The sequence below is a fragment of the Erithacus rubecula genome (assembly GCF_903797595.1).
Source record: "Erithacus rubecula genome assembly, chromosome: 9".
Lineage (NCBI taxonomy): Eukaryota > Metazoa > Chordata > Aves > Passeriformes > Muscicapidae > Erithacus > Erithacus rubecula.
In genome coordinates, this window is record NC_136660.1 from 5,215,518 (window position 1) to 5,341,048 (window position 125,531).

General features: G+C 40.3%; 4 protein-coding genes across 4 annotated transcripts; 3 read left to right on the forward strand and 1 right to left on the reverse strand.

The window, feature by feature from the left end:
* Positions 1-7,736: 7,736 nt before the first annotated feature.
* On the forward strand, positions 7,737-29,037 carry SLCO1C1 (solute carrier organic anion transporter family member 1C1). Its single transcript, XM_079313113.1, has 15 exons — positions 7,737-7,824; positions 11,920-12,065; positions 14,265-14,406; positions 15,207-15,339; positions 16,010-16,131; positions 16,453-16,599; positions 17,674-17,772; positions 18,550-18,795; positions 19,660-19,824; positions 21,424-21,619; positions 22,546-22,711; positions 23,012-23,193; positions 26,289-26,353; positions 27,536-27,653; positions 28,707-29,037. Exons 1-15 carry the CDS (start codon positions 7,740-7,742, stop codon positions 28,927-28,929), a joined length of 2,235 nt encoding a protein of 744 aa, XP_079169239.1. The 5' UTR covers positions 7,737-7,739; the 3' UTR covers positions 28,930-29,037.
* A 5,368-nt stretch (positions 29,038-34,405) lies between these two features.
* LOC306805393 (solute carrier organic anion transporter family member 1B3-like) lies at positions 34,406-48,496 on the forward strand. The gene is made up of 16 exons (XM_079313114.1): positions 34,406-34,605; positions 36,718-36,854; positions 37,788-37,939; positions 39,183-39,324; positions 39,410-39,542; positions 40,837-40,949; positions 41,506-41,652; positions 41,769-41,867; positions 42,520-42,765; positions 43,589-43,753; positions 44,232-44,427; positions 45,016-45,178; positions 45,872-46,056; positions 46,864-46,928; positions 47,044-47,164; positions 47,926-48,496. The coding sequence occupies exons 1-16, from the start codon at positions 34,421-34,423 to the stop codon at positions 48,137-48,139; spliced, it is 2,463 nt and encodes an 820-aa protein (XP_079169240.1). The 5' UTR covers positions 34,406-34,420; the 3' UTR covers positions 48,140-48,496.
* Positions 48,497-55,768: 7,272 nt separating this feature from the next.
* LOC306805061 (uncharacterized protein) lies at positions 55,769-107,409 on the reverse strand. The gene is made up of 31 exons (XM_079312376.1): positions 107,128-107,409; positions 96,621-96,719; positions 95,408-95,549; positions 93,925-94,057; positions 93,314-93,420; positions 91,429-91,575; positions 91,030-91,128; positions 90,368-90,601; positions 88,189-88,353; positions 87,157-87,352; positions 86,190-86,355; positions 85,464-85,648; positions 85,147-85,211; positions 83,919-84,036; positions 82,965-83,115; positions 73,375-73,455; positions 72,911-72,954; positions 71,938-72,061; positions 70,628-70,769; positions 70,394-70,526; positions 69,416-69,546; positions 69,071-69,217; positions 66,747-66,845; positions 65,820-66,056; positions 64,551-64,715; positions 63,029-63,224; positions 61,136-61,301; positions 60,162-60,343; positions 58,722-58,786; positions 57,455-57,572; positions 55,769-56,702 (listed from the first exon to the last, which is right to left on the reverse strand). Exons 1-31 carry the CDS (start codon positions 107,149-107,151, stop codon positions 56,480-56,482), a joined length of 4,284 nt encoding a protein of 1,427 aa, XP_079168502.1. The 5' UTR covers positions 107,152-107,409; the 3' UTR covers positions 55,769-56,479.
* A 1,220-nt stretch (positions 107,410-108,629) lies between these two features.
* On the forward strand, positions 108,630-112,914 carry IAPP (islet amyloid polypeptide; the record flags this gene model as incomplete). Its single annotated transcript, XM_079312377.1, has 4 exons — positions 108,630-108,736; positions 109,125-109,221; positions 109,362-109,496; positions 112,755-112,914. The coding sequence occupies exons 2-4, from the start codon at positions 109,142-109,144 to the stop codon at positions 112,912-112,914; spliced, it is 375 nt and encodes a 124-aa protein (XP_079168503.1). The 5' UTR covers positions 108,630-108,736; positions 109,125-109,141.
* Between the last annotated feature and the right edge of the window lie 12,617 nt (positions 112,915-125,531).

The window sequence follows — 125,531 nt, forward strand, 5'->3', positions numbered from 1 at the left end:
CTGGGACTCTCTTCCCCTCCCTCCCTCCCCTGTGTTTCCATTAGGTGGTGTGAATGAGCCAGTGTGTGTGTGCTTTAGCCTTCCTTTAGAAATAGAGCAGTGTAGATTAGACTTCCCAGGAGAGCAAGAGCAGCTCTGTGCAGCCACAAGGTGGTCCCCAAAATGCCTGCGTGGACAAAGTGTCCGACCTTGCCCCTGCTTTCTGAGGAGGGTACGAAGCCGCTTAACAGTAGCGTGGGCAACGTGACCCACCAGGGCCTGGGTCTGGGCCTATGGTGCCCTTTGTGCTGGAGAACTGGCAGCGTGCGGGCCCCTTACTGTGGGCATGTGTCAGGAACTTGCTTGTCCCTTTGTCCCCAGGAGCAGCCCCAGGTCCCTGTAAGCAGGGCTGGGGAGGCTTCCTTAGCTGGGTGACAGGAACCGCTGAGCCCGGGCCTTTGCCAGGGCACAGGTTGAAGAGGTGCTGCTGCCACCTCGCCGGCGGCCTCGTTATGGAGGCTGGAGGGACTCCGGCAGACAGCTGTGTTGCTGTGCTGCACCACGGCTGAGCTGCAGCCGGCTCCTAAGTGGGTCTCAGGCCAGAGCCCGTGCTCCGTGGCGCTTGTTGGGGGGTGCCGGGCTGCGGGGGGCGGCCCCATAAGTGGGGCTGTGTGTGTCCCCTGGTCTCGGCGGGTGGTTGGAGGGAGACCCCCCTGTAATCAGGCCCCAGCCCTTGAGAGGCGCAGGGCCAGGAGTGGTGGGGGCCAGGCATGTGCCCTCCCTGTCGCCAGGGCTGGGCTCCCGGCCCCTGGGGCCCTTGGGTCCCTTGGCCTTTAGGCCGTGAGTTGGGCTTCCTGACTGTGGAGTCTGGTTCCTGTTGCCGTGGAGAAGGGCCGAGATCCGTGGCTCCCTGGGTGTGGACCGGCCTGTAAGCAGGCTGTGGGTCTGGGCGCCTTTGTGCTCCCTTCAGCTGGCAGCCTGCCTTGAGCACCGTCCCCGTTAGTGGGGAGTGGGCCAGAATTGGAGAGAAGGAGCCTCCGTAGGCCTCAGGGACCAGGGCCGCCTCGTAAGTCGGGGCAGGTGCTCTGGGTTCCCGGGCCCTTTGCAGTGCGGGCAGTGCCTTGAGCCCCTGTAAGCAGGGCTGGAGTCTCTTGTGGGCGGCTCTGCTTTGTGTCCAGCTTCTTTTGCCCGGAGGGCCCGGCTCCCAGCGCGGCGTGGGACTTTGGCGGACGTCGAGGTGGTGAGTCAAGCTGGAGCTGGAGGCTTTTGGGCAGCTGTGGGGGGGTTCTGTGGGTGGTGGCCTGGCGTGAGGGTCTCGATGTGGGGCTGGTGGGTGGCGGTTCCCCTTGGGAGCTGGAGCTTGTCAGACCTGAGTGCGTCGTTGTCGTCCATTGGCAGGCGCCGAGGGACGACGGGGCAAGAGCAAGGTGGATGAGCGGCACCTTCGAGGTCAAGAGGGGAACGGCGAGGCAACCTCGAGCTGCTTTGGGTTCCCTCCTCATTAAGCACTTTTATTGACAATACTGTTCTTTCTTATAAATAAATTATTATTTTTTATTTATGTTAATTTTTATATTATTAGTATAAATACAATATATTGTATTTATGTAGTTTCCTTTATACAATTGGCCAAGATCAGTTTGTGTTTTATGGTACCATTCCCAACATGGGCCCTGTGCAGTTATCCCATATCCAAACCCTTTATACTTTCAACAGGAATAAATATTGGTCATGTTTTTGAAGCCAGCATTTTATTCAAAGGATCTCCTATACACAGGAAACTTTGCCCAAACAACAATAACAGGCTGGTATTATTATTCTTTACAAGAGAAAAAGAGGTTAATAATCATGCAGTTAAAACATATTTCTGTCAATTAGATTTGGTATTCCCAAATTCAAAAGGGCATTTGTCTCTAGATGTTTGGTACAATTTTGTAGATTTGCTTCACTTGCACACCCACATCTTCATGCACTGTGTTTATCAGGTTTAACTCCACAGACCCATCCTTGTCTTGGAGTTAGAAATAATCTTCATTTTACATTTTAAACTAGTAAAAATGGACTAGAAATAGAGTAGCAAGGAATAAAATTACTTCTATAGGTTTGCTTCTTGGGCCATTGTTGGAACTGGTAATAACAACAAATTCTCCTCATCCCTGGTCTAGCATTATTAACACAGGCTCAACTGTATTTTAAACTAAAGTTGTTGGCAAGCAGACAAGCACCAAGTCTAAAATTTGTGTGTCTCACCTGAATGCAAATTTTCAGTCAGTCTTTTGGGTTTTTGTCATCATGATATAGCACCATACAGATTTTTCAGTGTTTATTGGACACAAATGATAATTGTGATAACTGGAGAATGACAATCTCTTGTCTGAGTCTTAGGGAGCCAAACTGAACTGAGTACAGACGCACAAAGGCTCCAGCCTGCATCACAGGTATAATCATCCTGACTAGTGGAATAAAAAGGATTTAGGTCAGACCACAGAAGTATTCAAAAATCAACACTGGCCTGAATGCAAAATGAGAGTGAAACCAATAGCTAGCCTGAGCTTTGTTCACAAATTCAAATTTGCAACAGCCTCAATGTCAGCTCTCACTGTTTTCTTTGAGACTGTTGTGATATTTGTTGTTCTTCTTAAAGTCCTGGCAGCTTGTGGTCAAGGGATTAGGTGTTTATCTCTGATTTCTTCTGAAATAAAGTACCTTTTTCAAGTTGAAGGAAATGCTTCTAAATGTTGCCTGTGCATGGCAGGCTATGGACTGGTTATTCCTGTGCTGCAGGGCAGCCAGGCCCAAAGCAGCTGAAAGTGTTTTTAGTAACTCTTGTGAAAGTGCATGACTGCTATCAAGGTTTTTGGAAAGCTGATTGCTTGTCCTCTGCTGATGTAAAGAATAGGCAGACTAAATTCATGCTTAACTCTTCAGGTAAAAAGATGCGGAAAGTGAATGGAAAAACAATTACCACAAGCTCATATTTACCCACAGGATTTGCTCCAATATCATGGTTTTCTTGCCAGGTGTAATGTGTGTGGGATGCAGGATGTTTCTGCAGCCTAAGGGGTTTTGAAGACACACTTAAATGTGAGAAAGATTTCCAGTGCTGTCTTTTCCATGTCCTGCTCCAAGGGGATTGTGCAAATTGTGTACATTTGGATATGGTTCTGTTTTCAGTCTTGAAATTTCAATCCACTCCTACCTCTAGTCACTTTCCTAAACTTAAGCTGTTGGGAAGAGGAAGAAGATTTTGGCTATGATTTGATAGGCACTCTGATCAGGTGCCTATCATATGCAGTATGATTTATAAAAAAGAAAATAATATTTATGAGACAAAATTTGATGTTATTGTTAATTTTGCTAGGATTGGCTAGTTAAAATAAATAATACAGAAATCAAGGACTGGAGATGACCATTGGGAAGAAGAACAAATAACATCTTCATGCATTTTCTGTTCTGCATGGAGTTATCCTGGAAGGGCACATCTGAATCAGAACAGAAATTGTTGTTATGCTTCTAGAGTGAAGAAGTGTGAATTCTCCTGATGAACAGGGTGTCCCCTTACCCCATAAACACTTCATCATTTCTGATGTTTGAATCCCTCTTTAAAACAAAAGGTTTAAAATATGAGAAACAGAAGTCAAGGATACATTTTTTTTCGAATCTGTGACTTTCACTTACTGTCTCACAAGAAACATATGACACCACTGAAATTGTGCTGGGTTTCCACCTCTATAGGGAGTTCAGCACCAATTCCTGCGTGAATGAATAGTGTGTGTAAAATGTGATCCACCCTGCAGAGCTTTCCTCCAGGATATTTCTGTTCGAGGGACTATTCTCGTGCAGACCTAGCTCCCAAAGTTCAAATTCCAGCTTTCCCAGTGTTTGGAAAGAACATATTTACCAATTACCTTGACATTTTTGAAATTCTCATATACATCTACATCCTGGCACATAAAGAAATATTCCAAGTACTTTATTCTTTTTTTATAGCTGTTTATTCCAAATGAAATAAACCAGCCAATGTAGAGACTAGATTACAGAGGAGATTTTTACCTGCTGCTCTGAGGCCAGGTGTGCACATAACCAACACTGGGAAAGCACATTTCTAATTCTGCTGAACTGCAGGACTGGAAATTAAATGAGAATTTACATTCAGAGAGAGCAGGCTTCCTTTAAGGACATGAAGGGGAGATGCATGAGGTAAGAAAAGTATATTCAGGTATTGTGTGCCTTGTTTGTATCATCTCTTTTGACTTTTCAGAGGAGTAGGAAACTAACTGGCTTGCATTCTCTGCAAGTTAATGAAGTGTAATAGCTCCCCCTGCCAGGTTTAGGTATTAAGCTACATTTCATAAATGTGTAGATACCTTCACACACTCCAGAAATAAATTAACACCTATGTTACCGTTTGCTGTCACTGCTTTAATCTTCACTGAATATTAGATCAAAAGAAAAAAAAAATTGCGCTCCTGATACCTAATGTGTATTAAAATAATTTTGTAAAACTTTTAAAGGAGCAAATATTAATATTAATTGGAATTCACTGTGGGCGAGAGAAATGTTAAATTATTCCTAACAGTAAGGGAGAATTAAACTAAATTACAAAATATTAATTTTGCTTTAATTTGCTTTTCACCCTTCTATCAAATTAATTTATTTTTTTAATCTTAGGCAATTAATTTCATGAAAGATAATTGTCATCTAAAACTGTTGGCTGCTGGCAAGCTGGGGCCAAATTCTTTTTGTGTTGCACCTTGTTTGGTCCATTTTTGTCTTCAGTAAAACTGATGAAAAGAGTTCAGAGCTAACAGCCTTAACCTTCAGAAACCTACGATTATGTCTGAAGGAAATCCTACAAAAAAATTGTACACCTGAACAGATAGAATTCAAATCTCTCATAAAATCCCCAGTCTAAAAAACACTCAGCAACTGTGTGGACACATTGAAATGTCTGAATCCATGTCGGTATTAGAGAGGAGATACAATGGCAGTGGCTGGGCTGAAGCACTTTTTGTCTGAAAATCGCGGCGCTCCCTCTGGAGCTCTTCAAAGAACGAGAGGTTCCCATGGGAAGGGAATAAAGCACAGGGCAGGAGCAGTGAATCTGCTAATGAGGCCACATGGGAGCCTGCCTCTCCTGGGGTCTGCTGAAACATAAAGGAGCCCATGACGCACAGACCCCAATTAAATGGTGCATTTTCCAGGTGTTCAAATTGCTCCCAATTGCTTGGGAAAATCCAGTTGCTTAAAAGCACTTGAAGTTTTCCACTACCAGCACGATTCTCAGAAAACTCTTGGCACGTTGTTTAGCAATTCTTCTAGTGCGTCTTCAATTATCTCACAAAATCCTGTGGAAATCAATATAATGCTGCCAGGGACTGCCCAGATATTGTCAGGGATTCCTGTAGGGATGGAAGAGCAAACATCTTGGGCAGGAGGGTAACCTGCAGGTGCTACCCTGGCTGAAGGGGGCTGCAGCTCTGGGGTTGCCATCTCACACCAGCCAAGGGGAAATTGTAACCACTCCACACTGCATTCCCAGAGACTCGACATGCTGCCGTGGAAGTTGTCAAAACAAACCACTTTATTGAACAGCTTCACTGCCAAGAGGTCATTGGAGCCTTGCATTAATTCATGAGAAAATGCGCAAGTTTCAAGTTTAACTGGAAGATCTGCTGGCTCCTGTCACACCCAATGTGGATTGCTAGTTACAGTCACTGGACATCCCTGGCCTGCAAGGCCTAGAGGGATAAGAAATTCCTACCTGGATGAGACATTCTTTTCTGTCAGATTGACTTACTCAGTTTTACAGGGGATCCAATATTCATTTACTCTGAGCATCTTGAAAAGCATTGTAGAGTACATAATTATGGTCATTTCTGAGGAACTGCTGTAATTAGTTCAATAAGGAATGGTGACACTCTTCTGGAGGTGTATGAATACTTTCAGTTACGGAAAATACCTTCCCCAAGTGGCTTTGGGGAAGTTCCAGTTATGATATCAACACCTATAAAGAAGGCTCTGTAACAAAAAAGTAAAATACCAACTGTGGTTTAACAATGAAGCTGGAAAAATGAGAGGATTTCACTAAATCTTGTGGGCCTCATTCTACAAAGCGCTGCTGCTTTCTAAAGGAAGTAAAACCAGTCCATAGGCATTTTTCTGTCAATGTGGAGGACAAGGCTCTGGTGCATATCAATACAATTTGTACCATAATGGGGTGTTAGAGGATTACGGGATTAAGAGATTTTTATAACCAATTTACAAATTTGGTAATGAAACTTCACTTATTTAAAAGGACAGTATGGTAAAGGTTACCAGTGGCAGAATAACTGGAATCTGTGTCAGAAATCTTGGAAAGCAACAAGGTCAGCAGTGAAGATTAGAGGTCTTGCAAAACTAGTACAGATCCTGTATTGTGTAAACTCAGTTTTCCTCATAACGGAGGGAAATAGCCTGGAAGCTGTTCTCTTAAAGAGGCTGAAAGAGCTCATAATCACTAAGTCTCCTAATCACTAATTACTGTGGACTATTTGGCACCCTAAATATGTCTTCAAAAAGGGGAAAATAGATTGCCAAGTTTCCAAACCAAAGAAGGATACAAGACACTTTAAAGTACCAAATGTGAATTGCATGTAGTGTAATAAAATTCCAGATGCATTAAGAACCCAAAATGGAGAAATGACACAGGAAAGGATAATAATTTGTATTGAATCTAGGAAAGCAGAAGCCTACTCTGTTTTGCTGTGTGACTGAGGTTTTAGCTGCCATGGGAACCTGCTGTACTGCAGACAGAGGGAGGGAATAAGACGGGAAAAGGAGGAAGAATTTTTAACTTTAATACCTTTTTTGTTTATATAATCAAAACCTACAGGGTAGCAGAAGGAGAAGATGAGATTTACAGCCTCTCTCAGCTCAACAAACTACGGGGGGAACTAGTCTGCCTCTTCCCCTTTACCCAGACTTTCAAATAAATATTTTAGCAGCTGTGACCTTGTGGCAGGAAAACATCAGGATGGGAATGAAGTCTTCAAAATTTCATTTCCTTTCCTTGTGGCAAAGGACTTGACTGACCCTCCCATGCAATTCTGTCCTCCCCCTTAGTGGATCTTTTCTCTCTGTTGTTTTTGGTTGGTATTTTTTCTTGTTGATAGGGACATTGCCCTGGGGATTTTGGGGAGCAGGGCATACTGGGCATAGCAGGAAGGAGCAGGGACTGGATAAGAAGTCTTTGTGAATCACCTGTTCACCCTCCAGCCTGTCTTATCTCATGCACTCCCCATTGTCTGTTTTTTTTTTTTTTTCCCAAGTCCATTCCCCCTTTAATTCTTTTGTTTCCTGGAATTAAGCAAATAATAAGATCAGAGTTTTGGGTGTTTTTTCCTCTCCACAAAGCTTTGTCACATGTCTCATCAAACTTAAAGCAACTTGCAAAGAAAAATACCCCCTGGAACTGTTTAGATGCTTCTCAAGATTCCCACCTAGGGCACCCGCATCTTTGCTTTGCTGGTGTGCCAAGTGTCCTGGAATTGATAGGAGGGCACAGAGGAAGAAAAACCTGAGGAGGTGGGGAGGAGGATGGGGGACAGACAAAAAGCAAATTCTCAGGCAAAACAAGACACAAAACAAGTTCCTCCACCCCCATTCTTTTTCTTTCTCTACCTCCAGTATAAGGTGGACATCTGCAGACAGAGCCATTTCTAAGAGGAGGCTTCCCCCTCTGATTTTTCCCCCTTCTAACCTGGGACCAGTGCCTGTGCATGCAAGTGTGGGTATGCATAAGCAGTAGAGGAAGCTTACCTATGAAAACCAGTAGGCACCATCTCTGGAGATTCCTGCTGCCAGGTAAGATTTGGCTTTTCTTCTCTTTGTTGCTCCCTTTTCATAGGGATGTCTTTTATCTGGGTTCATGGGAGAGCAGTGATCTGTGTGCAGCCAGTGCAGCAGTGCAGCTGCTGTGCCTGTGGGCTGACACCCAGGCACACACTGAGGAGGCTTACTGCAGACTGGAGGAGTTTGGAGAGGGGGAAGAATGTTTTCTCATTGCCTGGAGTTTGGATGAGTGAAGGGGCACTTCAGGAACTGCCTGGAGGTGTCTTAGCCTGCTGACTGCATGGTCAGGGACAGGTCTGCCCTGGACCTGACTGCCAGGCACATGTCAGCCCTGGGGACAGTGAGTGCCATGGCCACCCCAGCTGTGTCACAGGTGAGCTACCGGACGTGCTTTGGGTGGCACGGAGAGCAGAGCCACTAGAGAGGGCTCCCACACCCCAGGCAGCTGGAGACAAGGATGGTATGAGGGCTCTGAGCCCCAGCTGGGAGCCCAGGAGACAGTCAGGGACAACGTGTGAGCATGGCCAGCAGCTGTCCTTCAGGCAGTGTTACCCACCTGGACTTAGTTGCTCTAGGTGTGATGAAGCACTCCTGGAATGCTGCAGTGGATGGCCATAAATTTCAGAAGGGACAGGCTCAGAGGGAAGACACTGGTCGTTACATTAGGGTCCTGTACATTAGGGAGTGTTTTGATTTCTAGAGCTTAATGGCAGTGACAACAGGGTAGGAATCAGTGGAAGGGCCAGCAAGGCAGATGACATGGTGGGAGTCTGCTAGAAATGCAGCACAGCAGGGAAGAAGGGAGCTCTAGGACCTCTAGGAGGTTCCTGCTGTGTTTGGAAGGAAACTGTCTGACACAGCTGGTGACAGAGCTGAGAAGGACATGTAACATTTGCAGGCTGTCTAGGGAGCAGTGATCATGAAATGAAGGAGATCTAATCCTTGGAGAAGTAAGGAGGGGAGATCAGCAAACTGCAGCTTTGGACTTCTGGAGGGAAGATTTTTCCCTGTTTAGGAAACTGGTTGTCAGAGTTCCTTGGGAGAAAGTTCTGAGGGACAAAGGGGTCAAGGAAGGATGGACACTCTTCAAGAAAGAAATCCTGAAGGTGCAGGAGCAGGCCAATGGGATTGTGGCCTGTATCAGCAATATCAGCAGGACCAAGGCAGTGATTGCCCCCTTGTACGAAGCACTGGTGAAGCCACATCTCAAATCCTGTTCAGTCATGGGCCCCTCACTGCAAGGGCATTGAGGGTTGGAATGTGTCCGGAGAAGGGCAGTGGAGCTGGGGAAGGATCTGCAGCACCGTGAGGAGCTGTTGAGGGAGCTGGGGGTGTTTACATGGAGAAAAAGAGACTCAGGGAGAACCTCATGGCTCTCTGCCACTCCCTGGAAGGAGGTTGTAGTGAGAGGGGTCAGGCGCTTCTGAGTAACAAGGACAAGAGAACAGGTCCAAGTTGCACCAGGGAGGTTTAGATTGCATACCAGGAAAGTCTTTTCTGGAAGGGTTGTCAAGTTCTGAATGGGCTGCCCAGTGAACTGGTTGTGTCACCATCCTTGGAGGTGTTTAAAAGATGGGTGGATGTGTCAGTCAGGGGCAGAGTTTAGTGGTGGACCTCTCAGTGCTGGGTCTACAGATGGACTCAATGACCTTAGGAGTCTTTTCCAACCTCAAAAATTCTATGATTACATTTTTCTGCCATTCCTGCAATGTTTGGAAAGGAAATGCTTAGACATTCTCTGTCCTCATTTTCTACATCATTGGAGAAATACAGTATCCCAGATATGGTAACAACCTTAGGCCATCACTCTACCCAATTCAGTAAGAGACCATCCTTTCCAGCCAGGTATTTCCTTGGATAAAACCAGAGATGTCCCTCACCTCCCACTGGAATTGACAGGAATACTCCTAGTATAGCACCAAAAGTGCCAAAAGTATTTGAGTGGCAAATTTGTGATTACAGGGAAACAGTGCTGTGTGTTCTGGTGGCACTAAAGAGGAAGGATCACTGATAGTGCAGTTGGCTGTGGTTCCACTGGGCACATTTCTCTGTCTCTGTCTTGTGTTAAAAGTTTCCATCCAAGGCACTGCCAGGGCACCAAAGTGATGCTCTGAGATACATGGCTGCAGGTGTCTCTGAAAACTGCCAACCTCCTTAAAGCCATGCCACAGGAGCAGCTGGGGATGTATTAAAACCTGTAGAGCCTACATGGATATCAGGCCTTCCTTGCACTCTTCTATTGGACAGTCAGACAATAAATACTAACAATTTTTATACTGTAATAACTTTAGCAGAAGTTTTGTTTAAGCTCTGCTGTCCATTTGAGATTTGTTTCAGCTCAGTGGAACACAAGTTTGCATGCTGCTGTCAAGCATCAGATTATCATATTCCACCCCCACACCATCACAGCAAATTTTTTTGTGTGTGTTTTGATCAATCCTGCATGTGTGGTGCAGTGGAGGAGACCCTCTAGACCTCTGCCACACCTTCTCTAGCTGGAAGTTGCTTTGCTCAGAGATAAGGACAATTCATTTATTTCTGATGCATCTGTTTTCCTTTTCCAGTTGTTTTGTTTTTGTTTTTTTTTTTGGTTGGTTGGTTTTTTTAATTCCAAAATTACTGTAAATGTGCAGAGCATTTCAAACCTTATGGTAGAGGCTATTTGATGTGCTTGCATGGCAGTACACTTTATGTGATTGTCATAAAATAATTTATCCTCATGCAAGTGCTGTGAGGTACATGCAGTCTTTCCCCATTGTGCAGGTTCAAAAGTGGGATAGAGAGAGACAGTGTGCCTTTTCCCAAGATATCAAGAAAATCAGAAGCAGACCAGGAATAGGTGCAGTAAGTGGTCAGTAAGCACAAATTAATTTTTTTTAATTGCAAAAAATCTCTATAGTCCTTAGTGTTGATAAGGAATTACCCTAGAATTCCTGTCAGGACAGTGTGAAATGCAAATATTTCTCTTATATGCAGTCATAGCTCTTATTTAAATGATGGAGAGATCTTGGTGAAAATTCTGGTGCCACAAGCAAAGTCCTTTTGTGTCATTCATATGTGAACAGACCTCATGAGCAAATCTTACAATCTAAAGATAAACTTTCATTATTTTCACTTGTATTTCTGGTAAAACAAGTGCATGTTTGGGAAGCCACGAAAACACATGTGTCCAGAGGGGTGTGTATATATATATTTATATACATAAAAACATACATATTTTTAACTTGTGTAAGATCTGTGTCTTCAGACAAACATGAAAGAACAGGAACTGTTCCTATTAGTATTTTCAGGCAGCAGTTCTGTAAAACATGGGACTGCCTAAAAGTGAACACAGAAGCTGGTTTCATAAATATTTTCAGATCTGATTTAGAGATTGAAATTATGAACAAAGTACTGTGGTATGTAACTAGAGATTTAAGAATTACTGATATCTTTTGTTTTCAAAGTATAGTATTTAGGTTTTGTTTACCTCTTAATATTTACCTGCAAAGAAGCAAATTCACATTTTTTTCCTGAAACAATTGACCACTGAGCCCTAAGACTCCATGTAAAACGGTAAAGGGAACTAAACCTCTTTATTCTTGTGTAACTCATTAGCTAACATCAGACGATTAGTGCTAATGTTTCCATCTAAAACAGTTCAAGTGCCTCATTAACAAGGATAGATTTCCTTTGATCTAATTACTCAATGTCCCAGATATATGGGAAATTCAGAGATCAGCACTGAGAAATCTCTCCAGACCTGGTCACATCTAAAAACGTGAATTTACAAGTAGACTTCAGAAATGTCATTTAAAATTATAATGAGCCTTGTTTACTCTGCTGGCAATGCTTGGCCAAACGTTTAATGAAATCACATTGGTAATAGCTGCAGAATGAAAATTATGGCTGTGTGCTGACTGTAATTTAATCTCCATTATTATAGGCAAGTGGATTGCAAATTTCCATAATTAAACATGCAGTGCACTGGTCAGATTCTGTTGTAAATTTTGGTAATTGCTGTTGTTGGGAAAACAGTCCAGCGGGGTGTTGCTGTCACATGACGAGCTTTTGAGGCTGAGCTAATAGGATGCCCTTTTAAAGTGTTCTCCATATTTTCTGCTTTAGAGGCAGAGGATACCATCATGGAGATTTCATCAAAAGAAAACACTCACTTTTTCACAAACAACACAGTCTTGCCCATGGACCGATCTTCATTCAAATCTGAATCATCCGCATCCAAGGAAAAACAGTCGTGTTGTGGAGGTATAAAGGTAGAGTAAGAGTTCTGGATATTCCACTAGGGACTTAGAAAATCTCTCTCTCTCTCTCTCCCTTTTTTTTTTTTTTTTTTTAATGAATGATCCCTTTTAAAGTTGTGATTATATCATGCTGAGTCAGTATGAAATTATTAGAGATACATCTAAGTCACAAGAACATTTTCTTCAGATCTGTATTTGCCTAAATTTTGGCAGTCATCAAATATAATTTGTTGGCTGAGGCTTTCATATTATGAGATCTTCAGCACCATCCTAAAAAGATCTTCAGGACCATTCCTTATTGGTCCACCTGAAGTTGAGAACAGAGCACTGGCAGACACAGGCAGCTGTCAGCATGGATTGCTTTTTTAGGGTAGTAGCCATGGTGGTCTCCTCGACACTCCAAAGTAACATTGTATTATGGTCTGTGTTTTTATATTACTTTCTATTATTGAAGCATTATTGTAATATTCCTCATTCAAGAGAACTCTGCATGAGGTGACTTTGAAACAAAACTGCAGAAATAAAACTGTATTACCACTTTATCTCTTTCACCCACAAGGAGTTTTTCCTGGCCGTGATGAGAGGTCCCTGCTCTGAGGTTCACTGTGCAGCTCTGCCTGCCTGCCTTCATTATCAACCTTCCTATGTCTTAAAATTGCCTTGATTTACCAGAAAAATGTGGGGAAATATCTATTTACAAGCATTGAAAAATGAGAGAAGAATGTGAAAACGTGTACCTTTCTCTCCCAGCCCTAAATCAGGAGTGTCTTTCCACCAGTGCAAACCTGGGACAGTTGCAAACCTAGTGAAAAAAATTGTTCCAAAGACATTCAGAAACATTTCAAGTTTTAGTTTACCGATACAATTTTCCTTTAAAAAAAAGAATTGCTTTCACATTGCTATTTAAATTCCAAGGACATAAACATATAGAAAATGTAATATACCATGAGAATTTTTTTTCCTAGAGAGTTCTTTGAGAGCTGCTGGTGTAGGAAAAAAGAACCAGAGAGAGGTTGTATATGTTTATTTACTCACAGCTATTTCTGAAGGAGGGATAACCAGCCCTGCATAAAGTGTATTGAATGTGACACAGAGATATATTTGACCCTTAACACAAGGATTTGCATTTAGCAGTGATGTTATTGCCAGTGCCTTGTCAAATGAGATGTTGTAAGGAGGTTTGCACTGAAGGTGAACACATTGCTCAGAGCACCTGTTTACTGGAAGTGTGATTGTCAGAGAGGATTAAGGAGCAGACAAGGTTCTAGACTTCTATTCAAATAAAACCTTAATGTGTCTCTTAATTTCTGGGACTGGGTTTTACAGAAAGCATCCGTATTCATATTCAAACTGAGTCAACAGCACCTGTATCTGAAGGCAGAGAGCAATGCTGTGGTTTCCATGACCAATTGCACTGTGTGAGTATCTGTGGAGCACATAAACTCAATTGGGCTGCATTCAGTGAGGGCAAATTTAGGCAATAGATCTGCAGGAACAAAGGACCCTGTGCTCCCACTACATGAATTTCATACCAGCCCTCATTTTCCAGTTTAATTTTGTGGGAAAGGGGCTCAGTCTGCACTTTTGGAGTGTATACCAAAGTACTGTGAAGGGAGATGGAGTTTAATTTCCAAAGCCCTCTCATGATTCAGAAGAACATACTAAAACAGTGATAGCTAAGAGAAAACTGCCTCTGAAAAACCAAAGAATGGGAGAAGATTGTCCCTAGCAAAATGCACGCTGAGGAAAATGCGTGTGTTAGAGATTGCAAGGGGATTGTAGGGGAGGGATGAGCCTAGTAGAGAATTGCCTGGCAGGTCACTGTTCATCTCACAGAATATGTAACATATTTTAAAATGTTCAAAAATTCACCTCCCACCTAGCCACACTTAGCATTTACCCATATGGTTACTGTGTAAGACACTCCCTCCTCAGTTTCTGAGTTTCTGCCTTTCAACAGAGCAGTAACTTTGGCATCTTCCTGAAATTAGCAATGGTTGAGAGTTGATTCAGTTTTTATCAATATTGCTCATAAGAGATAAACAAACCAGCAATCTATCATTTAATAAGAGGTAGGAGAAATACTGGTTTGGCTATTTTGTAGAAGGAGAGGTAGGCATGCAGAACTTGTTTCAAAATAATTCATCTATCATAATACATATTCATGTATCTTCTGTACTGCCTGATTTTAATCACTGTCTTTTTTCACAGATATTTCTTGGTGCATTGTCTTTTGTTTATTTTGCTAAAGCACTATCAGGAAGTTATCTAAAAAGTACTATCACACAAATAGAAAGAAGATTTGACATCCCTTCCTCTTTGGTTGGTGTTATTGATGGAAGTTTTGAAATTGGTATGTGCTGTAGAAACTCATTTTTATTTTCAGAAAAAAAAAGTGATGCAATTTATTGTGAAGAATGATTGTATAAATCTCCCTGAACCATAAAACTGAGCAAGAATCACCTAGTAAAAATAAGTGGGACTATCAGTATGATTATATTCAATAGGAGAAAGTTGCTAGCACAGGCAATTCGGCACAGATGTAAAAAAGAGTAATTTGGTGAGCTAAGCATATGACTAAGTCATACTAATAGACATTTTGAGTGTTGAATGAGAATTTGCCTGCACAGATTTCTGCAGGCAGAAATCCATCTCCCCCCACAAGTGTTTGTCCTTTGTGATTTATTAAGCAGCAGGAGGATAAACCTCTAACTGTAATCTGCATTTCTTGTCCTGTCCCTCTCCTTCCCTCTCACGCTAAGGTTTTCAGCATGTCATTGTGTCTTACAATTTCAGATTACTGAATTTATCTCATGGGTGCTCAGTGGACTGTGGTACCCACAGGAATGAAATCTTAGCCTAAGTGTATAAAGTTCTGTTTGGTTTCTCCTTTTTCTGCTTTTCTGGTTATTTGTTCTCTTCAGCTGGCACAGTCTTTCTCCTCTTTTCCAGCTGTTTATCCAAAGTTTTATGGTTTTCCTATCTCAGAAGGCATTGGGCTCCTCTGGAATGCCTGGAAAGAAGGAGAAAGACCAACCCCATCAGCCATCTCTCCTTGAAATCAGTTCCTATATTACATACTAGAAATTGTTATTTTAGGGGATCTCTTATCAGCAAGCAGTAAAACTCAGTTTTCCTTTTGTACTCTCAAAGGGAACCTCCTAATCATAATTCTAGTGAGCTACTTTGGAGCAAAGCTTCACAGGCCAAGAATAATTGGAGCAGGCTGCTTAATTATGTCAGCTGGAACATTCCTGATCGCAGTGCCCCAGTTCTTCATGGGACGGTGAGTGCAGAGTGAGCACTGTTTGCCAGCTGGGCTGAGCACCCTGAGTGGCAGCTCACCAAAACATTTAGGCACTGATTATGAAGATGGAAATAGGCATATGGGGATGTGGTTACTTAATTTCTTTTTTTTTCAGTGAAAATATTTATTACTGTAAAGCAAATAATTTAATTTAATAATTTAATAATTAATTAAATAATTTAATTTAATAATTTAATTTTTCAGTTGTCATAAACTTATTTTTTTTATTAGTCTCTGATCTTGATTTGCCACATTTTGACATGGTTTAGGAATTGTTGAAATGTCAGTAAGAAAGTGATGACTATACTCAGGAAGACAGTCTGAGTACCAACCACAAGTCAGAGAAGACACCAGTTTTTGATAATCTCTTAGTCCAAAGTCATGTATCATAGCCGAGCAAAGTGCTGCTTAAACTGAATTGAATCACTGACACAAAAAGAACAAAAGGGACAATTTTCATGTACAGCTGCAGTATAAATACAGCTCTGTTTATCCCCTGCAAACCACCACTGGCTGTGGATTCACGTGGATTTATATGAATGCAGATGAAATTTGCATTTAATTGCTATAGGCCCACCTGGTAGTTACAGATCTGATTGCTTTTTCTTATCAGTACTTATAAATAAATACAACTTTGTTTTCTAAACAGATACCGGTATGAAAGATTCCCTTCCACCATCAATTCAACTGTTAGTCCCTCTCCATGTCTGCAGGATAAAAGCCAAACTCCACTCTCAGCCTTGGAGAAATCACAAGCAAAAATAAATGCAGGTGAAAATGATCTCTGTTAAATCTTGGGACTGCTAGTGCTCACTATCATTAATGTTCCCCAAATCTTTCTGTCAGGAGATCTCAGCTTTGGTTAGAAGGAAGTGAGAGAGTTTTCTAAAAAGGGATGTGGTGGAAAATTTATAAAATGAGCAAAATTATAGCATCTTTGAGGCAGCTCATGCTAAAAATTTGTCTACCTTAAGCTGTTTTGCAGTTTTCCTACTGTTTCTCTGACAACAGAAGTATTTTAGAAGCCCTGAGATTCCAATGCTCCTATACATGTTGCTATAAACACGTTGCTGTCTCTTGTTCTGTACACAGGGTGTGAAAAGGAAGCAGGCTCTTTCATGTGGATCTATGTTTTACTTGGGAATCTTCTGCGTGGGATAGGTGAAACCCCTATCCAGCCCCTGGGAATTGCATACATTGATGATTATGCTGTTGAAGAGAATGCTGCTTTATATATTGGTAAAATAAATATTATTTCTTTTTCCCAATGGATTTTTCCCAGAGGAAGCAGAATCATTCTGAATAATGGAATGAATGAATGAACTTGCCCTGATTGTTTTGTTTGCATAATTTCCAGTATTAAAGTTTATTTGACAGTCATGTACACTCAAGGGACCAAGTTCCCATTTAATTATACCAACACAGTTCCATTCTCTCAATTTGGTGAAAGAATTTGACCTTGGGTTCCTGCTGTTACCCTAATCTTTCTAATTCTCTTGGATGTGGACTGCTGAGCCTCTGTGCACATTCAGTTCTCTGGAAAGTGATAAAAACAGGCACTCTTTTAAGCACTTAAAATAGAATTTCAGTGGGCACCCAAAACGTTCTCTCCAGATTCATGTAGAATTATAAACAATAGTACTGAAATTTTAGAAAGCTGGGATCACTGTTTTCTTGTGCTCCTTGTCTGATCACTGCACATTCACCTGAAATATTACCAAAAAGTCCTATCTCATCATAATCTGCTCTTGACAAGTTTCCAGCCAAGCAAAAGGCAAAAAAGTCAGATTCTTTCTGTAAAAGATTCAGTCGTCAGAGATTTCCAGGTGAATTTTTTCAACTTCAAAGTATTCAAAAGTATTCAAAAGTATTCAAAAGTATTCAAAGTATGAGGGTATATTGAAATGCATTAACAGTGGAAACCAAAGCAAAGTGATGTCTCAGCCTATTCAGGGCCTATCTCAACTGAAAGTGGTCAGTTAACTTTAAAAAATGGCATTTGCTTTCCGGTCGCTTTAATCTTGTCAGCTAAAGTGTTTCTAGCATGTGTAGACTGGTGCTGCTATTGAGTTTAGGCCATTCAGGTCCCTGACATTATTTCCTTCAGGCTGAATTTAACTCTTTAATTGGATAACAATAAAAATGTTTGTCGTAGTGAGGAAAAAATTTATTGATGACTGTTTTGCTTCTTGAAAATATTTCAGTTAGTGTATCTCTTGCTGCCCATGACATGCCATAACCCGCTGTTAGGTGCAGAAGCAGCAGTGCCCTTTTTGGCTCAGGACTGTAGCAGTCCCCTGTTTTCTGTTCCAGGCTGTGTCCAGACAGTTGCCATTATAGGGCCAATATTTGGCTTTCTCCTGGGATCCCTGTGTGCCAAGCTGTACGTTGACATTGGCTTTGTTGATCTGGGTAAGTCAGAACACTCAGGCTTTAAAAATCCAGCCAGGCTCCAAAATGCCTATTTTAGGCCAAGAACTATCTGGTTATCTCCTGGGCATGTGGGGCTAGCAGGGCTAGAGTGGGCACTTGATGAAATTAAAAGGATGACAGCAGTGCAGTGGTCCATGCAGAACAGGCTGGCAAGAAGGATGGGTATAAAGGAAAAAGGAGGCATGACTCTTGCTCAGCCCCAGCAGGTCTGCAGCAGATGCCTCCAAAAGATGCTATGGTGAGGAGGCTCTGGGAGCCAGAAGAAAACAGGACTGAGGCTCAGGATCCTGCGTGTGCCTTTTTTATATCCTGTTGTTGCCTAGAAAAGTGTTTTGGCAGGGGGTACCAAGTCTCCTGATTACTTTTGAGAAGGAAGTTTTCTTCCTTCTGAGAAAACAGGAAGGAAAACAAAAAACACCAGGAGTAAAACTGTTTTTTCCTGGGGCTTTTGTGCAGAACAGCCTGACTGGGAGTGAGTGAGTGGCCAGCTGGACTGGCCCAGGTGCTGGTCCTTGCAGCACCTCTGGGGATGTGCAAGTGGCACAGCAGTGTCAGGGTTAGGCTGCTGCTGTGCACCAGCAATCAGTAAATGCTCAGCATGTCCCCACAGCTGCCCTGCACAACATCCACAGGGACACAGGGCACAGCTACACCTGGAGGGCTGGGGATGGAAAGTTCCTGCAAAACCACCTTCCTTACGAGCAGCAAATACTCTCAAAATGTATTTACTTGTTTCTTCTTTTGCACTTTCTCCAGACAGCATCAGCATTAGTCCCAAGGACGTGCAGTGGGTGGGAGCGTGGTGGCTGGGGTACCTGATTGCTGGGGTGATCAGTGTACTGGCTGCCATCCCCTTCTGGTTCCTGCCCAAGCACCTCCCAAAACCTGAGAGCAGGAAGGACTCCAGCACCTCTTCTGAGCACTGCAAGTTCATCACTGAGGAGAACAAGGAACAGTGCACATCCTCTCTGCAGCCAGCAAAGCTTGCCGAGATGGCAAAAGGCAAATCACTTGAGTTGTCTTCCTGATTGTTCAGTTTTTCTCTCAAAGGCTTTTAGACTTAAAAATTTTATACTTTTTGAGTATGTTTTTTCTCTCAGGTTTCACTCTCCAACTCAATAGTACACACCCAAAAAAAAATAAAAAGTCTCTTCAATGTTCCCTGGACTTGGTATTGCATGAGAATGTCTTCAGCTGAGATTTGTAAAAACATAATAGTGGCCCAGCACATATTGTGAAGCTCTGCAAAAGTTTTATATTCTCATATAGTGACTGTTGCAGAAGTGGTGCTCAAAGGAAATCCAACCCTTGTTTTGTCCTAAATATTTTTTTCCTGTCAGTTCATTCACTAGAAAAGCATGTTCAATATCTGATTGGAATATAGTTGGGCACAGACCAGCTACAGTATCAGAGGAGCCTGTCTGGATTTAGACAGGAGATGGTTTGCACAATTGCATTTCCTTGGCCATGCTTTGCCAAAAGCATTTTCCCTCAGACTTGAATCTGTACCTCAGTATGTCTGTGCTTACTGTCAGCTGGGCTGAGCACTCTTTGTCCCAAATTCAGCTAAACACTGCTGCAGCTGTTGAGGACACACAGAAACTAAATCATTCCTAGCTTGTGATGGAAAGAAGGTATTCAAAACAAGATATTTCTTCTGGGAAATTGATGCTTAGTGTTTTGCTGCACTGTTGCTCCATCCAGACATGGGGGAACTTTTAGGAGCATCATGGAACTTCATACATTCCCTCTGAAATGTTTTGCAGTGTGGGGTTTTTTGGAAGGTGCATACATGTTACAAAGCATTAGTTACAGAAATTATTCTCTCTCTGGCCTGCTTGTTATTTGTGCTGTTTTGTCTTACAGACTTCTTGCCATCACTGAAGAACCTCTTTGGGAATCCAGTTTACATTCTGTATTTGTGTGCAAGTATCATTCAGTTCAATTCTTTAATTGGCATGGTGACATATAAGCCAAAGTATATCGAACAACAGTATGGACAGACATCTTCAAAAACCAACTTTGTTATAGGTAATGCTATATCTGCTTCTTCATATCTTTAAAAAGGACATTCTAGGAGTGGCATATACATATAGGAAAAAAATTTAATTTTTTTAGGGTATGTTCATTTCTTCTCCTTTCTTCTCTGACTTTAAACAATAGCTAATAAAAGGTAAGTTACTTCATTTCTGCTTCAGCACTAATTAACTCTGAGCTTATGCAAAAGTTACTGTAAAAGTTTGCATGATTTCATATCTTAATTCCCATTTACCTGGAAATTTGAAAAGTAATATATGTATAACACATGAAAATAACTGAGAAATAATTTTGGAATAGTTCATATAAATTTTTGTCAGACAGATCTGCTGTCTTGATGGCTTCTGATTTATTTAAGCAAAATGAAGATCAATTCAATGAGTGCTATGGGTGACTCTCGGTGTTAAATAGGAGGAAGTAAAGTCATATCCCAAGGTGTCTCATACAGCACAAGAGAAAGAAGATGCTTCAACCTTTGGGTACAGAGGTCAACATTTTTGTAGCTGACTTCAGGAGGGTGGACTTGACTGCCCAGTTGCTGAACCTGCATGTGGTTCTCAGCTCCAGAGGTCCAGGGCTTCAATAGCATTAAGCAGCAAAGAGGTTTACATCTCCCCAGCACAGAGGGAACTGCCTTGTTCCAGGGCAGCATTAGTTGCACAGCAACAGAGGTATGTATATGCAGAAAAGCTGTAATGATCCATTGTGCTATGTTAATTCCATTAAAGATAGAAGCTGGAATTTCCTGGCACAAAACTCCTCAAAGCAAGGAGAAACCTTCAAGTATAGCTGATGGCTGAAGAAAGTCCAGAAAACAATCCCTATATTCAGTATAGTACTTCTCCTTGTATTTAAAGATTTTCTGGAGCTAAGCTTTCAGCTATGTGCCAAGTGAGTGAGGATTAAGGACCATTTGATTTCTCTGAGCATAGGGACTATATCCAACAGAGAGTGTGTGGTGGTTCGGTTAGGGAAGGATCCTGCTGAGGGGCTATCCCTGCAGTAAGGTGGTTTTTATTACTCTTTTTTCTTTCTCTCCAAATCCACCCTTCCTAAAAAACCTGAGGTCTGACTCAAACTCAGTGTTTATTTCTCTTTAACAACCTCTTTTACTCATTCTTATTTTTTTTGAAAGCAGTTCCTATCAGAATCTCTGATAGATATCAAAATTGTCATAGCAATTTGAAGCACTAAATTTTTTTTTTAAAAGGCAGGTCTTGCTCCGGCTTTCATAACATTAGATAAAATTAATTTTGTCCTCTAGGAATCAGCAGATGACTCCACTGACAAACTAGTTGTGGAAAACACACATATCTTAAGAAATCAGAAGAGCATTATCTAAACCTTATCCATAATCTTTCTGCTGAAAAACCAGCAAAGAAGCATGTCCTTGGGAGTAAGTTTTTCAAAGCTGTCCCAGGAGCTTTGTAGCACTCCAAGGATCAGCCTAAGTTGGAAAAAATAAAGGGCCCTGAGTGAAGATCTTCTTTGTTTTGTTCCTTCATCTGATTGCTGCAGCTTTTTCTGTGACTGACAAGGTTAGTCCACTGAGCTTGGGTTTTCATTAATACAGATTTTTCTGTTTGATTTCAGGTCTTATTAACATTCCTGCTGTGGCCTTTGGCATATTCTCTGGAGGACTGCTCATGAAAAAACTCAGAATTGGTGTTTTAGGGGCTGCAAAACTTTCCTTGGGCTCATCTTTCTTTGGTTACCTTCTGCTGCTCTCGTTGTTTGCCCTGGGCTGTGAGAACTCGGACGTGGCCGGGCTGACTGTGCCGTACCACGGGTATGCTGGGCAGCCCATGCTGCAGCAGAAAGGGCTGCTGCAATCCAAACTCCTTCCTCAACGTGTATTTTGGTGAAAAGAGAGGGACTGACCTGAATACGCTTCCCAGAAATCTGATTCAAGTCAGTGGAAACCACTCCATTCCAGCAGGCCATGCCCCTCTCATGACTATGGCATAAACAGTGGGGTTAATGTCACAAGTGCAGATTATTTTTCTGATTACTTTTTAATTATTATTGCCATGGGACCCATCCTTTGAGCCCAGTGATTCCTGGAACTGTGAGTGGCTCAGTAGGGGGGAAGAGATTCAATTAATTGTTTTCTGCCTATGTGTGCCATTGAACAATGAAAGACATTTAATAGTCTTTGAACTCAGAGCTTAAGGACTCCTGGATTAACCATAAAGTTAACCATGAGGTACACCCGAGGCTAACATTTTTGCCCTTGCCATTACTCTGTAGAACTAACTTTTTGGGAGGAGGGTCCAGCACTCACAGGCTCACAGAAGTTCTGGTAGCTGCTCCGCTGGTGTCTGATGACTGACAAGGTATCAGACAACCAGTTTGGATAAATCCCATTCTGAATCCACTGCTAATTTCTACAGAGACCATTTCCCATGAGTAAATCCATCCCTTCTTTGCCATTTGCCTAGTTGTGTTAAAACTATCTTAGAAAATCTGAGAAAATGCATGAATATAAATTATTAGTTGTCCCCCTTAATATAGTAAATACTGTCCGACAGTGGGTGGTGTGGTAGTGTGAAAACCCTAGGATAACAGAAATAAGGATTTACACTTCAGTGTGGGTGTGAGGAGACCGCCTTTAATGGGCTGCAGAGAGGAGGTCTGGGCAGAGACCATCACCCAGAAGGTGATGCTGCTTTCTGCCACATCTGCTGGGCAACACCAGCTTCTCTTTTCCCACAGAGCTCGACCCACGACCGATTCTGAGCCAGCCCTGTTTTCAGAGTGCCACCAGGGCTGCTGGTGCTCCAGGGACGAGTGGGAGCCCGTGTGTGGGGAGGATGGAGTCACCTACGTGTCAGCCTGCCTGGCCGGCTGCCGGGCGTCCCGCGGCGCGGGGAGCAGCACCGTGAGCATCCTGCACTGCCTCTGACCCTCCCTGCTGCTGCCAGCACCAACCACACTGCTGCAGGCTTCTTGGGGGTTTATTTTAGCTATGGCTACCAACACTGCTAGAAAAAAAATCTAATCATTAAATTCATCAACAGTAAATATTTTGTAATTTTCTCTTTCATTGAATAAGCCTTTTCTTTTTGTAAGACATTTCCCACTTGGGACTTAAACATCCAGAAAATCATGATGTGCAATTCCTAAAGATCCACTTCTCCACTATTTAGGTTATCATACACTTTTGCCGAATCTCTTCCAGGTATTTTTTAACTGCAGCTGTGTTGGAACCTCTGAATCTTCACAAAACTCCTCAGCTGTGATGGGACCATGTCAAAAAGGAAATGAGTGTCCCAAAATGTTCCTGTATTTTCTAATCATATCAGTTATCACTTCATACACTTTGTCAGTAGGTGGCACACCTGGATACATGCTGCTTCTAAGGTAAGAAATAATTTCTGCTAGCATTGCCAAATGTTTTCAAAGTGTTTTGGCACTTGACTGGTACTCCCTCCCCTCCTGGTATTCCTAGTACTGGGAAATGTTTTGCAGGTCTGCAAGGCAGCATATTCCATGCAATTGTTCTCCACCAGATTTTTCTCCTTGTTTTAACAATTGTTTTAGCATGAGATTTTTTTTCCCTATTGTGATAATCACAGATTTATTGAATGCTTGTCGCAATGCATATGCATGTGAGCTTTGAAGCTAATTTTAGCAAGTGCAAAAGGCATCAAATACTACAAGTGCTTAATCTGGATTTTTGTCAGCTACTTGCAATTTTTGGTTCCAAGTCCTGCTCTGCTCTGTTTTGGAAACCTTTCTTTCCTGGTTCCTTTTTCCAAATTATTTCCAGATGGGCACATTCTTCTTCTCAAGCAAAACAACAGTAAATTCAGTCTAACTAATCTTTAGTATTATAAATTTGTTTTCTTGCTCCAAATTCACTTTGTTTTTGAATTAAATTTTCTGGACTAGGCCCTATCTCATTGCTGGTGTCTTTATACCACACGGCCAGTGCCAGTATTAGAACTGGCTGAACATAAACCACATGGAAAAACCTAAGTAAGAGATGGGTGAGGTGAGGATCCTTCTCCACAGCCCTGCACAAACACTGCCACTGAGGTGTACACAAGCTGCACAGCTTTCCTCACTCACCTTGCAGTGTTACCTGGAAAAGCACACAGCATCTCTCTCTGCCCAGGGGCTCACTCCAAGAACAGTCATACTATGACCCATTTTTGACCATTTTTACTGAAGCTTCTGTCCATGGGCCAAGAGGAGGATGATTCATGAGAGGGGAGCTTGCAGCAAAGCCATCAGGATTTAGGCCAGATTGCTCTCTGTGGTTGCTCCTGACACATGGGATCAATATGGGCATGGAGCTATGCAGGGATCCAGCTCCCTTCCCCTTTCCCTCTGCATGATGTCTTCCCTCTACCCATAAGACATGTGATGGAAAATGTACAGACCTGGCACCACACAGGACCCCAAAATTGTGGTAGCCATGCTCAACTCCTGCTTTCTTCTTGTCTCCACTGCATAAAATTGTGTCTGGGAGAAGTTCATGACTGAACACATACAAGCTTAAATCACACAGGTTGCCTGCCCTTCTCAGCCCTAAGAACTTGCTCTTGGAGGTCTTACTGCTTAATTGATTTAGATAGAAAAGCTTAGAAAGGTTTTCAATTACCATACTAAGCCACTTTGTTATATGAAATCAGAAAAACAGTTTTATTAATCCTGCTCCAATGCTTTTATCACTGTCGAAAATCATTTTACTTTGAGAGACATTTAACTGCAACTTAGAAGGTCTGTGTTTTCTTGCTGGATTGAAGGCATCTGCCTTTAATGGGCAGCTAAATAAAACATGTTTTGGTAAATTCAGTCCTTTTTTATTTTTATTTTTTTTCTGCACTGCAAATGACCTCTGAGCACAATTCCACTTTAAACTCACATTTACTTTTTTCTTTTCTGAAATCCATCACTGACTGACTTTCTCCAAAAATCGGGCTGAATTGGAAGTGTGCTTCTGTTACCAGTAGAAAAATAAATTTTCTTTGAACACAAATAGTCCCAAGGTCAAATTGCAGGCTTCATTATGTATTTTGTTCCAATGATCTCTTGTAAAAATTATTCAGTATTCAGTCATCTCTGTTAAAATTCCAGCACTTAAGCAAGCTGATGTTTTCAGATGAGCAGATATTGTTGCACCTGCCATGGAGGACAAATAGAGCTAAATCCCTAAAAGCCTGAAAGATTTAGTGAATTTACTTTGATGGTTTGCACACTGAAGCCATTGAAATATGCTTACAGCTGGTGACCAAGTGATGTGCTGAAATGTCATTTTGGTGGTATTAGCCGCATTACACTAGCCAAGGAGCTTGGTAAAGCCCTGAAGTTTTTGAGAAAAAGCCCTGCAGGTCAGATAGCTGTTGTTCAAGCACCAGCTATTAATAGCAGGTGATTAGGCAGTGAAAAGGAAGTCTCAGATCTCCCTAAGAGGTCTGGCTATCACTCAGGATCACAAAGGACTCCTGTTTCCCTGCAAAGACAATACAAAGAATAAAACAATTTTTTTTATCTGAAAGAATATTTTTTTCAGGATATAAACCCTATGAAACACATATCAAAAATCCAGCTATTGGTTTTATTTTCCACTTTTTGCTTTAGATGCCCTCGGATTTGTTTAGGAGGACACTAGTTTTTCTGATTTTTACTGAACAGAATGACTATGACTAAAATTTTATCAATTACCATATTGATCTACGTGATACCCCACATACCAAAAATGTCCTTGTTTAGTCATGTGACTGGTACTCCTCACTTGCCAAAATCAAACATACACCCAGATTGGTGCTGGGAGTAGCAGCTCATTTGAGCAGCTGGTGGGGGAGCAGGTGACTCCGAGGAGCCTGAGAGGCTCCGTGCACACCCTGCTGACAGCAGGGATGGAAAGGCAGCTGCTGGCCTGCCCACCACCTCTCCTCCCTCAAGGAGGCAGGATGATGAGGTAAGGCTGGAGCAGGCTCATCTGAGGAACTGCATGTGTGGGACTCACCCTGCAATCTTAGAGGAGTCCAAATGCAGATGGTCTGCTCCTTCAGAGAATGGTTTGGAGCATTTACCTTTACAGGAGGTGTGATCCTGATCCTAGATAGAATGCAATTAAAAGTGAGTGTCTAAATAGCCTGGGACTAGATCCTGAATTTTAGGGAGTGTCTAACAGAACAAAAGCATCCTATGGATGCATGATTTCACTACCAATTTTTTTGTCTTGTGTTACTATCATCTAAGTGCTGATATCATCTGAAAATCCACAACCATCTTAAAATGCGATGTTGAATATAGATGTTCAGAATTCTACATGCCATTCTGGTTTTATCACCTTTTATACACATTTCTCCAATTTGGTCAAAGTCGATGACATTAAGGAGGAAAAGGTCACCTTTTTTTCCTTTCTCTTGCTTTCTATTTGTGTTCTAGTTATATAAACTTGATGATTTATGTCTAGCTAACACCTCTTTTATTATTCTTTTTAGATGCATTAAACCCCACTTGAAATCATTTGCACTTGGTATCTATACTCTGGCAATAAGAGTACTTGGTAAGTCCATTTGTACTCCCAGATTGGTTCTAATACACTCCTCACTGATCATTTATCTTAGAATTAAGCTGTGGTTGATGGAAAGAACAATTTCTATCTGCAAATAATTACCATATGATTAAAAAAAGAAGGTTGGGAAAAGGAAATTGCTTTGTACTTCATGAACCACATAATTATGTCTTAGGTATAATTAAAATAGATGAGGCCAATATTTCTAGAGATGTGATCCTCTAGACCATGAAGCTAAAAACAAAATTACATCTTGTCCTCTTACTCAGCAACAAGCATAATAGAACACCTATGGCTGTGAATTTGTGATTGCTTCTCAGGCATATATTCACTAGTTTCCAAGGGAATTAATCTGACTGCAGGTGTGCCTGAAGGCAGGGTTTACTGCAGCCCTGTGGTAGAGCCACCTGAAATCAAGGGTAACATGAGATACCAATGGACTGGAAATCCTAAAGTTCTTTAGCTCTTCATAAAAAAAAAATAGCAAGAAGCAAGTCACCTATTTACATGAGCAGAGTTAAATGCAGTGGATGAAATTACATCAAAACAAGCTGTTGGCTGCTTTCTTACACCTCTGAAGGCCAGAATTTTCTCTCCAGGCTCACTTTCTCATTCAGAAACCATGAGTGGCTTCCCAGGTGACACAGAGTCCAGGATGTCCCCATCAGCACATGAAAAAAGGTTTTTCCTTTCCATCACCCCCAAGAGCTGCAGCAGGTTTGCCCCTGCCACAGCAGGATCTCAAGACACATGGAGGATTCCTGCCAGGCTCCCACCCCACTGTCTCTGTCCCTCTCCTCCCCACCCAGCACAGGGGACACCCCTACCCCAAGCTGAGCAGACTCCACTCCCTCAAGAAAGGAGAAGTGTCTCCTCTTTTTGTTTTCCCCAGAGATGTCCTGCAGGGTGAGGAAATCAAACCATGGCCAGCACTGCTTCCATGGACTTCCAGAGGCTTTTTGATGTTTTGTCCTGTTTTCCTGGCTTCCCACAGGGAGGAAAGGGCGGTGTGTGCCTGGGCAGCTCAAGGCACGTCTTCCCAAACCAGCAGTGGAAGTGTTGCTGCTGTCAGAACAAATCATTTAATGCTCTGCCTCAATGTGCCTCTAGATCAGAGCTGATCACCCTGGAAAGTAAATTTCTGACCTCTATTTGTTTGTTAAATACACCCAGCGGGGATTCCAGCCCCAGTGTATTTCGGAGTAGCCATAGATACCACTTGCCTGAAATGGGGAAGCAAAAGATGTGGGGGAAGAGGAGCATGCAGACTCTATGACTCCAGTGCACTCAGGTAACAGCTCTTCTCCACTCCTTCCTTAACTCTTGTTCTACCTGGCACTGGTAGAAGAATTTCTGTTAGAAAATTGGAATGAAAGATTTGAAACTGAATGAAAGACTCTGACTAACAATATTAACAATAATGCTTGCATTTCACCATTCTCTTTTGATTCAATCTCTTTTGAGGGGGAGGGCAGATCACTTGTTTCACTATCACCTGGAAATAATTGTTACTTAATAATTCACAAAAAAACGTTGTGTTGAAACCTCAATTATGTGTGAAGCTCCCTCAGCTTTCAATATCTTTGCTGTCATTTTGTGTGTGTGTGTGTCTGTGTGTATGTGTGTGTGTGTGTGTGTAAATAAGTTATTAAAGCTCACTTTTCTAGCTGTTGAAGCTGGATCAAAAAATGTAAGGCAAAGGTGCCACAAAATACGCTTAACTTATCTGGAGACTAAAGTGCAGAATTGTGTTCATCAATTTATTGTTAGAGGACAGTAGTTGTCTGAAATGCATTTGTGAAACGCTTCAGCAGAAATGAAGAATGGAATAACAGTGGTAAAAGGAAAATGGGAGAACAGATTGTCCCTTCTCCCACCACTAGGAAAATAAACATGAGAGGAGGGTACATCTTGTTTTGAGAACTTGAAGGAAAGAGCAAAATCTCAGCTGGGACTCTTGTTGCTAATAAAACATTATGATGTTATTCTTGCTGCTGTTGTTGCTGCCATTATGCCTGTAAAGCAAAAATGCCATCCATGGTCTTGATATCACTGGTACTGTTTATGAGATGACTGAAAAATAGACTGACTGCTCTAAAAATATTAGTGCTGTTCTTACTGAGGCACATTGGGGTGGAGGTCAGTGAATGCCTGAGATGCTTTCTGACCACAGACCACTCCACACCTGACCTGGGTGAGCTGACACACTCCCCTCTCCAGGGTCATCCCCTTGATCCAGGTGTCCTTCCCCAGCCTTACCTGATGAAAATATGAATGTGTCTCTGATGCCTTCTGGTCGTTTGTTGCCTTTGGCACAGGCTCTGATCCATCATTTCTCCCTCAGGTACGTGTACCTAGGGCTGACTTTGGTCTTGGGCACGGTGTCAGTTCTCTTCAGCGTTGCTGTCCTTTGGGCTCTCCGAGAAAGGTCCCCTCCACAAGATGAGACCCTCCCAGCCAACGGGGACAGAGGCATCTGTGGGACAAAGAGCACAAAAGATAACTTTGTCACTAGTGACCAGTTAATTCAGTCAACTTACTGGCCAGAAAAGGAGACCAGACTTTAGGAAAACTGAGATCCGCACGGTGATTTTACCCAGTGAGTGGTGTTCCAGGCAAAAATCCATCATCAGTGAAGCAGTATCTTAGTAGCTATGCTGAAAATGTTCACCTTCTTGCAATTCTCACTGTAAACCCCCAAAGCAAAGACCACCAGTTTTAGCATGTGAACAGGTCTAACAGCACTGCTCACCATTTTCTCTGCTGAGTGAGGGGTTTCCTATGGCTGGGGAGGTGCAATTATGCCCTCCCCATTTTTGGAGCCACTCAGCTCCCTCCCTGCTCACAGAGCTGCCTAGCCCAGCTGCCCCTGGGTTTGCTGCTGTGTGGGGACAGTGGGAGGCTGCCTGCAGCTCCCTCTGCCATGGCCCAGCCAAGGGCACTCATCCTGACCTGGCAGCCTGGGAGGCAGAGGCATCACGGGCACTGCAGCCCGTCCTTGCCAGCAGCAAGGCAGGGGCAGGAGGAATGGGCTCTGCTGGAAGGAAAAATCAGCCACAGGCTCATGAATTCCATCCACCACACTTAGGATGTCAAGTGTTGTGGTTAGGAGTCCATTTTCCCGTAGCTTTGTTCCAGCACAGCAATCAACTATAGAAGTTGTTGTTAAAAGCAAAGATATCACAAGAGTACCATCCAAAGGAAACTGGAATGAAAATAGAGCTTCTCTTAGATTTCCAGCAGTTTCTTGCTTCTTGCTAGTACTCAGTGTACTAAATAATTCCATGCACTTTATGATGAAATAACAAAATTATACAAGATGCATATGATTTATATTTTAAAAAGCTATGACAAGACAGCTTGGGAAAAATAAAATTATTTAAAAGACCAGGTGACTTGGGGCTTTTCCTTTAAATTTATTGTGTTTTCTAGCTGAAAGCAAGACATTTTTGGGCTTTGTCAATATTTGATATTAATTATATTAGGGGTGGGAAGTGCAAAGCTTGCACCATGATAACCACGGTACCACAGGGATATCCTTTAAAGCAATGAGAATTTCTGAAAAGTAGGCTTCATCCTTCACCATGATATTGGCAAAACAAACCCATATCACATCATTTGTGGCCCAGCAGTGACTGTAGGTATCCTGCTGCCTCTCCTTTGGGGTGCATGAGGAGGGGACACATGTGAGAGTGGGATTTTCACTGGGCTTTATCAGTGATCAGAGTTTGTCCTGTGCCATTAGGGACCAACCTAACCCACTCAATAGCAGCAGCAAAGGTTGGTGCTTAAGCACCAAATGTCTGTGGAAGGTAAAGCTTTGAGTGCATTACTGGGGAAAATGCATTTGTCAGAGGAAGAGCCAATGTCACCCAGATTTGGCACAGGGGTGAGTGTTGAGGCAGTGGCCTGGAATCTGGGACACCCACTGTCCTGTCCAGGTCTTTGTCCTCCCAGGTGAGGGTCAGTGGGCAGTGAGCTCCTGGACAGCTGTGGCTGTTGGCTGGGCCTTGTGAACTGGAGATTGAACTGAACAAACTTAATTAAAATAATACGAGGATTTATGAATATGGGATTTAGGCAAGAGTCGTGGTAGGGGTGGATCACAAAGATTGGCATTCCCATCCCAGGTCTCATCATCATCATAAAAGCAGAAAAAATGTCAAACTGCACCAGCAGCACCAAAGCTTGGAGCCTTCAAGAGCCTCCCGGAGAGGGCAGCTCCCATAGAAATGAGCTGACAGATCCCATGAGAGGAAGGAGGAACCCAACTTCAGTGCACCTGAGATAAAAAAGGAGAAATATCTGCACTTTAGTGCTTGGTGTTGTATGTGTGTCAAAGCAATGGGGATGATTCCTTCTTTGTGAGTCAGTCCTGGCAAGGACACTGATCCTCTCCAGTTATGGAGCTGGTACACTGGCTGTTCTGCACACCCTGGCAGCAACAGGGCCAGGAAAATTCACTGATTTCACCTGGGAGAGAGAACATTTTCTTCTCAGTAGCTGGAAGAGTGCTGTGTATTCGATTCAGTAGGAGAATGATAATAGACAAAAAGTCCATTATTGCTGTAAAAATGATGAGTGGCAATTTAAATGTGGGGCCCTTCAATGGTGGTTTAAGGTGCTCATTACTTAAGCAACATGTGGCTAATAGCAGGAGGTTAGTTAACCAACAGTTCTTCCCAGATTAATACAGTTAATTGAATTTTGAAGAGAGTAAATAAGGAAAGAATTTAGTGGAGAGCACGTGGAGCACCTTCTCCCAGCTGGGTGGTGACCAGGCCAGGAAGCTCTCTCTCATGGCTGTTGAGCATGGCAAGTTTGAAAGGCTGTTGTACACAACCAGAACCCTCTTGTTGATCCTGTGATGCTGGCACTTCTAAAATAAGATGTGGAAAAACACAAACTTGTTTAAACAAAAGCCAACCTGTGATAACATTATACACTCAGCAAAAATCTGTTTATTTAACTGTGCTGACACACTGTTTTCCAGTGTCTGGAAATCAAGCAGGATAAATCTATAATAGAAATAAATTACTTTTTTTCTTTCTTTGGTATGTTTCAGATATCTGATAGATTTTTCTGTCAGAAAAAATCAAGACTCACCCATTCTAGTAAAAGATCTGCTCTAGTGTAACAAGATAGATGAACAGTTTATTGAAGTGGTTTTGTATATAATAGCAGATATTCAATTACGTGAGTCATATTAATTTTTTTGGTCCAGTTATCTCAGTTAATATCCCAGACCATGTGAAGGGGATGGGCCTTGTCCTGGGACTTCACCTGAGGTCAGCATGGGATTTTTTTCTGCTGTTCTGTGATGTAGCTCACATTTGGATTGGCCACTAAAATAGTCTGAGCACTCTCACCTGCCAATGACTTCCACTGCAATTCTGTGTCTGTAATAGCAACTCCAATCCAAGCTGCTGATTAAGACTGAATGCAAAGAGGACCTGTACAACCAGCATTAATATCTAGCCTTTGAATTTTATGCAGAAAAAAAAAAAAAAAGAAAAATAAAAAAAATTCATTAAAACAACACATCATAGTCTACCTTTCCCCAGACAGATGGATGATGTAAATCAATGACAAAATTATCAAGTTCTTTTGAAAGGCAAATGCTCCACTGAGCAGTGGAAGGATAAATTCCCAGACACTGGCTAAGATGGAGACAGCAAATCAACCTCTCAGCATGCTCTCTCTTGTCAGCTCTACAGCACCAAACAGAAACTAGACACTCTGGGACAGGAGCACCAAAGAGTCCTTTTCTATTGTGGTAAATTATATTTTCACCCTCTCAGGATTTCTGTAGACTACAGGAGTGTTTGCTTACACTTCCCTTTTATTTAGTTTGTTACCAAAGGGTTAAATGTTAAACTCCATTGATTTTCTGTATCTAGGGATTAATGTCCTGAGAATAAGACGGCTCTAACCAGAGCTGCTGCTCCAGCTGGCCTCTGCCAGGCCAGCAGCTCCCTGCTGCTGCTGCCTGCCCTGCCAACTGAGCCTTGGCTGCCTCTTGTGGGATCAGCTGCCACCCTCTGCCTGGAGGAGCCTGCACCCAGCTCTGTGCTAAGGTGACTCACTGTGGCTTCTGTAAGCACTGCCTTTAATCTCAGCAGGAATCACAAGTTCTATTCCTTTTTATTTTTTTTCATTCAAGTGTGAGTAATATGGAGGGGGGAGTCTCGGATGGAAAAAGAGATACATCTCTCTTTTTTAGGTGTGAGACCATAGTCTTCAATTTGACTTCAGTATTTTTGTGTTGGGGTAGTTTTAGTCAACAGTTCTTGGCTCAAGAAGACAGCTTTGATTGTGAATGCTTCCACAGACAGTTTGGACAGCAGCAGTCTGAAGATAGAAAAGTTCTTCTCAGCAGTACTGAAAGCAAAGTACAAAAGATATTTTAATCATGAAAAGTTATAAATTAATGGTATATACAGGGCTAGGAAAAATTGGGAGAAACTATTCATTTGTGAATAGTGAAAACAAAGAAATGCTGTTTCCCTTATCTGCAAAATAAAGTAGCACCATTTTCTACAAGTTCTACTACTATGAAGTAACAGATTAAGTTTAGCTCCATCCCTTTCCAGATATTTAGGATTAAAAGGCCAAAACTCAAAACTTGGGTAGGTCTGCTAATACGTCAGAAGACAACTTGAAAATGAAACCTTGGGAATGCAAAGCTCCACCATAAAACGTTGTAAAACAACAGGGAATACTTATCTTGACACAGTCAGAGCTCTAGAGTGGGGTTCAGGACACAGCCCTGAAGGAGGATGAGGACACAGGTGTTTGTGTGTCTGTTCTTTGGTGGAACACCAACAGCACAGAGCAGCAGAATGGTTTGGTAGCCTGCAATAAAAAGGGGACAAGATGCTTGTCTTGTGACAAGCAAATGTCAAGCATGGTATAAGAAACCTGCTGGAAGTGGGTGGTTGATGTTTTCTGCCATGATAGGACATGAAGGGTCACTAACTCTGAAAAAAAAGGGACCCACATCTGTTTTAGAACCATGAATTTCTGTCTCTTGCACATATTTAAAGCTAAGTGATGCTCTCACTGTGAGGACAGCTCTTTTAGAAAAATTGCAGGGATCGCCATGTTGGTTGTTTAGGGTTTTTTTCATTCACACTTAAATATATTGGATGCAATCATAATTTAACATCATGGATTTTCTCTGCAGTGATGAATGAAGTCCCCCTCGATCACATTACTGACCACTTAGCCATGGAAAACTAAAAATTGTTCTGCACAGAAAGTTATGGCCAAAATGAATCAATAAATTGGAGCAGAGGTTTATGGAAGATTATTGAGCAAGTTAACCTTGAAGCAGTTACTGGACACAGTGGACTGGAACAGCCAGCATGGATTTATCAAAGGTGAATCAAAGTCTGACTAAGCTGGGTGGTTCCTATGAGGAAATGGCTGGTGAAAGTGGTGGCAGGGCAGGGGGCAGGAGCTACCAGGAATGGCATATTTTGGTGTAACATCCAGGCAGACAGTAGTCATAGCTCACCTGCCTCAAGAATAACTTACCTTTTAAGTACAATTGCTCTCAGGAATCAGGCAGACTGCAGAGCAGGGGCACAATCAAATAAAGCTCTTCTGTTTCCTTGAACCAGGGCTGTAAGAGATAAAGGACTGCTCCAAAGTACACACAGCCCTAATAGGCTTCCATATTTCACCTGTCTTCACTGTTAATAGCAATAAACTATAAATCTGAACAGTCTTTTAAGCATGAATGATTCTTGAACACCCCCTTTGCTCCATATACCCAGGGCACTATGTTTTCTCTTCCTGCAAATTCTTGGCTGGCTCTAGTAGATCTGAGATGAATGGACTTTAGCCAGACTATGAAAAAACTTCATAACAAAATGCATTGGAAACAGGTTTATTTCTAAAGCTGGGACACCATCTTTTTAAACACCAGGAAGGTGAGGACTATAATTTCAGGAGAAAAAAAAAAAAAATTAAAAAGATGCTTCACAAGAACATACAAAAGGAGCACACTTGCATGTCTTCTTCCTAATTAACTTTTGACCTCTGTGGATAAACATGGATTTTGGGACCTTTAACAGAGGGCAGAACTGGGAGGAGACAAGATTAAAACTTTGGTTTGAGTTGGAAGTTAATGATTCTTCTACCACGTACCAGCAGAGCTTTGCTTCAGGAGAGAATTCTCTGCCTTTTGAGAATTTGTGGGGTGGTAGAGCTGCTGCTGTTGTGGATGCAGAACCTAGGTAGGAACCTCTTTAACATTCTTTCTCTTTGTCTTAACTGTAAAAGGCTGCCATTAGTGTTTGCAGCTATCAAGCTAACCTGGGTAGCATCAGTTGCAGTTTCTGGAATTGGTAGCACCAGCAGCAGTCCTGGTGGAGTGTCAGTGCTCCAGTGATGGCATTGTGCACTCTGTGTGTGTGAGTGTGTGTGTGTGTGAGCATTGTGTCTTGAACAGTGAGCACTGAGGTCTGCACAGCCCTGCAGTAGCCATTGTTCATATCAGGTGAACTTGAAAGGTCTTGCTATAGAGTATTTAAAAATCAATAAGGCAATAGGATTAGGACTGCAGTCAGAGTAAATCATTACAGTTCCATAAATTACTGGAGGAAATGTGGCCCTTGATTTGTGATTTGCTCTTCTACTGTGGGATGTCACAGTCCCTGAGAGTGCAGATGTGGTGACAATCAGCCCAAAGACTTGCAGTGTCTTTGCTGGATTCTTAGAAGTCCTCAAACATCACTATATGTTTCTTTCATAAGACTCTACAAAACCTGCAGCAAACTGTTGTCTTGACCTTTGTAAACTTATTACCTGTTATTCATGTAGAGGTTTTTCAGTTGATGTTCTTATTCATTATAATTTGCATATAATTAGGGGGTATAAAACAAAGCTGAATTTTTTAATGTCCAATAAGGTACAGATCCAGAGTTAGGCCCTGGCCTCTATAAGTTCATGTCCCCTGAGAAACTGAAGAAATCTGTCCTTTGCAAGGCTGGCTGCATTTGCTTTGCAACTGAACTGCAAGCTGCTGCCTGATTTTCCAGATTCCCAGCAGCAAAAACCATGCACACTCCTTTTTAATTAGGAGCTTTGATTTTCTCCCACCCAGAGTGGCTCTCAGAAGAGACTGTACTGACATAAAATCAAGTGAATTTGTCAAATGTTCCAAAAAGTGAACTGAGTGCTAGATTTCATCTCTTTGTACTGCTTAGAATTCTTTTTTGGAAGAGGTTTGTTTTCTTCCCCTAGGAAGAAAGACTGGTTAATTTGTGTTTAGGCTGGTTGACTACCTAAACAATACCAATACCTTGCTTGCCTAATCTTTCTGCAAATGCAACTCTCTCAGATCATTATTACAGAAGAGTAGCTTGTGCAGGCAAAGAATGGAAGTTTTAGAGAACTTAGTGAAAGGGCGTGTTTGCAACAGAAAGCTTCATAATTTTGCTTTCCTACTTCTTATTTTAACCAGACCCTTGGTATATTAAACATAGAAAAATTGCTAATGAAAAAAAATCTAAAAAATAACTTCATCAATACTTAAAATTATCAGGCTCAGCAGCTACTGTGTGCTATCATCAATTGGGAATTGACCTTTTACTTTTTTTTCTAATGGTCTTGTGGCCTGGAATTTCCCCAACCCTTATCTCTTCCATCTCCAGCTGATATCTGTGTAATATATGTGTAGGTCAGGGTCATCTGAGGCTGGGAGGAGATGCTGTCACCAGATTCTAAATCATATTGTACCTTTAAATTCTCAAAAAAAAAGCCACTTCTCCAATCCTGTGACCTGCAATGATATGCTCCCCCAGCATATTATTGTAGTCATCAATGTATCATAATTACAAGGAGAAGTTTGTCTCCAGGTTACACTAAGACAGGGGAATTTCAGAGGACCAGCTGCTCAAAAGTATTTCTGTACTAACTCTTCCTGAGCACCAGGAATTCTATTTAATAAGGTTTTTGTTTGTAGCTCTGCAGTCTTGGAGAAATCCTTTCTCTGCTTCTTGTTCCTATCTGTCTGAGTAGCCAAGGGAAAAAAGCAGCTAATTTTTTTTCTCCTGATACATGTGCTGACCAAGACTTATAGCATAGCCACAATAGAGCTTGGGGAGTAGATATTAGCAGTAGGAAAGCAGATGGACCTTTTCCAGCATTGGAAAAGTTCATCCAACTTTTTTTTCAGCTGCATTCAAGCATATAAAACTTCTCTTTGTGTGATTTGTTCCCCCTCTCTCTCTTTTTCTCCCTTTTCTCAAACGAGGAGAGTATTGTGAATGGCGAAACAAATCAGGCCATGTGAGCTGTGATTGCTGAGTTCTGACTTGAGGGCATTCATTTCAATACTCTAATAGAATATGCAATACTCCTACCTGCAGACCTGAAGATGGCTTGTTTCAAGTGACCCATTTTTTTTCTGAGAGGCTCTGCAGTGGCTTCTGGATCGTCCTTGAGAAATCTGTTCTGAATGTAGTGGGAATTGCACAAACAGGCAAGTGTTTCCATTCTTTAAATAAGCTCTGCAAGCAGATATATAGACTTCCTTTACAGCTTTTCTCTGAAGTGTCCTTTTTAGTTGTTCCATCTCTCAGATACAGAGTTTTTAAAAGCTGAGGGGGGAAAAAAAGAAAAAAAAAAAAAACTATTGAACTATTCATTGTAATAAACCAAAATAAAACTTAGTAACAAAACAAGGTTTTCAACACAAAAACATTATCATGTGTCAAAGCATGTATCATTGTCTATGGCTAGAGAAGTTCCTGAGGGAACTGAAGCAGTTCTGCTGAACTGCTGAGTTGCAGATAATTTCAAGCATGTGGGCATATAGGCAGCACTCTGCAAACAGAAAGAGTTCAGGACACCCTGCATATTACTGCAAGAAGAAAAACACATGTAATATCCTTACAGGAGGACAGTTAGGTGAAATAATAAATTCTTTTGTCACTAAGAATTGTTTCCAGCAAGCCAGTGTAAAGGAATAAATTGGATGGCACAGTGTTGCTACAGATTTTACCAAATCAATGATTGAGTTCTAAGCCACCTGGCCTGCAAATTTAGGGCTTTCTAGGACTCCCTGTGCTTCAGCACTAGTTTTGTGGACCTTTGTAGTTTATTTTTTGACAGAGACTTTGTCTCTTACTCCTCTGTCAAAATTGCCTTTTTAGCATTAAAAGACAGGACAAGGTAGAAAGGGATGTGCTCGTGTCTCTTAAAAAGAAAACAAAATAAAATAAAAATCTCAGAAGTAGATACTTCAGAATTTAAAAAAATGCACACTCTGAAATATGCAAGTCATTGATCCAAACAGTTTTAAGTAGGAAGGTTTGGTTTCAACCTCTCAGCATTTTCCTGTAATTAGTTTCACCAGCAATTCTATTTTGGCATATGTGCTTTTGTATTTATTTCTGTTTTCTCTTGAGTTCAGATCACTCAGTAAAGAAATCAGTCATGGCAGTGGAAACCAAACCCAGCAATGTCAACGGCTCAAATCAGGAAGCAGAACCTGACCAGCTTTTGGATGATGAAGGAAACAGAAATCCACCAGCCAAGAAGATTTCCTCTTGCACTGGGTTGAAGGTTTGGTGCCTTGGCAATATCACCATGAATTACCATTGTTACCTGTTCAGAAATGCTGTTCAAGTTGTGACATGCCAAATTTCTTCATTCCTGTTCCCACTATCTTTTGAGGAACTGGATGCACACTAGAGGTCCAGGGGATAGTCAGATCCTATCTTTTTTCTAAAGAAGATAAAAATTCAGGATCTACTGTATTCACTCACAAGTTACTTGTAGGTGGATATCCTTCTTGGTTATTAGAGAGAGGCAGCAACTTCAAGTGGGAGACTTGAACCAGCCTCCATCAGGTGCCTCCAATACACTTGTCTGGAAGTTGGTGTCACCACCAGTCCTGTAGGGTCAAAAGAAGATGAGGTGAACCATATTTCATCAAGTGTCTTGTGGCTGACCTGAGTAAGGATTGCACTTTAAAACCCAAACCACCCCAGCAATTTTTGGTTGTGTTTGCATGCTTATCAGCAGTTTGTGATTTCAGCCAAGCCCTCTGAGAGTGCTGCCGGCATAAGCACAAATGGCCATTCTCAGAATTTTCACCAGTTAAGCTGAGCAAATACAGAACATGTCAGGAAAAACCCCACACCTGGAAGTTTTTTCTCTTCACTCCTGGCAAAAAGGGAGCAATATACAAATTTTCAAGCTTTTGCTTCTTGGATTGGCATCGTTTGTTACAGTAGATAGTATTGCAATGTCTAAATCTATATTTACTTTTTTTATTTACCCAGGTTTCTGTTGTATTGGAACTCTTACCCAGTGACCAACAAGTCTATTTGGTTTTCAGACTATGTGGAAATCACTGGATAATATTTAAACAAACTTGAACTTTTTTGCCAAATAAATTTTTATTTGCAAAAGCCAGAATGTGTGTTGATGGAAGCAACAGTCAAACTACAAAAGAGAATTCAGCTGTTCCTTGTGAGATATATGGTATACAGGCAACATTTCAAAATATATCATATGACACAGTGATTAACTCAGTACCACATTCCTCATACTGATGTACCATAAGAACTTACTTAAAGCCTTCATTTTGATGCCACACGATTGAGTTAGAGTCAGTTAGGAATGGGCCTAAAATAAAGGGACATGTGACCCAAGCAAATCTGGGTTAACTTTGCCACTCCAATTCAAGTAACAAATACATGTCATGGTGATGATTGTTCCATACCATATTAGACACATTTGATCCCTCTGTGACCAGTTTCCCTGCCTCTCCCTCCCATTTTCTGTCTGCCTCTCTCCCCAGGTGTTTCTGGCTGCTCTGTCGTTCAGCTACTTCAGCAAAGCCTTGTCTGGTACCATAATGAAGAGCTCCATCACCCAGATTGAGAGGAGGTTTGGCCTGACCTCATCTACTGCCGGCTTCGTCGACAGCAGCTTCGAGATGGGTAATGGACATCCCCAACAGGCAGAAAACTGCTCAGAGAAACACCAGGCACCAGCTGGCACTAACTCTGGCTCATTACCTTGCAGGAAACTTGCTGGTGATTGCATTTGTAAGCTACTTTGGAGCTAAGCTCCACAGGCCCAGAGTAATAGCTGTGGGATGCTTTACTATGGCTTTGGGATGTTTTTTATCAGCCATGCCTCATTTCTTCATGGGATAGTAAGTACTAATCATGCTTAACTTGGGTAACCTAACAATTGCATTGTGCTTTCTGTTTTTTAAATGAAACTTGTGTATTTAGCCTTAGATTTCCTGTAGAACATCCCTTCCAAGTGCAATGAACCCCACATGACACACACATCACTATTGGGATGGTGAATGTTTATTTCAAAAATAAACCTCTTCTGAAGTGAGAGTTCAGGTCCTTGAAAAAAGGAGATAATCACAGTGCTTTAGTTTCCACTCAGGCTTTTTCGAAAGGAGGAAAAGAATGAAATTATGCTAGAGCCTGCAGATGGATGAGTGCTGGTAGAACTCTTACCAGGTTTTTCCTCTTCCAGATGCACATGCCTAGTTAAACTGATTTTCTGTATCTGGTTAATTTCTATTCACCTTCTCCAGGCTCAGGGAATTGCTGCATTATGCTTGTATGTGAGAAAGTTTCCAGCCATAGCCTGAGCACAGGCATAAAAAATAGAGTAAAATGTATTTCTGTTGATTTCTTAAATATATTAGAATAATTTTAGGTATGCTACTGCAAAAAGAAAACTGAGGGATGCTTTCTTTCATGTTAGTCGATCTTGCACTAGAATCAGATTTTTCATCAGTTTTTCACTTTTTAAGACACACCATCTATCACACTCATCTACACTGGGCAACTCATGAACCCGAGACTGAACATTTGTGGGGGAACTCTTCTGCCCGTGTCTCCTGGTGACTGCTCTTTGTTTCAGCCTGAAAAATAAGCCTGTCTGGTCTAACAGAGCCAGGGTAATTCCTTGAAGCAGGATGTGTGCTTTGCCATGTTGTTCTGCTAAAACTAATTGTACTTTGTCCCTCAGCAGCTCTTGTTTCTGGGAGAGGGATGGTGCTAAAGCAGCTGAACAGACCAAACACATACCAAAGATGGAAAAGGGACCTCTGCTCAAACTCGACACATTATTTTTCTCCTTGGCTGTGGGGTCAACACAGAGAGCTCACTTGGATCTGACCCTAAATTTAGACAGCAAAAATTCAATTCTATCTGAAAAACTTTCATGACCCCTTTTGAATTTTCCAGCTTAAAACATTGTGTCTTTCAGACAGAGAATCTTAAGTTCTATTTGTTCTTAATTTTAGTATTTTGGTTTTCTAAAATGCTCTTAAATAATCTTATTTGCTCCTTCAGTAGCTGTTTGAATTAATCTTTGCTACTTTTCTCTTTAGGGAAAGAGCAGCCAAGTGGTTCCAGCCCTACCACACTGCTGTTTCCCTAGAGAGCAATGCTTCTGAACCTGCTGTTGTGTGTTTGCAGCTATAAGTATGAGACATCACATACAGCTGCTTCAGCCAACTTAACTTCCAGCATAAATCCCTGTTCCCTGCCTCAGGATGTGAATGGCACTGTCCTGGAAGTCTCTCGATCAGGTACAGAACTGTAAATCAAAGTACAAATACAGGAGCTTGTTTTATCCTTGCTTGCAAGGATTCAGTTACCCAGAACCTGGAGCTGGTGAGTGGAAGAACTAGTGTGACAGGACTGCACAGATTTTAACAGAAATAAATGGAGATTCCTATTATCCTCCTCACAATATGGAATACAGCTGGTTTATGTGTTGCTTGTATGGGACACAGGTTGAGAATTAGCCAAGCTCTGCTCCAGAAACCACCTCAAACTTCTCACATTAAAAATACACGATACATGCCAGGTAATATATTTATAAGAATATCAATAAATTATTTTTAATTAGTATTTTTTCTGATTGGTGATTTAGAAATCAAATGCAATGGAGGTGAAAGAATGTTATTAAAAGATCATGAAAAGTTATAATGGGGTTGACAGCCTTTCATTTACCTTCTATAAGAAATGTTCTTAATACCTTGATTTCTAATCTATAATAATTTATTGTGCACATTTCCTGTGATTTTCCCCCTCTATCCCATTCAAATATTTTATAACAAAGGTGTAAACTCTCATCTGCAGGCTGTGAGAAGGAGCCATCATCATATACGTGGATCTATATCTTACTGGGAAACATGTTGCGTGGGATTGGTGAGACACCAATAACACCCCTGGGCATCTCTTACCTCGATGATTTTGCTAAAGAAGAGAATGTTCCTGTGTATGTAGGTAATCTCAACGTGAAGTAAACTGTGAGATTCGTAGTATGAGAGGTGGATCACCCTCTGCAGAAGACAACATTCATCCATTAGAGGGTACTAGCATCTGCTTCATTGTATTTTCAGCCTGTTTGCACACAATAGCCATGATGGGCCCCATGTTTGGTTTCCTGTTGGGATCCCTATGTGCAAAACTGTACGTGGATATTGGATTTGTGGATCCAGGTAAGCAAAACCCGAGGAAAAAAGAGGAAAAGTGAAAGCAAGCTAATATTTGTTCATAAGATCTCCTATAAACAGTTGCATATGGTTTCATTATCCTAATTATATTAATATATTTTATTATTTGAATCATATCTATTGTACAATTTTTACTGTATAATTTATTACAATTTTACTAAATTGCAAAAAAGCTTTTAGAATAAAGGCAGAATTAGACTGGCAGCGTATTTTAGAGCTGTGCTTTAGGTTAAAGGATTGTAATACATGCTGAACTCTAAGAATCAGTACCAAGAGCTCTCACAGAAACAAGATTTTCTAAACTGAATTTTAACAAAAAGATTCTACTAGTAAAGCAGCTTTACAGTTTGGGGGAATTTCACACTCTTTCCACTGAGTATTTTACATTATTTACATTTCACATAGTCTTTGCAGCACGTGATATACATTTTCTCAGCCCTTGCCACCTTCCAATCCAAACCAATCTATGATTCTGTAACACGCTTCAGGGTATGATTCCTTCACTGCATGGATGGTCCCTCATTAGGTTTTCATTGCTGGAAGTCAGACACTATAAAATGTAGCTGTCAGCAGAAAAAGGTTGGGAAGGTTCAGCTTCTTCACTGGGGTAACTTGTGCCTGTTTCCCTCATTTCTAGGGAGCATCACCATCACCCCACAGGATTCCCGCTGGGTGGGTGCATGGTGGCTGGGCTTTTTAATAGGTGGAGCAACCAGTCTCCTATCTGCTATTCCATTCTGCTTCCTGCCAAAGAGTCTGAAAAAGCCAGAGGAAGCCAGTAAGGACAAAACTTCACATGGCCTCTTGGAAAGCACGGGTGCTGTGAGGAATAAACTTTCTCCTGGAAAAACTAAGCCAAGGAAATGGTCATTAATGCTGAAAGGCAAGTGTTTCCTCATGCTGTACAAATGTGAAAAGCAGTAGGCACAACACACATAGGAAATGTAACAGTTCTGCAAAATATTTTGCCTCCCCTGCACTTCCATCTAAACCAGGCACCTGTCCCCAAGAAAAGAAAGGTCCACCAAAAATTATTAGAAGTGAAAGAGATGAAGTTCTGCATGCATCACCTGAAATAAATCATCACCTGAGAAGCACTTATCTCTAAAATTTTGTGCTGGAAGAAATTTGAACAGTGGAAAAGTGTTCCTGTATCTGAACGTAAAGAAAACATTCAAAGGCTCTTTTTGAAATACAGAAAGACAAATTGTTAATCTGAGAGAGTTCATGTAGACTCTGAAGTACACTGGTGCCTGATGAAAATACATCAGGCTTGAACAGCTCTGTTTGTGCAGTCCTTGGGCCTTTGCTTCATTTGTGAAATTTTTTATTCAGATCCCAGTAGAAGACACTGGGCATCTCCACCAAGGCAGCTCTTACTTAGCCTTGAGCCTGTTCTAATATTCATGCAAGTTGAACAAAGTCTGTGCTGTGTGGAGCCCTTAGTCTTCATGTGCATATCTCAATAGAGCAGCCAGGCCTTAACCCATACTTCTGTTTTCTTTTAGGATTCTCTTCCTGTATCTTAACCTCTGGTGTTTTTCAAGAACCTGATTTTGCTTTCAGATACCCTCATGCAAATGAAGATCAGTACAACTTGTACTTGGACAGCTGAGAACAGGACCTTGCCCTAAGTTTTGCAGGTTACTCATCAGTGATTATGCCATGCATCTTTTAATGCCAACTCATATGTCCCTTTTTTTCAGATTTCTGTAACTCCCTGAAAAAAGTATTGGGTAATCGAATGTACTTTACATTTTTGTGTTGCTCACTGTTACAGTTCAGTGGTTTTATTGGTTTCGTGACTTACAAACCAAAGTACATGGAGCAGCAGTATGGACAATCTACATCCAAATCCAACTTTCTAATAGGTGAGTTCCACCATGCAAGGACTGCTTGTGCTGTTGGCAGTGCATGGGGATAAGTTCTGGTGTGCTTTATCTGGGGCTAATTCCATGAAGAACAGGTTGAGGTAAATGGTGGTCTGACCTGAACCTGAATTATAAAACATGCAGGGTTTTAGTCTATGGCACCATAGGAAAATTTTTAATTATGTTATGTTCCATTGCATTTATGTTATATTTATAGCAAGGGCACCCCAAGTATGCAATGACTGTGCTGTGGAAGTTTTAGTTGCTGATGCATCTGGCAAGTTTATTGCAGATGAAGTGGGTTTGGAGGCTCAGGCACTTCACAAAAAGCTTGTGCAACCCAGGGACTGGACTGAACACAAACCTTCCCAAAATCATAACAGACTATAAAGCTGCCAGGAACAAAAAACTAAGGACAGACTTCGGCTCTTCAGACTATAGTGATTCTTTATCATTCCCCTTCTATAATCTCTTTCAGGAATGACATCCTTACCTCCTGTAGGTCTTGGAATTTTCCTGGGAGGGCTTATAATGAAAAAGTACAAAATGGGCATCATTGGAGCAACAAAGTTTTCATTTATCATGTCATTTTTGTCCTATGCCATCAGTTTGCTACACTTTTTTGTTGGCTGTGATAACTATGCGGTGGCAGGAATGACAGTGTCCTATGAAGGGTGAGTATAAAATAGAAAAGATTGTGTTTTTCTCTATAGTTCCCAAAAATGACTAGCACAAAAGTTTCATTTACCTAGAAAGGAGAAAACATATATTTTTGCTCAATACAAAAAGGATGTCTGAAAGCAAAAGATAATACTGTACTCTTCATATCCTGAATGAACAATTCAGGTAGGCTTTAACAGAGGGGTATTTTTTAACTACAGAGACCAGGAGATCTGGTGTGTCTGTCTCTGGTGCATTTTTGCATTTGTACTTGATAAGACTGTCATAATTCTTTCTAGCTCTAAATTCAGTTAGGGGGGAGTCCAACTGACCTCTCCCTCCTTTCTCTTTTCTGTCTACATTGGTAAAACCAGTAGCAATGTTTTCATTTGTTTTAAAATTCTCTATTTTCTGGTAATGATTTAATATCAGTGCAAGTAGGAGGATTCTGAAACAGACCAATAGAGATGTAGGAACCCAGCTATGAAAACATGTCCTGGGCACATGAGGTGGGTTTCAGAGCAGCAGCACTGTCACGCAGAAGGGACTTCACTGACTTCAGTACTGAATTAAAAATTTCTTGTCTGCACTTACCTTCCAAGAAATCCCATTCCATACCACAACAATTCTTTATTTTCTGCATGCAACTCCCACTGCCAATGTGCCTCCAACACGTGGGATCCTGTGTGTGGAGCCAATGGAATCACCTATGTCTCGGCGTGTCTGGCTGGCTGCACCAGTTCCACAGGGCATGGAAAGAACACAGTAAGACCTGCTTTGGCTCCCCAGCTTCCCTACCAGCTTACTGTCCATGTAACAAGGCATTTAGTAGGATAATGGATTTCAGGAAAACCAAAGTTACCAGGGACTAGTCAGTAAGGTATTTTTGATTTCTGGCTACAAACAGCACAGAAAAGAGAGATTTCTCTTAGTTATTGCACATTAAGCAAAAAGCCCTAACTCCTTGTTCTAGATATTAACTTTCATCTTATGTAGGTTGGACACAAGAGGGGGAAACACACAGATCAAATATGTTTCATGGGTCCTGAAGGCTTTCCATAGGCTCTGCCTTTCATTAACATCATTTTGGCTGCCCTGAGGCTTTACCTAACAGAAGGATAGAGTAGGATCTTCCCTACTACTGGTCATTAATGTTTAAGTATGAAAAATGGGTTAAGGAAAGGCAGCTTGCTTCATCCATGTGAGACTTGGGGATGTCAGAAAGCTGCTTGTTTTTCTGGGTGACTCATTTTTGCTTAGCGTGGAGTGCTGGAGAGCAGAGTCCCAGAGACAAAGCTGCAGTCCATGGATGTAAACCTCCATTGGGCTGTGCCATTTGCATGTTTCCTGATGCCAAGGACATAAATGGCCTGGAGCCATCTCCTCACTCTGTTTTTTCTCCAACAGAATCCCCATTTGATGAGCAGTGCCCTACCAAACCTGTTCTGTGTCTTCCAGGTCTTCCATAACTGCAGATGTCTTGAAATCAAGAGTTCATGGTCAGGAAACACATCTGCCACCTTGGGGCAGTGTCCAAGAAGTGAAGATTGTTCACTGAAGTTCATTTATTACACAGTAATACAGGTCATAGGTGGGTTTTGCTATGCCCTGGGAGCCACTCCTTCATACATGCTTATATTTAGGTGAGTATAGCTGGCTGTTTACCAAAGGCTTTCTAGTGAGGCTTTCAAAGTCATGTTTGTTTCTTCACCTTAGGAAAAAAAGGATTTCCTTGCTCTTCAGGAGCTGTAGTGGTGTGACAAATGGATTCAAACTGAGAGGGAAAGTTTAGATTAGAAGGAATTCCTCCCTGTGAGGCTGGTGGGGGTCTGGCACAGGGTGCCCAGAGCAGTTGTGGCTGCCCCTGGATCCCTGGCAGTGCCCAGGCCAGGCTGGAGGGGGCTCTGAGCAGCCTGGGACAGTGGAAGGTGTCCCTGCCATGGCAGGGGTTTGAACAAGATAATCTTTCACATCCCTTCCAAACCAAACCATTTTGTGATACTGTGCTCTGTAATCAAGTTTTCCAGGACATAGCCCTTTTTCCTGCTTGTGTTTTTAAAGTGTCATGCATTTGCCAGGTAGCCCTGCTACCTGCAACTCTTTTGTCTTAGGATAGCAATAGGATATTTCCCATTAAATATTCTGTCAAGTGGGGGAAATGTATGCCCAAGAGTGAGGGTAGTTGGAGAGCCCATTTCCATAAGGTCGGGACAGACTGTGATTATGACTTTAAAACTTCAATTCCTTAATTATGCAGAGGGAATGGACTTGCCAGCAGCCACTTGATGGAAATCAGTCAATTAATTCACCTTTTCCATGCCACTTAACACTCTTCAGCAGATGAAGGGAGCACTTTTCTTCCAAATTTTGGCTTTCCACCAACAAGAATATTTCATAGCAGTTTCATAACCACTAAACAGCCACCACCTGTTCCCTGCCCCTTTTTCCAGATGTGTTCAGCCGGAGTTCAAAGCTCTCGCAGTTGGTCTGTACACACTCGTTATGAGAACGCTGGGTAAGAGAAATCCCTGCAGATCCACCCACCCAGTGGGATCCCCTCTGGGGAAACACAGAGCCGGTTTCTAAGGAGTCCTTTCCCCTGCAATCCTGTTTGTGCTGTCTCCTTGCAGCTGGGATTCCAGCTCCGGTTTATTTCGGGGCAGCCATCGACAGGACCTGCATGAAATGGGGCAGCAGCAGCAGCTGTGGGAAGCACGGAGCCTGCAGGCTCTATGACTCCAATGCACACAGGTAAAGCAAACTAGGGCACCATTTCAGTCAGTCCAGCAGTCCTGAAATTGAAAAATCCCAAAATCAAACCTTAAGCTCTCCATTTTTTATGTTCTATAAAAGAAATTTTCTGGAATGAATTGTGTATTTCTAAGACTTAGAGCTAATTAAAAATACCTTAGACTTTAGGACTTAGCAAAAGGAGGAAAGTTACTCAAATTTACCTTATTTGCAGGTAGTTTGTTCACACTGGCAAGAATGTTAACTCTGTGCATTGGCCACTTTTCAGAGAAAATTCCATGAAAGAATATTGCACAAAGTAGATGTAGGTGAATCCCAACCACTGTCAGTCTCCTGGGGGGAACACTCCATAGATTTTTCTCAGTTTCACTCAAGCCTTGGCCACTTCTGAACCACTCAGGTGACCTCAGTATATTTCTAGCCCTAAAGAGTCTAAAGCCTCAAAGTGATCCAAAAATTTAAAAAAACAAGCAAACAAAAAACCAAAAAACCAAAAAATAGCCAAAACCCTGAAAGTTTTATTTTGCAATTATCTTCATAAGCAAAAAGAATATTATCAGTTCTTTAAGAGAAATTTTTGAAGTAAAAATGTCCAGGTTTTGTTATCATTTACAAACAATGAGTTTTAATACCTTCCCCTAAGATTTTTTTTTTTTTTTTTTTTTGTATATATGAGAGCCTTAAAGGCCAATAAAGTGATTTTCTTCAGTGTTTTTGAAAAATTCAACACCTGGCCCAATCTTCTATGCTCCATCCCACAGGTATGTCTTCCTTGGTTTAGGAGCAATTTTAAGAGGTCCTTCCTATTTGGTTGGAATCATTTTTTATACATTGATAAAGAAGCACTTTCAAAACAAGAACTCCAGGCCTCTAGAGAATGGACAAGAAGATGCTGCTATGAATAAAGAAGACAACTGCAAGATCAAAGAACGTTTGCCAGGTTCTTCTGATGCAGAGAATGAATCCTCTATTTAGAAACCAATTTAAACCAGTGGCCTGTGAATCAGGTCAGCTTCTTTTGGAAGTACCATTCAAAATGCTGCAACTAAATAAATAATAACACTGTATGGAGAGCACAACTAATAGCAAAACTGCGAACAATAAACACTAACAAACAAGTATGAAAATGCCCTTTGTGTACCTGATTACCAGTCATAGAAATAGATACACAAACTGAACCAAATTCTCAACAGGCAGAGAAAAACAGGCAGTTCTGACAGAGCCAGTCTGGCATTTTTAGTGGGATCAAAGATGCTGCCAGAACATCCTCCTGCCAAAGACCCACCAAAAGTGATCCTGACCCTGTGTGCAGGTCCATGCAGGGGACTGACACACACAGGAGAGACAGGTTCAAAGTTATGACAGGCTTTCTGATTCCACCAAATTCAATAAAAGTTCACAGTAAGTCACAGCATTTAAGCCAAACACCCAATTGCATAATTTCACCTGGTTTTTATCTCAAAGTCGGCAAAAGCATTATTTTTCCAAGAAGCATTATATCTTGCCTCAGCCTGCTTATAATTACACACACGTTTTCATAAAGGGGTTTTTTTTTAAAGCCCTCGAGTGGTGGAATTTTATTTTAAAATTATTACTACTATTATTGAAGAGCTGGCGGCTGCGTTGCGATGCCCGCAGAGTCCGGCAGAGGGCGCGCAAGGGACAGCCTGGCTCCCAGCGACTGTCGCCGCCGTCGATGTGATTTTGATTTTAAATAATTTTACATTGTTCAGTGCTTGCACAATAGCCAAGACAAAAACATAGAAAAGAAGAAAAGTCTCTTCCTGCCTTGTTACTTTGTCTGCCGAAAGCAGGCAAGGGAATTGTTTTTGTCTTTTCTATTAGTGCTTGGGAAAATAACTGTGCAGAACCTTCCCTTTTTTAAGAAGCACCTGATGTTCAAAATCAATGCAAAAATATTTTTAGCTTAGTTTGCTCAAGACGTTACCCTTTTTTGAGTATCTCCTCTTCAAGACAAAGTGGAATACATTAAAAAAAAAAAAAAAGAAAAAGAAGTGGTTTTCCATGTCTGTTTGCAGTGCCATAAGCTTTATGTCTTATCCAATGCAGAACATGAGAAAAGCTCATTCTTTTCTTTATGTGGTGCATACCACCCCGTGGGTGCTGCCATAAATTTATTCCGGAGTAGAATCTACAGGCAATAAAATTCATCACAGATATATGACAGACAAAAAGTCTGTCAGTTTGGTTTTGGTGACAAGGCCTTTACTGATGCAAATCCATCAGTAGTGAATAATTTGACTTTGTCCAAAAGGGTAGGGGAACTCATTATTTGTTATCTAAAGCAGTGTTAATTGTTATCACCATACTTTTTTAAAATTTCAGAATTTATCAATTTTTTGGTAAAATGCCCATCTGTCAAGCATTGTATCCAGTGCAGAAGTATAAGAGAATTGACTTTAGTTTCAAACAAATATATGCATTTTCCTTTCCAATAAAACTCGTGAAATTTAAAGGATAACATAAATTTAATGCATCAGTGTGAAATATGAACACATAAGGGACAGCCTGGAGTTCTGTGCAAGCCCTCCCTGAGTGCCCTGTGGGATTAGGATCACACCCTGACCCCTCAAGGATGTTGTGCTCCACTCACTTCAAGGATAAGTGTCTTATATGCAGTCAGATCTCTCAATTCTTTCAAAATTTCAAATTGTTTGCTGCATTCACCTGAAATCCTAGCAGTTATCGGTTATTTTTAAAATATGTCTAATTGGTTTTCTTGGTGCTCCTTCTTGTGCAAGCTTTCTGGAATTCCTTACTTATACTAAGTAGCTGCAAGTATTTACTTGCAAAAGCTCCTTAGTTTCCAATTATTCATACTATCCTTTTTTTTTTTCTTTTTTTTTCCCCTTCTTGAAAACAGATTTTGAAGGAGAATTCAATAGCTGACTCATTTCTGAATCATCATTAATTTCAGCCCACTAGTCTTTTTTTAATCCTCATTTTAATGAACGGGATTTAAAGTTGTGTGTTGTTTTCTTTGACTTCAGGAATGCACTGAGTTGGTTAAAAAGAAGTGAGAAATGCTTTTTGCCATCCAGGTCTCACAAATGCCCTTATCCCAGCCCTGTTTGACAAATCCTCCAGGGATTTAGGAAATTCAACAGCTAGTTCCTAAGGTCGTCCAAGACCTGTCTTTGGGTCAGGTGTCATTATCTCTATATTGATGACACTAATAGACAAGAGATGCACTTTGCAGTCAATTTGACCTTGCCAAAAATGTCAATATTGGCATGAAAAGAAACAGCAGGAAATTTATTGAACAAATACACTGCTGTTGATCCTTAAAAGGTTTGGGAGGACTGAATATCTCAACAAATGTAGAACTGCAGAATAAAACTGGCCTGGCAGCACTTAAGGAAGTATGGATGGGCCAAAATCAAAATAAAAATGTGTCAATTGATGTATTACCTAATTTATTCTACTTCCAAAAACAGATGAAATGGTGAAAATAGTTATCAAAACACAGTGCAGAGAGCCTACATGGGCAGTCTCTGCAAGACATCAGCTCTTAGGTGTTATGTAGGTCTTTGTAGAGAGCAAAGAAAAAGGACTGGAAATGCAAAGAGCAGAACTGTTGACAGGAATGAGACTAAATCATTCCAACATCTAAGTTCCTGGAACTTGCCCTCTGCAGTGACAGCTCAGTGATCATCATGAACTATTTTTGTTCCTTTCTGCTCCTCAATTTTTCTCTCAGAAGATGTCTTCTGGGATCTACAGGAAAAAAAAGTGAAAGTCATGGTATTTCCACCAAACTTTCCATTTGTATCTTCAACTCTTAGATCAGTGTCCATCAACACTATGGAGTCAGAGAAGAGAGAAAAACTGAGCTGGAAATAACAATTATAGATTGCACATAAACATTTGAATGATTTGACATGAGAAGAATTGTTCTTTATCTTCCAAAAGTTTGCCTGGAGGATCTGTTACCCTCAGGATAGACATTTTTTGACACACTGAAGTTGAACAGATTACCCAGGCATTTGAGATGTTTGCATTCACTTCCTTATTCTGTTGCAATCTTATTTTTTCAGTCAAGAAATGCAAGCTAGGTAAAACAACATTTTCCAAAGCACTTACAAACCAGATTTATAAGTCAAACTCCTAAGACGAAATTTGTCTTTCAGGTTCACTTTATAATGTTATCCCAATGGCTGGAGGTGCCAAAAAGCTTAACTCACATTCAGTAATGAAACAGGACCATGTAAGTGCTTTGAAAGCTTCCATTTGTGTGAGTTAGATGACAGTAAACACACAAGAAAAGAAATGCTTTAGGATATACTTCCTACCCTAAAGAGAAACAACCTCAAAAATGAGTATGTTGTATTCTTTGTTAGCAGTTATTGAGATGTTTCCTCATTCTGGGTGAGCTTTGCATACCTGAAAAATTGTATTATATACAACACATAGGTATTTTGGCAACATTATTTTATCTGAAGTTCCCACCCTTTTATTTCTTGACCCATTCATAATTTTTACCCAGAGACAACAGTTCTGCAACTGGAAGTTTTTAGTTTCAAATGACAGTAGTTATGAACATGCCTTTGCCTTTCCAGCACAGGGAGTGGGCTTTCTGTCCAGTCACATTCCCAGAATCTGTAGCAGGTGCCAGCTGGATTCAGTAGTTTCAGCTCACTCACCTTTGACTGCAAGGTAAATCTCCTCTTGTTTTTTATATTGGTTTATAACTTTATGATCTAGACGTTTTGTCCAATCAACATTAGGTCAGGTATTTGCAGGCTAAAGCAAATACGAGATTGGAACAGTCAGGAATTGGCAAACATTCCTTATCTTCAGAAGAATTGAACCTGTTTGTGTGCTTGCTCTGAAATGACACTTGAAAAATAAAAGTTAAAATGTTTTTGAGGTGCCCTGGTTTGTTGTTTGTTTTTTGATTTGTTTTTTTGTTTTGTTTTTTTTTTAATAAACTGCTGGTACTAGATTTTTCAGATTTCTGAATACTAATGATTTTAAATTCAAAATTGTTACCCAAATTACCTAAAATAATACACCCAAAAATTAAATTCTTCCTCTAAACCCATTATCAGCTTTTAAAGATGCAGATCCATGCTTACAAGCATTGATGTGAAAGTTTTTCATAGTCTCCTAAAGCAAATTTTTCTCTTCATTTGCAATTTTATTCATGTGCTGATGTTTTCCACTCTGCAAACCAAGTATCCTGATAAGCCATCCTCCAACTGATACAATTCTGCATTTGGCCATTATAATCTTGTGTGATTCATACTTTCTGCTGACTGTGAAGAATAAAATTCTATATAGAAATTTATCTATCTGTTATGTTTAGGAGATGGTTTTCTGACCCATGCACTTGCAGCTTTAAAAAAATGTTGAAGTAATCAATACAGAAAACCTGGCAGGACCTCTAAGATATTTCAGATCATAATATTACCATCATTATTACTATTACTATAACCTGCTATTTGTACAGGAGTTTCAGGTTTCATTGATCTTGTCAGTTAAGCCAGGACTCAGCACAAAGTCTGTGATTATGTGACCTGCTGTAACACTAATTTTAGAAGTAATAACATGTAACATTGGTGTTCCATTGATAAGATGATATTAAAATAAATATGCATTCAAATGAGATTAAGTCATTTATGGTTTTTGTAGATAGCAAGAGCACTTATTCATTTATGCAGCAATGTGTCCTACAGAGAAACATGAAACTCTTCTGATGATTTCCTATCTGGTGACTTTAGAGAAGAAAACTCTGCATTTTATATAAACATCTTATAGTGCAACTCAGCTCAGGAGATTAATTACTTAGGTTTGACAGTCACTGACTCAAAATGTCTCTGGTTTAAGATGCAGATCTGTCATAAGAATTTTAGCAATACTTTCCAGGGTTTTTTCCCAGCAAATTTTTTTTTCCCTGACCAAATCATAAAGATTCCATCAGAATATTTTACCATAGCCTGTATTTCTCCTATAACAATTACCTTATTGACCCCAATAAAGTTCATTAAACTGATCTACAGAAATCTGATGACCTGTTGCTTTCTGATATTCTTAGTCACTCAAGACTTGGTTTTGCACTGAAAGTGGTAATCACATTACAACATGTAAAAAAACAACACTTAGTCCCATTGGAAAACAATCCCCAACTTGAACTGTGATTTAGTTATGTTTATGTAGCTCAGAATAAATACATTAATTAAACAGAAAATAGCACTGGAGAAAAGAAAAAAAAATACAAATGTGATTCACATCCATATTAACAGTTTCAGCAGGAAAAAACTTTCACTATATTTCAAAAGCATGGAAGGCAAAATAACAACACACTATACAATGAAAACTGGCAGTCTAAATTTAATGTTACCTCTCTCCTATGTTTTAAAAATATTTAAAATGCTTTAAATTTAAATTGACAGCCTGAGGTATTTTCTGTATATTCTGTAACTACTAGTACCTTATTCCCAACTTATTATTGTGCCGAGATAGACAGGAGTTGTTGATGATGGGGACACAAAAGCCATAGGAGGGCTTGATTTCTGTAGAGTACATGATCCTAATAGATACAGAAAAGTGTGGGTTTAGGAATGCTGGGGTTTTTTCTATTTCTTTCATAAACAACCAGAAAGCATGATAAAAACAGGTAGTCATAGGTCGTTATGTCTGCTCAACTCTATATCTAAAAGCAAGAAAATGTCCAATAACTGAGCTGTCTTCTGTCTTGTATAGTTATTCTGACAGAAGGACTTTGAAAATGCCATTAAAGTGCTTTTTGATATCCTCAAAGAGGAGTTGGGTAAACACAAGGCTCATGCCCTTAAATCTCCTGCAGTCTGATGAAGACTCCCTGCCATTTTTATCTGAGCATTGATTTAAGTGGACTTACCATGATTTATGGCCCCTCTCTATAATGATCCTGAAAATACATGGTTTGTAGTCTGCATTTGAAAGCATGCCTGGCTCAGTAGAGTTGCAAATTTGCCTCCAAAATGGCTTTCTTGGTTTACAATTTCTTTTTTTGTAAAATGCCACTTGGATGACCACTTATTTAATTTTTAGCATGTTCTGTACAGCTGGCTGTTGAAATACAAGCTGCTCCCTTGAAGAAACTTCTACCTTCTGTTCACAGGAGAGTGCTAGATTTGCACTCAAAAAACATTCCATGTTGAAAACACAGGAAAGTGAGACAGCCTTGGAGTTGTCAGAACACAGAGTGAGAGACTCATTTAATATCACCTGAGGCAGGGCTTGTGCTACTATGAGTTTAGGGCTGTTATGAAGAATGATGTTAATTCTTATTTGTTTGAAAAACCTTGCTTTAGTAAGTTTCATCTGGGTTGAATACCTGGGCATGAATCATCAGATCTGACCAGAATCTCATTTCCAGTCTGACATCAACTATCAATGTGCCTTTGATAAAACATTACCTCCTGGCAAAATCAATATACTACCATCAAAAAAATCCCTGTAATTAAAAACAAAACAAAACAAAACAAAACAGAACAAAACAAAACAGAACAAAACAAAACAAAACAAAACAAAAACAAAAACCAAACCAAACCAAAAAACAAACAAAACCTCCACAAACCAACAGTGTACAGAAATAAATACCCAAACAACAGAAGTAAAAGGAAAATTGTGTTAGTATGAATCACCTGACTGACTCTATGTGTGGTGCAGATCAGGAGTGTTTCTAGAACTGCCAAGGCATTTATTCTGTGTTCAAATACTGCTTGCAGATGGAGAATGGCACACCATGATTTTCTCGGTGTACAGTTCCTGAGGTGTCTGGAACTTGGATTTTTATTTATCATTTCCAGATCTGGATGCTAGAGTGCCTTTCATTTCATCTCTCATAATAGGCACACCTTGCCCAGATATGCTGGCAGTTTATAATCAGAGCTGTGAATGTACAAAACAATGTCTAAATGTGCTGGTCACTGTCTTTAAGCAATAAAATGCAAACAGCCCCATCACCAAAAGCCAGGATATGAGGAACTTCCTTTCAGTGAGTATCACACCAATCCTTTTCCCATCCCCATTCTTGCACTTAGGTGGAGCAGATGATAGAAGAAAGGTCATAAAATCATTTAATATGGAGAATCCCTCTCTCTAGCCCTCTGATCTGCTGCTTTCTCAGATAAAGTGTGGTTGGTTTTCTTTATGTCTATTATCACCATTCCACATCCTAAACAAGTTTAAAATTAGGAAAGTTTTAGGGCCCCTGCACAGCACTGAAGGGAGAAGAGATACCCTGCAGAAAATAAAGCAAAATGCCTGTAGTGATGGAGACAAAATCCACAGTGAGCTTTCTGAGTAGGTTTGGTCCTATCACAAAAGTGCTTCCTGAGGGCTCTCAACAAAATATGACACAAATAATATTTTGAGATTTCCTTCCCCATTTAGTTACTGTTGGGAGCTTCCTTTAATAAAGTTTCTCCCTGGACAAGCTTGTCTGTGGAAAGCTGTGAATTTTCAAGTATTCAATATTTCAAGGTTTATTGAAGGTTCCTTAAACAGGGAAGGAAATGTATATGTGTGTGGTACAAATACAGTAGTCCTTAGGATAAACATGCTCTCCCTTCCCTCCACACAAACAAACAAACAAAAAAAAAATCAAAGAAACTTAAGCACCTATCACTTTATTGCATCAGTTCAGAGTAATCGTTCTCAAACCCGTTTCTGAGATGTGCTGCAAAGATTATTACACTTCTTTCTCCATTTGCTTTCCACTTTGTTTAACACTTTCAAGCCAAACCCCAGAGTTGTAGTGAAGTTTGAATTCAGAAAGTGCTCCCTGACAGCCCTGGGGGTCCCATGGCACATGGGAGCAATTCTGGCCATGAACCCCACAGCAAAGCAAACCTCATGGAAACCCCCCTACCTTTCACATCAGAGTAACCCAAGGGAAACTTCATTGGCCATGGAGAGCTGTAGGACTAAATACAGAGCAAGAGGACTTGAAATAACCTCAGTGGAAAATGGCAAAGCAGCTTATTGTGGATTTCTTCTTCTTCATTTTTTAATCATAATCACATTTATGACACTTGCTAAATTTTGGCTTGTCCTACTGTTGGTCTAGAAAGGGACTGAGAGCAAGAGGATGGGAGAGTTCCCCAAAATTTTGAACACCTTTTCCCCTTATTGTTGTTTCAGATGAGAAAAGGAAGACAGGGTAAAGCAAATAAAAAGCCAATGTTCAAAGACACTTTTTGAACTCCCAAAATGTAAACTAGTTGTTATAGTCAGTAATCAAACCCCTTTCGTGCTCAGAAAAACTGAAGCATAGGCAAAATTACAAAAGACTTTGTTTCTTTTTTACATATAAGTTTCCTCACTGTCCTCTGAGGTTCTTGAACCAGGAAGAATTTCTCTTTTGTTGGCTGTATCTAGTTCTTTGCTGGCTGATCTCTCCGCATTTTTCACATCTGTCCTCTCTTTGCCATCTGGTTTGAAGCGTTTCATAATTAACACAGAGAGCACTAAGTACAAGAGACAGCATCCTGCCCTTAGTCCTGCAATGAGGCCAAGATAGACATTCCTAGGGGGGAAAAAGAGACAAAATATATTTATATTAATAAAACTTCACAATTCTGTATGGAACCAAGTAAGATATAAGGAGCAGTTTGACAAAATCATCCATTCTCAGCTAGGTATTTCTTCGCATTTTAAAATAAGAAATAGGAGGCAGAAAGCAAATGACCTCGTGATATTTAGCCCCAGATAGGCTCTAATCAGGTCTGAGACTTACAGCAGAAATGTCTGGAGTGTGCTGCTGTTCAGCAGACTCTATTTTAGGGCTGACAGAAGAGGAGCTGCACCAGCTGGTGCTTTTTGCCTATTTCCTGTCCTTCCCCATCTCCTCACTGGCATAGGGCTCCCAGCCACAGTTCTTCAGTCATTTGTGTCCTCCCTCCAAGTGGATTTTGGGAGGTGTCTTATACAACAGGAGGCAAATAAATGAGGGAGGAGGGAGAGACTCCCCAGAGCTACATGTACCCAGAGTTTTTCAGCATCCCACAAAGTCAAAGTGTCCCAGAATTACTCAGAGCACTTATTTTCTTATTCAGTGTAGACTACAACAAAAGAACTAATTCTCATTACTTGAGGCAGTGCCTTGCAATTTTAGGCATCAGATTGAATAAAAAGTATTTGGCTTATTTACCTACTAAGGTCTAGTCAAAGTAAGGAGCTGTGGTGCTGATAGACCCCAATCAGTCTACAGAGAGCTGAGATGAGGAAAGCTCACCTTGCTCCTTGCTGCCCAGATTCCCAAACCCCAGGGAGGATTACCTGAACTCCTTTGTGTCATATACTCGGCAGGATCCAGATCCCCCACAGCTTTTTGTCCCCCATTTCAAGCAGGTCTTATCTATCAAGGCACCAAAATAAATAGGGGCTGGGAGTCCTCCTGCAAAGAAAATTCTCATTACATGATCTCAGAGGTGAAGAGCTCATCACTTAATGCCATGTAAAGAAATGAGGAAGTGAATCTCCAGGTTTTGAAATTATGCCTAAACATCCAGTTCCAGCTTTGAGATGACAAGATTTGTGAAAATATTTATGGAAGTAGTTAAAGAAAGTTGAAATGATGGACTATTATAGCTTAATAATATCCAGCAGGGAAATGCTAGCAATTCCCTTTAATGGTATTTTTATTAGAAGTTTAACTTCTGTTGCTTAAAGAAATAATATAATCAACATTTCTTTTGCAATCCCTGGTGTGGAATTACATGCCATGACATTTTAATATTTATGTATATTGATGTATCTATTCAGATCTTACACAACAGCTTGCCCCTAAAAGGTGTTCAGTGCAGTGCAAAGGGATGAAATTAAGCATTTACTCCACAGAAACTGGGTAATAAGTGTATATTTATGTAGTACTGAAAGAATTTCTTTTAGGCAATGTTTTAATGTCATCAGTAAGCTGTTTGAGGGCGAGTGTGCAGTTTTGTGAAGTTAATGTCTTATAAAAGTAGAAGATTGATTCCCTGCAGTATTCAGCTAAAATACAGAGAGTGGAAAAGAGATCCAAATGACTCCTTGGGCTGGTCTGCAAGGCAGAGATCTCAAAATCAGCAAACAAGGGACAGTGAGGCAAGGCTTGCTTGAGACACGGCAGACTATGTGTCTGAATATTTAAATGATTGTTTATTGCAGATAAACTCAAGAAATAAAATAATAGGCAAAGTACCTGGGAGCTTTAGGTGAATAATGGTCAGCAAAAGGGAGGATGGGTGCTAAGGATATGCAGACTGATGAAGCTCATGTAGCTGTGTCCACAATTAAAAAACAAAAAACAAAAAACAAAAAAAAAACCAACTCAAAAGTAAAATGAAATTTCCTTACTTTGTCTAATTTATTTTCATTGTACAGAAAAAAATCTGAAGATATAATCAGAATATGCTAATACATACCAGGAAATACATAGCAAGCTTCTCCAACCATTTTGAAATGTATAATCTACTTACAAAGAAAAATGCAATGGCTAACTTTGGTCTGGCTCTTTGGCTTCTCTGACTACCCACTTGAAAACCACAAAGAAATGAAGTCTTACCTAGTACTCTACCACCCAAAGTTTCTATCCCAACAGCAAAGGATTTCAGGTCTGGAGAAACAGATCTGGAAAGGAAAGAAAAGCAGTGTGTTGAGGAACAGAGTAAAGCAGCTACAGTGGTGCTGTGAGCATCTGCACATGCCCCACTCCACTGCTGGGGAACTGTGGCTAACCCAGCACAGCCCACTCAAGCCCTGACTGAAAACATTGGCCAAAATTAGAGTTGAGATGTAGAGTCTCCTTCCACAGAAGAACATTCATTGAAATAAATGGAATAATCTACAGAAACTCATCTTGAGCCAAAGGAAAACAGGGTGTAAATACTTTTGGGAGAGGATGCACAGGGACATGAAAACGAACCAACCAAAACAAAACAGTTCAGGCCCATAAGTTAAGCTCCAAGCAGATGCCTGACTTTATGAGGGGCTGCACTTTGCAGGGGTGACCAGAAGGAACAAGGATGTGCAGTCCTTGTTAGATCAAACCCACCTCTGCATCTAGCATTTTACAGAGACACAGCCCATGTCAGCGACCTTGCCATAACAGCACCTCATTCCTTACCAGTGGAAAGCAGCCTGTGTCCATCAGGTGAGCTGCAAGGACTGACAAAGACCAGAGGGAGTACTGAGCTGGCACAGGGACAGGAGGGAGCCTTGCTGTGCCCAGCCTGCTCCCTGCACTGGAGTTTGTTGTCTTTTCAGCATCAGCACCAAAGGCTTCTCATTGGACACATTAGGGTTCTGAAAACTGGCCAGCCAAGGGAGTCTTGTCCATAACCCAGGAATGCACTGTGCTCAGAAGCACTGCAGGCAGGCAGCAGCTTTGCCAAGTTACTCAGTCACCACTGTGATTGTGATCCACCCCTGAGCAGGAGGACAAAGACATTTCCACATGCCATGCACAGAACACTCTCTTTTCTCCTGAATGTAAAACAGGGGCGCTGCTTTCTAACTGAAGGAATGAAAACTTTAATAAAACATTTCTGCTATAATGCTGCTCCTATCAGCTGACCAGAAAAAGGGAGTATCAGACTTCTCCCAACACAGAGGACATTGTGAGGCCACAAGGCTTAACAAAGTACCTGCTTTTCTCTGAATAATGTGAACAGCATTGGTTATGGCTTAGCATTGCATCGCATTTCAAGTCCAATGCTCTGGTGAAAACATTCCTATCACTAGAATTGATACCCAGCACTGGTAATCAGCACAATGCCCCCCCTTTCATCACCAAAGTATCTACTCAGCATCAAATTAGAATTAAATTTCTGGACAGATATTTTGCTCTGCCTCTGAAAAGAGCTTGATTTCAGAGTACAGGCAAATCCTCAGGGGCACAGTTTGATCCACATGCCATTCCTTACAGCAGGAATGAAATAGTATATATCATTTTCTGCTTCTCTTTCCCCAAGCTTTATGGTCAAGGTTAGGTAAAGTATTTCACCTAAACATAATCATGTATGTAGGAGTGCCTCCTAAGGCTAAAAAAAATGCACATGCAGTCTGTAATGCTAAAAAGTAGGGAAAGGCTTTGGTACAGCTTTCTCTTTGGCATTGTCCCAAAACTGCAGAGGAATTGCCAAGCCTGGGCCCTTGTCCTTCCACACAGCTGCAATTGTGAAACACCTGAAAGGAGAAGATGAGAAGAAGAGTTTATTTATTCAGAATTCAATGGATATAAATAATCACTTCAGCAGCTAGATTTTTCACTCCCCATACCAGCCAGGCTGTTGTTGATGCTGAAAAAACTTCTGTAAGCATCTCTGCAGACTGAAGGCCAGGTCACTGATATGCTCCAGCTTCTCTGAGCTGCTCCAGAGACACAAAGCAACTGGAATCCTAGTTTTAGCTATGCTATTTGCTAAAGCAGAAGGTGCTCTGTGTGTGTTTAAAATGAGTGGAAGCTAACAAAATCAGATGTGAGCTGCTATCCAGCCATTCAGATCAAGTATCCCATGAGGAAGATGGATAACAACAACAACAAGGAAAAAAGAGAGGTGTGGACCAAATATGCAATCATGTGTATATATCATTATATGTTTAAACATCATTTGGGGCTGGACTGATAGAGGGCTTTGAAGTTAGCAGGAGACATGGATTTCAAAGCAAATTTTCCTGAAGGGAAGCCAGACCACTGATAGGATGTATAAATACAAGTCTGATAATGCTGCTTGTCTTTTTCAGTATTGTCAATGAAGGCAATTCTGCATCTGCCAGAAGATACAAGCATTTGCACACTCTTCTGCAAACACAGTGTTTTTAATAGTCTTGCTCAGGTAAGATTATTTGAAGTCCTGGAAATGGCTTTCCTGCTGATAAAAATGACTCCCCTGTATCTAGTTTAAAGCTACCCTCTTTTAACTTAAAACCATTGCTCCTTGTCCTACTGCACAGCCATCTGCCTGCCTGGATATTTACCATATTCCTTCCTGTCCCAGATGAAGATTTGCACCCTGCAAAGCAGGCTGTCATGTATGTGATCCCATTATCCCCACAGACAGGGTCCCACTGGTCCACCTTGCAGCTGCACTCAGCATTGCAGCTGACCACATAGACGTGCTTGCTGGAGGAAATGTGCTTTGTTCTGGAGGAAAACAGAAAGAAATTAAGGAATTATTTAGTGGGATTATATATTTAAAAAAATATTTATATTTACATATATATACACGGGAGTAATGAGGAATAAATGGAGAAATTGAAGCAATCAAAATGGACAGATATCTGCTACCACTCAATGCACTGTGAAGTTGTCATATGGACACTAAGGTGATTTCAGCTAAAACAATAATTTGTTGGGATTTTTCATCAAGCATCAACATTTCTATGGATTGTCACTGAGAAGGCACAAAAATGAAAAGGCTGGGCAGGAATTTCTGGTATTACTTTTGCACTTGAAAACTCACCACAAGAACAAGAAAATCATTCCTAGAATCTCTTATCACAGAGACATGGCCCAAGAAAAGACCATACTTTTCCTCAGCAGCAGGATATCATACCATATCATATCATATCCAGGTGATAGAGGTAGGGATGTAAAACTACATAAAACCAAAACAGCAAGATGTACTTGACATTTTTTTCCCTGGATCCAGGTGACTGTATCAGGACACTCCTAGCATGTGTTAGCAGTGCTCAGTTCCCAGAAAGTGTTAGGAGTCCACCATCTAAAAATCATCCTTGCTGTGAAGTCAATCACAATGTAAGTTAAATATGTTCAGAACTTGATTTCTCTTCCTCCTTCTTCCTTCCCTCAGCCAAAAGCACACATCATGTGGGCTACATTTCCCCTAAGTCTCTTAGAAGGGAAGATAACTGAGGGATTTAGCCCTCATTAGGCTGTTGCTTGTCTTCAAAATATGAATTGTTAAATAGGGAAAGCACTAAATGAGTCACTTAACCAGAAACAACACTAGCATGTGCTAAATTCTCCAGACTCAGTTCTCCTGGAGAAACTGTGATTGCTCTCAATATATGGTCTCTTGTTGTTTATGCTTATTTTTAATTCACTCTGCAGTATAAGATGTTGCACTCAACCAGGATTATCTCCACTGCACAAACCTCTGAAATATTTTCATGGCAAAAATGAAGCTCAAAGTTGAACTGGACATCAGGTTCACCAAGATAACTTAGATATTTCTCTGAGGATAGGCTCAGTTTCAAAAAACACAGGGCTGAGTTTCTGTCTGAACTAAAAATCCAGCCAGTCCTGCTGGATTCAGTTTAATCCTTTAAAATCCCTTGAAATTTGGAGCAGACCGAGCTGAATTTATACAGTAGGCAATTGTGGCAGAGCCTGGAAAAGGTTCTCAAGGCAGCAGGAGCCATGGTCCCAGTAAGGGAGGGGAACCTCTGTTTGCAGCACTCTGCACCTTCCAGATGAGAAATGGGGCAGAGGCAGCCCCAGGGACCACAGGGGGCTGGCAAACCCCCTGTGGGCTCATAAACTGCTCTAGCCATGGTCCCTTCTGCAGGCAGTGCCTGAGGGGGAGACATCTCCAAATTAAAGCTTTGAAAGAGAATATAGAAATCTAATTTGACTGTCATTAAAAAAAATTAATTAGCAATTGGCCAAAATATGTAGGTATTTTGTCAGTAACAGAATTTAGGGAAAAGAAATAGGGAGTTTAGAGAAATGTCCAGTTGAAACAAAATTTGGAAAATAAAATTGGCACATTTTCCCCATCCCCAGCTTTAGGTATGACTTCAGACAGCAGTTCTGTCTCAAAACTTGGGGTTTTCTTGCGTGCATGACTCCCAGAGAAGCAGCTGTGCCAAATGGCTGGAGCACCCCAGAGCTGAGGGGACACAAACCCAGAGTAGGGCACCGTCAGCCCTGCCACCTGCAGCACCTCACAGCTGCAGCTGAAGTACAGGAGGTTCAGCAAATACGCCACCAGGAAGGTGATGCAGGCAAACTTGGCCATCTCAGTGATGTGCAGCTTCAATTTCTTGATCAGGAAGCCTCCTAGAAACATCCCCAGGATTGTGACAGGTAAAAGTACCACACCTGTAAATAGACAGCAAGAAAAATGGTAACTGCTCTCACTTGCATTGACTCTTTTAGAATAAATATCCGGTTCTAGTATTTTTAAAATAACAGGTATCTATTTTTGGGGCTGATTCTTTGAGGTTCTAAGATTTATATTACGTTCTAGTAATTTCACATCCCCATTTTCTTTGTCAAATCATATTATGATTTTAGAAATCTTAGTTCTTCAATATTTGCTGCATTTTCACTGTATTGTTGTTTGTATGTAGATATAATAAAACCTATACAGGTGCCTATTAGAAACTGGAGTGAATGATAATGTCTTAGTTCATATGCACTTCATTAATAAAATAAAACCTAAAAGTTTGTCAAAGCTACAAAAAAGTCTCCAAAATGGAATATAAAGGGAAGTTGCATCTGGTTCTGCACTAGATTCCATTTCAATCTGACAGTGAATAATGAGATGATTTGCATTTAGATTTAATCTGTTCAGTATTTCACAAACACCACTCCTTACATATACTTGCTGAACAGAGAGGTTTCACAAGGTGTTATTGGGAGGGGTTTGCCTTTTCTGGCTTTACACTTTGTTGGTTTTCCTGGTAATTTCTGTCAAATTTTATCAGCATTCAGAAAAAAAGATAGGAAAGTTCATCCCACATCCATAGCTGACTAAGGCATTGTGTCCTCAGATTAAATTAAAGCAATATCAGTTCTGCAGTGACCTCACATAGCCTAGTTTTCCTTCCAGATTATGAGACCATATCAATCACTGTAAGATTAATAACATTTCAACATCCTTTTTTTGTAGAACACTGCAAAGTACTTATTTTTGAAGGAACTGGTAAATAGAAGAAGAGCTTTGAAAGTAATGAAGTGACTCAAATTTTTTTTTCATTTTGGTTCCTTATTGCTTATAAAATTTGGATTTTAAATCAAAATGAAAGAATATTTATACCAATGTGTTACTCTGAAAAGGAAGAAAAGATCAAACATCTTATTAAACACTTTAAATTTCTATTTCTATTATTTTTTACTTAGGTGCAGCTGATGACTGACCTGTGGTTTTCACTCACAGAAACAGACATGTAACCCAAATCTTAATATGAAAAACACTTCCACATACTTTTAATAATGCTCCAGCTTACTGAATGAGCAGCACTAGGAAAATTAACACTAAAATAAACATCAATTTCCAAAATACAGTAAGAAAATTAGGACACAACTATATGTTCAGTTTTTAACCAAAAAAAAAGTTAACATAAGCTCCTAAAACAGAAGGCAAAACATCAAATAAAAGCTTCCTTTTTGACAGTGGAATTTGAAAATAGGGCAGGTACCTACCAATTAAAAAGATGGCTTTTGCCACTGATACATTAAATTGCTGCTCCATAAACTTTGGCTCATAGGTTATTATCCCCACAAGGGAATTGTACTGCAGAATAGTGAGGAAGACAAACACCACAAAAATTGAGTTTCCAAACAGCTTCCTGACTGCTGGCAAGAAATCTGCAATGGAGAGAAATCTGCTAAATACAGAGAAGAGTTGTTTTGGCATCCTTTAGATAGTAAGATTAACTTGGATTTAATTAGTGGCTGTGTTGCAGGTTATAATTCTGTGCCTACCACAACCCATGCTTGCTCAAGTGAGAGTTCTCCTCGTTGCCAACACGTGCCTTACAGGATGAGCAGGGTCAAACAGCACAGAGGATGCTGAGCTGGGACTCAGGGATCCTGGATTATCCTCTGTGGGGCACAGGGCTCCTCTCTGGGGGTGCTGAGCTCCCAGCACACCTGCCCAATGTCTGCACAGAGTTAAGAGCCTCTACCAAGAGTTAAATGTGGTCCCTAAAGCAGGAGCTTTAATCAACCACACAAGAACCCCACATGAGGGTGATGTTTAGAGAACAGAAGCACCTGACTGCTCAAAAAAGGTTGGAATAATTTCTGGGACCCTTGACTGGAATATTAAAATCCATTTAAATAAAGTGAACATAAGCACCTGCATTTAGACTATAGTCTGGCTCTTGACTCAGCTGCTTAAAAAGGTGAGAGTTCAAAACACATCCACTGTAGGTGTGCACAAAAATACAGAAAAAAACCTTGGGTCTAATAATAAAAACATTAAAAAAAAAAGCAATGGCTGATTGGATCTGGAATTGCCTGTATGAGATGAATTCAGCATCCCTGAGCTCATACACAGCAGCTACAAACCCAGTGGAGTGCCTCCTACATCTAATGCAGTCTCCATGTGCTCCATGTTTCCTTCCCAAACGTTTGCCTCAGTGAAACAGGAGCCTGCCTGCTGTGAATTGGGCATTAACGAGGGATGGGATGTTTTCCCCTCTCTCTCTTCATAATCATGGGATTGCAGCTGTAATACATCATTTCACAGCTATGAACTGAGGATCCCTGGGGCTCAGTCAAACAGCTCAAGTTTTTTCCAGCGGTCTGACATCAGGAGAGGACTGAAACTCGCCCTTAACTAGTAATTTTTGTCTGTAATTTGCACTCTGGAAATATGCATTTTTCTGAAGGCTATGTGAGTCCATGCTCAGCTCACAATGAATCCATATTCAGAATTCATATGCAAACATTAGGGCAATCTTTCACCTTTTACTGCCTCTGAGAACTTCAGCTGTGGCTGAGCTGGGGGTTCTATTTTACATTGATCTCCTTGAACAGACAAGTGACTCATCTTCAAGTTTTCATTCTCTCCTTCTTTTGGTAAGGAATAAGGCAAAAACCAGAAAGGCAATGAAGCAATGAAGTTGACTGCCCCACAGATAAGCAATCCAAGCCACCAGGCACCAACCCAACGGGTATCCTTAGGATTTATGCTGATGGCATCTATAAAATACAGAAAGACAGGAAAATATTATGGTGAGCAATTATTACAGATTATTATATATTACTGCATACATATATATGTCCTTGCCACAGTTCTTCAATACTGTCCGAGGGAAATGAGCAAAGGGACCCCTTTACCACAAAAATAACCCCTTCCTTTTCCCAACCTCCCAGAGTCCCCTCCTTCTCCATCCCCAAACTCTACAGTTTTTCCCAAATTTCCTCAAACTTTCCCTGGGATTAGAGACTTTTTAGTGATTTGAACAGCAAAAGGAGTTTTGAGATCAATCTTTGCAGCATGCTTTGTAAGAGATCATACTTTTTGCTAAGTTGAAGGTGTCCACGAGCCTTCCACTATTCCCTCAACATGGGAATGGCCTTTTATTCATTGACTCATTCATTTTATCCAATCATTCGTTGGTTTTATTCATCTCAGCTGCACAGCAAGTGTGTGAGCAAGCATAAAAACGGTGCAGTGGGGATGGGAATCTATTTCAAGGGCTGTCCCAACCACACCACAACACCCGATTTTAACACGCTGCCACCTGAGTGGGTTTTGAGCATGGAAAGCTCTCTGGAGAGCCCCTGTTTTTGGGGCAGAGACTGGTGAGGAGCCTCTTGGCAGGGAGCTGCTGCAGCAGAGCCCTCCTGGCCCCACTGTCACCCCGCACACCCCGCACGGTCCCGTACCCGCGTCCACGGCGCCCACGTCCACCCAGAGGCTGGCGCAGAACGAGCCCAGCAGGAAGCCCAGCGTGGGCCCAAACATGCCCGAGGATCTCACCAGGCCTGGAGAGGAGGGAAACGGGGAAAACATGCATGGACAAGGCAAGCCTTCCTCCCTGAGGGCAAGGAAACAAGGGAGGAAGGAGCAGGAAAGAGAGGGGGACATTCCGTTACGGAATGGCTGAGCAGCAAGAATATACGGTGCAAGCTGCCCTCACCATAGCTGGGGTGTAGATCAGAAGGTGGGATGCCCCTAGGAGCAAATGAATAACCTCTGAAGGCTAACAGAAACCCAGGAAGCTACACTGCATTTTGCTGACTGGATGTGCAAATACAGCACAATTTGATTTTGGTGACCACAACTGGCAATCAACAAAACAAAACCAAACAAAACAAAACAAAACAAACAAACAAAAAAAAAAATTCAAGTGTAGGTTCTCACAGTCCCTTGCCACTTGTGTTGTTCTGCTGAAGTTTATCTGTGAGGAGATAACAGGATCAAACTGCAGCTCAGTAATTTGGATTCGTGAATTCTAGAGCAGAACTGACACCTAGAAGTTGCAGAAGGCTTTGTTCCATTGGAAGAGAAGGAATTCTTTGCCAAATGCCTGTAAGTTCTTGCCACATCCAGCACTGTGCTCTGTAAATCCTATTCTGTTCTACTGCAGAGATTTTCCTCCTGAGAGAGAGTTGGTTTTGAAAAGTCTCTTCTGAATATAGTGATTGCTCAGTTTATCACCCCAAACTTCTGCAATAAATTGTTACATCTTAAGAAATTTGTTAAATTTTCTGTTCCTTCCCATGGCAACTCTGGTATTATTACTTTCACCATGACTCTACCAAATGATTTTAGTTCATTCTATCAAGAAAAAGCAGTCTCTGCCTCAAAATAACTTATGTTCTTACTCAACAAAACATCAAATGACAAAGAAAAAACGAAAAACAAAGCTGAGACTTCTTGTTCAGGGTCAAATAATGAGATTAATGCTCAAAGTTTATTAGGAAGGCTAGACTGACTTTTTTATTATAAGACTTTTTTTAAAATGTTTCTATTTTACAGAAACACTGATTTTAAATTAATTCAGCCAGATGATAAAAAATAAGATATAGAAAAGAATTAAAGTTAGCCAAGAAAAGACATTTCTACTCTATGGAAAAGACTGTTTCAACTTTCACTTTTTTGCAAAGTGGTTCAGTCCACCAAAATAGAATAAGTAACTGAAAACTGCAATTCTGAATGTAAAAATTAAATACTTGAATAAAATGTAAACTAAATACTTTATTTCTCTTGCATAAACCAATAAACCAAGCTGAATCTATGCTATTATCCATGTCTCCTTTATGTTTTTGATCTTACTTGACCAGTAGTCCCCAGCCCAGATTAGATTCTGACAAGAAAAAACTCAGCTGAACTTTTTAAAATACCTTTAATCAGAAGCTCAGAGGCGATTACAAAATATTTTGAATAACTGCTGAGTGCAACACTTGTTTTTGACAGCTAACTCCACAATACTTCCATTTCCTTCACCCTACAGGCTTCCTCATTCCTAAATGAAGACATTGGCTATGCCTTACCCTGTAGCATTATACACTGAGCTCTACCTGAATATGCCTTACTATCTTTCTGACCAGCTGAATTTCACCAAATGGACTTCAGGCCACATCTCTTGAACTCCCTCAGCCACACAAACACCCCATGCTATTAAAACAGTTTGCCAAAAATTAATTAACTGGGGTGTATATGTCTCTGTCTTGGGCAATAGATTATGGGCTGTCAAAACAAGATCAAAACACCAATAGAAAGGATTTGTTACAACACCCTGGCAAGGTGTTGTTTCTCCTTCAGCAAATAGTGACTTTAAAAAGCTTTCAACTGAAAGTGTGCTGCACGTAAAATTCAAAAATTCAGGTAAGAGCTCCTGAAATGCATTCACATTACTGTAATCAATTGTGACTGCAATTCAGATCCTTACATTAAGAATCATCTGTGAAATAGTGATTAGGAAGAATTTGGTTCTCTGAAGATGTGCCAGATAAGACAGATATGACTTTGCACTTTGGGGAAATTAGTACTTTATTATGCTTCTCTTCATCACAGAAGCTCCTCAGGGAAAGCAAAAAGACCATCCTGAAGTTATCCCTAGAAAACAAATAGGATATCTCTTTTGCACTGTTTGGGTTTGTTTTATCTCTCTACAACTCAAAATTATCCAGATAATTTTATTTTTGTTGAGTATTTGCTTGACTATAAAAATGTCTAGCATAAAAATCGCTCATTTGTACATTACCTATGTAAAATGCTGAGTTTTCTTCTTTAGAAAAATCATCAATATATGAAACTCCCAGGGGCATAATTGGTGCCTCCCCAATTCCACGTAGAAGGTTCCCCACCAACACAAAGAGCCACAGATAGGAATTTGTTGTTTTCTCACATCCTGCAGGCCATAAACATTGAAATTTCTGTCACCATAATTCTGACAATGCTTTACAGCAACACCAAAATAACAAAATATGGGGTTTAACAATCATTACAGGTTGGGTTTATGTATTTCATGGTTTCTAGCAGAGGTTTACTCCAGTAAAAAGGGTGTACAACAGGGACAAGCAGAAGAAGGGAATCCAGCATCTCTTACCAGCATTTATCACTGTGCTGAGGGTTTCTGTAGCACCTGTGGCTGCAGGACCCTCAGATGGCACTGGGGAGCATGCTGACACACTCGTGGAGGAGTTGTCCACACTGACAGTTATCCTTTCATAATTGTAGCTGGAAAACAACTGTGTGAAACACAACTGACACATGAAGGAGCTGGCTCTGCAGGAAGCGTGTCTGAGCCTCTCGTGTATGTGCACTCCTGATTCACACACACTGAGTGGGGGGAGGCCCATTTCCAGTGCTTTGCTTAAAATAAAATAGCCATCTTCATGCCATTTTCAAGTGCTCTGATGATCCTAACCCAAATATTTCCCTGAGATAAAGAGCAACAATTCTGCTTCCAGAGTTCATCCACATCTGTCTACATACAACAGGGCTGATGTTTTTCCATAATGGCACCTCTTTCTTACCTTTGTGGCAGATGCAAGGATGCCAAAGCACTGGAAAGCTATGACCTGCATCTGAAAATTATGTGTTATAGCTTAAATGTGAATGGGGTATTTAGATATTTATTTCTCTCCAAGTTTACATTAAAATCTTCAGCATTTTAAAGAGCTTATCACAAGTAGCCACTATTGAGAAAGAAATCTTTCCCATCAACATCTAGGTGCAGTCCTCTTAAATACAAAAAAGGAAACACAGTTTAAATATATATATGTGTATGTGTGTGTGTGTGTGTGTATTCATCCCAGGTGAAAAATTCAATCCACTTTATCCCTAGTTATGTGTAAGTTCTGTAGAAACCTGAGGTTTCTCTCCTGCTTACTTGTATATCAAGAGGTAAGCTTTCAGAGAGGAAATCAGAAAATCAATACTTAAAAATCCACCCCTTTTCCTTTTGTAGTTACTTTTGGAAGTAACTACAACTGTCAAGATTTTAACTCAGATGTATGCTTTAGAAAACACTTCATATGATCAAGCCAAATCAGTGCACAGCACGAAAACTCTCCATATTTACCGTCCCATCAGGAACTGAGGCATCACTGACAAAAAAGCTCCTGCAGACATGATGAGACACCCAACAGCAATGATCTTTGGCCTGTGAACTCTGGGTCCAAGGTAGCTCACCAACACCATCACCATTAAGTTACCTGTATCAAGAGGACAGAAAGCCAGCACAAAAAATAGATTTTCTGGGGGAGTTAAAGTGTACTAATAAGCACTTATCCACTTTCAAAGGAAGTGCATATACCTATCTCAAAGCTGCCATCAATAATGCCAACAATTGATGATGAGATTTCAAATCTCCTTTCAATTTGACTGGACATGCTCTTCATGTAGCTTCCAGAAAATCCTTTGGCAAAAAAGGAAAAAGCTAGAGCTCCAAGAAATATCTGAAGAGAGAAAATAATTGAGTTTGCAAAGTAACAATTTTTGCTTTATGGCTGGATGCCTGAGCAACCCACTCAAGAAGCACAAAAACCATATGCTTTTGCTTTCTAATTTTCTGTCAGGAGAATCTTCTTATTTTACTTTTTTTCCAGGGTGGCCTCCAAAAACTCTGATACTTTATAGAAAATGAAAATTGGTGCTAATGGCATGCACCTTCTGAATTTCAAATATGTATTGGTTCAGCTGTTTCCTTCCTTCATAAACACTTGCAGCATAATGTTGTTCATTTCTGGTTCTTATATCATGGTATATTTTGCTACTTCTCATCCTATTCTAAAAAACAATAATAAAAAGATCTATCTACAACTACCACTGTGGCTATAGCACACCTCTAAATTAATTGTTAGCAAAATATTACCTCATTTCTTTACTTCTGAGCACATGACTTACATGTTCTTGGAATCACAACCATACAATCAGAATGGTTAGATGGGACCTTAAAGATCATCTTGTCCCACACCCTGCCATGGCAGGGACACCTTCCACTGTCCCAGGCTGCTCCAAGCCCTGTCCAGCCTGGCCTTGGACAATTCCAGGGATCCAGGGGCAGCCACAGCTTCTCTGGGCACCCTGTGCCAGGGCCTGACCACCCTGACAGGGAAAGATTTCTTGCCAATATCCAATCTAAACCCACTTTCTGTCAGTTTGAAACCATTCCCCCTTGTCCTGTCACTCCAGGCCCTTGTCAATATTTTCTCTCTCCATCTTTCTGGTTGGCTCCTTGAAGGCCACAATAAGGTCAGCCCTGAGCCTTCTCCTCTCCAGTCCCAGTTCTCCCAGCCTTTCCTCCCAGCAGAGCTGCTCCATCCCTCTGATCCCTTGGTGTCCCTGCTCTGGACTGGCTCCAGCAGCTCCCTGTCCATCCTGTGCTGGGACCCAGAGCTGGAGGCAGCTCTGCAGGTGGAGTTTCAGCACAGCAGGGCAGAAGGGCAGAACCCCCTCCTTCCCCTTCTGCCCAAATCCCTTCCATCCCCCAGATCCCACAGCCCTGACCATATCTCTCAACACAAAGTATCAAACAGTGCCATATACAGTTAACTGAATTTTGATAGGACTTCAAATGGCAATTCAGTGCTCCAGAGAAAGCATGTGGTGAGGGCTCTTCCATACCTTTAGCTTGGAACAATTATGGCACACAGTCCTGGCAGGGACTGCACTGCCACTGCTGTCCTGGAACAGCGATTTTTCTTTAAGCTGGCCAGCAGTGATTGGTCTGTCCATGGTTTTCCTTCTCCTGTTTGAAAAATATTGCTATGTTTAACTATTATTGGCATAAGAACTGTGTGTTCCAATGTTTTTCAGACATACTCAGTGGCAAGACACTACCTGAGATATCTGCACATTCACATCTTTTCTCAGGAAGGACATTAAAGAGTGCTCAAAGCACCTGCTGCAACTATTTAAGGACCAGTGCACCTGGTTTGTGACATCTACTTTCTAAAAGGCTCCAGAACTTTCTTGGAAAGATGGAAAAGTTACAGGTATCTCACTGAAGATTTTTAGAAATCTTTGTGGAAAAGGAAAGCCCCCTGGCAGCTGGAGGTTAGGACAGTTTGTCAGAAAAACATCTTCACCACACTGGAACCAATTCTTTCTGACACATCCATTTTTGATCACTGTTCCAGACTAAATGGACCTTTGGTGTGATCCAGTAGGCTTCTGCCATTCCATTTCTGAGGATTTTCTTAGTAAATACTACTTTTCCGTCAGCATTTGAATGAGTAACATTTAGAATCAGACCACAAATGATGACAGAGGAGAAAATAAGGGTAAGCAATATGATAGGTAAAGACATATTAAGGGAAAGGAGAGCACTGATTAAAAGAAACAAATAATGAAATTGATGTTTCTTAATGAAATTAAAAGAAACTACACCAGTAGGAGAGACTATGGAAAGCAATCATGTCTATTTCAGACTAAGCCACACATGAAATTTCTAAAGGGACCTAACGATCCTAAGACAATCTTCTGCACCTTCCAAATAAGAACAAACAAACAAACAAAAAACTCCTAACAAAAACAAACAAACAAAAATTTTAAAAGCAAGCTACAGATAATTAAAGTATGGTGAAATCAGACTTACCCCAATAGAAGCTGGAAGACAGAGTTCTCTAAAGCAAATACATTCTTTATTGATTTGTATTTTGCTGATGATTAACTTTGTGAAACATCTGACTCTGTTAAATAAACAACACCCAAATGAGTGACATAGTTTTCTTTACAATATATTGAATTTTAAATATAAAATTTTATTTACAGCGCCAGACTAAAAATCTACCTGAAACTCAGAAAATGTTAAACTGTAGCAACACTGCTCTTACATCTAATTGAGCCATCAAATTTTCCATAACCACTCCATGATAATCTGAATTTTGACAAACCAGTGAATCATTGACACCAAGGGTATTTAAAATTATATGAAGCAAGAAAAACTATAAAGGATTTAATTTATGAATTAGGGGCAACAGATCTATGACGGAATAAAATACTCTGCTCCCAACAGTGCTTTTCATTTAATAAAACCCCTTTTAATTTGCAGAATTGTACCTTTGCACTTGGCATAAAGCGTTTCAAGTTTAGTGCCCGCGGGATGCGCAGAAAGGCTGCGGCGGCAGCCAAAGGGACAGGCTGGAAGGGGCAGGGGGAAGGCAGGGAGAGAGCACTTACTGCGAGTCAGGGCAGTGCCGGGGCAGTGCCAGGGCAGTGTCACGGCAGTGTCACGGCAGTGTCACAGCAGTGTCCCGGCTGGTTCCCCCGCCCGGGGCTCCGAGCCAGGGACGCGTCACTGCCCGAGCGCTGCGGCTCCGGCTCCGCTCCCCGCATGGGGTTTAAACCTTGCATTTCCTTCTTACGGCGATTGCAACACTTTCCCACAGTCAGCCACACAAAAGCAGGGCAGGAGAAGGCAGTGCCTGGTGCTGTCACTGCTCTGGCAGCCTACCTGCCAGCCTCTCCCGCCTGGAACAACTTGAACTTGTTTTTTTTTTTTTTTTTTTTTTTTTTTTTTTTTTCTTTTCTTTGGGTTTTTTTTTTTTTTTTTTCCCCAAGCACCCAGGGCCTCCAGCTCTCAGCTGCTGGTGCCTTGGAGGGTCAGCAGGGAAACCAAAGCATGGCCCAGCTCCTGGAAGGGCACGAACCACTCTTGGAGATCTGCCAGGTTTGGGATGAGCCCTCTGTGCCACAACCCCAGTGTTGGTTTGCATGGAAAACCTTGGTTATCTTCTTTTGTATAAAAATGCATCAAGGGATTTGCTATAGACTAAACTAACTCAATTAAATATACTGAATTATAATATTTAGTCAGAACTAAAAAACATTATGAAAGCTAAAAGAAATTATGAAGTTGCTAAGCACATAAATATTCAAGCTCTCACTGTCCCCTGAAGCTTGCAGGTTAACTGCAGACAATTTTATCTCCCATACTTGCACTAGTTATTGAATTTTGCTTGATAGAATTTTACACCTTGTACTATGATCATTATATATTCATTGATTTATTATGGGTCTTCATTTAGAGTTTGAATTTTTCTCTTTTACCAGCAGGACTATATGCTTTTTATATTTGCTCTCAGTGAGTCAATCATAACACAGCTTATTTCCACCATTTCATAAGAATATTTGCAACAGAGCAAAGTGTGATCATTTCTATGACCATTTTAATGCAGTGCTCTTGCATTACTATTTAAATGCTGACTTCTTGTTTAATTAATTTAGTTCTAATGCAAGGGAACAATGTACATGTTGAAACTTACTTTCTCTTAAAAGAGTGCAGAATATGGGAAATCCATCAAACCTATTCTTCAGATAAATTGATTCTCATTTGCATGCTTTTACTCAGGTGAAAAACAGTTACCTTTGCCTACTTCTCAATGCCTTAATTATTTTAATTTTTTTAAATCTTTAAAAAGCTCAGATTCATTTACCAGTAAGGAAATTTCCTCCCCAAAAATGGGACCCTACTGAGTACTCGAGTAAAAACCTCCAACAATAATAGTAGTAGATTGGAAGTGTTATGATCTCTTCAAACAGTGAGACAGGTATTACATGTATGCTTACATGGCAAACAATACTATTAAATTTTGGAGAAATAGACACTAAAAACTATTCCAGCTCTTAACACTTCTTAGCTAGTTGTGCCTTTGCATTTAGATATAATCCGTGCTGGAATTAATTAGGCTTCTGAGAAAGAAAAGGATATCTGGAAAAAAAAATCAAGTTTTGGTCAGAAAGGATGTAGGACTTGCAGTCTGAATCTCTGGCACATGCTGGAACAATGCTTAAACTTGAATAAAGGAATTATTATTTAGATGCACCATAGTCTTAGAAATAAAACATCACAATATTTGAGCAGCCCAAAGAGGGAATGTTTCCAAAGCTGAAAAGGACAAGTTTAACAGCCACTGACAAGCTTTGCAAAAGGGATGCCCACTTCAATGTATGCCATTGGAAATCCCCTTTTACAAGTGTCTTATGTGCAAGCTAAATTAAAAATGAACCTAATGAGCTGATGGCAAAATTTAGCTTCTGAAAATCACAGCTCTTTTTTGTATCAGAAAGTCTGTATGCAAAGAAAACAAACAAGTAAGTCTATAGTGGGATGCAACCCAAAGGAAATCATCTTCAAGTATGTTACTTTGACATTTTTCTCAGGCCAAGATTTCTAAGTCATAGGAAGAACTCTTGTGAGCATTAAGATGGGCCTAAACAGCTATGGCATATCCAAGTGGTGCTATTAAAGTGCTAGCCAGCTCTTCTATTCAAAAATACAATAATAATAACTTATTAAATAATTCTCAAAAAGTTTTCATTATGTTCTTGGCGGGGAGCAGAAAGAACATCTCAATACCAATTTGTTTGTACATTTAGATATTATAAGCTTACCTTCACTTTTTCTAAAAGTGAAGAAGTCTTAAAGTACTTCATAAATATGTAAGTCTATTATTATTTATGCAATCTAGAGCTGTTTTTCTGCAAAATGGTGTTTCAAAAGTCATTAAAGAAAACTTAAAACTTTGTGCTTTCACTTAAAAACCAATAGATGTGTGAAGCTTCAAGGAAAACATTTCCTACATTTTCTTCAGATCAGGACTTCCCTTTGCAGTTCCAAAGAAGGCTTACAGTCACCTTTTGAAGAAAACATGTTACACAGAGTTTTGTTTTTCAATAAAACTATGCATTAAGAACTTTTAAGCATTAGTTTCAGTAATTGGTTTTGAGCAAGCTGGGTTTTTGGAGCTATCTAAAGCAAATTGTGAACTATCATTAGCTTTGTTGTGCAGCATAAATTCAGGCAAACATCCCACGAGAATTTCTTTTTTTTCTACTGAGAAATGTAAGCATATTACCCTCTATGATCTGGAAGAAAGTCAGAGTTGTCACTGATACAGCTCTAAACACTGTTTTGGTGTTCCACTCCAGGAAGCAGCTTGGTTCTTTTTCACCCATGTTTCTTTGTTACAGAACCTCTCTAAAGCAAAAGCAGGAGTCCCTGTGACAAGTTTCTGACATTCAGCTACACAGGACCAATGACAAGTCAATTTGCAAAAAATAGTTCTTTGCTTTTTGTTTCGTTAATATCCCAAATTATTGAAAAATCTCAAAGGTAAAAAATTCAAACAGCATCAACTTGTTAACGCAATGTACCCTAAGGCATTTTTCAAGGAAGCAAAACAAAATGCCACCAAGAAGCAGTTTTCAAAGCAATAGGATATTGAGCATGACACAAATGTAATGGATTCTTGAGACAAATCATAATGTACACATAGGTACAGCCTTACTTTAGGGAGGTTAACACTAGTAAATACCTAGAGAATGTAAAAATAATGAAGAAAAAAATTAATGAGAATTGGATGAGAAATTTTGTATTAAAATAAAAAGAATGAGCACAGCAGGGTGCCTGTGACACACTGGGAAAGGTTCCAAGACAGCAAAATTAACAGAGCATAAAACAATCTCCAGAGAAGTACTAGAAGTCATGCCACCTGCATTTTAAAATTTGACTTGGCAAACATCCATAAATATGTGCCAAGAAATAACCTTTTACTGATGGTAACAATTGTAATTTATTTGCTGTACTCAATTTATAAAGTTAAAAGTGTTAAACCAGCTCAATCAGCACTAGAATTAGAGGCCTGAACTGTCCCCATCTCTTCATTACCATCCCTGCCTGCATTGTCCAGCACCAGCACTTTATAAAGGGACAGGAGTTTCAATCCCCTTGGCCAGCCCAGGAGCTCCCATTTGCAGCTTGCAGTGCAGTTGTTACCCGAGGCAGATGCACCAGATGTTTCTTCTCCTGTTGTAGTGTCAGTGCCAGGGATGTCAGCCACAGCAGCCTCTGCTTACTGCCCTCCCTTCCCAGTGACCACAGGCAACATCTTTTATCCCAGAGAATTACCTGCCAGCCCAAGCGCTGGGGGAGTAGTTTGGTTTTTTGTTTTTTTCTTTACTGCACATCAGGGAGTTACCCAGATCCCTTTCCATGCAAACACAAGCTAATGGATCCTCTTGGTACCTCTTCTCCTACCTGTTGATTTTTTTTTGCACTAAAGGCACATTCAGACTAACCTCAATCTTGGTACTCCTCCTGTCTCTTTATTTAAAATTATTATTGTGAGTTTGTGATAAAAACCATGCAAATAAGCATTGACAGCTCAGCTCAGGTGTCATTTAGGGCACTCAGGCTTTTGAACTTCACCGAGTCATTCCCTATCAGTGACCTCTGCACCTGAAAGACTGAACTGCAGCCCTGTATTGGCTCCTCTCCATCTGGTATTCCATACACTGTGGGAAACTCACAGTGAGAAAATGAGAGGGGGAAAGGTACCAGTTACACCACCTACACCCAGGGGTTGCAATGGCTCACCCTCAGAAGCAGAAAGGGTTTCTGTGTGATATGGATTACTCTGGGATTTATCAGCTGCAGCACCAAAGGAAAACAGCTCTCCCACATGTCCCACTCTTCATGCCTCCAGGTGTTGACTGAAGTGTAATTCTTTTTTTGAACAATAACACTCTCTGACTCAGTGTGTGTATAATAGCAAGTTCATGGTGTTCATACAGAAATAAGATTTGGAGAACTACCAGCTCTTCTCTTCTCTACAAAGACTTGTCTAATTAACACAAGAAAATCCTTTACTGGATCTTAAAGTCTGTGAGGGCAGAATATAGCTGAATGCAGCCTCTACTACTCTGACCTTTCTGACCTGAAAACATGACAAGATAAATTAACAGAGGGACTTGGAAACAATGAATAATTATGTCTTTCCTGTATTTCAACTTAGAAATAACTTCTCTAGCATCCAAGAAGGGATTTCAGATTTCAGGCTTCTACAGAAAAGTAATCCAAATGGGAAGAGAAGTCATTTAGTAGACTCCATCTATTAAATTGTAATGCTGGAAAATTGACAGAGAGCATAAAAAAGTTGTCTACGTCTGAAACAAGTGGCCTGTTTGTCTACATATATATATATATGTATATATATATATATATATATATATACACTCATATCTGAAAGGAATATTCCTGCAAGATGCTGGTCATGGAACTAGAACTCACTAAGTAGCAGTAGTCACATTGGAAATGTTATTATCCTATTATACAGACTCGCCAGGAAGAACATTCAGAGTACAATGGGAGGTAAATTCCATCACCCCATCACCAGAAACAAACAAAAAATAAAACAAAAAGAAAAACAAAAAAAACCCCACGGGTCTTGTGCCCTCTTGGGAATTTTTTTACATTCTGAAAATTTCTGCAGAAACTTAAGCTTGTTTTACACATGATTGTGTCTTTATGTCAGAAGGTTTTTCTGAGAAGGAAAAACCAGGTACCAGCCAGCATGCAGCTGCCTGCACTCTGGCCATCCAGAGAGCTGCCTTGAAACAATAGCCACAGCAAAGGTACAGCATGAACTGGCCACTCTGTGTCTCATTAACCCCAAATGAGAAGTTTGTTTTCTCAAAGCTGGTTTTGGAGCCATTTAAATTATAAACTCACAATGCCAGGCAGCCTTTCCACCAACACAGGGGGGTCAATGCCTTTTAAAAAGCAAAACCTCTGGAGTGAAGTACTTCTTTTAAACCACCATGTCCCACCTGTCATGGGGCTTTCTGCCCTCCAGGTAAGGGCCCTTGTCTTGCTCTACCAGGCTGTAGATCCAGCAAGCTGCCACCCATGGTCACACACATGAGCAAAAGCCCTGAGCACCTCTCCTGGAAATGAATAGATGGAAATTAACATGCCACACTTGTGGCCTGGAGCCACAGAAGGGTCTCTTCTAGAAGGGAAGTCGGGCAATATCTAAGATTTAACCTTCTAAAAGTATCCACCTGTGATTTTAGTCTGCTGTGATTTAAGAAGTGCTCTTGATTCCATGGACAAAGCAAGAGAGGGGTAATTACCAATTTTCTACATTCTCAGAGAAAGTCCTAAATCCCAAGCATTGTATCTGAGAACACTTGCAAAGAAAGGAAAAGACTAACAACAATTCTGGGGGAGGAATGCAGTAGTAGCCAATAACTTGTTGCTGGATATATCACATGACCAGACTTAATTAAACTAAAAAGTGATTTGGCTTCTTTGCCTGCCAAATCCCATCCCAAGTATTCTCAGGGTGTTTCCCTCCACAGCCACAGGCTGAACTGGTTTCTGGTGCCACGGTTTGCTTGGATGAGAAGAGTCTGTAGGGAAGAGCTCAACCTCCACTCAAGATGGAAGGGTTACAGAAACAGCCCATTGTCCACCACAGATGGAATTACAGAAGAAGAAAGTAACCTTGAGCTGCCAGTAATACTTACCCAATATTGCCATGCTCACGTATTCAGAGGCTACACATGTTAATATATATGTATCAAACATGAAGCCTGCATCATATCACAATCAGACCATAACCTCAACCAAATTTTATAGTGTAAGGAAGCAGCTTGAGTCATCACACCTCCCTTCTGTCCACTAATTAAAATCAGCTTGTCAGGTAACATACTTTCCTCCCAAAGGAGTAATTTTGTGTCAAAAAAAAAAAAAATCCTGATCACAGCTTGGACAATATGTTCTGTTCCATTCAGAAATGTTTATCATGTGCATCAACAATAGGCTTCAATTCTTAAAAGTTGGGAGCAGCAGGGGGATAATGAAATTTTATATCAGACACAAGATTTTTCAGGATACAAATAACACTGTAAAATAATGAGACTTGGCAATTAAGCAGCTGATGAAATTAAAATACAGAGAAAATTATGAAAACAAACAAAAAACTACATAGCCTACTCATGCACAGAGATGTGCATTTCAAAAAGCATTGACATTTTTCAGTGAGATTGAAGACTTTGCATTTCTTTGAAAATGACTCAACAGCTGATTGCAGTCAAAAAAACCCAATGGAATATCAAACATCATTAAAAAAGACATTGAGTACAAAATGCTAGATAAACAGTTGTATGCACAGTTGGTGTATCATTGCCTTTAAAATACTTCCAAGATAATCACATTGCCTGAAAAATCTAAAGTGTTTGTTTCTCAGTGTCTGATAGCATCCACATCCAGACCCAAACCCAGCCTTGCACTTGGTAGGCTTAAGGAGCAAAACTCAGCTCTTGGGAAATCTTTACTGGGTTGAAATCTCAGAGACAGGGACAGGTAGTTGGTTGAACTGTGAAAACCATCTGCTGGGTTCTCAGGCACTCAGAAAATAAACCCACTGCCCATTTTTATAATTTAATATTGGACTTTATCAGCTCAGATATTCATGTGCTGTTGCTTTATAAACTGTACACCACTGTTACCTCTACTGCCCTTATTCCCACTTGTGGCTTGTGCTGCCCACAGTGCTGACACAGGTCTTGGTGCTTGAAACATCAAACCAGGACCAGACCAAACATTCAGGCACAACAAATGCCCTCAGTACTTTTTGTGACCCACCCTTGTTCAAGTGGGGGTCACAACAGTGTCAGCTTAAGGTTCACTCTTGAAATGTCCACTGTCATTACCTACTTAAACAACAGATATGAGTAAGGCCACTCACTTTACATGGTTTGCTGAATAAAGATCAACATGATAAAACTTCAAGGAATCCTGCCTAAAGCTTGGCTTTACATGTGAAGGCCTAGCTTTAAGAGTAAATTGCTAACCTCCAGCACAGTCCTGGAATGCCTGTGGTACCAGGCATGGCACATCATACAGGATTGATGAGGATTGCCTCTGTTGCATGGCTTTGCTCTGGAGAAGCAATGTTAACACCACAGGTTTATGCCCAGAACCCTCTCTACTAAGGAGGCATCACCCATGCAGCCTTGCCCTGGGCAGCATGGCCTCCTTCTCTGCTCCATTCTCAGGCAGATGAACCACAACAATTAACATTAATATATCCACTGATATCCTAAATTTGAGACTTGGAAACGTTCCTGCTGAAATGCTAATTTTATAACTTGGAAACATTCCTATCTGCTTCCTTCCACTTCAAAACACAGTGAGTTAACTAGGTCTGACCCTCTGGCAGTGCTCCATGTAAGTGGCACAGATTCCTCTACTGAACAAAGCCCTTTTGTTTCTTAGAGCTGTGAAATTCTGGTGCTCTGTAACTTTTCATGTTTCCCAGGTTAGCTTGCCACCAAGCTGTGACTAAATGTCTGCAAAGGATTTTAACTCCAACTTTGGAGGAAATGACCACAAGGAAGAAGAATGGATTTCAGTGAGTGCTTCATGCTAGCAAGAACAATGCTCAAAATCAGCTTCAAGTTCCCAGAAAACTTCTGGGATATTTCTGGTTTAATAAGGAGCTGCATTCCTCTGTTCTGCTCTGCTTCTGATTGCATCATGTCTTTCTTCCATTCCCCTTCCTCATGTTATACCTATTCAGCTCTATCATGCAACACAAACAGAGACAAGGGCTATGACAGATCTTTTCAAAAGAATTAGTTTTAAGGATCACTTGTCTTTGAAGAAACTTGAAGTTCTGGAGCGGATTTCCTGCTCTGTGGGAGGAAATGGATCTTGCTCACTGATTCCACAAGGACAGGAAACAATTCCAAGCACACACACATATGATGTCAATAACACACCTTGAAGTAAACAGTTTGTACCTGAATTAATGAACTACTGTGGCAAAATATCCTTCCCACTTTTTAGTCTGCAAAAGGTCCCAGGTGGCTTAAATGGGAGCAGGTCTGTGCCACATTTGCAAGTGCTGGAGCACGGGTCTGTGGTAGTTGCACAAGTTCCCTCCATGCCTTATTTAGTAGGGAATAAAAACCAGGATCTTAATAAAAAGCCTTGGGTAGTTATTGCATGGATACTGGCAGACAGACCTAAGGATCCTCTGCACTGGGGCCAAACATGAGGCAGTGCCAAATTACATACTAAACATGGATGCATTAAACCACAAAGACACCTTGTATGACTTATATGAACAGGATTTTCTTTTTTTTTTTTTTTTTCACCTGAGACATTTAGGTGCTTTTTCCTTAGATATTTAAGACATCCCAGGGCAGCAGGTAACTGAAGTAATGAATCCTGATGACCTTTCCTTGTCAATGTTCTATGCAATTCTTTAAAACAAAAATCACCATAACAATGCATTTTTTTAAAAGGTAATTTTTAAATTTGTTATCATTGCCACAACACCCAGACCATGTCAAACCAGGCTGTCAATATACTGAACACCTATACTATGCAGAATAACAAACAATCCCTGCCTGAAAAAAAATTTGTGGAAAACTGGGGCCTGAAGAACTCACAAACACTGTCTACAATCAATGAGAGAGACTCTGATGGAAACTGTGTAAGAATTCCAAGATGAAATCTGGCATCACTTGGAGTCAAATGCAAAATTCTCTCTATTTTCAGTGAAACAGGACTGAACACATTTCTGCTTCACAGCCCTTTGCTCAGACAACTCAAACCTGGCATTTCATAAGTTCTCATTTCTAGTCCTTGTTCTTTTGCACCAAACATTTTTCTCACGCCTTGTGTTTACAAACTGATACTTTTATAACATAAGTAGGACACAGCTATATGTAATTCTATTCATCTCTGTCCAAGTGTTTATTAGTTAAAATACAAAGTTTTTCACAAGGATATATCCAGTATTAACACAGCAATGTTTTTTCCCAACATGTCCTTCTGTGAAATGCTATTTCACTGCTTCTTGTCCTTTATCCTGCATTTCTATTGGGGCATTCATTAATATTGACTTTTCAGATTTCAGTCTCTTCTTTAGAATGAGGAGAACGAGTGTGCTTGGGATGTAGGACACTCCACGTAACACTGCTGGCAGGCCAAGATAGAACCACCTGAAATAAATAAGGAGTTTCATTAAATATATGCATTTGTAAAAAGGGTGCAAAACTATCCAGCAAACATTATTTTGTTAAGCCACTCTTAAGACTTGTGCCCTGATGCTTTTGGATGTCCCAGAAGATGAGAATGTGAGAACAGGGAAGCAATGTGGCCTTTTACATCTCCCAGTTTCAGGCAAATGATTTAGCCAGTGAAGTCAGGCACCTGATACTCTTATAGCTTTATCCATAGGGAAAAAAGACATTCCTGAAAGGGCTCAAACTACCTGGTAAAAACTCCTAAATATTAATGAGAACTTTATTCCAAATCAACCTCAACACAGTGTTACAAGAAATTGTGTGAGTTCAACAAGATTTTTCTTTAAAAAAAAATCCCACAACCATGCTTTAAGTGCTACAGAAACCTGATGTGCAGTATTCTGGGCCAATTACCAACTAGTATCTTATTGAAGCACTGTTTCAACCTTTCTCTGTTCAAAGATACTGCAGTGACTCAGTGACTTTTTCCCACATGAGCTAACTGCTTTTCATTATTGTTATCATAATTCAGTGTTTTTGAGACTTCTTGTCATGAAAAGTTATTAGTGAATGTTATGGCACCAGAACATTTCTGTTCAAAGTTTTTTTCCAATGTCTGTGTCAAAGGTTGCACTTGATAAAGCCAATGCCAAAGAAAATTGTGTCGTGTCTCTAACACAGGAGCAGTTAGTCTGCTAGGAAGACAAAATGCATAACATTACATCTCTAATGCATGCAATAAGAGTAAGAAAGAAGTTAAAATAAAGTAGAAAATTTACCTGTACGCGACAATATCATACATCCTACATGCTCCTTCTCCACCACAAGTCATAGTACCCCACTTCAAGCAAGTGGTGTCTATCAAAGCTCCAAAATAAATGGGAGATGGAATTCCAGCTACAACGAATATTAGCAACATTTTTGTGAATAGCAGTTCTCTTCTGGTTTATCAGATACACCACAGAGCCTGTGCTGTTTGTCACCTATTCCATCTGTACTGTCCTCTTGCAGCATGAGCCACATCCTCTATATATCTTGTGCTCTCTCTTCTTCCTTATCCACCTACCCTCAGCCAAAGATTTTCAACCCTGCTGCCTGTTAAACAACACCCACATACTACAGAGTAGGGACAGTGTTCCTATTGAGAACTCAACAATTGCTCCCATCAATGACAGGCAACGCTGCCTTTGATAAACAAACACTAAGCACGAGTGAAAGAATGCCAAATGGCTTTCCAAGGAGCAGATGCAGTCCCATGTCCTGGTCTCTGCTGGAATAGAGTTAATTTTCTTCTTAGCAGCTGGTACAGTGCTGTGTTTTGGATTTAATAGAAGAATAATGTTGATAACATAGTTGCTGTTAAGGAGTGCTGACATCAAGGAGTTTTCTGTGTCTTGTGCTCTGTCATTGAGGAGCTGCACAGGAAACCAGGGGAGAGCTTGGCCAGGACAGTTGACCCCAGCTGGCCAAAGGGATATTCCATAACCTGAAATGTCATCCTTAGTACACAGACTGGAGAGAAGGGGAGGGAGGGACCGACCGCTGCTTGGGAGCAGGATGAGTATTGGTCAACAGATCACAAACAATTTTCTTCTGCATCACTTTTCTTTGTTTTATTCCTCTCTATTTTCCCTATTATTATTTTACTTTACTTCCATGACTGAACTATTGTTTTCTTAACCTGTGTGTTCTACCTTTTTCCCCAACTCTCTCCCAATTCCATGTGAGAGGAGAATAAATTGATGAATACTACTTTGATCCTTAATGGGGGTTAAACCAAGATACCAGCCTATTCTCCAGAACAGAAACTGCAAACGTTTCTACTTTGCCATGCTGCTAACAGCAGTAAAATAAATTTTTTTTAAAAAAAATCCTAAATGCTTCCTGATCAAAGGTACTCCATAGAAGCAATGACTCATGTGCCACACCCATAGCCCTGCTGTGATTCTTCTCTAACTCTAGGTCAGCACTAACTGTTCTTCTTAAGTGTATTAGATATTTTCTTACCAAATACTCTTGAAGCCAGCCCATGGATACCCACTCCAAATGACTTCTCTTCAGGCTTTAGAGACCTGTATGATAATTGCATTGTATGCTTATTTGTAGAGGTGACATTAATAAGAGATGTTTAACCCTTTTTTAAAAATCAAGTTCTTCATCATATTAGGTCAAGCCATTCTAACAAGAACATTGGTTGAAAGAGTTCATTATGATCATTAAGTGATCTCCAGGACTGTCAAATCACAAAAGGAAATGCTACTTGTCAAGGCATCATCCTCTTACACACAAATCTCAGTAGATTTCTTAAGGAAATTTTACTGTACCTTATCAAGACCATGTATCCAGGCATGGCTGCTAAGGAAAAAATGAAGCTGCAGACTAATGACAATATTAAAAAATAATGGAGCATCTTGTCACAGTTTTCATGCCCATCACACTGGCCCAGAGTTGCAGAGATGTTTTGAGATGAAACCCCTGAGGCTGCAACACAGGTGCAGTTCTCAAATACCTGTCAAAAGAGTATTTTAATCACATAGATTGTCCAGACACACACACTGAGTGGCAAACCCACACTCATCTCACTGTCTCCTGCACTTGACCTTGCTACTCATGAGCAGCATTGCCCTGTGGCCTCTCTCCCAGCCCACAGATCCAGCCATCCCCTGTATTTAGGGATAAAAGTTCAACAATACCTGGTTACTAGTTTCAATCTCCAGGGTAAAAAAGATTATTAAGGCCATGCTATACACTTCAATTTTGGCTGAAATGCTTCTAACTGGCAATACTTTCAGAATAATTTCTCACTCCATGTTAAGCATTTAAGACTCCTTTCGTTCTTAATAGAGAGGACTCTTATTCACTTTATTTTTTAATTTAAACTTCAACTAATTTTCATATGCGGTTTGAAATTTATGGTGCTACTCAAAGAATTTGTTCAAATCTTTCACCTTATATATTAAATTAAATGTACATGCATGGATAGTCCCCACCCTATATTCATATAAGTATTTGTCACCCACTATATTCCATAGGTACAGTACAGTAATTACCACATTTCTTCCAGTTCCTCTTGAGGATTTACACCCAGCAAGACAAGGTGACACGTAAGTAATTCCATTGCTCCCACAAACAGGGTCCCATATTTTAAACGGACAATCACAATCCATGTTGCAGCCAGCCAGTAGAGTATTTTCTGCATATGAAATTTGTTCTATTCTGAAACACATTTAGAAGATGAATAAATATTTCAATTATGACATACCCACAGTAAGCCTTTGCAATGCTTAAGGTCCTATTCTAGCTCAAGTGTTGAATCAGGACCCAGTCCTACATGCTCCTGCCCTGAAGTCACACCTTTCTATGGGACACTAAATCGTATTATATTACATTAATATTATAAATTTGGTATGCATCCCCTACAACATTTTTCTCACCTATGGCATAGAGATCTGTAAGTGTTGCATCTACACCTCCATGTCCATTCTGCAACACGACCTGGTCTAGTGGAAAGTGTCCCTGCCCATGGCAGGGAAGTTGGAAACTGAGCATTGTTAAGATTTCTTTGAACACAAACCATCCTATGATTCCCAGTGATTAATGGCAGGCTTCAAATCAAGAAAATGCAGATAAAATATCCTCTAATCACTTGAGAGTAATCAAATTTGAGTAAACCAGTATAAGATCAAGAAGGGGATTTTTTTCCTCTCATTCTGAAATTGCACTAATGTGAGCCTGATTTGACCAACAATTATTTTCACCTGCAGTTACAAGACTTTACTAATTGTATTGGTAAAAGAATTAATATGGACATGCAATCACATGAGTTTTGACATAGATATACTTTTTAATACATTTTTATTGTTTGAAACAGGGATTGCAGACCTACTGTCTCATGCAAGCAAAAAGCCTTGAGAATTTACAATCAGGAACTGAAAAGGAGCTCCTGGCTGATTCTTGACAAGAAAAATCATCCTGGTGTTTAAAGACTAAAGTCCTCTTGAGTCCCAAAGAACATACCCTTGATAGGAAACTGTTAGACCAGCAACTGGTGAGGTATCACAGACAGTCCAATAGGCAGCAAAGTAGAGGAGGTATTCCAGTAAAGATACCCAAAATGCTATGTTTGCAGCCTGGTAGATATTTATCTTGAATTTCTTCATGAATAAGCCTCCAGAAAAATACCCAACGCACAGAACTGGTAAGTTGTAAACACCTATTCAAACAAGTGAAACTTCCATGTTAAAATGAAGGAGACCATCAAAGCTACTCTACTATAAGGTAGCTAGACAAATAGCTACTACAGCTGCTGTAAGGGAAGGTTGTGTTGGGCAAAGACTGAAAGAGTGCCTGTGACTGGATAATTTAACTACAGCCAGAAATGGGTCTAGGCAAATCTCCTTTCACACCCAAAACCTCTGCCAAAGCCAGGAGCAGGTAACAACTGCTTGGGGAGTAAGCTACAGGGTAGGACTAAAATCATTACTGGAAAATTGCAATCTACAGCTGCGCTCTAGGTTCAACTAAAAATAAAAATGGTTTCAATACAGCCTCTCCAGCTGACTGAGAAACTCATCAGAAATGTAAGCTAATGCACATCTTAATTAATACACATCTTAATGTACTCTAAGCATCACAGAAAGTAGGAACAGACTTTCAGTTTTGAGATGAGATTAGTGAATGTGCTCTGACACTTCTGCACTGATTGATACTTTAATGAAGCAAATTCTGACTGAAAGACACATTGGAAGTGATTTTACACAAACATCACATGGCTTAGTTTCCTATGAGCTGAATTTTCTGAGCCAATCCAGAAGATGGAAACTGAATTACAAAAAATCTGCACAAAAAAAAAAAAATTAGTTGTTTAGCAGAAAATGCCTTCACATTTAGATATGCTTTGTAGTGTGATAACCCTCACCTGTAGAAGCATTTAACCTTAGCATGGATATGCAAATACACATGAATATAAGTATCTATGTAAAAACATTGATCATTTGGATAGAGACATCACTAATAGATAGAACAGAGCAAACCAAAATGCAAACATACCAATTAAGAAGATAGCATCTGATGCAGATTTTCCAAACTGCTGTTCCAGATATTTGGGCAGGAAGGATATCATGCCATCAAAGGCACTGAACTGCAACACAGTTATGCATATAAATAACATGTACACGGGGTTGTGAAGCAGAGCCTTGAGGAAGGGGATGAAATCTGGAATGAAAATGCCATGAGTTAGTGTGATGCTTCATGGAAACAATGTCCCATTGCTCAGCAGGGCTGTGGGGGGGAGAGAGGAGCAGAAATGGTCCTGAACTGGATCAGACTACATCTAGTGCTTTGCCAGACACCATGGGCCAGAGATTAGCCAGGCTTAGCCCAGGGTACTCTGGCACATCTTCTCTACCCAAAGATAACCCTCACATGCATACACACATCCCAGTGCAGCTGTTATATTATAAAAGCTGTTTATTATAAAAGATAATAAATCACAGCAGCAGCAGCTACTGCTGCACCTCTCCTCCCTTTTCTCTGATCTCATGCTCCCAGAGCATTCACCAAAACCCCTGTCCTGCAGCTGGCCTACAAGGAGTGCAAATGCACTACAGACATGTAACAAGCTGCCCCCAGAGACTTGAACACTTATTTTGGGTTTTGCTGCTGGGGCAGAGGAGGCCTGAAGAGAGTTGTGACCACAGTTATTCCCACCATCCTCTCAAAACCTCTGTCAACCAGTTTTCAGCCAAGTAATAATCATCTGAGAAACTAATTTACACAGGTCTTCTCTATGTAATGCCCATTAAGTCTGCATTTGAACCATGAAAAAGCCCCACAATACCCCTTTGTCTAATGTTCTCCTTTAATCAATGTGCTGAGCAATTGTCAATAAACTCTGCAGATAAATAGAAGTATCTACAAAATAACTGGGCCTCACTGAAAGTGGGCACAACTTAGGATGGGTGTATATCCTTCAGAGGTAAGCAAGTACTTGATTAGAAGAAGATCTGTATGCAAATCTTTCAAAAATTAGTCAAATATTAGAAACACTATAAATAGACTCCATTATTTACAGATGCAGTGACATTTTTAATCAGAGCTTCTTAAGGAAGTTTTGTTGTTATTAATTTTATTTAAGGTTATTTTTAACTATAAGAACATCAAGTTGACTTGGAAGCCCTGGTGCTGAAGAACTTTTCTGAATATGTCCTGGTCAATAAGCTGTAAGTGGTTGAACAGGGGTTGGACCAGGTGACCTCCACAAGTCTCTTGCACCAACTCTCCTGTGAGATGAAAAGGTTCTACATTCAGAATATTTAGGGACAGCAAACACTCACATCAATGCAGGGAGGGAATGGCCATGAAAACAAGATCTGAAAGGACCCTGGAGCACTAAGGACCCACATCTGAGCTGGGAACCTTTCCTCTCCAGAACAGTATTTTATTCATGGATTCATTTAAGGCTACATGATGGCAGAAGGATGCTGTGTTTATTTTGATAAACTTGCAGTATCAGCCAAGACCTAAGCACTCACTCTGGGTATGGCGAATTTTCAGGACCAGCTGGAAATAGCAGGCACTAGCTTTCCAAAAATGAAGGTCCTGTCAGAGGGCCCTGAGCAAGACAGGATCAGGAGACTACTCTGAAGATCACAGCCTTTGACATAGTTTACTTACTTGCATTTCCAACCAGGAAATGTGTGAAGGATGTTTCCTTCAAATAAGGAAGGAAAAATATAACCTCCTACAGATACACAGATTTGAAAGACATGGATGTGAAAGCTGCCAGTGGTAACAAGAATAAAAGTGAGTGAAATACATCTTTGTCCAACAGTAATTAAATATTTATTAAGCACTTAAGCTCTGCACAATTTTATGTTGAGTTTCTGCTTTTCTGCACAGAGAATGTGGGGTACAGGCAACCAATATCTGCAACTCATCCACAGCTAACTAAGTTGTAATATTCCTAACCAGAGTTCAGTGCTTTAGTCATCTCACAGGAAAAAAACCAATCTACATACACCTGAAATGCAGGGGGGTAAAAAGAAGGAGTCCAGATCCTAGACCTATGAAATCAGCCATTTTTCCTCTGCAAGGAGCCATTCTAAATTCCTGCACAAAGCCTTGAAACTACAGACACATCAAAACATATCTTGGACCCATCTTTAATTACACAATTACAGAGTTCACACCTTAGGACTAAAGTAAGATAAAATATAATATAACTTGCCTTTAGCAATTTCATACATGGTCTGTTTAGTTTCATTGTTATCATTTTCTTGCAATGGTGCTACACTTTTTTCAGCGGCCTCTTCAGGTTCCCTGGTTTCACCTTCCTTCACAAGTGACTTGGGCAAAAACCAGAATGGTATTGCCACGAGAAGGTTCAGCAGAGCACAAATCAAAATGCCCAGCCACCATGCTCCAACCCAGCGGGCATCAGTAGCTGTTATAGTTACCTCATCTAAAATAAAACACAAAAACACACCTCTTGGAGCACTTCAGAAATATTCTTCACTGTCATTTGTGCTTTCTTAGTCATCTCTGACATAAAAGCATTTTAACAATTCTTAAAGCGAGGCTCCTTAAAATGAAGGAGAATATTCTCCAGTCTTCTTTTCTAATATTGCTAATTTTATGGAAAATGTCAGTGTCTTGTATTAAATTAATTCTAGTCCTTTCCTCTATTAAGCCAGATAACAATTTCTCATCTAATAATTTATAAGCAGATTGATTTGCATATATATGAATTGAATACTTTACACAGACCTTCCATTCCAAAAGAAACAACTCAGATAGGTTTAACACACATAAGCCAGAAAATATACTTTAGTTCTGAAAAATACACCAACAATAGACTTAAAAATAAGGTTTTATATGTTCACCTATTACCTGCACCTATTGATCCAATGTCCACAAACAGCTCTGCACAGAATGAAGCCAACAATAAACCAAGGAAGGGGCCAATTACAGTTGCTGTATGTAGACAAGCTAGAATAGGAAAAAAAGAACATAAATTAGAACCCAGACATAATTATCTTCTTGAAATCGTCACATATGGTTAGGACAGCTCTACTGGAAAAACATTTGCACCTAAAAATAGCCTCATTCCAACAACTTCCTCTCTGGCTAAGCAACAAGTTTTACAATATTCTTATTTTGATAAGGCCATAATTACTGTCTTCTGTCTTCCTTCATTGGACTGAAGAGCATCATAACACTCCTTTCTTTGGCTTTGGTTTATGTGTGTGTGTTTGGAGAAGGAGAGATATCACAACAGGGTAGATTTACCCAGGTAGAAAGGTGAATTCCCTGCTTTGGCAAAATCCTCCAAATAGGAAATGCCCAAAGGCATGATGGGAGTTTCACCCATTCCTCGCACTATGTTTCCAACCATCACAAATATCCACAGCAAGGACCCAGGCTCCTTTTCACATTCTGTGGGCAAAATAAAAAGTCAGAATTAATGTTTTAGTCTCAACTATTAATGAAAACCTAGAGACAAAGAACTGACCAATGGCTTAAGCTTTGGTGGGTAGGCCTGTACTACTTAAAAAAAAAATTTAATAACTAGTCAAAATACTTTTTTACTTCCTTTTTCTCCTTGAACTGGGATTCGTTCATCCCAAAGTCTGCTTCAGTTTCCACTGCTCTCTCCCACTTTGTCATCCTGAGATTTCTCAGTGCAAATTCATTAACAAATAAATCAGGTTTGTTAGCAGCAACTGCTGTCTTTCTGGGTGACTGGCCACAGATGAAACTGGGATCTCAATGTCAGATTGCTGTCAGCAAGCAACTGAAGCAATCCACATGGAGGTGTGGTCAAATTCAGTCCAGTTTTCGCTTCATGCAGGAAATGGACTCATATATATGAATATCACTGACTTGCTTGTGCATAGACAATAGGGAAACAATCACTTCACCAAGTGTATTCATGGCATGAGGATCTGTGGGCACTAATGTGCATATTGAGTGGCTGTACATCATTTCAATGAAAATTATTTATCTTTCTGTGCCTTCATTCTTGCATTTATAAAAAGGGAAAATACAGTATCTGAAATCTTCAAGTGAAAAGTTAATTCCAAGAGCTGTTTGGTGTGCACATTCCACAACTTCTTTTTGCAAAGATGCAAAAAATTAGTATCTTAACTGACTTGTAGCCTTGGAAGCTGTATCCACCACTAAATGGGGGCAGAGCAAACTCCAGCACAATGCTATGGTTTGATGACACTGCATTCAGACAGTGTTACAGCAGTGATTCAGCTTCAGCACACCCTGAAGGAACTCCATCACAAAGTTTAACAATGAACTGTGGGGTTTGGGTCATCTACCTTTGACCATCCACCAGCCACCCAAGCTGCCAGCAATCAGAAGGGCTGCCCAGAGGTGATCTGATGCACCCTGCAGTGCAGAGCACGAGCTCTGTGCTGGGGTGCCTTTATGGTGCTGGCATCCCCATGGCTCTCCTCTTGCCCCTCACAGATGGGACAGGACCTGCAAGAGCTCTGTGGTCTCCTCTGCCCAGCTATCAAGGCAGCCTAAAGGGATGGCTCAGACTGAATGTTTCCCTTTGAGGTAGCTAAAGACCACCCTCAGTGTGATAATTTTGTGTGTGTTCATTCAATGGCTTCCTCTGAGCCCTCTGACTTCCCAGTTGTTCCTTTACATGCACACCCCTAGGGAATTTACATGCTTCAGTCCCACAGGTAAGTTTTAGCCTAGTTTAAACTATTTTTGCTAAAAAGAAGGGAGATCTATATTTTAGTTCTAGCTCTATTTCTCATTCCTTTATCTGTGTGACCCAGTAAAAAAACCAAAAAAAAACCACAAAATTATCCTTATGCCTCTTACCCATTGCTGAAATATACTTCCCACCTCCTCATAGTATCATAGGATTTCAAGTCAAAAAGAGGAACATTTGTGAAAACAACCTGGTGTTACACTACCCCAAAGTAGACTGCCTGGATAATATGAAAACTGCATGAAAGATGTTTTAGCTCAGGAACCAAAGAAACAAAGGCCAGGAAATTTCCTGACCTCTAGTTTCTAGGCCATCAAAAAGTACTGATCAAAACCACAACCCTGAAGCAATTGCTAGTAATAATTATAATACAAAGCTACTTATTTAGACACTATACACACAGAAAAATATTAATAGACACAGTAACAGTCATACCTGTTGATGGTTTCTCTGTAGGCAAAGAGGACAAGTTTTGATTAACAAGGCATAGAGGCACCACTGAAAAATTTTCTTGTTGTGAAATGCTGCTCTCAATACGATACCTGTTGGAATCAAAGGAAAGCATGTATGGGTCCAGAAGATATTTATGAGAATTATCTCACTTGTCTACACTGGGGTAATGGAAATGCCTATTAAAAGAGTGTGTAGCTGTAGGAAGAAAGGAATCATTGTCAAAAGTTAACAGAGGGTGTTGCATTCCACACTGGACACAAAAAGACTGAAGGATCAAAAAATACTTTGTGAATTAAAACCTGCATAAGCTCACATTATTATTTTTTTAAGGCAAGTAAAAAATCATTTAAAAATAGTTGAAGAATCATTATGATCAGCAGGGGCTTGTCAGCACAGTGAGCAGGTGTGATCTGCCATCCAGGTTCCAGAGAGAGATCTTTGAAGTCACCTTGGATTGCCCATGCAAGCAGGTGAAAGCCAGCAGTGAAAAGAGCTCAGCAATGTCTCCACAAGCAAAGCACCCAGTGGAAAGATGTACAGATCAATGCAAGTAAGGATCACAGAAGCTGCTATGAGTTAAACAAAACACTCACCTTCCAAACAGAAAATGAGGAAGTGATATCAAAAGACATCCAAAGGACAGAACTGTGCAGCCCAAAGCAATTATCCTGGGTCTGTGAAGCTTTGCTCCAAAGTAACTCACAAATGCTATCAGCAGCAAATTACCTGCAAAGAGAACCTGGTTCACAATTTACAAACCAAAACATCCCAAGACCTTTGAAGGTGCAACACAAATTTAAGTTTACCTTGTAAGCTCAACTCCCATTTCTTTTCTTGTCTTGCAGTAGTGTCACTAGACAGGGAACTGCCTACATGGTGCAGTAATTTCCTGCTATGTATGGTCTTTTTTTGCAAGAGTTACATCACATGGAAAGAACATGAGAATAAAAGGCAGAATGGAAAAGAGATCACAGTGAGAGATTTTTGAGTACACGTTTATATAGAAAACATTTTCCACTACTTTGCATAGAGATCAGGCTCAGGGACTGCAAAATAATAGCTGTTTCAGGAAGTTACTCCCTTAGGATACCTTATTTTACAATGTGTAGGGAAATACAGAAGTGGTTTTTGTCGTGAAAATAACAAACACAAGAGGACAATCATAAAGAAAAAGGAATAAGTTAAATATTTAATTTCAGTAATTGTTTAAGAAGAAAAAAATACAGGTTATTATACCTAGTACCATTTAAAAGCAAAAATGTACTAAAAACCTTCATTTTCCTCTCCTCCACTTAAAATCAGTTGATTTTCTCCATTTATTACTATGCAACTAAGAAAAGACTCAAGCTTTGTGTTATGAATAAGGCTCTATAAAAATAGCAATTTAGTAATGGCACACCTACTAATTTTGTGATCTTTTTGTCAGAAGAACAAAATCATGTCTCTGAGTGACAAGCATCATGCTCTGAAGGAAAATAATGCCTTTTTTAATGTTTAATTTTTAAACACGCTGTACTGAACCGGAGGCTTGAATGACACTTACAGATGTACATTTAAATTTACCACCGGACAACAAAACTTACTGGCAGGCAATGTAAGGGGCACTGAAAGCAGAACAGGAAACTTTCTTTGCAGGTACACATGTACAAGTATGAAACCTTAAAATATTATTGAGTTTAGGAAAGGATGCACAGTCCACTCCAACCAAGTTTAATTAGAGGAACTGCAAAACGCTAAATATGAACTTAAATTCAAACAAAGTTTATATTGTTTTTTTTTGTTTTCTTCTGAAAGATTAAATGCACATCTCATAAACTAATTCTATTTTGTTAAGTTGCTCTGTCATATGTTGTGATAGTCCAGAAATTAGCTGAAGCAGTTTTTAAACCTAGATTTGCCCATAAAAGTGGTTCTATTCATTTCCAAGACATGAAATGGTTACATATCAGCTCAAAAGAAGGACAGTTAGTCACTATTGTCACACACAGTAATTGAGTGCAAATGAGAGTCACTAATACATGCTCATACCATATATTACATTTCCAAAGAATCAGAAAAATTAAGATGAGAGATTACCAATTTCAAAGCTTCCATTGATGATGCCCACCAAAGAAGCTGGGATATTAAATTGTTTCTCTATCTGTGTGTACATGCTGTTCATGTAAGCACCAGACATCGTTTTCCCAAGAAATGCAAGTGACAGTGCCAGCAGAAATACCTAGGAAGGGAAGAGGAGAATCCATAAAGAATTAAAAAACACATATTCATGGATATGCCATGAACATTTAGTCATTAGGTGTGCTTCCAGTTTAAAAAGTGAGCAGTTCTGTTCCACTGATGTTTGTAAATCCCATCATCTATTCTTTTCTACAATTACGGCTTGGCTGAACAAAGAAATAAAAAACAAACCAAAAATCAAAACAAAACCAACACGCAAACAAACAACAAAAACCCCTTTGTTCTTCATCCTCTCTAATTGACCAAGACTTCAGAAGCCCCATGTCCCATTTTCCCAGCCAAGGGCTGTGTGCCTGCTGCAAGGTTGCCACCTGCAGGGCCTTCCCACCCTCTCTTCATTCCAATGGCAAATTGCTTGCAGAACTGAGACAATTCCCTTTGGCAGGATCTGCTCTCCCATCTCAGCAGAGCTCATGAGGCCACAACAAGTAATTTCAACCAAAGGGAGTAAATAACATGTCCTTTTTACAAGGCAGTTAGTAGCAACTGACAGTTAAAAAGTGAAAATTAATGAGTGCAGTAGTATTCAAATCCTTAAAACTTCAGGCTTCTTTATAAATAGCATTTATGAAATTAAATCAATATTACTTTTAAATGCATCTGCTGCAAAAGCTAAAAAGCAAAAGAAGTGTATTTGGGTTTTCAATTACTATTTTAAAAACCTATTTTACAAGATTTTTTAGCATTTCTTGACAACTTGAATTACTACTCGAAACCAACAGCCAATTTTTACTGCCACATCCCAGTCAGTAAGGCTCATTTCACAGCTTTAAGAAGGAAGGATAAGCATGTGAGATGGGGGGGATTACACAAATTCAGTAGTGGAACTTCAAAGCAGCAACCAATCGATACCTCCAGCACATCACCGAGTGTAAAGTTCAGGGAGAGCAAAAACCAGCACAGCTGCCTATGAACTTTTTTGACCTTAGTTAGGGCGTTAAGGATACAAAAGAAAAGGTTATCCATTAATTTAGTCCAGGATGCAAGGATACTGTAAATGCAAGTAATTACAGTTGTGTGTTCCTGCAACATTGCTAAAATATTGCTGTACCTTCAGCTTGGAAATGCAGCAGATTTTGTCCTCTGCATGTGGCTTCTCAGGCTCCTTCATGTTGCCTTTTTTAACTGATGCTGATGTCTGTTTCTGAGTCTGTCAGCCATGCCATTACAGTGTTAAAAAAGATGAGAGAAAAGAACAAATGTTTTTTGTCCCATATTAGCAAAAATACTACATTCCTTCTAAGAGATTTCATATTTTAGCATTTTCTTTGAATTGCAAACTGGATTGCAACAAAGCCTACAAGCCAATGGCTTTTATTCTAAATTAAGTAACTTGAATAGAACAGAAACAACTTTTTGGCATTAGAATTAGAGGAAAACAAAACCAAAAGCATCAGACCAACTCAAGTTCTAAATGGACACAAAACAGACTTAATTCTCCTTTCCCTCCCAAGATTTTAAAAAATATTCCTCTTTATTCATCTGCCTTGTTTTTACTTATCTCCATCTCAACTTGATGATTAGAGTGTCTGAAGCTGCCTGCTTTTTTAACATTTTACATATATTTCAACAATGTGTTCCAAGAAGGAGGAATATATTCCAGGACTTGGATATACTTACCTGTAAAAGCCCAGACACATCTGAGGGTTTGCACAGTGAATTAAACAGGTCTCAATCTAAGCACTCCTATAGAGACTCCATGAAATAAAGTTATGCAATGCAGTTCCCTGCAGCCTGATGGAGTGAGCTGAAGAAAACCAGGGCAAATCAGAGCCCTACCTGACAGGCAGGAGGGATGCAGGTTAATTTCCTCTTTTTTTTGTCTTGGATACACTTTGCAAGTGATCCTGCAGCACCTGCCCTGCTCTGTGCTTTCCACTTCAAGGATCCAGGGCTGGGGGGCAAGTTTGACAAGCCCACCAAGAGGACTCAGCTGCCTTTCAAATTCTTCCACTCGGCACCCTCCTGGTCAATCTCTTCAGACATTAATTTCTACAACAATGTTAATCCTCTCAAATGTGTTTCCTAACTAACTTGATTCCTAGCAAATTCACAGGCATTAACTCCTTCTATATAGCTACCTTCTCACTTTCAGTTTTTAAAAGCATAATTCATTATCACAGCATTCCTGAAAATACTTTACAATTAACTGTAGGTGGTCAGCACTCAGACAATTAGCTATGATAGATACAGAGTTTTTATTTCTGCTTTGCTCACAGACACTCCCACACACTGTGTTCAATTACAGGGCTAAGCTGTGCACATACAGCGGTTTTTTTCCAATTTGAAATAAGATTTATATCCCAAAATACTGCTTTTCTCTGAAACCCACCAGCAATACCAAAACTCAACAAAGGGATTCTTTCCCTTACTGCACCAGTCCCTGCATTTCACTATCACACATAGGGAATATCATCTGGCTCAATGCAGGTTTTCTGTTCTGGTGCTCCAGGATACAAGACAGCAACCTGTTACCATTTGACTTGAGGAATCAGACACATCACACTGCTCTTCATGCAATTACAGCAGATAACACAGAATTGTTGGCCTTTCACTATTTATACCTTCTCTCAAAGCATAAATAATGTTCCAGAAAAAAAAAAAAAAGTATTTCAATCAATTTTTTACTTTATTAAGATTATTAATTGAATAACAAAGGAGATGGAATTATTATTTCCAGCTCTGTTTCCGAAATTATTTTCCCCAGCTTTTTAATATTTTGTGGTCATACTTCATCAAATGTTACTGAAGCCAATGCAAACTAACAGCCTAAATTACCAGAAAGACACAGGTGCACAGCTCAGGTGCATCCACACCACATTTCAAGTCCAGGTTAGAATTTAAATTTCCATTTCTGTGCCTAAAGATGAACCAAGTGTGCTCCCACTTTAGACTCATCTGCAAACGTCTTTAGCCCATTAAATTGGCTGAAACATAGCTATATTAAAATACAGTTCTATTAAAATAGCCATGCAAAGTTTGCCCTGAACCCCAGTCGTAAGCCTGCAATGTTCACTGGAATTTCAGGGAAGAGGGCAGTGAAATTCCTCTCTCCACTTTTGATCTGAATTGGTGCCATATTGATGGCAGGCTGGGCAGTTAGCAATGCCACTCCACTGTCTGACCAAACCCTCAGGGGCAGCCAGGAGGGCAGAGAAGTGATCAAAAACTGCTCACTTTGCAGAGGGCACGGAGGTTTCTCATGTGGGCAGCTCCAAGCAGCTGCAGGACACAGAATCTGACGGGAGCTGGGCTGAGCAAGGCTGATCCAAACCAGAGCAGATCCCTCCTGTGGGGCAAAACCAGCAGGGACAGCAGCAGGCAGGCACTGAGCTGTCACCGGGGTCCCCTTTGTCCCACACTAACCCAGCAACACATCTTATAGGTTTTAATCACATTTCACTCTGGTTAACTAATAAAAAGAACAAAAGCTCCCAAATATCTGGATTAAGTTGATGATGCAATGCTTTGCGAGTTGTCTTGCCTAAGTCCCAAGAGGATGTGCTACTTTCAGTATAAAATTCATCTTCCATTTAGCTCAGCTTAGTCATATAGATAAACTGCCACATCTTTATTTTGTTTACAGGGTAAAAAAAAAAGTCTCAAAACACAACGATTCGGAAAGCAATTATGGTGTCAATTTTTAACTAATTTATTTTTCTGGTAGCAAAAAGCTTTTTGAAATCTTGTTTCACTAGGTACAGTTCAAACTGTTACTCAAGTGCAATTAGACTGAGACAACGGAAAATATTCTCACAGAAAACAAATTAGGTACTTACAGTTTTGAAACGGTTTCTGCAAGAAATCACTGATAAGGCACACTTGAACTTTGACATTAAATCTACATTGTTGAAAATTAACCAAGCATGGAGTCAAACTTGTGTTTTTGCCAAATTGTTTCAGCTGTGCATTATAGAGAGCTCAGATGTGACAGACATGGACTGAGCGTTTAGCAGGAAAATTAAGCTCATAGCTTCCCTTAAAAAAAAAGAAAAGGAAAAAAAAAAAATAAAAGAAAGAAAGGCCGAGGGCTACATCTGTGTCAGATCTCTGAGCATGAAGTGCTGACACTCCTGTCCACTGAAGACACCCAGAGAGCACCCACAAGCCAGAAAGGAACTTTAGGAGTGCACCTAAGTGAGTAAATTTACAGGTGAGTGGAGTTCTGGGAAGGGTGACAGGGAATGAGATTACGTTACTGATTACTGGGTGTTACAAAATCAGAGAGTAATTTGACCAAACACAAATAGCTCTAGTTTATATGACAGAAAGGGATAATTTGACTTCAATTAAGTCCATTAGACATCACACCTACAAATCAGTAGTTTGCCTTCATGTTTTTGCACTGAGACAGGTTTCATTTGTGATCTTAAATCTCTTGCTGACACTTGTGTTTGTCTCCCTCCCAGAAAGAACTACTAATACACACCAAAATCCTAAATGCCATGTGTAAAAGGTGCAGTGAGGGTGGGATTGGGATTCAGGAAAGCCTTAATTTCTGATACAGCATCTTCTCAGCTCTCACACGTGGGAAAAAATCTCAAGTACAAAGCTCTGTACATGCTTTGAATATGTGAAAAACCTCATACTCCTCCAAAAAACACACATTTTCTTAGCGTTATAGCACTGCTTTCTGTTTTCTCCTTCTACTGGTCTCCAAATCACACCTCATGTCTGCCTGACCTGGGATTTGGCCTACACAACTTAACAAGAAGTACAAAGCATGTTTCCACCTTTGATCCTCTAACAAAAACCTGAGGTAAATTCTTATTTCTCCTTAAGGTATTTCAACAGTTTTCTTGCATTTTTTATTTTCTTCGCTTACCCACTGCCATGTTTAGGAAATTTGAACAAGCTAATAAGACAAAAAACTATAGTCCAAGCTGCAAGAATACTGCCCATTGAAATGAGCAAAAGGGAAATAAAAGCCATTGTCCTGGAGTTTAATAAATTATTAAATACATAACAATTAAATAAACATTACTGACATTAAAAAAGCCAAAACATAGTAACATCACACATAAGACTGTGTAATTCTGCAATCTCTGTAACATTATTTTGTTCAATAATTATTTCCTCTCAGGGCAAGTAAAGTTGAAGATTCAAAAAGGAACTTAAAAAAAAAAGAAAATAAATTTTTTCAGTCAAATAAACACCACCTTGTATTTGGAACTTAAAAATTTCCTTTAAATACTTATCTCCATGGCATAAAAATTAACCCTGTGTTATTTTAAAGGGCAGATTAAGTGTTTTATAATTGCCAACAGGTACAAATAGAATACCTCTCCAAGAAGAGAGGAGTAGGTATGTAAAGTTATCATATGCTCATAAATGCATAGTTTACTATTAGGTAAATATATGTAAAATTCAATAGATAGGGAATTCAGCATTGTTCTTGACTGTGATTAATTAATGGGTAATAAAGAATTACAGAGTATTTATGGCAGCATGCAGAATTCCCTTCTTCTCCATGGGATTTCTTCTAAAGGGGTACCTCTAATCATTCAAATGCTTTTTTATAAGGAATATACCTCAAAAACACCAAGTATTTGTACAGAATCAGGTATAACCTATTCTTAGAAAGGAGTTGTGTTGAAGATACTCATCCAAAGTCTCACAATAGGCATTAGAGTCAGATATTTCCAGAGAGTAATTTATCCCATTTTAAGACAACTGTCCAAAATAAGTGGAGGAAGAACCTCTCTGGAGGTGCTTCTTTCTTCCCTTTGATTTGGAAGTCTTGAGAGCTTACCTTAGTCTGGCTAACAAAAGTTTAGACAGATAAAGATCAGGTCAGCTGACCCCTATCCTGATTATCTCTCTATGTCATTTTAGATCTACTCATCTTAGCCAAGGAACAAAACTCCTGTCAGCCAGCATCTCCCAGCCTAAGGTCAGGACCCAGTGACAGCTGCTTGTGCAAACTCACAGGAAATTCAAATAGATAAACAGTGTTCTTATGGAAATACATAAAAGTCCTCAGTGAAAAGTGCAGATTAGAGCTATTTGTCCTAGTCTAAATGTTACATGTCAGGATGATTTACCTACCTAAAGCACAGAAGATATTTATCCCCTCATTCTAAACACATCACATTATTTTGAAACCACTAAGGACCGAGTAGCTCTTTCCCTGCACTTCAGTTGTAAGCAACCACTTCTAACCCATTAAAAGCTGGGAATATGAAGTCTTTCTCCACAAAACTACAGTATCCATAGGATTCACATGGCATAGGACATGGCAAAGCAGATCAGGACACCATGACACAGAGTAGGTTCACCATCATTTCCCCCCATCAGTTCAGAACTGGATTCAGGGCAATGCTTAAAACCATTTTATTTCTCAGAAGTATCTGCTGAGATCTGCTTCTCTGGCAGTGTGACAGCTGAATAGCCATGCACCTCCCAGTCACATGGAGGTTAACAGGGAGAATTTCTTACAAGGACAACACAGAATTTGCTTCTCAGGGCTGTGTCCTGACCTGGGTACATATCCAAAATCTTTACTGCAAACTTCAGCCTCTGAACAGACAAGCAGAACTGGGCATAGGAAAACCTCAAATAAAGGCTCTTTCACAACATTTTCACTCCTTTCACCTGCTTGTAGGGTTTCAGAATCTGCATAAATGAAAAAAAAAAAAAAAAAAAAAAAAAAAACCTGCTCAAGATATTTAGGGAATCTAGTTTCTCAAAAGAAAGAGAAAAAGGACAAAAAATAAAGAAATATATAATAATTCAACTGATCCTCCATCAATAAAAAAAGCATTTATATAGGCAATGTTTATACCAAACTAAGGTAATCAATATAGGAGCCACAAAGTCTCCTTGTAGTGACTAGTGAAGAGACTCAGAGGTAAGAACTTGACCTACTGAAATCATGTAGAAAAGTATTGACCTACTGAAATCATGTAGAAAAGTATGCACCTGCATTTAATAAATGATGGGTGATCTTTACCCCATATGTGCAGAAACACAGAGAGGCACAAAACTTTCTTCCCATTTTGAGTCTTAATTCAGATTTCCTTTGACAATCCAGTAAGACATTCTTCCCTTCCACCTTAATAGAGTTCATGTCAGCTACAGCCTAAATAAAAATTCAGATCTGTCTTCTGTCCTCAACTCTGCCATCTACTCTAGTCATCCCTTTCAACTAGTGATTGCTCAATTTTTTCCCATGTAGCACAAGGACAATAAAGAGACTTTTCTAGAAAGCATTCAGACCCATACCTTAGAGATAATACTGCATAGGCACAAAACACTATTTCTGTCTGGCTTCATAACTTGTTATTTATTTAATACTGTCATAACAGTTTGTCCTTGAAGAAAGCAGTTTAGCACACTGATTTGCACTTGTATGGATTTGGAGGCTTGGCTTTTGTTTTGGCATGTGTTCTAGCCTTGCAGCAATATTTATGGAGACATGAAATTCTTTGTTCTTCATAAAATCTGCAGAAAGTCTGGAAGACGTTCTGTCACACAAACTCGTGGTTTTAAATGCTAGAAAACATAAATGTTTCAATTGTCAAAACAGCTTATCAGAAGGTTGAAAACCTAATTATATACTTTTGGGCAGTACTTCCTAGTTAAAATACAAAGGGATTTGTTGTGTGATCAGGTCATCAGCTTACCAGCAACGAGGCAAATAGTCTCAGGAACATACTTTGAGGAAAAAAGGAACAAATGTACTGCAGGTTGACTGGCAGTACAAAGCTTCAAAGTCTCTCTGGAGTCTTTTCCTCTGAAAAATTACATTACCTATGATTCATCAATCAGTGGTTTATGTAACCTGATAGCAGTTTACTTTCACTACCCACCAAGTCCACAAGGTTTTTGATGTGTGATAATACACTTTGTAGGCAGATACCATCAGGCTAGATGGTTAAAGGTGATACTCCTGGTCTTTCTAGGTACCCTTGATTCACTCAGCCCTAAAAGGTGTGGAACACCTGCATGGAAGATCCAGGATATTTCGGGAATGGGGCACATAGCTAGGCACACACCTGTAAGCACAGCTTTCTAGCTACAAGCATCTCATTTTTAAAACACAGGAAACTTTCACAAGATCCTCTGAAATACATACTTGCTCAGAAAGGTTAAAGTTGAGTGAAATACACATCCTCTTCAGTGAAAATTAAAGTACTGACTTCAAAAAACAGTGTTGCTTTAAGAGTTTCCAATAAAATATACCTCACCTCTACGGTGATAACTTCCACAGTTCTTTCAACAGTGACTTTTTTAACTCCTACAATTTGTTATGAGTATTACAAAAGGCAGCAGGATGATGCACGACCTAAAGCAGTGATCCATATCACCATGAAGATTATGCCTGCTTATGACAACATCCTAAAAAATAGTTTAAGAATGTGTTAGCCTCTCGTTCACATGAAGTGGTATGAAATGTTCTGTTGACATGAAATTATATGTGACATTGCCAACATTGCTCATTGTTAAACACGATGCCACTAAGCATGAACACAATTCCAATAAGCATGTGGGAATGTGATAGCTCTCTAAAATAAAAAGAGCCATGTGCAGCCCAGGGGAACCCTGTGAAAACTAACATAATCAAGCCTACAGTCACTAGAATCACAGTCACTAGCCAAAGTGGAAATGTGTAGCAACCCTGCAAATCAAGAAACATAATAATAAAAAAAACTACCTGTGCAGACAGTAATTTATATAACAGAAAATACTCCAAAATCAAAAGCAGAATTCAAGACACCCATTCTAAATATATAGTAGGTACTCAATACCTATAGATTTTAAAAACACTTAAGTCTGTGCATCTCTGCTGCTCTGCACAAGGCTCTTTTCTGAATCAAATGCTTTCATAAAGTGACTTTTCAACTTTTTCCCATTGAAATTTATCATTTATTGGCACAATAAGTGTTAGTATGAAATTATTTCAATATGTTAATGACAGAAAGGTTTCAGAGCCTCATTTCCCCCCCTTTCCAATAATGCTGTGATTTCAGTTTTCCACTGGGTGTTTGGCTCAATAACAATTATGGCAAAAACCACCAGCTTTTGGACTAGCCAGTTCACTTGCAGCTCCTAAATTATTGTGAGAGCTCACATGTAAGTTCTGACTTTTTCACACCATTCCTGAATCCTGTTATCAAGGATGAGCTCAGCCAAAACTTGATTTGTTGCTAAATGGAAGAAAACAGCAATATTTGGTTTAAAAGATACTACCAGAGCAGACCAAAAGTTCACTAAATGTTTTCAGATGCATATGCTGAACTCCTAATAAATTTTTAATTACTTCTTATAGTAGAAAGACAATTTCATGTACTTATTCCTGTTGCATGTGCTTGTCAAAGTCTTTTCTCATCTCCAAGTACAATGAAAAGGTCAGGTCTTGCACTCACACAAAAAATGATTCAAGCATACTGTAAATTCAGCCCTACTGGCTCTCTTTTTGAAGAAGCTATGTGTGATGACATACCATAAATAAGTTAATTAATGTTTCATGATATTGTCAACGTAAATGCTCCTACGTAAGCTCAGACTGCATCTACGCTTAGGGAAAAATTATTACGAACATGACTGATTCTCAGTTCAGCACAAGTCTCCTTTTTAAACAGCAGGGAAAAAGCCACTATTAATAGCAGAGCTGTCAAGACAGCATCATCTAAAGGACTCAGTGTTTCAAGACAAAGCCAGATTGTCATTCTCTTGCAGCAGCTGGCAGAGAAAAAGATAAAACTGATTTCTTTAAAAGTGGGGTAGTTTAAAAGAAAACCTAGTTAAAACTTATGCACTGCATCAGGTATGAAGGGCTGGCATGAATCTGTGTAGAATTCTTTTGAAAACAGCACTCACAAATGGGATAGACACATCTACTACCAAGAGTCTTAATGTGTCTTATTAACGTTATTATGCAAATGTAGAACTCAGATGGTGAAAAGTAGCCATTAGAAGTGGGAACCAGCTGCCCAGCAGGTACCAAAAATAGCCTAAGAAAAAGGTCAATGTGAGAAAGAAGGAGACAACCATCTTTAATCTCAGGCACATAAGACAGTTGAAGCACCCCTGATGGAATTAATTTCATTTGCATTTAGACACCTTCAATGTAAACATCTGCACCTGAGCAAGTCGCCCAAGGCTGCTTTTGTAGGCAAAAAGGAGAAACAGACACACATCATGTAAGCTGTTTTAGACTTCTGCACTAGAAACAGGCATCTGAATGGTCTCTATATTCATTTGGCATTTAGGGATACAAATCCCACTCCCCAGGACTTGAGACAAGGCTGGTTCCCTGTTCCTCTGCTGCCAGTACATCCCAGAGCAGAGCATGGTCAGCATCTCTGGAATTCCAGACATTGTGTAGGTAACTTCCAAAAGGAACCAAGGAATTGGGAAAACATTACTTTTGGATTGTTTTTAAACCTCGGCTCTGGTTTCATCTAACCCTCTTATAGGCACAATTCTTTAGAAAAATCTTTGCATAAAAACTTAAACACCAGTATGAATATCTAAAATTACCATGTAACTACTCAGAATAGAATTGATCACAGATTTCTTTAATGAGAACACTTGATTTTTTTTCTTTTTTCCTTAGGAAGATAACAGTTGTAATTCACATGAATACAAGGTTTTTTCTAAGATCAAGGTTAAGGAACTTTGTCAGTGGTAAAAATAGCTTTCCAAGCACTCATTGAATGGCACTAACTGGAAAGTATTTAGTGCCAGCATCTTGAAATTTGAGTTACTAATTGTTTCTGCTGTCCAAGAGATTCCACAATTTAATATTCCATTCCTGTTTGTATAGGCAAACACTACTCCTGCTTAAGAGAACTTGCAACAGGAGCTGCAATAGCTTAATTTGGTTAACTTCACATGTGACTAATTGCTGGATAGACTTCTTGCTGACTCTGCCAAGATGCTGAGCAGCCCAGGAGGCTGGCAGTGTTCCTGGGACATCATGAGCCTACTTTCATTTCTACAATGCACTCAAGAAGCAGCCTTTCTCTTCTTCTCTCAAAGCACTAGTCTGCTTGCAGGACAGGTGCAATTAGAATTTGGGATCAATATTTATCTGAAGATTGGTATTTCATTTTATTTCCCTCAACCCATAGCTTGTTGATTCAAGTTTGATACAGAAACCACTCACTTGGATGTCTTAAAACAGAGGAGATTCTGAGTATTAAGTTCAGTCATTTAAAATCTTAAACACAAACTGATCTATCCATTGCTTTTCAGGATTTAAAAGGTCTCTCACACAGGCTGAGCATAAGGGCCACTGCTGAGTGTCAGTGGCACTCGGATCCACCCAGGAAAAGCACACTAAGACACTTTCAAGTTCAATATCCAAGCAGTGAGGATTGGCTAATGTCAATACAGAGTATCTGTATAATTGTTTTTTAGCACAACACTATTTCTGTAAAATGGGTTTAATCATGCCTTCAATTCAGGGAAGAGAAATTGCCACAGTAAAAGTGACACCAGAATGTTATTTCATCATAGTAAAATTCTACAGTGAGTCTTTAGAGAGATAAACTTGTTTCAGAAGTTGCACAGAACCTACTGTCATGCTGAAGATAAAATACTGTACTTACTTCTCTTACACTGGGACTGTCCATTCAGAGAGGGAACTGCAGGAACCTGGTGAAAAGAAGTATATGATCATATTAAAACCAGAGAGAAAAATATCCAGCAGTAGCATCCCTCTAAAAACAAACCAACAAACAAACAAACAAACAACCACAACACACAAAAAACCCCCAAAGCAACATCTACAACAACCAGCAAAACATTTTATCACATTCCAGACTATTTTGTGCAGACTGTTGTAATCAAGTAAAGAAGTTACTGTCCAGCTGAATATCCCTTCAGTATTCACCTCAAGTAGCACAGATGCCTGAAGTGAGCCAACACTGGAACTGGAGCCATTGCAATGAAAATCTGGTACTACACACTAAACCAACAAAGAAGAGGGATTCCAATTAAGGCAGGGCACTTGGCACTGAAGCAGTTCTGAACTAATTCATGTTCTTGAGGATAGAAAAATGCACCTGGTAACTCCTTATCACAGAGAACTTTTGTTCAGCTTTTGAAAACAGCCGGAATCTTGATCTTTACAAATAATTAAAAGACCTGTTTTCCAAAGGCAATGAAGTACCTTGCAGCAACTAAGGAGCCAGAGGGGGAGGAAAAAAAAGTGATTTTCCTAATTTCCACTGAAATCAGAGGTAAATGGTTCTAATTCTTGGAACTCTGCAATTAGGTATTCCATTAACACTGGATTTAGTCTGTTAGAAGCTGTACATTTTTCCCTGAACCATACTCAATGCGTACCAGAGAAATAAATTTGCACAGGTAATTTTCTTCTGACATTTCCTGGCTTTTTAATCCGAGTCTTTGCCTTCTGAAAAGTATTAATTGACTCAATTTTCACTCATGACAATTCCACCTGTGTTAGTAAAATATGATATTTAACATTTGTAGTGACAGAATTTTCATTCACATTTAGACTTCAGTGAAAAATGTACATGATTTCTACCGTGTTACCCTGAATGAGAACTCTGCCAATTTAAATTAAAAAAAAAAAAACCTTTCACTCTTTTCTTATTCATCATACATCTTTTATCCCTTCAGACACCTTTTCTTTCCATCTATATTCTACAGCAAAACTCCACAACTTTAACTTTTCCCTTTTTTTTTTTTTTTCAGCTATGTTTTCTTGTATTTCAATTACCAGCGGCCTGGTGTTTCATTTGCTCTGGCTTTCTTTATAACTTTTGTTACCTTATTTAGCCCTCAAAAACACCCACAGGGAATATTACCTCAGCAGCTTACCAGAGCTGCAAAATTGAGGCTGCATTTCTGATGTGCAATAAGCTACTGCAGTGCCTTCACCAGGGCATTCTGCATCCTCCAGGTGAATGTTTGCTGATGTGCTAGTGCAATAGTGACCCACCTGCCCCTGCTGCTCTCTGGGACCCTTTCTGTCTAAAGGGGTTGGAATTAACGACAGTCTCTCTGTGCTGCCTGATGTCAGAGCTGAGAAAGGTGTCAAGGATATATAAGAGCCGTATGACTTGCCAGAAAGGAAGAGGGAAAAGGATACTCCAGAGCTAGATGCAAGCGTGGAATTGTTGCATGCACACTTCTTGCTAACCAAGAGGGCTTGCTGGCTTCTCCAGTTAGATCCGTGACCACAAAAAGGTAAATGATTTCCCTTTTTCTTACTTTTCCTGCAGTGCAACAGATGTGCTTTAGAAAAGCACAATATCCCTTATTATTAATCAAGAGCATTTCTCAGGAAAAGACTGAGACAACTTTAAAGCAGACTGCATGGGGGACCAGAATTTGAGACTGGGATATAAGGAAACCAGAGGTAAGGGATAGGATTGAAACTACTGGATGGAAAATGGGCATTTACTGCTGAGAGCTATATTTCTGAAATTGAATTTTGTTACTAAACTTGAAGGGATCATTTTTCTCACTCTAGCCTCTGAAAAAGACTAGCTGCTCTTGATTTAGGACAGAATGGGCATCAGGGATAGGGTGTGCTATGGGTTAGCTTTCAGTTCTGAATCACTGTTCTTTTCAGGAAGTTTGGAAGGGAAGATGTGCAACCTAAAGCTGTCAGTTTTCTTCATTGCACTTTCTGTCACTTTGAGCTGTTTGGAAGCTACACCTATTGAGAGGTGAGTAATAAATAATCATATTTATTTCTCTTTTTGGGAAAAAAGGTGTTCAGATTATTGCACGAGTTGTTTTTGTTTTCTTGTCTCAAATAGTACAAAAATTGAGTTATTCAAGCTCACTCATTTATTGTTGTTCAAAGACTACTGTCTGTGGCCGATGATCTATCTGACGGATCTTCCAAGAGACAAGGATGGATGTTGCCTGCAATGTCACAGAATACACTCTCAGGACTTAGTGAGGAAATGCCAGAACAACCAGCAGCAAAGACAAAAAGGTATTGATCTTCCTTGTTTCTTCCAACCATATCAGATTGAATCATGAAGCAAATTTTGTTCCAGTGATATCCTGCTACTTGAGACACTTTGCTTCTGTTTTTTCTCCAAAAAAAACAAACAAACAAAAAAAAAGAATGAGATTAAAATATTCTTTCACTAAAAGAAGCTTTCCTCTAAGCATAAAGATCAGCTTTTCTGTAATATAGAGATCAAAGCATTCAGGGTGGAAAGTGAAATCCAGGGACAAAGTTGCAAATCATTTGATCACTTCACAATTGTAACCCATTCATAAATTACAGTGGCTGCAAATACTACATTACCTTGAGAAGAAATGTATATTTTGCAAATATCTTCCTTTTTAAAAAGTTCATCAAATTTCCAAGCCTGGAAAGGGAAAAAAGAGAAAACATATTCTTCTTAATAATATTACAGCCCTCCTAGAATGGAATAATTTTATAGTATAAATGCTTTCAGGAAATAAGCAATTTTTAAGTCACATAATTAAATATTAATTTAATCAGAGGAAGAAGGAAAATAAGAAATTGGTTCTGATAGAATTTCACTTGTCTTAAATATATTCTTATTTATAAATTCAGTATCAGGCAACTTTTTAACAAATAAAAAATATTTCAAGATTTATTTGTACTAAAAGATAAGCAGCCTGAATCACCCGACTTTTCACAGAACCATCAAGGTTTGAAGAGATCTGCAAGTTCAACTGGTTTAGTCAGACTTTTGAGTGAATTTCTTCCAATGACAATTCTGTTGTAGATGAATTCAGTAAATACACATATATATAGCTGACTGCTCCTGTCTCTTTGAACATATATTAAAAAACATATTATTATATGGCAATTTTTGTACTTTCCTAAGTATTTTCATAACAGAGACATTTTTACAGTTATCACTTAAAAAAAAAATACAACACCCCCCCACCCCCCAAAATGACAGTAATTCTGAAACACAAGGCATCACCTTTATGAGTGTGGTGTGTCCTATCTGCTTTTCTGGAGGCTAGAACCATGTCTCACTGGGTGAACTGTCTCCTGGCAGCAGATATTCACTTAAAGGCCACAGACCCATCAACTAAAAGGGTTGGTGGGTTCAGCCAGGCTAGACATGAGATGGAAACCCAGCAGATTCCTTTAAGGACTGGAATTTTGAACTTGGGGTGTCAGGGCCTGATATTGTAGTTTTATTGGAAAAGAAAATTCTGCCTCCACAAACAAAGCAGGATCTCTGTGAGAGCCAGTTGCTATCTGAACCTCCTGAGTTAAGGACTTGATTAAAACCAATAGAAATACCCATGAAAGTCAAAGAGAGGTTATATAAAGCCCTATCCAACAATTTTCTTCTAATGCAATTACACATTTTATATATTAATTGCTTGAAAATTGCTGCCTATCTACTAATGAAGAACCAGTATAATACAGACATTTGTATCATGCCACTTGTATGCTCAGATCAATACAAATAACTTCAAAAGGCTATGTGACATTTTAGATGATAGATTAAATAATCAGAAAGCAGAGGAACATACTGGCAAATGGTCAGAGTTTAAAGCTGGGATATTGCTGCTCTTCTCAGTAAATTTTAGCCACAAACCAGTGTCTAACTCATGCCATATCAGCATGAAGAAGTCCAAAGTAATAAGCAACAACTCAGCATGCAATCTCAGCAAGCATTTCTGTCTGAAGCACAGCATTCTAAGAAACTATTTTGGAAACCTAAGCTCTCTGAAGCTAACCATTTTATTGCAATTTAAAAACCCCCTAATGCTACGTAAGTTTTACATGGAGTTCTGTAAGTCGTCTGTTAGTTCTGATCATAAGATATTTTTTCTAAATATGGATTCTTCCTTGATCACTCTTTAAAGTATCATTCAGCAAAGGATTTTCTCTCACCACAACAGAACTTTCAAGTTGCTGGTGTTTCAAAAGAGATGTGGCAGTTTTTCAGTAGATGAAGCCTCTGTTTAGTCAGAGCTAAGTGGGAGTGAGACAGAGCTAAAGACCATCCTGAGTGGTTCTGAAGCTGGCAGAAGCTGGCAAAGCCTGCTACTTCTCATGGTATGTGGTGCAGACTGGAGAAAGAGTTTTTGGATTTAAACCACATGGTATGGACTGGAATATTAGCACTCACTTCTGTGAGAGCAGATATGATTCTGTGGAAACCAGAGAACTAATTAAATGCTAGTGATCATCATGATGTTAGTAATCCTTGTGATATCAGCAAGAGCTCTAAATAGATTTAGAAGTTCAGCTGAAAGTTAAACATTTAGTCATTGCTTTCACTTAGTGCCTTACCTATACTATCATTACAGGCTTTCTAGATGTCATAAACTTCTGTGCAGGATATCAATAAAAATGGCATATGACTGTTCAGGTCTCTGCATTTGAATAACCCCATCATTAAAACAGATAATAGCACCCAGCACAAGGATTTTTTTTTCAGGCACAAAGTAGGCGGTGGGAAGATTCTAAGGTTCCTGTATTTGTGCACACATTGAAAGAGCTCCCACATCAGCAGAGCTATGTGGCTGTGAGAGGCGGCGCACTGGGCTGAGCGCTGTGTCTGTGCTCCCCGCACACTCGAGGCTGGGCTGAGCGCTGTCTCAGTGCTCCCCGCACACTCGTGGCTGGGCTGAGCGCTGTGTCTCAGTGCTCCCCGCACACTCATGGCTGGGCTGAGCGCTGTCTCAGTGCTCCCCGCACACTCGTGGCTGGGCTGAGCGCTGTGTCTGTGCTCCCCGCACACTCGTGGCTGGGCTGAGCGCTGTGTCTCAGTGCTCCCCGCACACTCGTGGCTGGGCTGAGCGCTGTGTCTCAGTGCTCCCCGCACACTCGAGGCTGGGCTGAGCGCTGTGTCTCAGTGCTCCCCGCACACTCATGGCTGGGCTGAGCGCTGTGTCTCAGTGCTCCCGGCACACTCATGGCTGGGCTGAGCACTGTGTCTGTGCTCCCCGCACACTCGTGGCTGGGCTGAGCGCTGTCTCAGTGCTCCCCGCACACTCGAGGCTGGGCTGAGCGCTGTGTCTGTGCTCCCCGCACACTCGTGGCTGGGCTGAGCGCTGTGTCTGTGCTCCCCGCACACTCGTGGCTGGGCTGAGCGCTGTGTCTGTGCTCCCCGCACACTCGTGGCTGGGCTGAGCGCTGTGTCTGTGCTCCCCGCACACTCGAGGCTGGGCTGAGCGCTGTCTCAATGCTCCCCGCACACTCGAGGCCGGGCTGAGCGCTGTGTCTCTGTGCTCCCCGCAGGCAGCAGCTGGCCAAGCGGAGGTGCCGCACGGCCTCGTGTGTGACGCAGCGCCTGGCCGATTTCCTGGTGCGCGCCCGCAGCGCCGGCGCCGCCCGCTCCGCCACCAACGTGGGCGCCGGCAGCTACGGCAAGAGGGGCACGGCGGGCACGGAACCCTAGCCCGCCCGGATGGCTGCTGCACCACGAGCTCAGCTTTTAACGCATCAACAACCTCTCGGTCGCTTGTTATTTGTACAGTCTTACCGGTGCCTTGTTTTCTGTGTGTGTGGGGGGGTATGTGATTTATGTTCTTCATGCCACTACGCATGCACAATGACATGCATTTCAACTTCATTAACAACTCCGGAAATCTGCTTGTTAAATTCCTTTGTAAAAATTTGTCATGACAATAAATGGAAAAGTACTTGCAACGAGGTTTTTACTATTATTGTTATTATTATTAAAAGGATGAAAAAGATAACCCATGATGTGTATGTCTTTATAGTCACAGTTTGCTAAGAGAAAGAACGCACCTTAATTAAAGGACAATAAAAATCAGAATGCTAACAGAAGTTATGTCCTAATGAAAGTAAAACAGAAGAATCTTCTGGTTTTGAAACATCTACAGCATCTTGTTTGGTACAGTTGAAGGAAAAACTAGAGGAGCAAAGGCGCAGATTGTGCACCATAATCGTACAATTATGCAGGTAACTGACTGGTCTGCTTCCACTATAACATACAGCAAGCAAGGAAACATGGTCTTGCAGCATAGACTTTTGTGCCTGGGGATTTTAAAGACTTGCAGTTCTTATGTTAAGATGTATCAGTAAAATGTAAGCATAATCAGTATAAGTGCTTTTAAATCTGAATAAGTGAAAGCTCTGATAAAAATCTAGCAGAAACTCCAGTTCTTGGGTGCTACCCCCCAAAGAACTAAAACACTTCATAGAAACTCAGTCATTTTTTCTACTGGCATACTTACATTGCTACCAAAATCCAGGGAAAATATTTCAGAGATGGGCAAACCTTAATGAGAGTCTGACAGTGTTATTTTCCCCTATCTCAGCCCAGAATCACTGTAGGCTTAAAAACTTTTAAATTCCTTTAAATTTAAAGCAAATTTTCATAAAGGTGACACCATCTGTCACAGAAATGGCTGTTTTGTCCACACTTCCTCAGTGAAGGGTTCACTGCCATAAGAAAAACATAATTGTCCAATTATGAAAAACGTGAAGCAGAACCTTGGTTCTGGAGAGGCAAATGGAAGTTTAATAACTGCCTGCAGTTGGTTTGTTTCTGTTACAAAGTATACCTTGAAATAAAAACTTTTTTGCTAAATTTAATGTTAAATGGCATATTAATTTAATTTCACAAAAAATATGCATGGGAATAAAAATTACTGCTAAAGATTCTTACTGTAAAAATGTTACCGATTACTCTCTTTATTGAGGAAAGTTTCAATCTTCATTAATGTTCTAATGGATACTAATTCTGAATTTTGTTGAGAAAACCATTTATATGGCATTAAAATTGTCTAATATTTCTGCCAGCTTGAAATGCTTTCCATTGCAGTTACTTTTGAGTTACGTTGCAAACACACTGTGTGCTTATTTTGTTATTCAGTTAGAATATTTACATTCCAGAAAACGAATGAGAAAGTGAGGACAGCTTTGAAGTGTCACTATGACATTGTTTGTACAGAGCAGTAACCAAGCAGCCTTCCCTGTGGGTGGCTGCTGACCTCTAGGCTGATCCCAACTTGGAATATGAGCAGTGCTTTATGCACCAGCTTTTGTTTTTTCAGCTGCCATTTGACAAATCTCAGCAAAGCACAGGCTGCCCATGCACAGGACCAGTGGAACTGGGTACGTTAATTTCTGCCTTGTGCACTCTTGAATCTGGTGGATTTGATACCAGCATCCATTCCACGCAGTCAAACTATTCCACAAACACTGAAAAATGTAACTCATATCCTAAATCAGGGAAACCACTGACAGAGAGATAGAGAAGAGGGGGACCATCTCACCTGTCTTTAGCTCCTCTTTGTCTAACCAGTTGTCAGTGCTCTGCTATTTGGTGGAGGAAGATAGCTACTTCAATTCATCCCAGTTTAGACACCTATTTTAGGATGGGATTAATCACTCCTGAAGTGCCTCCATTTCTTCATTGATGATAGAGAGTGTCTAGACAATTAGGTGAAAATGAGCACTTAACTTTAAGATAACTAGAGTTAGGTGACAGGAATCTCATCTGCATTTGGTATGAACCGTTCAAACTAAAATTAAAGAGAAAAAGAAAAGGTAAAAAAACCCCACACCACCAACACCTGAAACTCCAAGTCAAGTTTCTATCTGAGCTACATTAGTGAATTCATCAGCCAGAGCATCTTGAGAAACTTCCTTCAGTTGCTCTCCCCCCCCAGTATTTCCTTGACAGCACAGCTCTGCTCCCTCCTTCCTGCTGTTGCTGCACTTAGGCCCCTCAGAGAAGAAGGATCTAGCCATAGTAAACCTGGATACAAGCACAGTCCTGAGAAAATGAGCCAGGAAAAGAGTGGGCTGTAAAGGAAAAAAAAAAAAAAAAAAGTTTATTTAATAATTAATTAATTACTAATAAGCATTTAATCATTACTTCATCAGCTCTGCAAGCAGCATGACTAGAATTTTCAGAACATCTAAGAAAAAAAAAAAATAAGTGCCTCTGTGAACTTTTTTAAATCCCAGTATGTATTTCTCAGCTTTTTCAGGGATGTAAATGTTATTTGAGAATTGAGCCTTACATAGCTTGGGTTCTTTTTCAAATCATCTGGCTTCCCTACACCTTTCAGAGAATATGCACGTAAACAAAAAAAAAAAAACAAAAGAGCAAAATTAAGAATACAATGTGATAATCACGGCTATATTCCTTTTAAAAAACTAAAAATACTAAACCTCTGCTTTTTACTATGTTCTTTTAAGTTGTGGTTAAAAAAAAAAAGAAAAAAAAACAATCAGAAAAAGGATATAATATTGAATTTCACCAAAAGAGAAGGGGAAGAGTAAAATTCATCAAACAAGCAAAAGGATTGTTATAAAAAAAAAGATTGTAGGAATATGAAGAATGTTTTAAATGGAGTAGTGGGCCCTAGGGTCTAATATTTCTTGGGAACTATGACAGCTCCATAAAAGACAGAATTTATATTTTCCCATGATGAATAGAGTTGAGGAAAGAAATTGATTTCACTATTTAAAGCTTAGGCTGAAACTAAGAAAGCACACAATATTCATGAAACATAAATTGTATTTTACTCAATAGTAAATTTGGAATTAATAGTTTCAGATTACCTATTTTTCAAGTAAATAAGTCTCTTGATGAGAGTTTTAAACACTAGGCTGACAAATCTTCAAATTTAGCTCCAATGGGATTAGTTATTAGAAAGTCTGGATTTTACTGAATGGCTTTCAGTATTTGAAAGGTAATATATTGATACCTGAAATAAAATCCTTTTCCTGTAATGCACTACATCTTCAGTAGCTGCCATCTTCACTCTAGATTCATGCTGGGTGTGAGTCAACCAGCTCATTTACAAATATAGTTTGACAGGTATGGTAGACTTTTTGTTCCGAGGTTCAAGGTTTAGTAATTTTGTTGTCTAAGTTTGTTATCACATAGGAAAGGGACAGCTCTGCGTTGCTTTTGCAATGCAATGAGCAAAAAGCTGTGGTTAGGAATGACACATCTCCGTGCTCTACATAGAATAATGGTTGAAGTCACATGAAACAGAACCAGACTCAAGCTTAGACATGAAATCCACCATTTAAACTAAGTTTCAGCTTAGGAACAAAAATCTGGATTCTCTAGTTTTCCTGAAAACTTTAGATAAATTGCTTTCCAGCTACAATTGCTATGAAAACTATTTACCCTTTATTAGATTCAGTTAAGAATTATTTCTCTAACTAAAAGCTATCTTCAAATCAAGCTCTTAACAAAGTCTCAAACTCTGAATCATACATGCCTAAAAGTCATGTCATCAAAAGCTCACTAAAGAATGAGATAGCGATGATAAAACAATCGTTAAAACTGCTGTTCATTGTGCAAGAAATTGTCTCCTTGAATGCTAAAACGTCTGGATAAAAAGAACAAATTCAAATGCATTTTAATGCAAACAATAGGGCTGACTTGAGTAACTCATAAAGTCACTATTTCCTAGAAATGCTTTTAAAAATACAAAATAGGTTTAATTATTCAAATAAGTAATCGTAGATCTGTCCTTACTCTAACAGCATTTTCCTCTCCACCTTAAAAAACTCTCTTTGATCCTGCATTAGACACAACGAAACTGTTTCTTACAGGGTCTTTTACAATATCCTTAATAGAAATAATTATAGCACAAGTAACTTGAGATCTGCTGCAGAACAGCTAGTGACATTTATTATTTTGCTTTTCAGAAGGGATTAATATCCTGGGATGTATCAAAATAATTTGAGTTGTAATAAATAAACCATTACACATGTGAATTTAAATAGTTGGAGTCAATTTTAAATGAAGTGCTATTCAATAGGATTAAAATAGCATTAAATCCAGAACATGCTTATTATTATTTACACTCTCAACAGAGGCAGACCACTATTTTTCAAGAAGAATCAGTCATTCATTAAGCAGTCCCTTTGGAAGGAGTCAGACTGGGATTTGCTTCCACTAGGGGAATTGTGATAAAATTTAAGCAGCCTGTGATTGATTGTCAGTCCAGCACTGAAGAAGCTGAACTACTTATCCCTCAGAATATGGGGCATTTTAAAATTTCATTCGTGAATGAGCCCACTACCTGTGTCGTGGTGGACACAAAATGTGTCCCAGGGACTCACCAGCCCAAGAAATAACACTTCTGTCTGACTCTCAGGACTCAAAATGCCTTGGAGAGGTTTTCTACACAGGAGCTAGTTTCATTCTAGAGGTGAAAAATTTCCCTTTCTTCATTAATCATCATATTAGGTAACAAGTTTGAGTAGTGCTGTTACATACCTACAGAAAGAATCAAGATTGTGCATGTTTTAAGAAATTGTTTTCTTTACCCTCTATTCAGCATCACAAGAAAGAGATACGAGTGACATCAATCAATGATCATAAATCTTACTGCTTGTGTATTACACTATATTTATTTATATATCCTGAAAGGGACTGGAGATTGGGTAGGTGACTAAGACTCAGGTTATAAATTGCTGAGAGGAAAGAACTAAACATAACTGTGAACTTTCATGTCATACAAATACATCTATCACATTCTAATAATATGAAGTGCAGTTCTAATCAAGACTGATCTGAATAATTATTTTTTAATTCAGAATAAATATGCATCCAATGAATCTGCATCCAGTGCATATTCACTCAGCAAGTAAGACTCTTGAGTTTGTTGGATTGTATTTCTACAGAATTAAAGACCTAGAGAACTAGCATAAACCTCTGTGGCATCAGCTTTTCCTGTGTCTTCCATATCCCATAAAATCTCTTTTCTCCTCTCATAGTTTGCATAATATCTGATCACTGAAATCAAAATATCCATCAAATGAGTGGCCATAGATTGTGAACTTGTTATTTTATATTCTGGGTGCCACTCTGTGCCTCACAATCTCTCTCTGAAATATCTGTTTGAAAAATGCCTGATGTTTCAAACTGATTAAGATAAGCTGGAGACAAGACCTAAAGAAATTGTGCACCTGCCTCATCTTTTGCTGTGGTGTTTCACTCTCAAACCTTTTAAACACTGCTCCTAAATAAACACTGTTAACTATTTCACTGTGGCTGTAAGCAGGCAAGAATGAAGACATAAAAATTACAGTGGTGGTGTGAATATGCTTATAAAGCCATTTTCTTTGGACAACATTCTGTTATCCCTACCAGCTTCGATTGTCAGAGTTACTGTGGAATTCTTTGCAAAACGGCAAGTTTGATAGTGAAATCCACATAAGTCTTCAGATTGTCAAAGCAAAACTGAGTAACAAAGTCACACACACCATGTATCAGGCATTGTCTAAATACAAAGCCAGTCCCAAAAAAGCCCAAGTGCTCAAGGCTGAAATAAACCAGGAATATTTTGTCTAAGGATATATTACTCAATATTACCAATTATCATTCCCTGATTAAGCTTTTATTGCATCTACTTATGTTAGTCACTTAGACACTCTCTAAATCTCTGTTGTTTTTCCCCACTTTCTACATAATGCTTTTAATTCTCAATGCATTAAAGGCTATTGTTGCAGTCACAGAACACTCCCATTGCACTTACCTATGCCCAGTATGCACCAATATAACTAAGAGAGCCTTCTCCTGCTGAAATGACCCCTGCTCTCCTGGCCCTGCAGCCTCTTGTCCCCAAACCCTTCTCAAAACTCATGGCTGCTATCCTGCTGTGCTGCATCTCAGCACAGATATCTCACTTGAAGTATATAACTCAGTGCCAGCTGGAATAGGATTCTGCATCAACCAGTTGCTACTGCCTAAGGAATCAAAAGAAAACAGAGGTGTCCAGGCTGGCTGCACGCTTGAATACAGTTACACAGCTGAATTCATACAGTAAAATGTATACAAGTAAATGTACACAAGAAAAATGTAACCCAAAGGAAAGAACAAATACCAGTTTTCTGGTGAAGCACAGAACAGCATCAATATCCACAAATGAAGCTTAGCCTTAACTGGACAGGGAATGATTGCTCTGAGCCTGTGGTGTGACAAGATGGCAAGTCACTCCTGATGGCAAGGCAGAAGGGATCCAGTGCCTTTATCACCTCCCCATTAGCAAAACTGACCCCTCCCTCCCTTCTACCTCCATTCCAGCAGTTCCTCACTGGCAAGCCACGGAGTACTGATGGCCACCCACACTCACCCTTGCTCCAGGCTGCACCTGACAGATGGCTGGGAACCAACTAAGAGCTGCAGCCTCACACTGCCTGGAGAGCTCTTCACTCCCCCCACACCCCAGTCCCCTCTCTCCAGCAGAGCAGACACGTCCAAGCTCAGGGTTCCAGCTGCTCATCTCCCTTCCAAAGAAAACTTAGGAATAAAAGCAGCTGTGAGTCAGGAAGACAGCCAAGTTTGGTTGCCCTTGAAAGGAGGTGGTCACACACAGTGAAAGACAAAATGCACAGAGAACTCCTAAGGAAATTCACCCACCCTGCTATCTCCTCTAGGCATTAGACAAAAGCTCCACAAGATGGGCAGCAAGATACCATTGTCACAATCCTGAGGCACATCTCTTTTGTGCTTTTTCAACATAAATAAAGGAAGCCTCAACCTAAGGGGATATGCATTGCCAAGGGGGAAAACACCTTACTCGCAAGCCAAGGTTCCCTCTCACCATGTGTAAAAGTCAAACAGTTTCTTCACTTAGTGCCAGAAACCTCCATAGTGACAACCTCTATAAGCCATAGGGTCATCAAAGAAGGCTTAACATGCTTTAAATACATTTCAGAGACTGAAACTGTGATCAAAAATATATGTGTACATTTGCAATAACACCCATTCTGCAAGTCAGCAGGAGTGTATTTCTGGAGAATGAAACTTGGAAAACAGAGAAGACAAGGGCTAAATACTTAAACAGTAGGAAAAATGTTTTCTTCCTGAGGTCACCCCTAAAGTGTGAAAAATGGAATCAGAAGCCTGACTACCCACCACTTTCCCTTGAAATTTTCAGATGCTTACAGTGTTTAGGCTATAAAATGAAAGTCAGGGACACTTTCACACTGTGAACCCTCCAGCTGGAAAAAACTTCCAGGTAGGTGACAAAGCACCCTAATTCTCAGCATGAGTGTGGCTCATTCACCAGGGCAGAAGGATCCTTTGCCTCCTTCCTTCTGCCAGGAGCGCAGTTTGGAGCTGTCCTTGCTGCTCCTGCAGACACAGTCCTTGGGAGCCAGCAATGGGGCTGTTCCACACGGGCCACCACCTGCAGCCCTGGCTGTCCTGATTTAACACCTGCATCATGGAAAAGGGAAAGACAACCTCCAGGATCCTGCACCAACGCTTGGCCTGTCTGCAAATCTGAACATCCTGATCTGCCTTGCTTCTGCCATCAGGCCCACGAGATTAAAGAAACACAGACAGGTGGAAATGCGGTTTGTGAATCCATAAGATAGACGTGAGCTCGGTCTCTTCTTACAGGAGCCCCTGATCTTGCACTGAGCTCTTTTTTCCTCCACTAGCCACTATCTCAACAACCAGCCAGCACTGCTCAGGCCATCAGGGAAGTGATGCTACCCAGTAGGGAACTGCTAAGATGGTTGTGAATATGGAAAAGTCCTTTATTATCACTGTGGCTCTATTCTTCAGTGATAATCTTCCAAACCTTCCATTTTTGTTTAATCAGTCTGAATCAAAGTTTTCTTACTGAACTAAGAAGGGGTTTTAAAGGGATTTTAAAAGGGAAATTTGGGGCTTTTTGAGGTTCTTTTTAAGGCTTTTATTAAGGGGTTTTTAAGGGACTTTTGGAGTTTTTTTAGAGGGTCTTTAAGGTTGTTTTAGGGCATTTTTTAGGGATTTAAAAAAGTTTTTGGTGATTTTTTTTTTTTTTAGGTTTTTGGGGATTTTGGGGGGCTTTTTTATTTTGTTGTGGGGGGGTTGAGGGTATTTTAAGTTTTTTATTTTGGGGGGTTTTTGGAGGTTTTTGTAGGGGTCTTAAAGTGGAATTATGGGGCTTTTGGGGGGGGATTTTTTTGTGGCTTTTAAAGGGGTTTTGGTGTGATTTTGAGAGATTTAAAGGTTGTTTTAGGGTATTTTTAAAGAAAAATTTTAAAGAGTTTTTTTAGTTTTTTGGGATTTTTTGAGGATTCTTTGGCAGGGTTTTTTGAGGGTTTTTTGGGCGGTTGGTTTTCAGGGGCAGTTTTGGGGGTTTTTTGGGGATTTTGGGGGGGTTAGGGGGTTAGGGAGATTCTGGTTTTTTGGGGGGTTTAGGGTTTTAGCAGGTGATTTTCGGTTTGGGTGGTTTCTTTGTTTCTGTTTCCTTGTTTTTGGCCTTTTATTGTTTTGGTTGGGGTTTTTTCTTTGTTATTTTCAGTTCTTTCAGGATTTTTTTCCCCTTTTTTTGGGACAGATTTTTTTCATTTTAAACTTTTTTTTTTTTTTTTTTTTTTTTTTACTTTTTCCCCCAAAATTTCCCTCCCCAGGTCAGTTTTATCAAGTGCCCCTACAAGGAGATGCTGAAGGGCCATTTAGAGCCCCAGGGAGCCCCGCGGGGACCCCCAGGGCTGAGCAAGAGAAGCCCAACGTCTTTGGAAAAAAAATATGCATTGGATCCAAGTACTGACTCTAATCCCTGTTACCTGTCCACCTGTAGGATCAATGTTCAAAATAAACATTGGATCCTTAAGGGCAGAGTCTGTCACGCTCTGTAAAACCCAAGGGAACAACAAGGCGCAAAAGGCAGCTCCTGATACCTCCAGCCCCTGCTGCTGGAAACACTGCCTAGGATTTTGTACAGACAGGACGGAACTTTTGCGCAGCTCTGTCCCCTGGAACAGCTCAAACAGTTTTTGAAGGGACGGGACTTGTTGCTTTTTCCCTTTGCTTTTCTCTCTGTCCCCAAAGCTCAGCCCCGAGCCGGGGCCGGTCAGTGCTGCCGCCCTGTGGGCACAGCCCGGTACTGCAGCCATTCCCCGAGCCGGGGCCGGTCAGTGCTGCCGCCCTGTGGGCACAGCCCGGTACTGCAGCCATTCCCCGAGCCGGCTCCTGTCAGTGCTGCCGCCCTGTGGGCACAGCCCGGTACTGCAGCCATTCCCCGAGGCAGCCGTGTAAGGGGCGCGGTTCCATTCAGGCTGCTTGTCCAACACCTGCCAGGTGAGATGCTCCCCCTCCCCCTTGCTTTGCAACTCAAAAAAGCTCTGCGATGGCAGAAACCTCTTTTATTAAAACTCAGCTGATTATTTTCCTCCTAACGTCCAGATTACAGGTTATATTGGGGTCGAGAGGGTTCCAAAAATCTGACTCTCAAGATCACATCCTATGATGGAGAGGGAGATCCCTCTATTGTCTGTGAGGGAGAATTGAGCTCACAGCCTGGGTGTTACCAGCATTCTGCTCCAAGTGACTGAGCTAGTCTCTGGGTCACAGGTATGCAACTTCGAAAGCTGAGAATTCTTGGCACCAGCAAGGAAAATGCAGCTCCTTTTCTTCTGCTAAAGCTGCTTTACACACCAGCCCCTGCCAGGCTATAGGGTAGAACTGGCTGGCAGCTGACAGGACAGCACCAAATCTTCCCATAACCCTGATTTTCCTGCTCTTTCCAGGATTTACCCAGCAGCTGTAGATTTGCTCTTGCAATGTCTCTGTAGGGAGAATTGAGCAGAACAAGTCCTGAGGTTCCCCTTGCTGCATGACCAGAATTCTTCTGAAGAGTGGCAGGTGGCATTTCCCACAGGTGAGTAACTGCATTGTTTTGGGGATTTTGGGGCTGCTTTTTTTTCTTTCTTTTTTTCTTTTAAGGGATTTTAATTATTTTTATAATTTTTTTTAAAGGGATTTTGAAAGGAGTTTCTTGGCGGAATTTTGGAGTTTGTACAGGGGGTTTGTGGTTTTTCGGGGGTTTTAAAAGGTTTTCTGGGGAGAGTTTTAAATGGGAATTTTGGGGCTTTTTGAGGTTCTTTTTAGGGGTTTTTAAAGAGCTTTACAGGTTTTTTTAGAGGGTCTTTAAGGTTGTTTTGGGGTATTTTTTAGGGATTTTTAAAAGTGTTTTGGGGATTTTTTTTTCCTCCCGTTTTTCTGGGACTTTTAGAGGATTATTTTTTATTTTTGAGGCGGGCTTTGAGTGATTTTTAATTCTTTGATTTTGGTTTGGGGTTTTTTTTTTTTTTGTGATTTTGATGGGTTTGGGGGTGTACAGTGCAATTTTGGGGCTTTTGGGTGTTTTTTGCGGTTTTTAAAGATTTTTGGGTCACTTTGGAGAATTTTTTAAAGTTATTTTGCAGTAATTTTAGGGATTTTTAAAAGTTTTTGGGGATGTTTTTAGATTTTTTGGATTTTGAGAGGTTGTTTTTGTGGGTGTTTTTGGGTTTGTGTGGTTTCTTTAGTGGTTTTTTTCTTTGTTTTTGACCTTTTTTTTTTGTTTTGGCTGGGTTTTTTTTCCACTTTTCCTGCCCAAAATTTCCCTCCCTAGGTCTGTTTTTTGGGCTGGTCCGCACCTGGCGGTGATTTAGGGGCGGTACCGGGGGCGGGGCTGGTCCGTACCTGGCAGTGATTTAGGGGCGGTACCTGAGTATCTGAGTTCACCTACAGGGAAAGAAGGAGGGGATGTTTCGGAGGGAAAAGCTGAGGCGATGAGTTCACTCACGCTGGCACAAGTTGTGTTTGCACAAAGTGGGACCAGAGTTGGAGGTCAATCCAAAGCCAACCCCACTTGACCTCTGAATTTCAGAATAGTCTGTGAGTACACAAAGCTAGGGACTGTTGGGAAAAATAAGACAGCACTGCCATTCTGGACCTCTGCATGATATTCACACAGAATTTCCCTTTCAAGGAGTGAAATGGAACAAAAGGTATAAAAGAAATGCAATTCCAAGAGGGAAAATAGTCTGCTAAAAACAAGTCCCTGTGGGCCTGCATGCTGATCCCTATTGCTGGTCCATGGCAGCATCTGACAGGTCAGATTTCAAACTGTTTTATGTAACAGGAAACTGGTATTTTCCTTCTTGTGGGCAGGATCATTGGCTTTGCATGGGCAAAGGTACTGCACATTTTCCATTTAGGAAGAGTTAGGGAACTATTTTAAAACATAGTCCTGGAGGCAAACAGCTTTGCTTGGTATTTCTGTGTGGAAATAGAAGAATAGCTCTTCTGATTTTTCTCTGATCTTTCTCCCCCAGCTGTTTCTGTGTTCCTGATTTCTGTTTATGTCAGGGACGTGTGGCTCGGAGCCCAGGAGCTGGATATGTTACTGACACACATCAGGTAGGTCTGCACTACTGCAGATGATGAATTACAGGATGGCAGAATTTCAGCAGGGAGAAACCCAGTGTAAGGCACAGGCCATGGACACAAACAGGGGCCCTTTTCCCTTTCAAAAAAAACACATCCTCCCAGTTTCCTAATAACTTATGGATGAAGTTTTTGTGACTCTACTTGTAACCAGGGTTCTAAGTGGTGGCATCCTTAGTCTGGGAGAAATCCTGAAGCATAGGGAAATTTAACAAGCAGAAGCCAAATCTCTGTCCTAGGGCACTGGACAAAAAACGGGCTGGTTTCACGGTACAATAAATATCACTTGATCACTTTTGTAATGTCTATTTAGAGGAGGCTTTTGGCACTCAAAGAACAACCAGGCTTCTGTGTGGTGTCATCTTTAGTCTGCAAGAAATCCTGATCCATATGGAAATTTAACAGGGAGAAGCCTTGTTAAAAAAAAATCCAATACCAGATGTATAAGGAATGAAATAAACTACAAACTTTGAGAAAGGCAAGTAGCCTCTTTTGAACCTTCATTTATGTCCTGGTTTGAAGGACAGGTGTCTGCCAGTAAAGGCAGAAGTTTCCCTTTGAAATAGAGCCTCTAATTCCACTCCCTCCCAAGTATTATAATTGTTTGAATCAAGGACTCTGAGGCAGAGATAAGGGGGTAGGAATAATATCGAACCGTATAAGCAGAAAACAACAGCAGTTGTTAAAATTGCTAACAGAACAGAATAGATAACTCGGTGTCAGTCCCTTCTTTAGCTGCAGGCACGCTGTCTCTGTGCTCGGTCCCAGCCCGGAGCTGCCGAGGGCAGGCGGGAGCGCAGGCGGGAGGGGCGGCAGCGGCCACGCCGGTCTCGGTGGGAACGGGCTGGAGCGGCGGCTCC

Bases quoted from the DNA above. Each gene is read 5' to 3' on its own strand.
- LOC306805393 (XM_079313114.1), top strand. From the start codon at position 34,421: ATGGATTTTGGGACCTTTAACAGAGGGCAGAACTGGGAGGAGACAAGA. The intron at 43,754-44,231 runs GTGAGTTCCACC...AATCTCTTTCAG, and splicing joins CAAATCCAACTTTCTAATAG to GAATGACATCCTTACCTCCT. The intron at 44,428-45,015 runs GTGAGTATAAAA...TTACCTTCCAAG, and splicing joins ATGACAGTGTCCTATGAAGG to AAATCCCATTCCATACCACA.
- SLCO1C1 (XM_079313113.1), top strand. From the start codon at position 7,740: ATGCAAGTGTGGGTATGCATAAGCAGTAGAGGAAGCTTACCTATGAAA. The intron at 12,066-14,264 runs GTAGAGTAAGAG...CTTTTTTCACAG, and splicing joins CGTGTTGTGGAGGTATAAAG to ATATTTCTTGGTGCATTGTC. The intron at 19,825-21,423 runs GTAATGCTATAT...GTTTGATTTCAG, and splicing joins AAAAACCAACTTTGTTATAG to GTCTTATTAACATTCCTGCT.
- LOC306805061 (XM_079312376.1), bottom strand. From the start codon at position 107,151: ATGGACAGTCCCAGTGTAAGAGAA. The intron at 94,058-95,407 runs GTAATCTCTCAT...TTCTCTTTGCAG, and splicing joins CAATGGAAGCTTTGAAATTG to GTAATTTGCTGCTGATAGCA. The intron at 84,037-85,146 runs GTAAGAAAATAT...TATTCGTTGTAG, and splicing joins GCTGGCTTCAAGAGTATTTG to CTGGAATTCCATCTCCCATT.